Source organism: Patagioenas fasciata, chromosome 17 (assembly GCF_037038585.1).
Source record: "Patagioenas fasciata isolate bPatFas1 chromosome 17, bPatFas1.hap1, whole genome shotgun sequence".
In the NCBI taxonomy this organism is placed as follows: domain Eukaryota; kingdom Metazoa; phylum Chordata; class Aves; order Columbiformes; family Columbidae; genus Patagioenas; species Patagioenas fasciata.
Window position 1 is genome coordinate 10,803,181 of NC_092536.1, and position 136,066 is coordinate 10,939,246.

The 136,066-nt window shown below is 52.9% G+C and overlaps 7 protein-coding genes and 1 long non-coding RNA gene across 18 annotated transcripts; 5 read left to right on the plus strand and 3 right to left on the minus strand.

Moving 5' to 3' along the window:
• Positions 1-202: 202 nt before the first annotated feature.
• DDX54 (DEAD-box helicase 54) lies at positions 203-6,447 on the minus strand. The gene is made up of 20 exons (XM_065851911.2): positions 6,382-6,447; positions 5,539-5,680; positions 5,401-5,471; positions 5,138-5,323; positions 4,988-5,037; positions 4,836-4,877; positions 4,509-4,604; positions 4,246-4,367; positions 4,042-4,103; positions 3,758-3,889; positions 3,260-3,470; positions 2,674-2,808; positions 2,200-2,421; positions 1,757-1,830; positions 1,446-1,652; positions 1,199-1,344; positions 1,008-1,121; positions 827-931; positions 572-675; positions 203-490 (listed from the first exon to the last, which is right to left on the minus strand). The coding sequence occupies exons 1-20, from the start codon at positions 6,421-6,423 to the stop codon at positions 267-269; spliced, it is 2,487 nt and encodes an 828-aa protein (XP_065707983.1). The 5' UTR covers positions 6,424-6,447; the 3' UTR covers positions 203-266.
• RITA1 (RBPJ interacting and tubulin associated 1) lies at positions 6,422-9,234 on the plus strand. Its single transcript, XM_065851912.2, has 2 exons — positions 6,422-6,732; positions 7,445-9,234. Exons 1-2 carry the CDS (start codon positions 6,422-6,424, stop codon positions 7,986-7,988), a joined length of 855 nt encoding a protein of 284 aa, XP_065707984.1. The 3' UTR covers positions 7,989-9,234.
• A 1,821-nt stretch (positions 9,235-11,055) lies between these two features.
• TPCN1 (two pore segment channel 1) lies at positions 11,056-57,968 on the plus strand. 5 transcript variants are annotated; one of them, XM_065851913.2, is made up of 28 exons: positions 11,056-11,108; positions 11,338-12,275; positions 31,766-31,890; positions 34,415-34,591; positions 35,869-35,982; positions 36,224-36,354; positions 36,896-36,984; positions 37,523-37,557; positions 38,134-38,192; positions 38,935-39,034; positions 40,056-40,172; positions 41,086-41,210; positions 42,477-42,525; positions 42,723-42,786; positions 43,790-43,834; positions 44,874-44,930; positions 45,020-45,073; positions 45,711-45,783; positions 46,026-46,133; positions 47,348-47,419; positions 48,252-48,341; positions 49,130-49,245; positions 49,935-49,981; positions 50,502-50,570; positions 51,007-51,091; positions 52,545-52,681; positions 53,946-54,026; positions 55,265-57,968. In XM_065851913.2, exons 2-28 carry the CDS (start codon positions 12,164-12,166, stop codon positions 55,385-55,387), a joined length of 2,454 nt encoding a protein of 817 aa, XP_065707985.1. In that variant the 5' UTR covers positions 11,056-11,108; positions 11,338-12,163; the 3' UTR covers positions 55,388-57,968. The 5 variants fall into 5 exon arrangements, with proteins under 5 accessions (XP_065707985.1, XP_071672338.1, XP_071672336.1 ...); XM_071816237.1 differs by lacking the exons at positions 11,056-11,108; positions 11,338-12,275 and adding an exon at positions 27,390-27,477; XM_071816235.1 differs by lacking the exons at positions 11,056-11,108; positions 11,338-12,275 and adding an exon at positions 28,130-28,151.
• A 922-nt stretch (positions 57,969-58,890) lies between these two features.
• On the minus strand, positions 58,891-65,604 carry SLC8B1 (solute carrier family 8 member B1). Of its 2 annotated transcripts, none has more exons than XM_071816243.1 (15): positions 65,534-65,604; positions 63,368-63,520; positions 63,213-63,265; positions 63,048-63,106; positions 62,688-62,792; positions 62,412-62,579; positions 62,219-62,326; positions 62,082-62,138; positions 61,850-61,980; positions 61,525-61,666; positions 61,022-61,143; positions 60,677-60,830; positions 60,511-60,591; positions 59,973-60,037; positions 58,891-59,899 (listed from the first exon to the last, which is right to left on the minus strand). In XM_071816243.1, exons 1-15 carry the CDS (start codon positions 65,549-65,551, stop codon positions 59,702-59,704), a joined length of 1,614 nt encoding a protein of 537 aa, XP_071672344.1. In that variant the 5' UTR covers positions 65,552-65,604; the 3' UTR covers positions 58,891-59,701. The 2 variants fall into 2 exon arrangements, with proteins under 2 accessions (XP_071672344.1, XP_065707999.1); XM_065851927.2 differs by lacking the exon at positions 65,534-65,604 and adding an exon at positions 64,009-64,657.
• Positions 65,605-66,513: 909 nt separating this feature from the next.
• PLBD2 (phospholipase B domain containing 2) lies at positions 66,514-70,971 on the plus strand. The gene is made up of 12 exons (XM_065851890.2): positions 66,514-66,735; positions 66,977-67,070; positions 67,164-67,322; positions 67,749-67,849; positions 68,240-68,454; positions 68,533-68,627; positions 68,702-68,862; positions 68,986-69,081; positions 69,721-69,792; positions 69,913-70,065; positions 70,202-70,364; positions 70,468-70,971. The coding sequence occupies exons 1-12, from the start codon at positions 66,533-66,535 to the stop codon at positions 70,633-70,635; spliced, it is 1,680 nt and encodes a 559-aa protein (XP_065707962.1). The 5' UTR covers positions 66,514-66,532; the 3' UTR covers positions 70,636-70,971.
• Positions 70,972-72,630: 1,659 nt separating this feature from the next.
• Positions 72,631-77,154, plus strand: SDSL (serine dehydratase like). 6 transcript variants are annotated; one of them, XM_071815939.1, is made up of 9 exons: positions 72,643-72,769; positions 73,406-73,439; positions 73,727-73,895; positions 73,982-74,021; positions 74,107-74,246; positions 74,545-74,633; positions 74,739-74,966; positions 75,080-75,204; positions 75,331-77,154. In XM_071815939.1, exons 1-9 carry the CDS (start codon positions 72,748-72,750, stop codon positions 75,522-75,524), a joined length of 1,041 nt encoding a protein of 346 aa, XP_071672040.1. In that variant the 5' UTR covers positions 72,643-72,747; the 3' UTR covers positions 75,525-77,154. The 6 variants fall into 6 exon arrangements, with proteins under 6 accessions (XP_071672041.1, XP_071672040.1, XP_071672042.1 ...); XM_065851681.2 differs by having other exon boundaries at positions 72,667-72,769; positions 72,985-73,439; XM_071815940.1 differs by lacking the exon at positions 73,406-73,439 and having other exon boundaries at positions 72,631-72,769.
• Positions 77,155-78,579: 1,425 nt separating this feature from the next.
• LHX5 (LIM homeobox 5) lies at positions 78,580-86,801 on the minus strand. Its single transcript, XM_065851782.2, has 5 exons — positions 86,130-86,801; positions 84,018-84,241; positions 82,566-82,843; positions 81,064-81,229; positions 78,580-79,814 (listed from the first exon to the last, which is right to left on the minus strand). Exons 1-5 carry the CDS (start codon positions 86,300-86,302, stop codon positions 79,447-79,449), a joined length of 1,209 nt encoding a protein of 402 aa, XP_065707854.1. The 5' UTR covers positions 86,303-86,801; the 3' UTR covers positions 78,580-79,446.
• A 162-nt stretch (positions 86,802-86,963) lies between these two features.
• On the plus strand, positions 86,964-89,064 carry LOC139829266 (uncharacterized). Its single transcript, XR_011741683.1, has 3 exons — positions 86,964-87,024; positions 87,573-87,842; positions 87,937-89,064. It is a non-coding gene; the product is annotated as an uncharacterized lncRNA (long non-coding RNA).
• The last annotated feature ends 47,002 nt before the right edge of the window (positions 89,065-136,066 follow it).

A 136,066-nucleotide genomic window follows, 5' to 3' on the forward strand; every position in this document is an offset into this window, starting at 1 on the left:
CGGCACCAGTCGCCACAGCAGAAGGGGGAGCTGCTGCTCACATTCCAGCTGTTGGTATCCTCTAAAGTGCCTTCTGTCCAAAATATAACCCAGTGTGGCCCCACAGCACCCACTTGTTTTAGGACTGCGCCTGGGGGCAGCCCAAGGGGGTAAGAATTACCCCCAACACAATGCTTGTAGGAAGGACAAAAAGGAGTCAGGATGCAAAACCAGCCAAATATTTAATATCTCCTTTCCAGGCAGCCGTGGGGGCACAGCCCCCTCCCCTACACCCTCTTGCGTAGTTTGCCCTTCTTGGCGCCCCCCACCCTGCGCCCAAACGCCATCTGCCGCAGCTCCTGCACCCGCTGCCGGTTCCTGGCTTTCAGGCGCTTCAGCCCCCCGCTCTGCAGGAACCGCTGCTTGGCCGCCTTCTTGCGCTGCTTTAGGATCTGCTGCTTGTTCTTCAGCTCCGAGCGCACCCTGCCCTGTGCCGGGGGCTGCCCAGACCCTGCGGGGGGGACACGGCCAGGCTCAGGTCAGGGGACACGGTGAGGTGTTGGGGGAACGATGTGGGGCTCCCGGTACTCACCGTGCCCGCGCCGGTGCTTCCCTCGGAACTGCTCCCTGCCTCGCTGGTCCTCCTCATCCTCATCCCGCTCGTCAACCTTGTATTTCTGCTTCCACTTCTCATAGCTGGGCCAGGGGGGTTAAGGGAACATGCACTGACTCCCCGTCGCTCGACCCATCACAGATTCAGACCAGCCTCCCTGCCCTGGGAGCCAGGGACAACATCCAGCCCCGCTGCCCCTCGCCCCCCACCCTCGCCACGGCGCAGGCAGGATACAGGTTGTTCTTGTAGGAGCTGCTGATGTAGCGCCCGCTCTCCGTCCGCACTTTCTTCTTGCCTTCCTGGCCCGTCTGCCCCACAAACCGCTTCTTCTTGCGGTCCCTGTGGGAGACATGAGGGTGGTGGGACCCCCAGCTCTGATTTCCCACCCTTCAGCCCACGGACAGGCCCCACTCACCACTTCAGCAGCTGCTTGCTCTTGTTGAGGTTGTGGTTTTCATCACCCATGAGATCCAGGACGGCTCCGGCTGCCTGCTGCTCGAAGGGGCTGCCCTCGCCGCCCACGCTCAACCTGCGAAGGGGGGGCGATGAGAACTGCCCCACCGTGCAGGGCAGAGCAGGACGGCAGGAGGACACCTCCAAACTCACCCCCTCTCGCTCTCAAAGTCCTTGGGCCGGTATGGGACGTAGAAGTCCTCATCCCGCTGCGCCGGCTGCCGCGGCTTTTTCCTGGCACCATCATCACCTCCTCGGCCCCTTTTTCGCTTCTGGCCCACGACGGTGGAGAACACGTCCTGGGAGAGGACAGGGGATGCGATGGAGGAGCCATGTCCCCCTGGCAGTCACTGCACGGGCCCCCAAAACCTGGTACTGCCAAACTCCTCATCCTCATTACCTGCAGGTTTTCCTCCTCCTCTCCTTCTCCTTCTCCCTCCTGGGGTGCGGGGGGTGCTGGGCACAGCCCCTGCCCTTGCAGAGCCGCTGCCCGCTTCTCCTGCTGCCCGCGCTGGTACTTCTCGATGAGCACACTGTCATGGCGCCGCTTCGACCGCATCACGGTGCTGGCCGGTGTCCGGGACGTGGCGTTGATCTCGAAGATGGTCTGTTCCCGGAGCAGGAGCATTGAGCCCCAGTGAGCTGTGCAGCCGGACGCACGGACCTTCCCTCCCACTCCAACTCAGCGCCTGAGGACAGCTCCCAACTCACCGCCTTGGACTTGTAGGTTTTAATGCTGTCCACAAGCTTCAGCCGCTCCAGCTCGGTGTCTTCGAAGCGAGCGCCTGGGGAAGGCACGGAGAGGGGCACAGCTCAGCCCTTTGGCGAGAGCCAGGCTCTTCTCGGTGACAACCAACGATAGGACAAGGGGCAATGGGTACAAACTGGAACAAAGGAGGTTCCACTAATATATGAGAAGAAACTTCTTCTCAGTAAGGGTGTCAGAGCCTGGCCCAGGCTGCCCAGGGAGGTTATGGAGCCTCCTTCTCTGCAGACATTCAAACCCGCCTGGACACCTTCCTGTGGAACCTCAGCTGGGTGTTCCTGCTCCAGTGGGGGGATTGCAGTGGATGAGCTTTTGAGGTCCCTTCCAACCCCTGACATTCTGTGATTCTGTAACAGTGTCCCACCCCTCGGCATCCCCAGGCACTCACTAAAGAGCGGGTGCATGCCCAGCTGGGACACGTCCAGCTCCTTCGCCCTCTTGATGGACTCGGGCGAGGGGCCGGGCCGGGAGCGCAGGTATTGCTTGTGGGCGTTCTCGGCGACGCGGCGCAGGCTGCGCAGCTCCAGCGAGCCCTCCTGGTCTGTCAGCAGCAGGCACTCCTCATCGTCCACCAGGCTCTGGGGGACACGGCCCAGCACCCCGTCAGCATCTGCAGCCCAAGGGACACAGTGTCACCTCGCTGTCACCCACCTGGGATGGTTGCAGCAGGCATGGCAGCAAAGCAGGGTTAAACAAAGCAGAGCTTGATGGTGTTAATTCAGCATCCCCAACACCCCATTTCCCCCAACCGCAAGACCACAAACGTCAGCAGTGGCTAAGGATAAAACCCCGGTGGCCACGTGGCCAGTGTCCCAGCTTGGACATACGGCCACCCTGATGCCTGCAGCCAGGTCTGCCTCACCAGCCGGCATCTCCTGGGTGCCAGCGAGGACAAGTGGGCGCCCAAGGAAGAGGTGGAGGTCGAAGACGTAGGGCATCTCGTCGGGAGCCACCAGTGAGTAGGCAGTGCCGCTCCGGCCAGCACGGGCCACACGACCTGGTACGGGGAGGAGCAGAGTGGGACACCAGAGCCTGTGACAGCCCAGCCTGTCCCCACGCAGGCAAGGACCTGCTGCTGGCCCTGGGAGCCCGTGTAGGTGACATTTACCAGGTGGGCATGGCTGGCAAGGGGCTGTGGGGGCAAAGGGCAGCCTACCATGGTGTCAACCTAAAGGGAAGGCACCAGCCTTGTCCCCAGGAGCCACCACAGTCCAGCTGGGAGCTCAGGGACATTACTGCCCCTTCTCTGTCCCCAACCTGTCTCCTGATGCAACACCGTGACCTCCTGCCCCAAAGACATCACTGCTGAGTCAGGGGCACCCGTGCCAGCCCAGCAAGGCACAGGGATGGGAAAAACAAAGGACAAGGGACAACCCACTCATCCCCTCCCTGTCACCCCGATGGAACCCCAGCCTGCAAGGACCCCCACACGGGGCAGCGGCACTCACCGACGCGATGCAGAAACAGCTTGGCCTTGGCGGGGAAGCTGTAGTTGATGACGTTGTCCAGCATGGGGATGTCGAGCCCGCGCGCAGCCACGTCGGTGACCAGCAGCACCGGGCACTTGCCCTGGGAGAACTTGGCGATGTTGATCTTACGGGCGGTCTGGTCCAGCGAGCTATAGATGTGTGTGCAGCGGATGCCCTGAGCAGTCAGCAGCTGGGGAGGAGGCAAGAGAGATCAGATCCCACCTGGCTATGCACCCTTAGCCATAGGACAAGCCCCCAGGGCCCTGAGACCCCCAAATTCCCCTGCACTCCCCCCTTTTTCTGAGGCGTAGGTACATATAGCACCTCCACAATTACATGTGTGGGAATTTCTCCCTCAACGCAGGAAAACGGAGCTGGAGAATCCCGCAGATGCAGACCCCATGTGGGTCTGGAATGGGGCATCAGGCTGCCCCGGCAGCCTGGGGTACACACTGGGCACCCTGAAACGCTACTTGCCTCCTTGAGATACTCCGTGTGGTGCTTGGTGGCCACGAAGACGACGGTCTGGTCCTGGGGTTTCACCACACTGCGGAGCAGGTGGAGCAGCACAGCCGGTTTGTCGTCCCCGCGCAGGTGGAAGAAAGCCAGCTGCACAGAAACCAGAGCTCAGCCTTCGGTGTCCCCACACCAGCCATCGCTACCCCTCCTGTCCCCTCCCCGCCAGCCCAGAGCCCCCGCAGGGTGGCTTGCAGGGAGTGGGGGGCACAGAGCCCGTCTGGAGCCCCCCCAGCCCATCTCACCTTGAGCTGGTCACTGAGCTTGGACTCCACATCCAGTCGGATCAGCATCGGCTCCGTGAGACCTGTTTGGTGTGGTGACATGTGGGACCTGGGACCAGCCTCACCCCTTGGCTCAGGGGCACCCGTTTGGCCCAGCCTGCGCTCAGCTCAGTTTCACCAGTGCTGTGTCCCCAAGCCCCCCCAGGTGTTCCCCACGCTCCGTACCGGCCCGGGCGAACTCGACGAGCAGCTTGGGCAGCGTGGCGGAGAAGAGGACAGTCTGGTGACAGTCTGGGAGCCGAGCGATGATCTCCTGCAGCTGCTCGGCAAAGCCCATCTCAAAGAGCCTGCAGGGGAGGGGACACGGGACATGGCAGCGCCTGTTTGGCCCCTCCATGCCCAGCCCTGCCACCCCTCAGGGGAACCTTGCTCCCACCCCATGTGTGGCGACACTGCCAGCCCTGGGGACAGCCCTGTGCCCTGCTGACCTGTCGGCCTCGTCAAACACCACGTACTCCACGGTGTTCAGCTTCAGCTTCATCTCCACCGCCACGTGCACCAGGCGCCCAGGGGTAGCGATGATTCTGTGGGGACAGAGATGGTGACGAGACCAGGTAGGGAGGGGACGGTGTCCCCACACCCTCCTGGGTGCAGGTGCCAAGTGTGACCCACGGGGAGCAGGGGGAGATGCTCCGAGGTGACACCAGGACACATCCACCAGGCACACTGTCTGTAAGCACCAGTGATGTCCCCATATCGGGGGTGGCTCTCAGGGACGTTTCCCCACCAGGTCCCCTCCCTGTGTCCCCACTCACATGTCGGGGTTCTCATGCAGGGCAGCGAACTGATCCTCCATCCTGCGAGGAGGGGGAGAGGTTGGGGTGGTGCCGGGTGGCATGGGGCAGCTCAGCCCCTCGCCAGGTTTTAGGGAGGCTTGAGGGGACAAGGGGACATGGGGACACCTTACTTGTCTCCTCCCAGGATCAGGGCTGTCTTCAAGCCTGTGAACTTGCCCAGCTGCGGAGTGAGAATTGTCATGTCAGCGGAGCGGAGTAAAACCAAACCCCTCGCCCCCATTGTCCCCACTTGCCCCCATTGTCCCCGTTGTGTCCTGTACCTCCTTGGTGAACTTGAGGGTCTGCAGGGCCAGCTCACGGGTGGGCGAGAGGACGAGGGCGCGCGCCCCAGCCTGGCTGGGCGCCTTGAGCCGCTCGAACATGGGGATGAGGAAGCAGGCCGTCTTCCCGCTGCCTGTCCGCGCCATGGCCACCACGTCCCGGCCGCGCAGGATGGCGGGGATGCTCTGCGAGACACCGCCCCAACGTCACCGTCATCATCACGGTGCCCTGGGGTGGGGGTCCCGCCGCCCCCCGCGCTCACCTTCCTCTGGATGGGGGTGGGCACCTTGTAGCCCTTCTTCATGATGCCTTTGAAGACGGGGTAGCTGAGGCCTGTGGGGATGAGGACAGGTGAGGGGACGGTCCCCAGCCCAGGACAGCTGCCACCCCCCACACGTACCCATGGACTGGAAGCCCCCAGATTTCTTCTTCTTCTGGTTCTGCGCCCGCACCAGCGCCCTTGTGTCCGGCTCGGCCTCAGCGCCATCGGCATCCTCCTCCTCCTCGGCGGTGGGGAAGGCGGGGAGCGGTGGTGTGGGGACCTGGGGCAGCAGGGGACACGGCTGCGGTCACGGGCATCCCCACGGTTCCAGGGCACTGCAGCTCCGCGGGAGGGGACACCAGTGCGGGGACACAGGTACAGGGGATACTGGCACTGGGGACACTGGGACTGAGGACACCAGTATCGAGGACACGGATACCGGAGGCAGTGGCATTAGGGACACTGGACTGGATTAGGGACACTGGGTTGGGTACACTGCTTCTGGGACAGCGGTACTGGGGACACAGTTACAGGGGACACTGGTACTCGGGACACTGGCACTGGGGACTGTGGACACTGGTTTAGGGGACAGCAACACACAGGAACTGGGGACACCAGTACGGGGGACACTGGCACACAGGGGCTGGGGACACCGGTACCGGGCACAGCAGCACACGGGGAGCAGGGACACGGGGCACCGGGGACACTGGTACCGAGGATGCCGGCACCGGGCACAGGGGACACCTGTACATGGGGATTGGGGACACGGGTACCGGGCACACCGGCACGCTGGGACCGGGGACACTGGTATCGGGCACAAGGGAGACCAGCACCGGGCACAGAGGACACCGGCACATGGGGACCCGGCACACCGGCCCACGGGGACCGGACACACCGGCACTGGGGACCCCGGCACTGGGGACCCCGGTACCGAGGACCGCGGTGACTCCGCCCCCGCCCCCGGCCCCGCCCCGTTCCTACCGGCGCTCCCCGGGGCTGGCGGCGGGCGCGCGGCGGCGCCATGTCGGTAGCGGCGGCGGAAGCACGTGCGGGGGGCGGGCGCGGAAGGGGCGGGTCTGTCCCGGCCCCGCCCCGGGCGGCCATGCGGGCGGCGGGGCCGGCACCGGGAGGCGCCTCCGCTCCCGCCCCGCAGCTGCCGCGGGGGAGCCGGGGCCGAGGCCGAGCCGTCCGCCGGGCCCGGGCGTCCTTCGTGGACGAGTCGCTGTTCGGCAGCCCGGGGACGCGCCCGGCGCCGCCCGGCTTCGCTCCTCCCTGGGCGGTGTCGGTGCCGGAGGCCTCTGGGGGCGGCCCCCGACCGAGGAGTAGGTGCAGGTGAGCGGCGGCTTGGGGCAGCCGGTCCCCGGGGTGGGTGCGCTGGGCCGGCCCGGGCGGACTGGGGAGAAGCTCAACCTGCCCCACGGACCCGCAGGGGTTTGTCCCCGTGAAGCCCCCGGTACCCCCCTTTTGTTGTCCCCAAAGCGGGTTCGTTACCCGCTGTGCAGCAGCCGAATACACACACACAGTCGAGGTATTGTTGTGTTACGAGGTTGCGCAATGTCGGGTGCTGGGTGATAAAACTACCGAGCCACGGCACCTTCATAGCACTGACATCATTTGCCCTTTCTGTTCGGGTTGGTACCTCCCCAGGTTCTCCACACTCCTTTCCAGGACCGCTCAGTGATTTACATGTGGCCACACAATCATTTTCTTGTACTCTGCATGCTCATGGGTTGGGGTTTTCACTTGGACAGGGATCTTTGCTCCTGTGGGGGTGATTTTTAGTATTATAATGAGCAAAGTTCATCTAAAGGACACTCTGATTGCCTCAAGATATAAACTTAGATAATTGCACAGGTTCCCGGATGTTCAAACTGCAAGGACAGGAGCTCCTGATAAGGTGTTCTTTAAATCACCCTTATCTTTGTTAAAGGAGTGGACTGACCTGAAACTGGTCTGTTGATTTACACATCCTTGGGTTAGCGATTGCTGACAGGGTTCATTCTTTTAAGTGGTACTGACTGCGCTTTCTCCTCACCCTGCCAAGGTTGAGAAGTCACACTCCGTCCTTCTGCGACGAGTCCCTGTTTGGTGCCAAGCCCGAGGGTCCGGCCTGGGCAGCTCCATGGATGAGGAAGGAAGATGTGGCCAAGCTCCACGTGCTGCTCTGGAGCCCCCCGCCCGCCTCCCGACACCAGCCCAGCCCTTCCCCCCGTGCCCGGGAAACACCGGTGAGAGCCGTCCACCCATGCACCGCGGCGTCCCCCGCACCGGCAGCTTGTGACGCGGGCCGTAAGGACAACTCCTGCCTTTGGGAGCGTCCCAAGAGCGGTTCAGGCTCTGAAAACCGTGGTGCTCCCCGCAGAGGGCGTTCGCAGTCTCTCAGTCGGCTGAATTCCCCCTCAGACGGGCTCTGCCCAGCTTCAGACAATCCCAAGACGGGCAGGTATAAAAACCAGAGCCCGCTGACAGCCCCTGCCACCCCCCGGGCCCCTCTGATGAGGCGGCGGTCAAAAAGCGTGTGCGGACCCCCCTTGGCCAGGAGCTCCACAGCAGCGGGTGGCTGCAAACCCAGGCCACCCTGGAAGTGATGCCAAACGTCCCTCTGGACATAATTCCAGCCTTAATGTCCCCGAGGTGGGGCCTGACCTGTAGAGTGAGTCCTCATGGACCCTGGGACCTCCTGTGGCTGTGAATGGAGGATGAGGACACTGCTCTGTGCGGGAGGACGAGCTGGGAGCTGAGGGTGACCACAGCACCGGAGCGGGACAGCCTCGGTGGTGCCAGCAGCTTCCATTGACTGTCCGGTTGCCGTCAGACGAGGTGCAGTAACAAGTCGGGTTCCTTCTGCCTGGGAATTCAGAGCAGCGGGACACAGGGCTGCCCACCCTGGAGCTCCAGGGCCCACTGGGCACAGGGACACCCGCAGCAGAGCTGAGGGAACATGCAGGGCCTGAGCTTTGGTGTTGCTCCCGCAGCAGAAGGTGCCGCTGGAGTGGGGGTCCCGGTGAGACCGGCCAGGGTGGTGAAGGTCTGCGGATGTGAAAGCAATTAGTGCCTTCTTGTAGGAGGTGTTGGGGGCGCTGATGAGAATCTGAGCCTGCCCAGCTCTAATTTGGGTGTTGGTACAGTGACATGCAACCTGTTAAGCCTGCAAGTCTCTTGTGGTTTAGGAGCGAACCCGCAGTGTGATTTGGACGCTAGATGGAGACACGAGGGTTGTGGATTGACAGGAAAGCCAGAGCTCTGCTCCCTGGCAGATCAGGCAGATCCTGAGAGGTGAGTCACCAGCAAATGGGGGCAACCGCCCCGAAATCTGAGCAGCAGAGAACTGCAAAACTCAAAAGCAGGACACAGAATGCAATGCTGGAGTGCTTGAAAGATGAAGCCTCTTAAAATGATGAGAGGTTTTATCTGAAAATCAAGTTGACAGTGGCTTGTATGGCCATGAGTGGCCAGTTTATCCCCACTGCTATGTTCAGGCTTCAAGGAATTGATGGGGGAAATGAGAGCCCATCACATCAGCCTCACTCTCTCCTGTCCCATGCTGGCCCAGGTTGTCACTGAGGGCTCCCAGGCCATCAGAGGGACCAAACTGGCAGTTCCTTGCTATTTACACCACAAGGACAGTGTTGGTTAAAGGATAAATGGATAAAAATGGATTGCTTGGATTTTATACTACAGTTCTCACATTTGATGCTTTACTGCTGCCCTGTCCTCTTGTTCTACCAGAGCTGTGCAGTGTGAGGGCAAGAGATGCTCTGTTACTGCTGTGGGAGGCAGGTGCTTGTCTGGAGCAAATGCCAAGTGTGAATAAAATGAGATGGGGGAAATGTTCTGTTGTTTTGTAACTCCAGAGTCACCCTGTGCTCAGCTCAGGTGAGGGTTGTTGATGCAGAGGCCTGCATTGCAGCTGGGACTCCTGCCTGCTGCTGCACTTATTTCTCATTTTTCTATCTGCTATCTATTTTCTCATTTTTCTATCTGCTCACTGCGATAAATCACACTCTTTCTGCCGTTGACTCAGCCCATCTGGCAGCTGCTCAGCTTCCAAAATGAGCTGGACCCAGCCCGAGGTGCTACAAGCAGCTCTAAAAGATGGTTTGATGTGTGGGCAGTATCATGTTTGCTCTGCTTAGCCCATACCAGCTCTCTGGTTTCTCAACACACACCTCACCCGATCTGCGGCAGCCTCGCTCCTCTGTGTCCTGCCCAGCATTGCAGCCTCTCCAAACCGGCACAGTGCTTGGCAGGAGAGGTTTCGGGGCTGAGTCAGTGGCTGGTGACAAGAGGCAGTTCTGTGAGGAAGCTGCTTGTGTAGTGGTGCAATTGTGCAGCTGCAGGGCTGCTTTCCACTGAAATCGGTGGAGTGTTGTGATGAGCAGGTACCCTCCGAAAAACACCATATACACCCTGCCAGGAGCTGGCAGGAGCCAGGTGATTACCCGACGCAGCCTGACCCAGCGGCACCATGACGGGTTTAGTCTCCACCACTACCTGAGAGGCGACTGATTCTCAGTGCTCCGATACAAGTGTATTAGTTGTGTCCTCGGGTGCTGAGTGTCCTGCTGTAGCTCCACGCACTCACTTGGGGAAGTTGTTTCACCACTTCCCGCTTGCTCTGCAGATCCTACAGCCTTTTGGGCAGCTTTTGCAAGCTGTTTTTGAGATCTCTGCTTGCTTTGTCCTCCTTGTAAATCCAGCCCCAGAGGGTGACACAAAGAAAGAAATACCACTGGGAAAGGGAGCACACGGTGAGACATCAGGTGGGTAGAAGGAGGGTTTGTTTGCAAACGCGCTGTTAATTTAAGGCACGACACCTCTGCTTGGGTAGCAAGGGGAATGTTCCAGTTGGACAGGAACTGCCCCTCTGTGACACTGGCAGGAATCCTGCCAGCGGTGACATGGGAGCCCAGTGGCTTGATGGGGCTGCAGCAGGCACAGAGGGACTGTCCTGGGGGGCTGCCTGTGACAGAAATGCTCAGCCTGGACCAGTGAACAGATTTATTCATTACACGCTGGGCCGCTCGCTTCCAGCTTGACAACCCTTCACCTTGTCTGAGACAGATGAGGCCTCGGCGGGCCTCGGGAGCGCCGTGTTTCGCTATGGGGCCCTCAGCCCTCCACGGGGCTGCACCTGCCGCCTCCTGGGGCAGGGCCGGGCGGCTGTTCCTAAGGCCCCATCTCTTCCCTGCAGCCGCAGAGCCTGGTGGGGCCTGGGCAGAGGGTCGGGACGGGGCAGCGGCCCAGCCCGGCGGCCAGGGGGGGTCCCCTCGGGTGGGCTCCGCCGTTCCCGCGTCGCGCCGTTGCTAGGTAACCGCTCCGCTCGCCCCTTACACCAAGGGCGGGGCCTCAACACAGCGAATGGCAGCCCGCGTTCTCCTCCCCGAGAGCCCGCCCCTTCCCGTGGTTGAGGCGTGATGCTGTTAACCCGTGGCCGTCCCGGGCCAGTCAGCATTCCCACTTTCCCGGAGTGGCAGCGGTGCTACCCAATGACGAGAGCAAGCGCGGGCGGGAGGAAGAGGAGGAGGCGGGAATAATCTGGATCCTCTCGCAGGGGATGAGCGCCGGCGGTGGGCGGGGCGGAGCGAGCCCGGAGTGCGGATTGGCGGGCGGGAGGGAGGCCCGCGTGGCCGCGGCCAATGAGAGGCGGCGGGGCGGGGCCGCGCGCGCCGGGCGCTGAGGAGGTGTCGCAGCGGCCGCGGGCACCGGTTCGGCGGGGCCGGGACGCGTCCGGGGGGCAGCGGTGGGGGGACCCCGGGGGCCACAGGCATGGAGGGGGAGCTGGCGGGGAGCAGGGTCGTCCGGGGGCTTCGCAGAAGCCGGGGAGGGCGGTGGGGCCGGTTTGCGCGGGCTGGGGCCGGGGGGAACCGGAGTGGGGGCCGGGCCGGGGCCTGCACAGCGCGGTGACAGCCCCGTGTCGCTGTCCCTCTCTCCTAGGCCGCGGGACCAGCCTGGTGCCGGCCGCTCTTCTGCCCAGCACTGAGTGTCCGCCGCCGAGGCTCGTGTCTTGGCCCTCGGAGCAGCTGTGCAGGGCGGCTCAGCCCGGGGCTCAGCAGCGGCTGCGGGATATGCGGCCTCCGTCGTGACTTGTGTCCTGACCACGGCCTGCGGGGGAAGAGCCGAGGAGAGCAGCAGCTGCGTGGTGGCCCCAGTTGTGGAGCGTCCCTGTAACGCTGTCCAGGGCCTCTGCGATTCGTCTTTTCCTCCATCTCTTGAAGAAATCCACGACTTTGTGACGGTGCTGCGGCAAAAAGCCGACAGGAACTTCATGTGTGCAGACTCAAACTGGCCTCTTTGTCTCCCTCTTACCCCTCCCCACCCGAAGTCGAGGCATTTTGGCATAGCAGGAGAAAGAGCCATGTGTGACGGTGACACTTAGCATCATGCTGGCTCTGGATGCGTCTCGCCCGGCTGCTTCTTGTGTGGAGTGGTCAGGAGTTTGTCAAGAAGCACTTTCTTTTGCTTCCGTGCTGTCCTGTGAGCCCTGCACTGACTGGAATCAGGAGCCCAGACCTGACCTTTTGAATTTATATTTTGCATCTTGAGTCTGGCATCCTGCGCTGCTTTTCGAAAGCAAATAACTAGATCCTTTTGTGAACTGTGGTCTCTAGAGATGGGCACGCGTACCTTTATATTCTTATGTCTCGAAGACACCCCTGATGGAAGACTTTCTAGGGACACTTTTTGACATCAGCGTTTTACAAGTGGAACTGAAAAAGACATTATTTAAAGTTCTTGGGGCAGGAGGCTCTGAAAGGCCAGGATGGCTGTGAGCATGGATGATGACGTCCCCCTCATCCTCACCCTGGATGACAGCGGCAGCGGTGCCTCAGCCCCTTTAGATGACCTAGATCGGGAGGAGCTGCCTAATGAAAGTAAGATTGCTTTGTTTTTTTCCTGCCTGCTCTGATGGCCTCGCTTGTTTTTCTCTTTGCAGTTGCCCCTCTTTCATGCACGTCAGGACCTGAAACTCTGAGAGCTGTTACTCAGCATCCCAGCAGTGGCCTGAGACAGTCAGATCTAAAGTTACTTGTGTTGCTTGTTTACTCGCAGCACCCGTGTTACACCGAGAGGGCGGAGGACACCAGACAGACGGGTCCTACTGATGCCCTCTCTAACTCACATTTTTTGTGGTTTCCATGTGACCTCGTTGTCCTTAAGCTCGACTCTCCTTCCCTGGCCCAGAGCATCTCTTTTTCTTGGCAACGATCCACTGTGCTGTACCCCAGTGCAGCAGCTGCAGTTATGTTCTGTAGTATTGTCTGAGTGCCACAACGCATCTGTCCTTTGCAACTGTTGTTTTGCCTGTTTCTAGTTTACATTCTGATCTTTGCAAAAAGGAAAGTAATACATATTGATAAATCCCTTTAGCAGCTTTATTGTATTCTTATCAAATAACTTGGTATGATTTTAGACAATATATTCATACTCCTGTTAACCCCAGGGGTTTAGTGGGACAGAACCAGCCTGTGAGCATTGGGAGAGGGCAAAACAGAAGCCACCGTGACTTAAAAGCAGCGCGTTCCCCTAGATGTATCTTCCTTAAAGCCATCGCCCTACGGTCGGTGGGACTGGAAGAGTAGATGTGTTGGAGCATGTGTAGAGAGTTTTTATTTCGTGTTATTCCTCACTGAACGTATTTGAGCAGTTTTATTTCACACATCTCTGACTGTTTGCTGACATTGCAGGTGTGTGCCCAGATCTGTGAGCCTGATCAAGCCCTTTCTCCCACAAGCTTAACTTTGTAACACATAAATCGTTTCCTGGCCTTGCATCCCTTTTTCCTACATTATACCTCTATTCCATACTGACTCTGTGATTTGATTTCTCTCTTGCAATCATACGAGTTCCCTTAATTTTCTCCTTCTGTGACTTTGGGACTCAGTAGCAAGTTGCTGACAATCAAGATTCCTCCTTCCTCCTCCTCTCACACCCCTGCCACACACATCCCTGGCTAAACTGCCCACTTGACTTTCTCTAAGCTCTACTGCATTGTTTCTCCATCACATCTGCTCTATTGCATCTGTCTGTCAAAGTTTAGCTCCTGATTTTTAAGTTAAGTAGAAGAGAGAATGCTTCCTCTGTCCGGTGGTGTATTTATAGGCTTTCTTGTGACTAATTTTAATCATTCTTCTCTCATCTTTTTCTTCCACCTCCTTGCCATCCCTTTAAATAAGTTGTGTGAGGTTTATCACTTGGTTAAAGCCAACACGATTGTGTTAAAGCACAAGTATAAGAATGAACTTAATCATAAATAAAAATATTTCACAATCTGCTTCCATTGAAATACAGAGAAGTTATTTAGGGACCAATTTTGTGCTTCTTAAAAGACCACCGTTTGCTTTTTGAGAATTCATTTCCTGGAATTCTTTGAATGAAGAACCATTATTTTGGCTATGTGCTTTAATCACTGTTACAGCTGAGTTTGCTGAAAAAATACAAAGCTTATTCGACGCAAGTGATACAGAGTGATACAGAGCCTTCTGAAGTCAGTGGGTACTGCAGGAGTGGGATGAAAGATGAGCAGAGGAAGGCTGGCACGAACAACTTGAAAGGCGGATTTATCTCTGAGAAGCGGGAAGCTTAAATTAGCGAGCGAGCAGACTAACGCCACCGCTTGCAAAAGTAAGCTTGTTTAAAACCCAGAACGTGTAGTCCAGCTTTCCTCTTTGCCTGCAAAGAAAATCTGCTGTGAAATGCAGAAAAGTTGTGTCTCACGGAGGCTGTGAGGAATTCAAATGCTTCCTCTCCGCTCTGCCTCCCCTCCTCTGCTGAGGGCTGAAATGACATTAACAGAACTGTATAATGTCACATTTTTATTCAGAAGCTTGTCTTTTCAGGGAAGAAGTGTCTGTGCGAAGTGCTTTTCAGGAGAGGGAGAACCTGCCAGGGTGATGATGAGGACGTAGGGGACAGGGAAGGTCAGGAGGCCATTTCCTTCTGGTTTTGGCTTCTTCATGCTTAAACTCTCACAATATTCAGCCAGAATTTGGAGGAATAGCTCACTTGTTAGTATGCCTGACCATCAGCTCCTGGGCATTTGGTGACAGGTTAAACACAAAGCTGTTTTTTTTAGTGTGTCCCCAGGTACCAGCTGGGGCTGTTTGCAATAAAGGGCCCGTTGTCCTCTCCCCAGGTGACACTGAGGGAAAGACTACGCATGTGTAACCACCCTAAGGCTGAATCATGCATCAGAGGTTGATCCTAATAAAGTTACGAGTTCTGTGTTGCTATGCCATGAACCCCCTCTAAATTGTAATTTATTTTCCAGCCTCACACCATTCTCTTACTGTGTCTCTGTGTGGCTTCAGTACATCAACTCTTGTCATTTTTAAGGAACTTCTTGCACTTCAAAAAACAAAGCCAGCTTGATCCGTGGTGTGGCTTTCTTACAACCAGGTCCTTGGACAAATGAATTTGTGGTTTTGGCCTCTTGGTGTTGATTGTTGGGAAATGCAGACAAATTACTGAGTTGAAATAAATGGTAGCAGGCTTTTCTGAAAGCAAGCCTGTTGCAGATGTAGAAAGAAAGGAAGGACTAAAGTGCAAGAGTGTATTCTGAATCTTGCAGGAGAATCCTCTTCTGGATAAGTGGATGCCTTGGGCTTAGAAGAAAAGAAAGCTAAATGAGAAAACTGTGTGGAAAATTACATTCTTAAAGAAAATGTCCAGCTGCAAAAATTAATCTCCCAAATCACACAGCTCTTAAGCACTTAATGGGAGCAAATACTTGCATGGGGAGGAATATTAAAACTCTGCCTTCCCTGACTTGTGCTGGGATACACGTCTTCCAGGGAGCTCCGGTTTCCAGCCACAGCAAAAGGTCAGAATCCTGCAAACTTGACGGAAATTCAGACCACATCCAGAAAAATGTGGTGCCTGCGGTGCTGGTGGTTTTCTGACTCCAACACAAAGGACTGTGGGGCTGGGTAATTTTTCTTTCAAGCTCCAGCAGCTGAAGGAGACAGAGAAGCGTGTTTGTCGCTTGAGTCCACGCTAATTAATATGATGCTGCCCTTCTACGTACATCTTATCTGAGAATCTCTGAGTGTTGTACACACTAATTAAGCTTCCCAGCACCTGTCTGAGGTGAATGACTAATATTAACTGAATTTCTGCAGAAGGCAAAAATGGGGAGCAAACTTGCACAAGCTTTCTCAAAGTCATGTACCAAAAATGGTGAGAATGAGCTGAGGGTTTAGTGATTTCCAATCCCTTGCCCAGACTCCTGGGAAACGTTCGAATGGGGTTTTCAAAACATCTCAAAGTGCGAGGTATGTTTTCCGTAGACAAAGGCAGCGTGGATAGCCTTGAAACTCTAGGACAGTGTCTCTCCTTGAGCTGATGGGAACTATAAGCAATAAATGAGTGCGCATTGATTTATCCCGTATTAGATCAGATACAAGATTCTCCTTTGCCTCCTGCATGGAAATTGCTGGAGCCTCAAGTGGAGTTTCAATGTGTTCAGAGCAGAAAGTACAGCTCAAAGTGTTGTACCGGGGAACAATGCGATATTGTGTGTCTGTTTCTCCCACACAATGGATTATGGCAAGTGGAAGAAGCCATCTTTAAACTCTGAGGTTTTACAAGAAAGCGACTGCTTCTGCTATTCAGGTAAAAATGAATTATTGTGTGTGTCTGGGGAGGCTGGGGGAGCGACTGCAACAGCGAAGTGCGATGGTTTCTAGAAGGATTGGTGGAAAATGGGAAGTTAGAGCTTTGAATGTTGGGGTTACAACTGAGCCTTCGCAATCTTGGTTTCTGCTGCCCGAAGAGTAAATTGTCAGGGAAGCTCAAGCCAGCCCAGCCTTTTGGGTACAAGGAGAATTACTGATGTGCACTGCTGTGAAGGGACAAAGTGGCTCAAAGTGTGTCAAGAAAACAACATTTCACTGTTGGTGAAGGTGGAGGGGCTGCCCAAGTCATGCTCGGTGAGGAATGTGCCTTTGGCCATGGAAAGCGGAGCCTGTTGTGCCCCCAGACCAGCGTCTGTGTGTGCTGGGCCTCCTGGAGCTGCTTCGTCACCTCGCTGCTGCGTGTCGGCCCAGCGCCACAACAGAACACGTGCAGAGGCTTTCAGCAAAGCTGCTCTGTCTGTAATTAGCGGACGGACACTCATTATGTTTCTTAAAAAAAAAAAAATCATTTACTAATCCACAGGTAGACAAATGCTTTTGGGGTGTCCCAGGATTGGGGGCCGTTAATGTTCATATGAGCTGCCTGGATTTTGATGTGTTCAGTACCCAGTGCAACCCGAAGTGATATATTTCCCCACCTGCAGTGACATAATTCTCTTCTGTGTCAGATCTGGTTCCAGAACGTGTTTGTATCAGCAAGTCTGCCCTTGCAGTCTGCAGCTTCAGCTCGTCTGGTCGATGAGTCCCTGCTCTTCAAACATCCCCATTTCCTTCCTCGTGCCGCTTCCCGTAGTGCCGTCCATGGATGAAAGAGATTTCCAGGTGTAAAACAAGTGTGTGTTTTCCGGTGGGCAGAGGGAACGAACGGAGAATAAATGCCTGACCTTTGGGGAAATGCTGTAACCATACATTCTCTTAGTAGTTTTGTTTCTCAAAGAACCGCTTTAGTTGCTGTGAAAGCATTCAAGCTTTGAAGGAAAATAGGTATTTTAAATGTCAGCTGTGCAGCAGATTTAATGAATCATTCAGGATCTCTAGTTTTTTGATCCTTGTGTGAAAGTGAGGGTCTCAAAGATGGTTATTTGGACTTGGGCACTAGCTATGAAATACTGTAGGTAATTAGTGTGAAGAAATAGGGGACGAGGGAACAAGCAAACGCTTGTGATGGACCTGGCAGATCCCAAGATCTCTGACAGCCAGGCTCTTAAACAGCCTTTTGGATTATCTGTTGGCTTTCTTGGATGCTACACAGAATATTTTCTTGCATCGTGGCTCCTACTTCTACCGATTTGCCTTTCATTAGTTCCAGTAGCAGTGCTGCAGTGTTGGAGGTGAAGCACGGCCGGAGCAGAGGCCTGAGATCTCATTTTCGGAAGCAATCTAGTTCTGCTGGTGAAGCTGCTTGTCCTTGTACCTCTGGTGAGTCAGTTAACGCGGTTAACGAGTCTCATCTGCAAAGTGCACATTACGCCTTTCATGAAAATGAACGTGTAGGACTCATTACATTGCTATGAAGAGGTGCTGGTTTGCATTGCTGTGTAGGATTTGTTTTTCTTAACGTGTACCTGCTGAAAATTTATATAGAGAGGAATTTTTTCTGACGCACAAGTGGTAGCTCGGTGCTGGATTGTTGTTTATGCCTCTGAAAGTCTCATTTCTCCGAGCTAACAGCCTTGCATTTTGCAACTTCTGCCAGTGCTTCTCTAATCCTTTCCTGGCCTAGATGACTTATAATGAATGTTTTAAGCAAGCAAAGCGAAGCAAAACTGCCTCTGAGATGAGTGAGGGGTGAAAATCTTGGAAAGGGAAATGAACACCCCAAATATAAGGAGATTATTATTTTCTCCTTCAGTACAATTCGTTTCCCTGGGTGATGAGGTCTATAAACTCAGGGGAAGGAGGTAAATGCTGCTTTTTGGGAGCTGTTGGGCATCTTTTGGTGTGATGTTAGAAACAGAGGAAAAAAAGTGTTTCTGCTCTTACTTCCAAATGCATCAACTCCTGGAATCTCATTGATCCTGACACTTCAGGTTTTAAGCCAGGACTGGCCGTCTGAGCTGTGCTTAAACACTTGCCATCATGAGAGGGTAGAGCGGTACCTTTAATTCAAGAGAAACAGCCCTATGTTCTCCAGGGCTCACAAAAGCATCTGTATCGAGGCATTCTCGACGTGACTCTGTAGACGTGGTACCTATAGAAGAAAAGCCACGAGCAGAGTACAGTACCAGGAGGTATTGTGGGCTGCAGTTATCTTGTGTATTTTTTTTCCGAGCCTGCCTTGTTTTCTTAGCCCTGCGGGAGATGGGTTTGCACAATGCACACATTGTGTGTCTCACAGTAGGATGCTTTGTCGAACAGAATCTCTGCACTGTCGATTCTTTCACGCAGTAAAAAAAAAGTATCCTAGTGATTTCGTCTTGAATGCCCCATGCTGTTGGAATCTGAGCGAGTAAAAGCATACACAAGGTAAAGAAGACTTGGGTTAGTGTTCCATTATCCCGGAGTCAAATGATTCTTTCTCCTTTGTCATCTTCGGTGCGTGCTCGCCGTGAAGCAGGGATGATGCTGCCGAGGGGGTCGAGTAGTCTGGAACCTTCTTACTCCTTTTGTAAAGATGGGAGTAATGAACTTAATGCTTTGAGGAACCCGTTCCCTTTGTGCGCCTCGTCCCCAGCGCACAGCTCGCATTTTTTGGTGTGGGAGCAGAAGAACGGGCTGAGCTCAGGGTTTTCTCCCCAAACTCATTGCTGTAGTTGGGAGATGGAGCGTGAGGGCTCGTGTGGTGGCATCGGAGGGCTCCGCTTTTTGAACAGGTGGTCCTGGAGATATAAAAGATGTTAAGGAGTTTGAAAACATCCAAGCCGCAGTTCTAAATCGCCAGCTTTCCAGCTCTAACCGGTCACTCCTCAGCCACCACAGCTGACTTGGGAACATTTGGCTCAGGAAGCGGAACAACAGTTGGAAACAAACAGCGATTAGTTTTTTCACGGCTTCCCAGGGAACGCATCAGTTAGTTGGTTTTTTCCCCTCATTTTTGCGATTCCTGTGGATTTTTAAGGCACTGTAGATGCAGGATGTTTCGTTTAGCCAAGCTCGCTTACTGGCAGATTAAAATGAGCAAAGGCTGAGCACGCTGAGTTCACTCATCATAACCGATATGAGGCTTCTCAGAACATCCTTTGCCCTTGGTATCTTCACCGAGGAATCCTGCCTGCTGCCGTCAGCCCCCCTGCGTTGAAATCCCATTTTACCCATTTGAATGCTGTAAGAAGTGCTGTATAAACTAAACAGGAGCATCTGTGAAGTGGTTAGAGTTGTTGTTGATTGCCTTTTCCTTATTGCCTTCAGGGGATTTAAGCTTGAATTTGCTGGAAGTAGAATTTATGAGCCAGAACGCTCCATTTCTGATCCTTAAGCTGGGAAAAGTGCGGTGAATTTGATATTTCTCTCGCCTCCGATGTTTCTGGCTTTTGATCTGGACCTTGCAGGGCTCTCCCTGTGTCTTTAGCATAATTGCTTTTTGCGTGTTGAGAAGATGCCTGATTTTTTCCTTTTTTAGATGACGATTTTCTTTCTGGGGAGCTGTAGGAGCAGCTTTAGGATTTCAGTTCAGCGGGAACCTTGTAAGGTGTTTGTGTTGGGGGTGTTGATGAAAGATCCTGGGGGTGGCGAGAGGAGACCGCTGTGATTTGAATCAAAGTGTGGGGGTTTGAAGCTTGTATCCAGTGCTGCTTTTATAATCACCATCTAGTGGTGTCTGCTTGGAACAAAAGGCTTTTCTTTTCCTGCAGGGAATAACATTTAGGCGGTATCTGTGCACACCCATGTTAAACCCGCTGGTTCTATAGGGCTGGATGCCTTAGCAACTCGTACATTTCCTATATGACTGCCTAGCACACGTGCATGTGTCTGAACTGTTATCTGGGAGTGTCTGATTGTCTGTACTTTATTCTAACCTTTTGTTATTTTCCGGAGAACACTTTCACTGCCCTCAACAGATGTGAGAAAGTTTACTGCACAAAGTAATGTAGCCTGGTAAAGGATTTTACTGGAACGCACAAATACGTCCCTGCTCTTCGTTAACTAAATGAAGAAATGCCTGTAGAATTAAGACTGAGTGATCAATCCTGCAAGTGGGAGCACTAAAAACTCCCTGGGGTCGAATTGCGTTGGTGAGTTGGCTGCGTGGTTTCCAGGATAATCGGAGGCGGGAGGAGGAAGGCAACGATGCCGTCCTCCCCAGCTCCGGCTTTCCTGGCCGCTGGCTCCAAAGGAACAATACAAGGGCAGCAGTTTTCACTAGTACGATATTTCCGCTGTCTGTCCCTTTTTCCCGTGGCACTGTCACCCTGGCTGGTGGGGATCCATGTGTGGTGAGGGGCGCAAGGTGTAATCCCTCCTGTAAATGCAGGTTTCCCGTGACACAGAACAGCCACGTCCAGCTGGTTATGGAGTTAGATGGCGGTGAGTCACTGCAGAAATAGGAAAATGCCGCTGGTTGTTGCCCAGTCGCTTGTTTTTCACGGGAACATTGTTTCTCCAGGGTGCTGAGCAGACCAGAAATACTGGAAATGCAATCGCAGAGAGGAACGCTTGCCGGGACTGGTTGGCTCTGTGTCTCTGCCTTGCTACCTGCAAAGACTATTACATGTTCTGCTTTTCCTGAACTGCTGGCAGGTGCAAACAAGCGACTGCTTTGCTCCTGCTGTATTAAATAAATGCTCGCAAGCAACTCAATAAGGAGAATTTTGGCATTGGGGTCGGCGGGGGGGAAGTGACCAAGGTGAAGTCCATTCCTTTTGCATACAAGGCTGGTGGCGGTGCCTTATTGCTGGTGGTTGCAAAGGGGAAGACTGCAAAACATTGGCAATTATTCGTATACTTTGAGAGAGCACAAATGCATCGGAACCGAGAATGCTAATGGAAGCATTAGAGCTGTTGGAGAGGCAGCAAAAAGTCACAGTACGGCCGTGTGCTGGTGAGCGTGCAACAGCTGCATTGCTAGATAGCAAATGAAGAAATAGGAACCGGGAGCGGAGGAAAATCACCGAGAGAAATGTGGTCAGCAGAGTTCAAGGTGTTCGAAAGGACTTGAGAAGTAAAAAGACACGTTAAGTGATACCGACCTGTTAGGAATTCAAGGGTGAACGCTGGTCAATAACGCTATGGGGAAGCTCAAGAAATACCATATGTGTTCTGTATTTGTTGAAAAGCCAGGTGACCTGGTCATCCTATGATCTATTCTTCCATTCCCACAGTAAATAAAGTAGAGATGAACCAGCTGATTCTAAAGCTAGGCATTTAAAAATGAGCAGAGGAGTTTTATTCTTCCTTAAGGCTGCAGCTGAGGCAGCTGGGATGTCTGAATGTTGCTGTGATAGTGACTTTCTTCCAGCCCTAGATGATATTTTGCACCAGGCAGGAGGCTGCAGGCCAGCCAGCCAAACCAGGTTTCCAGGCAAAATAATGGGAAACCAGCAGCAGCTCTTCTCAAATCTGAACTTAAAGGACAGCATTTCATGTCAGTCATTGTGGGTTTATGAGAAAGGATCATATAAACCTGAAGTCCTGCATTGACTTACTTGGTGAGGTTACAAGACAGACTGACGGTAGTTTGGGAAGATATTTGTTTTGGCACTCGTGGCATTTTGATTGAGGAAACAAACAATACAAATCAACATCATGTAGCTCATGGCTCTGTCAACTGACTGATGGACGGGTCTCAAAATCCAACTGGTTATTTGGACTGGTTAGCAAATAGGTGCGTTATTAGCAGAGCCTGTCAGAGGGGTCTGATTTTGTCCCTGTGCCAGCTGCAGCCTTTCTCTCTAATCTGGAAAGGGGGGGAAACAGTAAATTCTGACTAAGTGAGGAGATGATGTAGGTTGAGGACATGGTGAGGAGGGGAGCGAAGTGATGGGGACTGCTCAGTGAGGTGGATGCAGCAACCATGTGTGTTATTGAGCTCAGCGGTAGAGTCGTGTGTCTGCAGCGGTGGAGAGGGTTGTCTGGGCTGAGTCTGGCTTCACAGAATCATTTTGGTTGGAAAAGACCTTTAAGATCATCAAGTCCAACCATTAACTGAACACCGCCAAGTCCGTCACTGCCCCACGTCCCTGAGAACCTCATCTCTGTCTGTCCAACCCCTCCAGGGATGGTGACTCCAGCACTGCCCTGGGCAGCCCGTTCCAATGCCCCGCAGCCCTTTCCATTAAGAAATTGTTCCCCAGATCCAACCTCAACCTCCCCTGGTGCAACTTGAGGCTATTTCTTCTCATCCTATCTTTGTGGGCACCTGAGCTGACACCGAGCATGTGGGACGCTTGCCCAGTGAGATGGTGAGTGTATTGCTTGATCCTTCCGATAAGAATAATCATTAGGGCAGTTAGGTGGTGTTGGCATCTGTGCTCGCTCTAAATTAATCAATGTGTTCATGCTCGGTGTGTTTCTGGCGCTCTTGCTCCAGCTCATCCAAGATCCGTGAGGCTTGAAGGTGGGTAACAGTGGAATTATGACTGTTGGTTGGAGCTGGAGAAGTCCAGACAAAGAATAAGGCGCGTGTTTGACAGCGACGTTAACATTTGGAACCACTTTGTAAGAGCTGGAGAGGATTCTGCAGTGCTGGAAGGTTTTTGAAGTAAAAATCATCCGTTTTCTAAACACACTGTTCTGTGTGAGGACAGTGGGAGCTGAGGTACGGACCAGCTGAGGGAAGGGCCTCTGGCAGCTGGGTTGCAGATGTCAAACTAGTGGTTTAACTCCTTCCTTCCTCCCCAGCCTTTACATGTAAACCTCTCCAGTTCCTTCCAGCAGTGGTTTCCACCAAATGTGCAGAAGTCTTTTTTTTCTTAATGAAGAACAGTTCCGCAGCACTAGAAGCTGGGGTTTTCCCCATTCATTTAAATGCGTTTTCATCTTAAGTTCACAGTTGCTCTTTCCTGGCTGAGACACAGTGATGAGGCAAAGATGTGGCAGTGTTGTATTGCAAAAGAACCGGCGGAGTCATCTTCTAACACCACAGAACACAATTACATAGCTCTCATTGCTGTACCATTATAAATAACTTTCCTTGGTCTCAGCCCGTTGCGGTAAGACATAGAGTTTTGCCATGCTATCATTATTTAATTTACCTCATTTTCTTGCTGTTCCTCATGCTTTAGGGCGGAAAGGTCAATATGGCACGTACCTTATTACTGCCTGCTCCATTCTAGTCTGGCTTTGGTGGCCATGCAGGAGGTTTGTTGCCCAAACTAATACTGGTTTCTCCAAACTAATACTGTGGTTTCTCACATGAGGAAAGCGCTTCCTCTTTGCTTCCCACCGCTAACTTTGCGACTTCCCCGGAGAGCTGCTGGCGGCTGGAACCGGCAGTCGGACCTGGAAGCGCGCTGCTTTTGTTAAAAAGGCCAGATTGCAGCTTAATCAAATATCTTTCCAAACTGCAGCAGGAAAATCCAAAGGCTCTGCTTTGGAGAATTGAAATGAGGAACGCGCTCTTAAAGCGCTGACACTGTGTTGTTGCTGACGCTAAGGCAGATCTTTAGCATGTTAAAACCATGAGGCATTGGTTTCCCTTTTTGGAACAAAAAGAGGAAATTCCTTCATGTAACAGGAAGTGTTAAAGAAATGCTCTATCTAAGGGATTCTGATATTGTCTTTTTCCCTTTCTGTTACTTTCTCAAAAATTAGGAATTATAAATGTGCGTGTGTATTTCATGTCTGGCTTCTCATGAGCCATAGCCTTAGGCAGAGCATGGGTTTTGTTGTTGTTGGGTACAGCAAAATCTTTATTATTTCCAGTTGTTCTTTCCATTCAAAATTAGTTGTTTCACAGAGCCCCTTAATGGCTCGAATATTTAACTCCAGTTACAGAAAAAAATCATCTCTGTGTCTGTAAAGCCTTTGTGGCTGTGATATGATCGGACTGACAAGATTATAGAGCATATTAGTCACTAAAAGGGTGAGCAATGTAAGGTTGTATATGATCCTTCTGTTGTGGCTTTGACTTCTCCCTTTTTGTGGTGTTGGAGGTTCATTTGTTAAGATCACAAATAAGGGATGTGAAACTGGCAGCAATTTGGCTTAACACAGAAGTGAGATTCTTAATTATATTTTCCTAGCAGGACCTTTCCTTTTATGTGAGTTTTACTGATTAAAAATGCTTTGGATTTGCCTTTGCGGCTAGGTTAAAAGAAGCAGGTGCTGAAGCCTCTCGCTAACCTGGTTGTGGATCCCAAACCTCCCCAGGCGGAGGGATCTGTCCTCCTGCCTCTTGCCGCTGCACGTTCAGGAGTGAAAATCGCCCAGCGATCGAATGTTTTCTGGTCAAAACTTCCCACATAACATTGCAGGAGGAAAAAGAATCAAGTCCCGGTGTGACTCAGGGTTGATACCAAAGGAAAGCAGGCGCCCTGAAGAGACGAGGCAGTGAACTGCACAGCTGAGGATCTCCAGCAAGGGGTGAAATTATCATGGAGTCTTAGATTCATAGAATCATTTGGTTGGACGAGAACCTCAGGATCATGAAGTCCAACGCTAACCCTTGTCCCTAAGAACCTTGTCTAAACGCCTTTCAAGCCTCTCCAGGGATGGTGACTCCACCACTGCCCTGGGCAGCCTGTTTTCCCCATCCTTGTTTTCTTAGAAGCCTTTTACTTTTTCTTTTTTACCTTCTTCCTTACAAATGTCTCTTTTTGTCCCCAGCAGGGTGGTGCAGGAAGTAAACGTCCATGTCATAGCTCATCTCCGCTTTTCAAACCATTAACGAGCCTCAGAGCAAGCGATTAACTACATACTGGCTCTGACCAGAGCTGGCCACAGACACGACTTCTGCTGAGAAGAAACAACTTCCCACCGTGCTTTAGCTCTTCTGTCCTTGTGTTTAGCTTGTGCACCGGAGTTTTTACATGTGTGCAGTGCAGATGTTAGCAAGGAGACAGCGGCCCTCTAATTAAACAACGCAGGGCTTAAGTTGTCTTCAATATAAGAAGATAGCGAGCGCAATCGGTAAGAGGCAATAATATATAAAAAAGTAGCTTACCATGCTGAGGGACATCTGCTCATAGTTCATGTGGATTCAGCTCCCTGCAGTGTGGTAGATGATGGCGTGAAGTGAGCTCCTGTTGGTGCTGCAGGAACTCGCTGGATTCTCAAATAACAGCAAGTACGGGAGGCTTTGGTCACCTTGTGCTGCTAATGGGAAGTGGCAACATCCATATTTTAAAAAACCCAAACAAATGTGTCTGTGTTAAATAGGAAGCTGAAGTGACTTTTTTTTTTGTTGAGCTTCACAGCAAGCAAGTGCTGTGAGAATATAGTAAGACAAAGAGCCCGGAGGCCTTTGCACATGTTTCTGCTGTGCTCTCGTCTCCAAGGAGGAGCATGACTCAGTTACACTGACTTGAAATATTCAGAAGGATGTTATTTCTCTTGCAACAGAAGGGCTTGGCGCTGTACTCTGTTGGAAATGCCCTGGTTTTCCTAGGCAACAAACTGATAGTAAATTGTTTAGAGTTCCTCGCAGCTGTTGAATTCCTTCCCATAACATCCCCTGGAAGCCGGACGGGCGCTGCGATGTTTTTGGGCCGCAAAGACGAGTCCTGCGATGCTCCCGCTGGCACGGCGCTGAACTGGCAGTCAGGCACTCAGGGCCCTGATTTCACACTCCGTCTCTCTCACCTCCGAGACGCGTGGCCAAGTGCCAAACCAGCTGTGCTTTCCAGGCGGCTTCCAGCTTTTTTTCTCCCGGGTAGGTGAGCCTGGCCTTGAAGAGACAAATGCACACATGTTCATGCCTCAGCACTCAGAAAGAAAAGAAGCAGTTCCTTATCAACTGCGTTGGAGCGGGGAGGGAAGATAAATCCTTGGGAGGTGAAACTACATGGCATATTAGCCCTCGGAATGGAAAATGCCATCGTTGGTGCTGGTACAGCTCCAACGTATTTGACACTTCAGGATCCTGCTGTTTCCTGGCCAGAACTGCTTCTGGGCTCTGCCTGGACCGTGTTGTAGAGCTGCTGTAATCTTGGCTTTGGGCTGAAGGTGCAGCCTGTGCTGGGGAAGGGTTTTTGCATGGAGCTACATTTTCTGTAGCAGGCACTCCATGTGGCTCAGGAGTGCTTCTTGGTTGTCTGTAACAAATAAATGCTGTCCTCGCTGCAGCCTCCTTCATCCTCAGGTTATGGAGTGGCCAAGGAAGGCGGCAGCTTTAGCCAGATCCTACACTGGGACAGGTCTTGTTTATATGGTCAGGAGGGCCAGGAAGCCCACGAGCGTCTTTGATCCTGCTGGGATCTCCCTTCTTCCATGGGCTCGTGTTCAGTGTTGCTGGATGCCTGGTTATGTTTCTTTTAAACTCAAAGCATGAGCTCTGCGATGGGCTGAGCTTGGGTAATTAGATACGAGTAGTCAAGGTGGGTGATATGAGAAATGGAGGTGGCATGGAGTAAAGAACACAGCGAAGCCTGAAAAGAACCGGCTCCAGGTGAATGGTGCAGCAGCCATTGCGATGAGGGACTTGAACCACAGGTGGCTTTGTCCTCTTGTCCCCCTTGCCAAGGGGTTGGGGCCAGCAGCAAGATCCTTGTGCTGGAAAGGTCAGGCAGCATCTCTGTGGGCTCTTGCAGCAAACCTGTAGAATGTTTCCTCAACTCCACAGGTCACACTTGCCTCGGACAGGCTAGAAAAAGGCACTGCTCCCATGAAAAAACATAGCTGGCAAGTGTGTTCCCTAACAGGGTTCTCACCTCTTTCCAAAGGAGAAATAATGACCCTAAAGGCACGGGTAAATGCGAGACAGCAGTCCTACATACAAGGTTGCAGGGAGGATGGGAAGAAAAGACAAATTTGGTACCTGATTAAATATAATTAAGAAGGAATCCGATGGTTGACTCACAATTTGCCCTTCTCTTCCCTGTCCTCATTCCCCTCTGTCGCCCGGTGGCTGGTGCACTGGGGGGTGTTTTATAAGCCGACACGTCTCCGGTTGTCCAGGACGGTTCCTGGAGCAGCCCGGAGCCGTGCCCCGCACAGCCCGACCTTTCCCGGCTGCGGGAGGTAGCGCTTCGCTTGCTTTTCTCTCTTGCCGCTCTCTTTGGCACATCCATTTGCAGGAACCTTCTAGAGCAATGTGAATGAAGATGTGTCCTGTCTCCAAGGTCATGTGTCCTTGACATTTCCTTTTTGCCCATCAAGAGAGATATTACTCACACGTGCAACCCATTAGCCAAATAAGTTACATATTGCTGTCTTACATTGACTACACATGTGATATGTAAACAGTGTGAATGACAGATTGAACTACAAGGATATTTTTGCCGTATTGTGTCACTTGCCCTGCCTTCCACGTCACAGGTACACTTGCTAAAATAGCATCATCTGGACGGGATGGCAACTAGCAGCTCCATGGAGACCATCCTCAACCTTTTAGGAGAAAGCCCTGGTAAGTCTGGTAAAGGCCTGTGGCTTTGGAGTGAGCCGAGGAGCTCATTCGAGGCACCTCGGGCTGTTTCGGCGTAACGCCGTGAAAAGCGTGTGCTATCTAGAAAGCAGAACATCTGGCAAACAGGCTAATGAGAGCCAGACTGGGGGAGCTCTGAGGCAAATGGAAGAGCTGCCCTGGAGAGTTGGTTTATAACCCCATGAATTTGTAGGAGGTTACTAGTTTGTTTGGTTTCTTTTAATTATTGTTATTATTTACTAAAACAAAACCAAACACCAAAGATCCAACAATGGAAGTCCAAATGTATTTCTGTTTGACATACAATAGCCTGGCTGGGAAGGGTGTTTTATCCCTGGTTCCTGTGGATATTTTCACTCCCTTATTCCCTTCTCACCTCTGCCCCTGAGATCCCCCATGGCCACGTGAGCTCCGAATGAGCAGAGTTTGTTTGCTCTCAGCCAACGGAGCGTTTTTCCTTCCCTTAAGCAGAGAATTTGTTTTACAAAGGGAGAGGTTTAGGTTCTGGAAAGTTTATGCTCCTTCTCTTCCTTTCCTTTTTGTTTTTTTGGATTTTATTGTAATGATGACATATGGAAACTATTTACACAGGAGCATGCTCTGCTGCACTGAATGGGAACGGTGGAGTCCCGGCAGTATCGTTCTGGATGCCTTGTGTAAGCAGCCAGCTGCTTTTGCTTTTCCTTTTTTTCCTCTTTTCTTTTTCCCCCTCCCTTTCTCCCTTTTCAGGGATCGTCTGGGATACGTTACACAAGTGTGGGAGGAAGCTTTGCCATCTGCCAACAGCTCAGTTCGTTTACTTTGTTACGCCCCTTGTATGTGAACTTCACAAATATCTATTTTTTTTTGGCTGGGTGGGGAGAAGACTTTGCTGCGAGTAATCAGCACTTCGACTCCTTTCCCATTAGTTGTTCATGAGCAAATTCTGCTATATGCCAAAATAAAAGAGCAGGGCACGCAGAGCCTTGCTTTACCACCACGCTTAAAATCTGCTCTTTATCCCACGTCTAAGCCTTCCAACAACTTGCACTTAACATCCTGCTGCTAAGGCAGCGATAGGGAAACGCTCTAACCGAAGTCTGAGCCACCTTCCTCAGAGGGGAGGAGAGAAAACATTTAGTTCTGCCGAGAGCGGAGGAAAATCTTTAGCGCGTGGCTTTCCCTTGAGGAAGCTGCGAAATCGAGGATCGGCTTTCGGAGGGGAGGGAGGGAGGAACTCGAGATGTGACTTGTGTCCCTCTCCCCAACTCCGAAGGCAAAGCGGCGGCTGCCATGCGGTGGAGAGAGCCGCCCGCCATCTACTTGGAGGATTACGGGAGTCCTGTGGAGAGATCCTCCTATCTCATTGAGCTCCATACTAATGGTAAACGCCGTCGGGGACGTTCTGCAGCACAAGCTGAGCGGAGCCGAGCTTGCATTAGTCTGTGTCATTGTTATCATGGGAGCAGCTGAGGAAATTAGCTAGCTGGAGGGCTGCCAAACAAACAGTCAGAGGGTTGCTTTTCAAATTTATTATTATTTTTATTATTATTTATTACCCAGATGATGCTGTTGCCTCAGGGATGTTAGATCAACCTTCTGGTACCTGATGGGAAAGGAGCTGAGCCACAAAATGCAGCTCCGCACCGGAGCGCTTCACCAGGACGTTTTCTGTTGTCTGTGCTTAGAAAGATGATGTCTGGTTTAGGTGGAAGGAAAATATCTTGGTTTCTAGAGTTTTTTGTTTCTGATTTGCATCTTTGAGTGCTGTTTTCTGTTCATAACCTTGATCTCACTGGGACATCTGTTTCAGCTGCAAGTTCTCTGTGTGAAACGCAGAGGGGTCCTGGCTTTTTATTGTGGTGCATCGTTTTCAAATAGAGGTTGGTCTTTGTGAAAGAACTGTGTCAGGGTTGAAGGCAGTTTTGGCATCTTTTGGTAGGGTACAGTGGTTTGGTGTTTTGTTTAATGCTACAAACCTTTGCTGATTTGACCACGGGACATTTTGTTGTTCTTGAATTTTGAATGCACTGGAATGCTCCAAGAACATGGGGATATTGGAAGCAGCCTCCTTAATTTAATTATGTCCCTCTTCCCCAAAAGAGCTGGTGCAGCCGAGGTGGTGATTCTGTGCGTTTTTAATATCCCCTGAACTGTGTGAGATGAATCACTCAGATTTAGTTCTCAAGGTGAGTTATGGAAAGGCTTGGAACTCCAGCTCCAGGGAATGTGCTGTAGAGCTGCCCAGGTGACACGGTGGATGTCACAGAGAGCTCTGGGCAGCACGTTACATGCCATAGGATGCTCCAATGTACCAGTCACTTGTGCGCCTCAGCAAAACTTCGTTCCCATCCATTAAGATGGAAATGAGGGATGGAAAATACTTGTCTTCTGGGCAGGAAAGCTCTTGAGCAGTGAGTGCAGGTTCTGGTGGAGATGTGCTCCTTCTGCAACGCTGTTAAGCTTTAAATGCAAAAAGGTTTGTGCTGTCAAGCTGCAGTTTGGGGGAGTCTGTCTCTTTGAAACATATACAGTAAAAGATTCATAAATAATAACAATTAAGCTACTGAATTTTGCATGTTGTTGTCATCTTTTAGTTAAAAGTCCAGCAAACCCTGAAGACTGCCATTCCAGTTCTGTGGATAAAGAAAATCTCTCTCGTTTATTTTTTTCTCAAGAACTGTACTGATTCAAAGTGTGAAAGGGATGCAGGGGAGGAATTGGCCTCATTCAAACATTCATCCAGATTTCGAGTGGTTATTTTAAGGGTATGGGGGAAGCAAGGAAGAGAAATAGACTTAAGTGCTGCAGGATTCTCAGCAATTTGAGTATGCAATCTGGAAGGTTTTCACAAATCCCAGATAAATGTTATCTTAATTTGATTTGAGGGTGGAAGAGGCAGCTGTGGCTTTGCATTGGCGCAGGGGTTTCTGCCGTTTCTCTCTATGGGTTCAGTTTTTGGCGTGTGCTCTCCCCGCTCCTGAGGGTGTTCTAGAAAGACCGAATCACGAATTCAATACAGATCATTTTGTCGTCGCAAAGAGATGCAGCAAATGCTCAGCGTGCTGTCATGAGGGAGGGAAAGAACCTCATTGTAATTTTTTTTCCCCACTCTTGTTTAACTTCTCATAAGACAGAGAGAACAAGCTACTGCATCACCAGCTTCTGTGCTCAGAAAAAGGGGGAAATCAGCACTTTTGCACTGGGAAGATCAATTTTACATGTACCCTCTTTGGGAAGGTGAGGGACTGGAGGAGGGAAGTCTCCACTGAGAGCAAGAAGAACCATGTGGTGTGGGTAATGATTGGAACTCAGTGTGTGTTCAACGCACAGCCCTGAGCAGGTCTCTGCTCACTATTCTTTGTCAAAGGTGCAAAATAAACATCCAGTCCCAGAAGAAGAAGCCGAATGACATTCTCTTTGTGAAGAATCATTGTCTTCATGTGTGTTTTTCATGTCTTAATAGCTTTGAGACTCAAGAATAGCAAGTATTCTGGAGTTTACATACATGCCCTGCATAGTTCTCCCGTGGGAAGGGCACTATGTGTGTGTAACTGTGCTTGGGAGTTGCGTTTTGCAATAGAATTGTACTTTTTAGTGAAATCTTTAGCTATGAAATCTAGTACAAGTGTTCATTGTTTTATAGTGCTCCGCTGATCAGACACACTCTTAGAAATTGCAGAATCAACCTGTGGGATATGAACAGAAGATTAATGTTGCTGTTTGCTGTCATCACAGGAGTGTTGGTACTTACCTGCACCAAAAAGTGTTGCAGAATTGTGTTATTTAGTGACTTTGTAGACCTCTGAGAAATGAGGCTTTCTACTAAAAATAGTGCACTATACAGCGTCTATACTCAGCCTGCTTTCCTTTGCCTATTGTAGTCCTGTATTCTATTCTTCCACGGTCTCTCCTAAATGCAAAAAGCGGTGTTCCTTTAGCAAGCCCACCTTTATTTTGGGGTTAGACACCCTTGGAGCTGTCTAGCTGTTAGCTATGAACATGACAGCACAGATATTCTGAGCCAGGAGACCTGCTTATTGTCTTAAATCAGATGCTGTCTCTTTTGCCGATCTTCTGGGAGCATTCCGGTGTTGAAGTGCTGAGTTTGAGCGTGTCCCTGAAAATCTACATGGGAAGAGCCCATTTGTCTGTGTACAAGCTGCCGGTTTTCTGGGTACTCTGCCACCTCTCCATGCTTGTCTCCGGTCCCAGCGCCTGGCTTTGAGTGCCTCCTCATCAATCTCAGCTCGCTTAACAGTAGATCGATTTTTCTCTCGTTCTGCTGCAGATGGAGGTAGCTATGACGTTATTAACGACGGATCCAGCCCCGCTGCGGGGGACGGCTGCGCGCAGCAAAGCTCTGCCCGGCACAACTGGGAGATGAACTACCAGGAGGCAGCGATCTACCTCCAGGTGAGCCCAGCTGGTTTGTGCTGAGTGGAAATGGGCTTCTGAAGCTACGGGGGTTCTCAACAAGAAACAAAGAGCTTTAGTTTGAGGTTAAAAAATCAGTGCTTTGCAAAGGAAACCGCTCAAAGAGTGGGGGGATGCTGGAAACACCTTCAGATGGGCTCTGGTAAGTCATTTGGGAGCAACTGAACAAGCTGCCCACCCTCTCCCAGCTCTCCCAGCACCAAGGACTCTGTTAGAGGGGTTCAGCACAGGTTCAGCTCTGCCACCTTGCCGTGGAGATTTCGGTGACTTGTCATAGGTCTTCATTTCATCCCTTCAGTTGCTCCAGGAGGAATGGTCAGCGTTCTCCTGAGACACCTCGTGTTCTGGAACTGCAGGTCCTAATCCTGCCTCGGCCACACATTTGGTGGGTGGCCCTGGGATGTTCGTTTAGCATCAGTCAAGCCTTGCAGATCGTGTAAGACACAAGAGAAGGTAGAGGTCTTGGTTTCTGCAGGTAGAAAGCACGCTGAGATTAGGATCGGCCCAGAAGTGAAGTTTATCCTATTTAAAAAGAAACAACAACAACAAACAAACCAACCAGCCCCACCCTTGCTCCAGTTACATGAAACACCATTGTTAAATCAACAAAGCTGTGATATTTTTAAGATGACTGATGTGATGAATTAGCTTCTCCCAAAGCTGGCCAGTCTGAAATTGCTACTGGTTCCCTTACTGTCCTTTCCTCCCTCTTTGTTCCCTTTCAACAGCTCTGCATTGCAGCCTGAGACAATTTGGACCCTGTTAGATTTTGTTGTTGTTGTTCAAGTCACTGCAAGGTGATTGAAGCCATTTGTTCCTCCCTGCTCTGACATTTGAAAACCGGCTAGGCTGGGACCTTGGTAGTGCTTCAGCTTAGTCCTGCACGAGAGCAGCACTGAGGATATAACGGCAGCTCCAGCCCCTCCCGGGCTTTTGTTTAAAGTCCTGATTATCGGAGATGCTCTGCAAAGGGTCATTGAGCGGCTGCGGTGGCTGATGGTGATGTACGCAGCAGGCTCAGCCCTTCGCGTGCGGATTATTCTTGCCGCTGCCTTGACCAATGGTCATGACGACAATGTCCTTGAAATGAGGTAGGCAGAACTTAAAGAGCATGCAGATTGTTTATTTGCAGCAGTAGCTGCAGGCAAGAGGGTCTTATCTGAATAAGAGGACTTTGCTGTCCAGCGACGTTTTGAATCGCTTGGCTACCAAGAGGTGGAATTTAGACTATTTTTCATTCGGCAAGTGTGTTTTGTCAGGCGTGAAGAAGAATGCCCTGCTGATTGAAGCCAGCGCTCTCTGAGTTGGGGGGGACGTGTTTTATGGAGCTGGCTGCTGTGTTTTGTCCTGCTCGCAATCTGGCTCGCTGACCCAGCAGCACTTGTTTGTTTGTTCTTAAACAGAATGTGAGCTTGCCTGTGAGAAGAGTAAATGAGAAACGTTTGAAACCCTCTTCTGAATTAGTCTGGAGAATGCTTCACTTCTTCAAGGAGATCCTGTTTCCTGACCTTGTTATTGATTTGCAATCACAGTTATGCTGCTTTGATAGTAATAGCTTACTGTCCTTACAGTAATTGCTTACCTGGAAAGATGTTAATTTAAAAAAAATAGCAACAACAACCAACTTCTTGTGCATCTGAGTGTCTCAGCTCGGGAAAAATGATCTCGTATGACAGTTGCCAAGAGGCTGCAAGTTTCTTGTGGGTGACTAAAGCTCCCTTGCTTAAACTATTAACTCGAGAAAGAGAAGAAGCTCTTAGGCGCCTCTACATGAAAAACCCCTAAATTCTCCCCAAACTAAGTTTTGTCCTAGAGGTAAAAATAGTTACGATGAAGCTGTTTAAAAATCAGTTGTAGGCAAAATCTTAAGATGGAGTATGTGATCTCTTAATGTTATTTAAGCTTCCTAGTTAAGAGGGAATGACAAATCAGCATAGAGACTTGTTAATTTTTCATGGAATCTGTGTCCTTGCATTCCTGAAGCAGAAAACACAGCGTGTGCTCCTGTGTTTTCTCCCAGACATTTTGCAAGGCCAAGATAAGGAGGAGCGACTGTCAGCGAGGTGCCCTGGAGCTTATCTGCGTGTTTTCATGTTCTGTGCTGGAGAACTTTAATCAAATGACTCTGTAAACATGTGGAAGTGGTTGCGAGTAAATGAAGCGCTGTGTTCCTGTTGGGGTGTTGGCTCAAGTTTCTTTCCTTACCTTTATAAACTCTTTCAGCACTCATTCCTCATTTTGAACAGCCTCAAGGGTTTCTGAAGCGGGGGTTTGTGGATATTAATGAGTTTCATTACTGAAATATGCTTATGAGTGGAGGGGGTGTCCCGTCTGTGTAGAGTTCGTTCCTCAATAAACAGACCAATGTCAGGCTGTAAAGTGGGAATAGGCTGTTGGGATTTATATCTAATCCTTACAAAAATCTGCGTTATACATGTGGAAAGCGCTGTTGTTGTACCGAGAGTCACTAATGCTCTTGTCCTCTTTATTCCTGCTGCCTTAGGAAGGAGAAAATAACGACAAGTTCTTCACTCACCCCAAAAATGCCAAAGCACTCGCTGCCTACCTCTTTGCACACAATCACCTGTTCTACCTGATGGAGCTGAGCACGGCACTGCTTCTCCTGTTGCTGTCTCTCTGCGAGGCGCCAGCTGTTCCCATGCTCCGTCTTGGCATCTTTGTAAGTACTTTGGGGCAAAATGAAGAAGTTGACCTGTTTTGCAGGACTGGGTAAGAGGAAAAAGAAGACTAAACACAGAGGAAGAAGGTAGCACTAGTAGGAAAATAGATCTACCTGGCTTGTTCTGTAAATTGATTGTCAGCAGATACACCAGCCAGCAAAACATCCTTTTTTCATCAGATGTGCATAGACCACAATGAAAGTGACACTTATTTCATATTACCCGTTTGTGCAGTTCTTAAATTTTGTAGCTGTTTGAGAAGTCTGTGGTTTGTGCTTTTTTGTGAGAACTCAGTCTGTGTGCTCTGCCAGGGTGGTTTTAAAGTCATTGAACACAGAGCTCGGTGTGGGGACAGGTTGCTAAACCTTCTCCTGTCCTCGCCTCCCAGTGCTCTGAGGACTCTTTTTACTCTGTGTGTAAGTTCAAGTCTTTTTGCCCAACCTTCACACAATGCAGGTTGAGAGAAGCGATAGCCAAGCTGGTGTGTACTGCTGTCAGTCCACAACCATTTCACGAGGTACCAGCGCGAGGAGCTGCTGGTGGGAGAATCTACATTTGTTTTTCGAGCTGCTAATGGCACCCTAGGACCATACCAGGGGTGTAAAACAGCCGTGACAACCTTGGGGTCGAAGCGTTGCTCAAAATGAGCCAAAGCTGCATAACTCAATTTGGTTTTGAGCTGAGCCTGTAAGAAAATAACATCATTGTCTATGTGGTGCATTTTGCATCTTCTGATAGAGAAGGGCTCCTTCGGCACTGCCAAGAGCTGCCTTCTGTTCCAGAGCTTCATCAGGACCCTGTTTGTAGTTGTCCAGAACATCTATTTCAAGAGAAAACCCTTCTCTATATAAATTTTCCATGCCTAGAAGCTTTTCCTTCTGTGTTCTACTAAAAAAACCACAACTGTCTCATACTTTTTTAAAAGGTTTTTGCTTGACTTGCTGCTGTCTTGCCCTTTTGTTTCAAATGTTTCAATACATTTTTTTGATACGTTATTCAAGTCCATAAGGGACATGGATTTCCAGGAAATTCCAGGCTGATATTGAACAGACGAAGATTCTGTAGGCTTTAATAAAAGCACAGAGCAATAAATACAGAAACTTTGAAAAACGGAGTGCTGTGCTCACTTTAAGAGCGACCTTGGGGGTTTCACAGATCTGTGCTCAGACTGTTGTCAAACCCGTATGCTTCTTAAAAAACGCCGGGCAGAAATGCGGCCTCTGTGCTGCTGTTTGTAACCAGAAGCACTGGTTTGAGCTTTGCTGTGTTGTGACAGGTCCATGCAACCCTGGAGCTGTTTGCGTTAATCGTGGTGGTCTTTGAACTCTCCATGAAGATGAGGTGGCTGGGCTTCCAAACCTTTATCAGGCACAAAAGGACTATGGTGAAGGTGAGTTTTTGATCCGATTGTCAATGTTTTTCCTTTGGTGTCTTTGGGAACCAAAGAACTGGATGAATATAGTAGCAGCAATACTTGTATCCCAGCTACCAAATGATTCATGTGAGATCTCTAAGCTCTCGGAGACACCTCCCACCCTTAAAGTGTCCAAATAAATGGGTGGTCAGCGAGAGCTTTGCCTTTCCCAAAAGGAGCCTGCAGCTGTGCCTCTCACTAAACCCCTTTTTCGCAGACGTGCGTGCTGTTTGTGCAGTTCATAGAGGCCATCGTGGTGTTGGTGCGCCAAACCTCGCACGTCCGGATCACCAGAGCTCTGCGCTGTATCTTCCTGGTCGACTGCCGGTACTGCGGTGCCGTCCGGAGGTCAGTGGGGTTTTCTGCTGTTGTGCCGGGACTGGGGTGGACAAAAAGCGCTCTGATCCTGCAGGTGGCTCGGGAAAATAAATGTCTTTTGTGGGCATTACAGATCTCTGAGATCTTTTGTGATTCCGACTGAAGTGTACCCAGTGTCTTGCCTGCGTAGGGAAAACTCTTAGCTTTGGATGCGCTCACAGTACACGGTGTTTATGTGTCCTGTCCTCAGAGACCACAGCATGTGGATGTGGCTGTATTGTTTCTGGCTCTGAGGTTTGCCTGTAAACTGCACAATGAATCACGGAGCCAATCTCAAGTCTGGAGAAGGAAAGCTGACAGGGTGACATTAGTATTGTTTGCAGTATCTGAGAGCTGAATGCAAAGGAAAGATTAGCTAACTTGGAAACAATTTACCTAACTTTCTACTTGTAATCCTTAGTGGGAGTGGGAAGAAGGTCCTCAAGCATGGTGTGTGGTGTTTAGTTTTTCCTGCCAACCCAAAGGAGAAAACATACAAGTCTTAGTTTATTAATATTTTCTCATTTTTCAGAAATCTGCGACAGATCTTCCAGTCCCTCCCACCATTTATTGACATTCTCCTCCTCCTGCTTTTCTTCATGGTGATTTTTGCCATCCTGGGTGAGTTGTGTTTATGGAAGGTGAAGTGATGCGCTTAACCAGTTGTTGTCCAAAAGCAATAGAAACAACCTGGATGAAAATAAAGCTGATCAGAGTCCTACCAGGATCTTCCCTTTATCCCATTTCATCCACAGTCATGTGGCAGAACTAAAGATCCGCGAAATGCAAGAGGTGGGGTTTTGATCTTGAAGCAAAGATCCTTTTGAGCTCTTCCAGAGGAGAATCTGTGGTGTGTGTGGTTCTAATCTAAACTCCCACAGATGCCTGTGTGTGTCGTGTGTCTTCTGTCCTCAGGCTGTGTTTGTTTTCTGAAAAGATGGGTGAAATGACACGTATTGGCAAATCTGTGTGGAGAAGGCCTTCCAGATACTCTCCTCTTCCTGCTGTCAGAGAGGGCTTACTCTGAGTGTGACCTTCTCTTGGGCTCAGAGAATCACCTCTCTGCTGATTGACATTAAATATTGTTTTAACTCTTCATTTTTGTTTGTTCTTTCCCCCTTTCTTCTCTCCTTCTCTGCCTTCCCTGCTGCTTCTCCAGGTTTTTACTTGTTTTCTCCTAACCACTCCGATCCAGTGAGTATTGCTGACTGTTTGAATTAAAACTCAAGTCCCGTTTTGACCAGTTGAGAATCAAACATTACTATGTTATGTAGTTCGTGTGGTGGCCTGGGAGGCCAGAGGTTGTGGAGCAGCGTTACCCTGATTTACCCTGATGGGAAGGAAGCCGCTGCAGAGAACTTCTTCAAAGACAGGATGTAGCTGTTCCTTGTTCTTGGTGTCTTAATTCAGTCAAACGAGACACCTGCCACTGTCCCCAGGGGAGGAAGGTGTCTGGGTGAGAGCTCGGTCACCTCAGGCTGTGACAGAGTCCAGCAGCCACTAGTTCCTTCTGCTGCTGTGCCTGTAGCTACAGGGAGTAACTACTACAAAAATGTATAGATGAGCTTTAAATGGTTTGAACTCATCATGTTTTAGCTCTCGGGGACCTTTAAAAAGGACTAGTTCTAAAGTACCCTTTCCCTAGGAGGCATTGGGGATTGGTAGAAGTGCCCATATTCAAGTGGGTGGGTGGATTGTTTGTTTCATTGGGATTTTGGTATCACTATGAAATTCTTCTTGCGTTTTTTCACGGGAGTTTTTTCCTTTCAGTACTTCAATACCCTAGAGAACAGCCTGGTGAATCTCTTTGTGCTTTTGACCACTTCAAAGTAAGTTCATGGATTTCTAGCTCAGCCTTTGTCACCAGAGAAATGTAGCAGAGCCAAGAGTTTATTTGCAGAAATACTCTCTCCAAATGCGACCCCTTTCCTCTGCACGAGCATGGGATTTCCTGGGTCAGCTTGCATGGGAAGAACTGGTGCTTGGTTTTCGTTTAGGACACTGTGACCTCAGATGCAGAGTTACCTCTGAGCGACTCAGACCACTTCATCTCTGTGCGGGCAGTGAGGGAGGAAATGGCTTTATTAGGCCTGGCTCTAAGAAAGGAAAATTTCTATTTGTGCTCCTTTGTCAGCCGACAGTTTGCTATTGTGAATTAACTTCCTATTCCTCTGCTTTACTTCACCTATCTGCTCAGAAGGGGGGATAACGACAGTGAGTAAATATTGATCTGCTGTCAGGGAGGATTAGGAAATTAGCAAAGGATGGGATAAATCTCAGGTGGCAGCACTTTTACACCAAGGCTGCATTGCTGTTGTCACCGAGTGTTAAAGCACAACCCTTAGCCACCTTACGAATCCCCTTTGGTTTTCAGGACGTGAGGAATATACTTTTCATATTTATTTTTTCATTATGCCCCTGTGTTTTTGCTGCTTGTCACTGGGTATGACGACTGACCGCGTGTTTTGCAGAAATGTGCAGATCTTTGGATGTGGGTGTACACACAGACCTGAGCCCTGTGCTCTTGCCTTTCTAGTGAGGTGCTTAAACTTGTGTCTTTTTCGGATGCAGTTTCCCCGATGTGATGATGCCATCTTATGCCCGGAACCCCTGGTCCTGTGTCTTCTTCATAGTGTATCTCTCCATCGAGCTGTACTTCATAATGAACTTGGTGAGTCCCCTGGGGAAGCACTTGACTTCTCCCTGCCTGATTTGGAGTTCATTGTCCAGCAGAACCTTCCCTATTCCCCAGACTGCTCTGCAATAACTCTCAGCGAATACTTCTAGAAATGGCAGCTCTGCTACAGATAGGAGGCTTTTAATGTTTAACCACAAGGAATGGAATTAAATCACAGAAAACAGGGTATGAGTATCTTTCAACTTCTCTCACATTAATATCATGCTTGGAGTGACATACTCGGTTTCGTGAGATTTATTGTCCCTTTCTGTCGTCATTATTTATCATAAAATGGCATTTTATTATCTGGGCTTGCCTGAAATCCTTTGTAAATCAGTTTGAAGGGGTTGGAATTACTGAGTGTGGCAGGACTTGGAGAGCACAGGTAACTGCAGTGTGAGCGCCAGGCTGCTGTGCTGCCTCCGCTCCTGGCAGCACCTGGGGCCAGAGCAGCTCAGGTGAGGAGGTGAGTGGTGGAAAAGGGGCTGCCAGAGGAGCTGAGGAATTCTGCAGCCTGAGGGGAGTGATTTGATGCTGGTAGTGGGTTTGGGTTTCACTGCTGCTGTCCTAGATGAAAGGTTGGTTTTGATGTGTGTTTGTCAAAGCTCCCTGGAAGTCCAGAGAGCAGCCCTCCGAACCTGCTTTCCAGGGAGAGATCTGGGCATTTTAACAAACATTTAAGTACTGTTTTCTGTTGCCACATGTGGGGTTTAGCCTTCACTCTTAAAACCACTAGCAAGTGGTAGGAGGCCAGAAATATCTGGACCGCGTCTGAGAGCGGATCAGTGTGTGTGCAATGTGCTCAGTGATCCCTTTGTGGGATCCCTGATGGCCAAGGGGCCCTTGCTGGCTCCATTCTGCCTCAGGGTAGCATGCAGTGAATTCCTCCTGCAGGCAATGCCTCTCCTCGCCTCTTTAGCCTGGATGTTCCTGCCCAATTTGAGACGCACCAGCTCAGGCAGCTGCAGAGCATATGGATCAAAACGTGACTGTCTCTCCTGTCCTATCTCTGCAGCTTCTCGCTGTGGTGTTCGACACTTTCAATGACATCGAGAAGAGGAAGTTTAAGTCCTTGCTGCTGCACAAGCGCACGGCCATCCAGCACGCGTACCGCTTGCTGATCACCAAACAGGTACAGGGCTCTTCGGGGCTGCCTGGGCTGCGGCAGCAATGTTTGGGGAACACCAGTGCTCTGGAGTGTTTAAAGAACATGCTCCAGAAAAGATGGTTTATGTCTGTTGGCTGTAGTCATAGTCACCAAGGGCTACTCTTTTTTTTGCATTTGTATAACTTGTTTAGAATTGTTTCTGGAGAAAAAAAAACAAACTAGTCTGAATTTCAGCCCCGTGTGAGATTATGGAAGTGTCTTGATAAAATGAGTGAAATTTGTTCTGGAGTGCATGCGACCGTTGATTTCTCTCTGATTCAGTGTGGGTCACTTGAGAACTCTCTTCTCAAGCACCGGTACTTAGAGGAGGGGTGGGTTATACACGTGAAGGTCCAGAACAGCTGCCAGATACTGTGTGACTAAATGGTGCAGAAACTGAAGTGATTCACCCACAGACAGACAGTGGGGACAGAGCAGTTGGGGGAGAGGGTTGAGTTCTTGCTTAACTTGTGGTGCAGCAGGAGAAATAAGGCCCAAAAATAATTAACCTACTTCTAGTAGATGAGTTCATTTTTAGGGCACATAGCTGATAGGCTTAAAAAGTGCCAGTAATGGGATCAGTTTGGCTGCCCACTGATTTCCCAAGAAGTGTGGTTGAACCCTGTTGCTTGGAGTATCTAGTGGGACAATTTTTCACATGATGGGGCAACAGGCAGCAGCTCTGCATTTGCTGGAGGAGCCGATTGCCAGGAGAGCATTCTGATCTCTGTGCCCTGGGACAAGCTCAGTATGTTAAAGTAATAGCTTAGTTATAATGGCATCTTACGATAATGTAGAAATCCTGCTTAAAACAAATCCAGAGTGGGAATTAAATGCACTAGCCTCTGTGTGCTTCTGCCCGATGTCGCTGCTTACGACAACGTTCCCTTGTTTGTAGAGGCCGTCTGGAATTTCTTTCAAGCACTTCGAAGGGCTGTTGCGGTTTTACAAGCCTCGGATGTGCGCCAGAGAGCGATATCTCACTTTCAAAGCACTGAATCAAAGCCATACTCCTTTGCTCAGGTAGGCTGGTCTTACTGCTGCGCCCAGAGCAGGGATGCTGCTTCGCTTGCTGAAGCTAGGCTGCGCTTTGGAGAGGATGGCTGGGCTTATGGAATAAAACTTGTTTGGGATGTGGGAATAGAGTAACGAGATTGAAAGGGTTTGTCTGGGAAGCAGGGAGCTTGGAGGGGGGTGTACCCTGAGCCGAGGGTTTTCTGCGGAGGTGATGGAGTTCCTGCATGCCCTCTTGTGGATACAGCGCTGTGCTGGCGCTCAGCAGCCTCCCTTTCCCACCTCCCCACCAGAACAGAGGAGCGAGAAATTGAGGAACAGTGTTAAAACCTGCAAGGAGCATTTCTTCACACAGTGCAGCCTCGCAGCTTAACAAGTTTGTTTGTTCTGTTTTGTTTTTTTCCAGCAGCTGGCTGTGTCCCCCAGGGTTTTGTTAATTAAAATCTGGTTCTGCTGGTGCTTTCAGGACTGTCATCCTCTGTGTTATGAGGCAGAGAATTACCGTTCTGCTGGGTGGGTGCAGCTAACTCCAACCAGCAAGGAAAAACAGGGAATTAGAGCACGAGACCTTCTCTTCCTTTGTTCTGGCCAGAAACAGGCTCAGAGTGAGTCTCCCATGAAGCTGGTGCCAATGCTTATCCTTAAAGTCAAGTGCCACAGAGAAGTATTGAAAATGACATTGGGAAAAAGTCAGAGTTCTTAAATTTAGGTACCTAATGACACCAGTGAGAGTCTGAGAAGTTCAGCATACTCGCTTTCAGACACCTAAAAGCTGTTACAGGCCTGACCCTGAGCACCTAGACAGGCGCTTGTGTTTTATGAGTTCCTTTGCTTTCATGTCACTTTTCAAATTTCATTGTTACCTTGAAAAGAAAATGTGTGAAGACCTTAGAAAAGGACTGTCCAAGTAATTTAGGCAGTCCAAGACCTCTTCATGAGGAGTAGTACAATCTCTGTCCCTTGAAGATTGCTATCTAAGCCTCAGGTTTTTCCTCCTGGTGGTAAAATTCTGAAGTTTAGTAGAGTGAGAGCTTCCTCTGAGGGCTGTAGTGTAGCAGAAAGAAATTAGGCTTTGTACCCCGCTCCAGCTATTGTCAGTCAATAACCTTTAGCCAGGCTGGGGAAAGGTTGATGTTGAGTTCTATCAGCTGTGGTTGCAGTTCTAATAAGGAGTTAATAACTTCCAGGGACTCTGTACTGATGATGCCTGACAAGGACAATTAAGGATCTAATCAACTCCAGGGCTCTGATCAGATGCTTCTTTCTGTTTTGCAGTCTGAAGGATTTTTACAATTTCTATGAAGTTGTTGGCTTAAAATGGAAGGTAAATATTTATTGGGTGGAGAGGAGGGGAAGGGTGTGTGGGAGGGAGAGCAAAGGAGGCCAGTGATTAAAGAGGAGGTGGGTAAGAAACAAAGGGGATCTAAAATAAAAAGATGATGGGGATAAGGTGAGTCTCCATCACTGCACATTATTTGTATGGATGTAATTGACTTGTGATCGTGGCTGTTCCACTTCCAGGCAAAACGGAATCGCGAGCACTGGTTTGATGACCTTCCACGGACAGCATTCCTTATTTTTAAAGGTAACAGGCTGGATTTTCATGACAGCGTGTGTTCAACTAGCAGGAAAAGCATCAGTTTACAAAGACAGGGCCCCCTGAAGGGACCTTCCCTTATGTCCGTGGTAAACAACTGAGGGAAGGCCTACTAACCAACTCTCTGTGTATTCAAAGCCTTGTAATCAGAATCTCCAAGGGAGATTTCTGCCATATAAATGTTCCCTGTGCTCCGACCCGAACCCCAGCTTCCTTAAAATAAGAGATTACTTGGCAGAAGCTCTGTGAGGAACCAGCTCCCGAGGTCAGGGAGGGCTGTATTCCTTTTTCAGCACAGAGGTCATATGGGGATTTGTGATTGCTGAATCTAACCAAGTTTCTAGGTTTGTGTCTCTGTATCCCAGGCAGCAACTCACAGCAGTGACTGTAGAGTGGGGTTTGTGTTTGTTCCTAGTTCCACGATGTGCTTGCAGTGCTTGTGCAGGTGCTAGGGAAAGAGGTCTGAAATACCCATCTGTGTAATCTGTCTTGCAAATGTGATTTATCTCCCTGTTACCAAGCTTCCTGATTGAATGTACCCATTCGGAAATAAGAACTTACCTGCAATTCTATTTCAGTGTTGCATGCTGGTAGGTAACAGTTCACAATATCTTGATCCAAACACACAGCTGCTGTCAGAGTTCTGCGTATCTTTGCTGATGTGCTCAACCTTTCCTGACAGCACTTGTGTTGTTCCAGACGTGGGCGGTGCTTCAGCAGCTGCATTGACCTCTGTCCACACCACAAAGCTAGTACATAGAAAAAAAAGGCACCTTGGGGGTTAAGGATAGTGAGTTCATTGCTGCTAAAATTCTAGATGAAACTCAAACTTGATCCCAAGAAGTAAAAGTTAATAATCTGCTAATGTGTTTAGCTTCTGTGCTGAGGAGATTGGTATGGATAACATCTCTAAGGAGAAGACAGAGGAAGCTTTGTGTGTGTTATGGGAAGTCATGTAAACATTTGTTTTGTTGTGCTTCCACTCTTGCAGGCATCAACATCCTGGTGAAGTCCCGCGTGTTCCAGTACACCATGTGTAAGTAGGAGTGACAAGCTCTCTCTGCTGGGCTCCCTCAGTCCCGTGGCTCTGGTACGCTGTGTCTGCCGGCCCGCACAAGGACCTGGTGTGGTGAGGCAGGGTCTTTGCTCCAAGCTCGTGTACACATTCGGAGTTTTGGCAGAAAGGGAGGGAGCTGCGTACTCATACCAACCGCTACGGTTGAGTGTCCTGGAGAAGCTCCTTGGTTCACATACTGCACTTCTGGGTCTGATTCTTTAGGAATCAGCTTGTTGCATTTGGGTAGGTTGGTGTGAACCTTCACAAGCCTTGAGGTTTTTATTTAGCCGCTGGAGGATGCTGGGTAAGGAACTGCCTCACCAGTCAACCCCCTTCTTGTGCGTGCACTTGAGAAGGTGCAAGCAGCATCATTGCTGGAGGAATTGCTTGGCAACTGTACTGCCTGTGAGAATGATTCCATGTTCCTCTTCTCTAGAGGAGAAAGCGTGCTTACTCGTGGTGCTACTTGGTATGTTCTAAATCTTCTGTCCCTACTCAGTATTATTTTTTTTGAAATGTTGGAGGAGATGCTTTTTGTACATTAGGATGCTGAACTGAAGAGTGTGGGATGGGGTGAGGAGATGTGAGCGAACAGAAGTCCTGCACCTTCGGTTCTCAGGATTTGAATGTTGGGGATCCAACAGGGCTTTGTCCTCTGCTGCTGGGGACCTAGTGGTTCTTGAGATCTCATTCTAGAACTAGGAGGAAACTAAAATATACAGATAATAACACGGCAGAGTGTAAGATAATAATGAGTAGAATGATTGAGCATGATTCAGACCAGTGTTTTTAGTTTTGTTTCCTTCTGAAGATAAAGACATGGCATCTGTTAAAGGCCTGGGAAAAGTCAGGGTAGAAGTTTTGCAGCTGTCCCAAGTTATGAGTTCAATTTGTTAGTTGAATTGGAAACACTGACCCTGCTGCTTGTCCTATGTTGTAGTCTTTTTGTTAGCCTAGAAAAGTGGATGTCATCTGGCCCAGGACTGTGTTTGCCATGGGTTTTTACTTTCTTTTCCAGATACTGTGGTTGCTGTGAATGGAATTTGGATTCTTGTTGAAACCTTCATGCTGCAGGGTAGGAAATATCGCAGCTTGTTTCTTGACTATGGTGCTGGGGGATTGAATAAAGAGAAGGCTAGAAAAAGTTCTTCTTGTGTCTTGCAGGAGGGAATTTCTTCTCCAGAAATGTCCCATGGAGCTACATAGTCTTCCTCACAAGTAAGCTCATGCCTCCCAAAAGAGCTGTGTCACTTCATAAGGAGCTGGGAGGGGAGCAGACAGCTCTGCCTCCTGAAGATTTTTCAGTTTGAAATGAAAACTTTGCCACAAGTGTACAGACTCGGCCTAGAACAGCCTGGCAGGGATCGTCAGCATCCACACAGGCCCACATGCACTCTGCTGCAGTCACACAGCTGCCCTGCAGCCTGGGGAGCTTCCAACCTCCGTGCAGCTCTCTGCAAAAGCTGCTGTGTTGCTCCTAAAGCTTCAGCCCCCAGAGCAGAATAGCCTTGTTTGTTAGGCACAGCGTGCAAAGTGATAAGCTCCTCCAGACTTGTGAGGGCTCAGTGTGGAGTTGCTCATGTTGCTCTGTGCTGCACTGACTGTTCCAGGAGGCATTACCAGTTCTGATCTGGCTGCAGCTGGCAGAAATCACCATGAATACAGGAAAATGTGTTGATTTGGAGGGAAAATGTCTCTTTGACATCTCACTGAGAATAGGGAGGATGGGTGGGAGTCTGTTAAGCGTACATTCAGCAGTCCTGCACTTGGAGCACCACTATCTTTGAGGACAAACCTTTGCACGAGCTCTCCATGTGATGCTGCTTCTTAATCTTTGTGTCATCCTGTTTTACAGTCTACGGCGTGGAGCTGCTCCTGAAGACCACTGGACTGGGCCCTGTTGAGTACCTGTCCTCGGGCTGGAATCTGTAAGCGCGCACGCTGATGTTTTGTGAAAAAGGTGGCGTGTGTTGTTGGGTTAGACTGACTTTGGAGACGAGTTTTTAGCCTTGTAGACAAGGCCGTCAGCAGGCTGTTGTAATTCTTCTGCCCTTGGCCTTGCACATCTTGTTAGGCTGGAGCAACACCAAGTACCTCTTCTCTGCTGAAACACTAGGGCTAAATCATCGCTCTTATTTTCTATTTTCTTTCTTTCTTTCTTTCTTTTCAGCTTTGACTTCTCAGTCACCCTGTTTGCGTTCTTGGGGCTCATGGCACTGGCGTTTAACATGGAGCCGTTCTACTTCATCGTGGTGTTGCGACCCCTCCAGCTGCTGAGGTGAGACAGGAAGGCTGGGGGAGGAGGGATGAGGTGGGGAAGAGAACAGCCAGGCTTGTTTTCCATCAGTCGCTTTGAGCATCGAGCTCCTTACCAGGAGAGGGCAAGGATTGCTCTGTGGGTACGTGACCGTGGCAAACAGGAATTGCGTGGGGTAATGAGATTAGCCGGAGTTATCAAAATGAACGATAACAAAAACTTGGGATGGGATACGAAACCCCGTGCTTTGGAGCTTAAGCTGATCTCTAATAGAGATCAAGGGATTTACCGGGGGCAGATTATCCTGTGTCTGCCTTTGCGGGGTTCTTACACCTCCTCTAAATTGTCTGATGCTGTTTGGAGAAAAGCTCTTCTGTCAGGGTGAGTCAGTCAGAGCCAGTTTAATAATTTCCATTGAATTACCAGAAATTACAGTTTCAAAGGACGCTGCTTTCTAGGGCGAAGTACAACCCTGCTCTAACTGCATCTCACACTTGGAGCAAGACTGCGGCCTGTAACCTCTCTGCAGCTCGGTGAGAGGGGGCTGATTAACCCTCTCATTTCGAGGTACACGCACCTTCGCAGAACGCTTTGAGAGCCATAGGGGGAAGGCATTTGAGGAAAAACATTTTTTTGTTAAAAACAAGCTAATGTAATTTAGCTCTTCAGTGAGGATTTCAGGAATACTTTATGACACTCAAGGCGGGGGGAACAAAAATATGTTTTCTCCGTTGCTCCCCTGCCAAAGCTTGTGTTTGGCAGCTGTGTTTCCCTGTAAAGGCTGATGGAGTGGCCAAATCTTAAATTAACAGGTGCAATGTAGTTTTCTTTCATCAATTTTTATTGGGTCATGAGGGAAACACAGAAAAGCCTGTATCTGAGAAGAGGAGTAATGAATCCTGACCCTATATACACAGCTCGTTTATGTTCTTAGAGTGTTTTTTAAAATAGCTGTTTATGCATCACACTGTGCAAGAAGGCGTAGACATTTCCTTGAGATTCCTCAGTCATGTAAGCACTTAGTTGAATGTGTCATAAGCATTTACATGGGACAACAGGACATTGTTAGGTGAACGGAAACTACTTAGGCAAGAGCAGATCCTGCGAGTTTGGTGTCAGGAAACCTCCCATTCCTTGAGCCGGCAGGTGCAGAGAGCCGTGATCCTCTGTGTAACTCTTCCTAACGCCACCAGGAATGTTGCAGTGTGTACATAACTGCTGGCTTCTCCTTTCAGGCTATTTAAATTGAAGAAACGCTACAGAAATGTCCTGGACACGATGTTTGAGTTGTTCCCCCGGATGGCCAGGTACTAACTTCTTCTCTTTGGGTGACAGTGGAGAGAGGGGAGCGAAGGTTTAGTGTCTAGGGCTGGGCTCAGGATGGGGACCTGTCACACCCACTTTATGCTCTCATCTGTCAGTCGATTGTCACTGATTCTTCAGTGTGCTGTGCTGGGGTGTTAAACCTCCGATTGCTTGGAGCAGGATGTGATTAGCAACACTCCAGCACCCTGGGCCACCTCCTGGCTTTTGTGTTAGGAGGATAACCAAGAGTCGATGCTTGTTTAATTTTTCTCCCCCATCCCAGCTTTCAGTGAGGGAGGAGGCCCGTTTTGGAGGAACATGGGCATGAATATACTCAGCCCCAGATGTTTCCCTGTCCTTAGTACAGCCACTGGAGAACATTATTGTGAAACGGTGGGGCAGAAGGAGCTTGAGGTTTGAGTGGAGTGTTCTCAGACCTTATTCCCCGAGGAAGGGCTGTGGAGAGCGTGTTAGCTGGGGAGCCCAGTTCTTGGCACAGCCTCTGCATGCGAGGACGTGGAGAGGGCAGAAACCAGTGTGTGTTGTTCTTTATTAAAGAAACTGTGGAGAGACATTTGTTTACCAGAGAAAGGCAGACTGGGAGGGAATCCAGGCCGCTCTTTAGTTCCTCTCTTCAGTGAGTGGCAAGCTCCTTGTCCAAGGACTTCTTGAATGAGAGCAGGCAAAGAACTGCGGAGCCCCAGCGGCAGGCAGGGTGGTCTGCGGCTTCCCATGCCTTGGAAATTCCTTCCAGAGAAACCAGCCTGTGACTTTGTGTTTCCCGGCCTTAGCAACTCTTCAGCAGCACAGTACTCTCTCTGTTTTTGCCTCCAGCCTGGGTTTAACCCTGCTGATCTTCTACTATTGCTTTGCCATTGTTGGCATGGAGTTCTTTGCTGGCGTGGTCTACCCGAACTGCTGCAAGTGAGTACTGCGAATCCATCCCCCTCTGCAGTGGGTTTGGTGCAAAGCCAGGAGCAGGGAGGCTCCAGCAGCTCTGTCTCCATGCAGAGAAGGGACCAGAGGATGGGTCTGAACGGGGTTTTGTAGCTGAGGCAACACACTGGGAAAATGTAGGTGCGACACTTCACTTCTCTAGGTCAGATTGGATGAAATGGCTCTTGTGTTGCATTCAGAAGGGGAGAGAGATTCTGTGGTGGGGTTGGCTGGTTTTAATGAGCTCTGAAACTCACCTCAGGTACCTGCACTGGGAGGACTTCTTCATGGCACCCTGCTTCCTAGCAGACTTCTACTGTAGCTGGAAGCTCTTGTAACAGCTCCTGTAGAGCGAAGTTGAGATTTTTATCTTGGCGACACCAGAGTTGCTCTGCTGAATGTGATACATATTTAGGCCTCACTTTCTACAAGATAAATTCACCTGATTTTGGAAGCCAAGCTGGCCAGTGTCCTTTTCATCTTAAATGATGGCAGACCACTTGGAAATGCCAAGCTTTACAGGTGTGAGCCGAGGAGTGCAGCTGAAACACTCGGTTTATCTGATATAATATTTGCTGAATGATTAGAAAGACTCCATGTGGTCCTTGGGCTTGTGCTGAGCTGTGAAGGACAGGAGCTTGCTTTCAGAGAAAAGGCAAGTGCTGGCCAAGAGGTAGAAAGTGCCACATTCTAAGTGTTTTAATGTTTATAACCTGTGATATTTTCCTTGCTTTTTCAGTTCTCTTCTCATTCTTTGTCCTGGTTTCTCCAACCAGCACAAGCACAGTCGCAGATTCCTACCGCTGGGTGAATCACACGGTTGGCAACAAGACAGTTGTGGAAGAAGGTTATTACTATCTCAACAACTTTGACAACATTTTGAACAGCTTTGGTAAGGGCAGTTTTGTCTGTAGCAAAGGCTATTCCTGAGTGCATCTGTGTTCCTGCAGAGCTGGATGGCAGGACTGTAGTGCTCGTATGAGCCTGGGACTCTCCCAGAGAGCCCTCCTAATGCACCTCAGACACTCAGCATCCTGCTTTTTCTGTCTGGAGAACTCCAGCTGACTAATAGTGCCATAAGTGTTCTGCAAGGTAAGCAGACATTGCTTAAAAGCCAGCGTGAAGCCAGCAGATCTGTTCTGACTGGTGATCAGACCAGATTTCCAGAGATGTTTAAGGAGGCCTTAAGTAACTACCTTCCTAAAGAACCAATAGTGATGCTAATACATTTCTTTAAACCCACTGATGAAGAATAATTTGAATGTGTTGATGACTCTCTGTGATTTTTCTTAATGTGTGAGCAGAGGTGTTTATCTCCTGGAGATTTCAGAGATCTCCACACTCTCTGGTTAGGAGAGTCAGGTCTGTTTCTGATTCTTTTAAGAAACATAGGTTAAACCATGCTCCTGATTCTGTGGGTCTAACCCCCTTTGTCTGAAATAATTGCATTGGTGAGATTTGCTGGCCGTATTGAAACTTCAGTGTCTTGCATCAGTCATCCCTGTCAAATACTTTGTCTAAGAATCACTGAAGTAGGTTCGGTTGGATAAATTGTCTGTATTTTTTCTCTCACTTGTACAGTCACACTGTTTGAGCTGACAGTCGTCAACGACTGGTACATCATCATGGTAAGTAAACCTCAGCTGCCGTGAGCTAGATCTTCCATGCCACCACCACTTTCTTCCCCTAGCGACTGGAGATGGGCCCAACGTCATCACTTCTTGTTGCCAGACATTTGCTCCCGATCACTGGGTGATATTTGACCTCTGGCATGCTGCTGGGCGTGTTTTCTTGGGAATCTTGACCAGCCTTCAGCCTGGGTTTCACAGTGCGGACAAGTGAAGTCATTCTGTATTCCAGCTTGTCACCCTACTGTCTGAGCTGTGTTCCCACAGCAGCAAGGGTACACTCGGCCACGGGCTTAAATTGTTCTGTGCATTTGCGTATAGGAACCTCTGTGTTAGCTTGAGAGGCAGGTGAGCTGCAAGGAGCAGTTGGGGCATTGGGCGCTGCGCAGGCAGCCCTGGGCGCTCACTGTGAAGCTGTGACTCAGATCGTGGTTATGCTGCTTTATGTCTGTTGGCAAGTGGTGAACAGCAGAGTCTTCCATATTTTGTGCACTACCGACTTCTTCCATCTCTTCTTTAGGAAGGCGTGACATCCCAAACCACTCACTGGAGCCGTCTTTACTTCATGATCTTCTATATTGTGACCATGGTAGGTTTCTGGACGTGCTTCCTGCGTCAAATAGTGGGGCTGAGGAGGGGAGGCAGCTTTTGCTGTGTTCCAGAGGGAGTTTCCATCCCTAAGTGAGGACAACTTTGCTCTTCTACATAAACGCCTTCCAGAAACAGGTGTGAGTCCTCATCACTTGCAGAAAGTTGAGTTTGTGTGCACTGATAAAGCTGATGCCGCATAAATCTGGGCCTGGGGAAAGGACTGCAGCAGCACAGTTTTGCTCTGTCTCCTTTCTGGTTTACTGTCAGAAGTTTGCTCTCAGGTTGATGTGTGACCTGTGCATCCCCTCTGCTGTGGAGATGCTGGGGAATGTGGAGCTGAAGCACAGACCGAATGCTCAGATTCCTGTTGAATTGGGCTGGAAGAGTTTCCCAGCAGCAGCCTCCTCATCTCTTCTGTTCTTGTCCTCTCCCAGGTGGTGATGACCATCATCGTGGCTTTTATTCTGGATGCTTTTGTCTTCCGCATGAACTACACTCGGAAGAACCAAGATTCAGAAGGTCAGAACTGGGGACTGGTTGACTTACAGCGTTGTCTTATGTGTGTAGGAGAGAATGGGCTTGGCCAGCAAAGACCAGATTATTTTTCTTTTTTACCCTGACTTCCTAAGTCATTATCATGCTTTTGTGTGATATTTCTATCTGGCCGTTCTGCTCTGTCCCAGCACTCCCCAAAGAGCGTGTGTATGCGTCTGCGTGGATTTATATAAATGTCTGTGTGTGTCCGCACATGCGTATACATATAAACTTCAACCACTTGAGCCATTTCAACAAAATTATTTGAAGATAGGAAGTTCACATGCATTTCACAAAAGAAATCTAGGAAATGTTACAGCGCTGCTGTAGCAAAACTCAACCAGAGACCTTACAGGAAGACAATGTGATTTTTCTTTTAAAACCAATTTCCCCTCCTCGCTAATATGCTCAGTGGCTCCAGAACTTGTCTCCAAATAGCTTGTCCGGCATTCAGGCACCAAAACGCTGGGTGCAGGTGGTTTGCCAGCACTCTTTGCCATGACATGGAGGGCAACAGACACTGCATATCCAGTATTTTGCACATGTCCTGGTTGTAGTTAGACTGGTGACTGTACTGGTGTTGGACATACCTTTCTGTACCCTTCAGGAACTGACAGTCTCTCCATCTCCACACCCCTCTGAGTCACCGGTCTTACTCACTGTCCTTCATCTCTCTAAAGCTGCATGTAACTTCATGACCTGCTAATTTAGGTGCCATAAACACATTAATCTCTACAGTCCTTCTATTCCTCCAGGTGATCTACACTCAGACTTTTCTGTTCATTTTCCAGGCAAAGTCATCTGAATAATTATTTACATGTTTCTGCAGGAAGGAGATATAGCTGCTGCACTCTCATACATTTAATGCTGGAGAGTCTTTCTTCCCTGTAAAAACACGGTGAAGGCCCCAGCCGGAAGCAGTGTTATCAGCCCCTCATCGTTTATAGGGGACAGGAGATGCAAATGTGTGGCACCTGCCCATAGGAGCCAGGTGCTGTTAGTTACAGGGTGCTCCCTCCTGAACCCAGCTTGATGGGTACAGTGAAGAATGTTCATTAGCACTGGGCTCCCGAGCTGATTTAGGCAGTTCATGGTCAAAAGGTGGCAATTCCTGTGTGATTATTTGCTTTGCTGGTTAATTTACAGGCAAGCAAAAAGCTACAAGATTTATTTTTTGGTTTAAGATACTGACAAGTCCGATGTTTTAAAAAGCTGAGGTGCTTGCTGGTCCTACACACAGGTTAACTTCTTCCCTGCCTTGTTGAGGGACAAGGACATTTTTGTTCTAATCACAAAAGAAGGTACAGACTGTCCCTGCACCTGGCTTGCTCCTGTGTGCTGTTAAGCTTCGCCTTCTAGGATTATTGCAGTAGATGATGAAGCAACATTCATCCTGGAGACTTTTTTTCCCCCCTCTTTCTTTTTCTTGCCTCTCCAGAAGACAACGGCATTGTGCTGGAGAAGGAGATCTTCAAGGAGGAAGTGGTTGGCATAATCGAGCTGTACAAACGGAGTTCAGCTGCCACTGAAACCGCTGAGCTGCAGAAGATCGTTTTGCAGATGGACAAATATGGGGTAAGACAAAACGTTTCCTGCAAGTTCTCAGTTTTGGGGGAGGGAGGTGTGCCAGGGTCACAAATGCGTTTGTGCTGGCTTAAGAGAGGAGCTGCGTGTGTCACCTTAGTGTTGAGAGCTGAGCTGCTGCAGGGACCTCACAGCATTGGCACAAAGTTTTGGTGCTCTAGAAAAGCAGCAACTGAATTTCCTCTGCTCTCTGAATAGACTTACCAGAGGCTCATTGCTACAACCCACAGACTTCTCTTAGAACCGTCCTGGCCCAGCATCAGCTGGAAAAAGCAGATTGATTTTTCTCTAAGGAAACTACTGTCTTGTAGTTCTCCTGCCTCTCTCATCATACACCTGGGCTTGGAGAGTCCCGAAGCATGATGCAGCAATCCGATGGTATCGATTCCAAACCCCAGCTTTCCTTTCTCCATGGCACTGTGTACGTTTCCATTCCAAAACAGGATGGGCAATTGGAAAAATGAGCTGAGCTGGGTAACTGCTCTTGTCTCAAAACTGTTGTCTCATGCATCTGGGAAGAGCTTAAGTGGTTATTTCAATAATACCATTATATTCTTGGATCCCACTACAAAGCACAGGTGCTCCAGTCTCTTAGGCAACCTTTATTTGCTTTGGTTGGCTTGGTAGTTGAATGCTGAGCTCTTGTTCACACAAACAAAATTCAAAATCGTGACAATGATACTGATCAGAAGCAGTTTTCGAGGCAAACCAAAGGAAGGTGATGTCCTTGGCCTTGCAATGGAGTCCAGAATGATGATGCCAGACCTGATTTTTCTCTTGCTTCTCAACCATGTTCATATAACTCATGTGGTCAGAGAGTAATTTAGACTTCAGCTCTTTGCTTACATAATTTAAGAAGTCCAGGCCCACAGAGTAAATGTGTGGTCTAGCAAAGTAGGACCTGAAATTGTTCTTAGACGAGATCTTATTTGGAAGCTTGGGTCTGAGCCTTGTTACAGGCACTGATGTTGTGTTCATCTCACTAAAGTAAGCACCAGACACATCTGTCCAAGCTCCAGCTCCCTCTGTCGCCTTTGGGGATCTGCTCAGTGTGACTCAGCCTGTATTTGTTTAGGTGATGTGCACCCTAAAACGCCTTTCCCCTGTGATAATAAGAGCCCAGGACAGTCCGAGCTCATCAGTGGCCGATGGGTGTCTGCATGCAGGATGCCTGAAGTTCCTGTGAACTGCTCAGTGACTGATGAAAGTATTTTTGTGGTTTTTTTTCCTCCTCCTCCCCCCTGCAACTCTTTAGCAAATGTCAACGCTGTTTCTGGGACGCAGATCAAGGACCAAGAGTGACTTGAGTATGAAGATGTATGAGGAGGAGATCCAGGTATGTGCGCCTGAGTTGGAAATCTCAGCAAGGCTGTGGTGAGCAGAACATCCTTTAGAATAACAAACCATCCTTTGAAACACCAGAGGCCGCCTTCCTCCAAACCCTGGGCAGGCAGCTGTGTGCTCTGTGAGGAGGGTGGGCAGTAGGTGAAATGTATTTCAGATTTATCCATTCTGGCACTCAGGGACTTTCTTAAACCACAGAGGAGCATGTTGGAGCCTTCTCAGCAGGTCCAGGTGCCCGGCTGCCAGGTTTGTGTCGGCAGAGCCGCGATAACGGGGCGCTTGGCGTGTGCGTGGGCATCCAGCCTGGCTGAGCTCCGGAGGGGTTCGCTGGGGCCAGGAGCACATGCGGCGTGTTCCTGGGGCTCGGCTGCTGAGCGCTAATTAGTTAAACCACTGGAATGTGATTGTGCTTGAGCTTGGGTGTGTCTGTCTGACACAGAACCCGAGTGTTTCCCAGGCAGAGCACTGCTAGGTCACGAGCAACGCTGCCTGATTTGCTGTCAGAATCAGGCTAACAAGAATGGGAAATTCTTAAATCAACAGATTCTCTGGATTGTTTGGGGCATTCCTGCTGGTGCCCTTTGTGGTCAGGAGCTTTATGCCACTGTAGTGCCTGCCAGACATTCACCTCCAGGTTGAAGGTCATGGGCTAACGTAATGATTAGTACTGAAAGAATTGATCTCATAATCTTTTGAATCTGTCCTTTGTCCCTTTGGCAGCTAGCTTGGGGATGAGTCTTCAGCCCCGCTAACAAAAATAAACATGTTATTTCCTGTGGAGCTGGGTGAAAACCTGCAGAGAAGCTCCTTGCCTGTTCTGCTTGGTCTCTGATTCAGGGATATAACATACTGTAACACCCTGGGCGCTGCCCGGGGCTGGGAGCCGCTCTGTAAACCTCAGACAGCCCTGTGACACCAATACTGGAGTCGCGAACATTCAGGAGGGACACCCTGAGACAGGGAAGTTTCCTTGCCTGGGTTTCCCAGTTCAGCCAACTGTAGCTGAGCCACAACTGGTGCTGCTTGCTTGGACTGCAGGTGCTGAGGTCTTGGTACATCTGTCACAGTCGTGCTGGAGTTAACCAGGTTGTTGTAGGTGGTTAGGCTGGATCCAGGGCTTTGTGCGTGAGCAAACGTGCCCTTGCATGGCACAGCAGTCGAGGGCTCTGCCGTTCGGGGTCCTGGCGTGGGGCAGAGCCTGACCTTGATGTGTCCGATCTCCTTTTGCAGGAATGGTATGAGGAGCATTCCAGAAAAGAAGAATCTCAGACACCGTTGCAAGAGCCTGCATCTTCTTCCACCAGCTCTCTGAAGCCCCCGAGCCTCCGGCAGCGCTCCCAGACTGTCATTTAGGCCTAGCTCGTGCAAGCCACCTTCTATGCAATAACCTAGAGTATTACTTCACAGCGTATCTATTGGGATGATGTATATAGATCTGTTCAGTGTACTGTTCAGCTTTAGGGTTTAAATCTTTTCCCCTAGCGAGTGGATTACTCAATAAAAAACAGAGGCCCAGGGGACTCTGTGTAAGGCTGCTACACTCAGATGGAGCGTGACGCTCAGCACAGAGCGAACATCTCGGACAGAACAGAGACCTTCTCCCTCCGAGCCGCTTCCCAGGCTCGAGCCTGCTGTTTCTTAGCAGTAACAGACCCAGCGGAAAGGGATGTGTAATCCATTAACAGCAGGAAACGCGCTGAAGCCACCTGCTTAATAGTAAAACTTTTTCCCTTTTGGCAGATCTCTTTTGCTTATGGGGCAAATTAGCCTAGGAATAAAGGATCAGGGAGTAAGTTTTTGGTTTTTCTCCACCCTCTTTGTGCAAAGAAATGGGAGGTGGTGTGAACTTTCAGCACTTTTGGAAGAGCAGTCTGCCTTTCCCCTCCTTTTTGGCACACCTGGATGCTCTCCCTGTAGCAGATCCAGCTCTGATTATTGAATTTAGCCATCTGATTATTGAATTTAGCAGTGTGAGGGCCAGCAGCTGATCGCGTTACCACCGTAAGTGGGGCAGGAGTTGGGGGAGATGAACGGTGTGTCTCTGCTGTCACTGTTCAGGTTCTGCCCGGGGTGCTGCCTGCGATTGGGGTCACCTCTGCAAACCCCAGAGCTCCTGTCTCTGGGCAGTGAGGGGGACATTCCACAGGGTGATGGTCACTGTTGACCTCTGTCACTCAGCCACCAGCTCTGTAAACGGCAAATCTCTAGCTGGTCTTCGCTCAGATAAATGACTAGGAGGAAGAAATGGAAGGTTTTGCAGCTCTAAATCTGGCTTATTTCTGCATGGCTTTGGGTTAAGGAGAGCTTGTGGGCATCAGTGCTGCTGGTTAGTCCTCAGCCAGGTCATTGCTGTGGTCACACAGCACAGCGGTGTTCCTCCCTTGCTCTCACCTATGCACAAATGTTCCTCAGGCCAGCAAACACTGACTGAGTAGGATTTTGGGAAGATCCACTAAAGAGTTTTCTGTTCCCCTGAATTTTGGATGCAGGAGGAATGTGGAAGATGATTTTTCTCTCCCGTCTGCTCTTCTGCAGCTGGCAAGGAGGCAGCCAGAGCTGGTAGGGGAGGGATGGGAGGGAAGGGGGGGAAAGAGATCCCTTGCTAGCTCTGCCACGTCTGTTCTGTGATCACAGCAGGGTGTGTCATCACTCGTGTTCCATTGCCCGTAAACCGATGAGAACCTGTCCCTGTAAGTCCCTTTTCTCCCCCGTCAGCACAGAAAGTGCTGAGAACTGGAAGTTCTCTGTCAGCTGGGAGGTTCCTGTCAACCTCTTGCTGTTGGATCTTTTCTCAGATTCAGATGAAGAGCAGAGCTTTCTGGGGAGGCTTTTTCCTTCCTCCAGACAGATCAGGCACTGGCAGATCCGTGTGCCCCTTCCCTTTCTCCCACGCACCTGTTTTTTCCTTGGTAGCCACATGGCACAAGGAGTGATCCTGCTTAGGAGCATTTCCTGGGTCAGTGAGACTTTCAAAAGTTAGCAAAACAGAGCTGCTTCTGCAAAATCTCTCCCTGCATAGTGTGGTGGGAGTATTTGGGATATGGGAGAGAGCGGGTGAGCAGCGTTGGGGCAGCACACACCGACCTCTGCTCTCAACCCTTGCCAAGTTCCCTGGGGGTGCCTCAGGGCAACTCTTTGTTTCCTTGCTGGGTACTGCAGGTATGAAACTACTTCGGAGCTGGACCGTGAAGGACCTTAAAGGGCTGTTTTCCAAACCATCAGTTCGACCACAAATTAATGAGCAGCCCAGTTGTTGCTCTTGCAGTTGCTCTGCATGGAGTCGCAGCCTGAGAGATTTACCCAGATTAGTACTGGGGCTGGCGTGGATGTTGCTTGTTCTCTTTTTAAGTTGTGGGCAGGATGAACGGGCATTATGATTGTGAGGGAATAAACAAAAAGCAGCTGTGGTTAAACTCCTCATCCCGCTACAGCCTATTGCAGGGCTGTCAGTGATTGTTGGGGGGTGTCTTCTGGGTGTGAAAGGAGCTACAGCTTTAAGCTATATTGGGGGGCACTAACCTGCTTAACATGCAATAACTGGGCTCTCGTGTCACAGGGATGCTCAGACGGGGGTTCGGGGCTCAGGTGCTGTTTCCCTGGTTTTGTGCTGAGGTGTTGATCTCCCCCGCGTACATAACGTATTAATTATTTTTGTAAACCAAGGAGGGTCGCAGAAGTTTTCTTCTTCCACGTGACTTTGGGAAGACACAAAGTTTGAGTACGGGGCATCCCCTTCTATTTATCCTCCTCTCCCCGACCTGACACACAGACTAACGACAGAGACAATCATTTTGTAGGGAGCAAGGGAGGAAGCACTGCAGGATTTTGTATGCTGGTGTTTTGTTTATAAAATGATTTTATGGACATGTCTGTAAAAAATGTTCTCTAGTTTTTTTTCACGCACACTAATAAAAAGCATCCTCGGCTTTGTAAAGGCAGCAGGTTCCTTTCCTCCTTCCCGTGTTATTCCAGACGTGAAGCTCGGCTGCAGCTCAAGCATTTGAAGAGTGTTTGAAGAGGAGCGGTGCCAGCGCCAACCGCTGCTGTGGGCACATTTTGCTGCTCCACATTCTTTTTCCTGGACACTGCAAAGCCCAACTTTCCTCTTGCCCTTTCCCCCTCCCAGTTTTGTCCCTGATCATTAAGATAACGCTTTCAAACTGTTTTTTTAAAGCTACCTCAATGCAACATGTAAGGTTAGAAGGTTTTTTTGTCCCTGTAGCTCTCCGTTGGTATACTGGCTGCAGTTTCAATTGCTTTATCCCCACTGCTCCCCACATAACTCCAGCAGCTGCTGGTAACTTGTGAGCAGGTTCAGGGCAGAGCCGATACCACAGGGAACGTTACTTTTTGTGAAAGTCTGTGTCTGGTTAGAAAAAGGGGAAATGGTGCAGAACCAGGAGGCTGCTGGCACCCCCGAAGGGAGCGGGAGCCGGCCCTGGCGGTTGTGCTTCTTGCAAAACAGCCCCTTGCTCCCCACGGGGCAGAAGTGTGGTTATTTGTCCCTAACAGCACGTTGGTTTCTCGCCCGCGCCCTGCAGACCATCCCGCCGGGAGAAGGAGCACCGGCCCAGCCCTGGGTGTCCCTGTCCCTGGCAATGTCCCTGGCAGCCCGTGCTGACCCCGGGGCCGTGACGCTGCAGTTCCCAACCCTGCGACGAAATGGCCGAGTCAGCCGCATGTGACCGCTCTTGGGAAATCACGGCTGCTGAACCCGGGGGAAACCGCAGCGCTGGGAAAACCGCCCTGGGCTGAGAGCACCGGCCCCCCCGGCCCTTCCATCGGAGCCAGAAAAGCCCCTGGTGCCCCCTCTTCCCCACAAACCAACCCCCTGCAGCAAACAACAAAAGTCTGGGTTGGGTTTGGCTTTTCATTGCAATATTTTTATGTTGGTTTTTTTTTTACAGTGCCTAAACCTAGTCCTGCCTCAGGCTAACACTGCACGTGGGAACCTCCACAACCTTTCCTACAGCTCTGTCCACACTCAGAGGAGGAGAAAAGTAGGATCTGGAACTCAGGTTCAAAAACAGAGCTTTAAAAAAAAGGGGAAACCAGCCTCCCTTTGTTTGCTTTGCTTTTTTTTTTTTTTCCTGCAGCTTTGCTTGCACTAAAACCAAGAGCTGCCCTGGAGCTTCATCTCACCCCAACCCCGTCTTGCTTTGCCTCGGCTGCTCTTCCAAACCCGCTGTGTGAACAAATCACGTCCTCTGCAGTGACAAACATGGCTCAGAGCTTCACAGAGTCACCCCTGTGGTGTGACCACCCCAGCCCTGTCCCCAAGCAGCTGGGATGGAGATGGGGAGGGGAAAATAAAGTGGCTGAAGAGGAAAAACCTCTCTGGTTGTGACCCCAGGCTGGAGCTGCCCTCTCTGCCACCGGGACCAGAGGACACCGAGGTCCTCACCTTGGTCCTGCTTAGGGCCACCTTGAGTTAAACAAGATTAGGCAGAGCGAAGACATGGCTAATGACTAATGGCTCCTTTTCCTTTCCCAAAGCACAACCAACCAACCCCACCTCTGGAAAGTGAAGGCTGAGCCGGCACATGGTGCCTCCAGCATGTGGTGGCAGCAGCTTGAGGTCAAGGTGCCTTGGTCACCCTGGCAGAGACAGCACAAGGGGACAGCGAGGGCCTGATCCGGCGGGGAGGGAGGATGGACATGCGTCTCTCAGGCAGTGGAGAGGTGGATGACCTTGAACTCGGTCAGCAGGGCCACGCAGAGGAAGGCCAGGTAGTAGAGGATGAGGCAGAGGCCGTAGGCTTTGCCCAGCTGGAAGCACTGCGCTGGCACCGCCACGAAGGAGAAGACCAAGCTCAGCCCCAGGGCCCCGGCCAGGATCCACACCAGCAGGCTGTCGGGCTCCAGCTGTGACAGATGGGGAGTGGTGAGTGACACTGGGGTCCTGCTGCCAGCCTGCCCCGTGTCACTGCGGCCTCACCTTCACCACCAGCTGGCTGCTGGTCATCTGCAGCAGGCAGCCCAGCCCCACGCCGACCAGGATGTCTGGGGAATGTTCAGGATGGGGACACAGCACTGGGGACCTCGGGGGAGTGATGGAGCCAGACATGGCCCTCCCGCCCTGGGGACAGCACCGTCCCTCCTCCTCCCTCCCTGCGTCCCGGGGCCCAAAGCAGTGCCCGTTTGTGGCAAATACACCCTGGAGTGCCCAGGGAGGAAAAGCTTCAGTCTGGTATGGGGACCACCCAAAGCCTCTTCCCCTCCTTCCTTTTGGCAGATCCGAATCCACCAGACTTTGGCCCAAACCCCCACCCCACTGGGGCTGGGACAGCAGTGGGGACAGCGGGATGCTGCTGGCTCCATCTGAGGGGTCACAAGTGCCATCCCAGGGACTCTGGGGTGGATCCTGCCCAGCTCCTTCCCAAGGGCCCCCCAGGAGCAGGGGTTCTCCAGGCAGGGAAACTGAGGCAGCTTCTGCCCTAAGTACCACCACCCTCGCCCCGATGCCCAAAGGATACTGAAGATGATGCCCCCGAAGCAGGCGGAGAAGGCCATGCGGGGATAGCCCTGCCGTGCCATGGTGAGGTCAGAGAAGGTGTCTGCAGAGGGAGAAGGGGAGACTTTGGGAGATGCCAGGAGGACGGATGCGCCCAGGATCACCGCCAGGCACAGCAGAGCCCTTACCCCCAATGCTGTTGCCCCAGGCCAGCAGTGTCAGGCCCAGCACGGTGTTGCTCAGCTGGAAGATGACACCCAAGGTGCGGAGGATGTTCACCAGCTCTGTGGCTGCGGCATTGATCCACATGGCACTGGCCAAAAACCCGAGGAAGGCAAAGACCTACCAGGCAGAGGGGTGAGCTGGTCCCTGGGTGCATCCTGCACCCATCCTCCAGCCAGCTGTCCCCCTCCTGGGGACACTGCAGACTGGGAAGGAGCTCTTGACTCCTGTTTTGCCCCCAGGACCCTCAGTCCAGGCCAGAGCAGACTGGGCTGGTCCCTGATGGGTGTTGAGGGCTGGGGACACCTTACGCAGTGGTACTTGGGTGGCCGCTCATTGCTTGTTGTGATGAAGATGATGGTAGCCAGGACGGAGCCAATCAATGTGATCAGTGCCCAGACTGGGAAGACGCCGTGGATCTGGTACAGCCCATCTGCACGTGGTGGAGAGAAGGGGCATCAGTGTGACCCCGCAGGCACCATGTGGGCTGGGGCAGCATCTGACCGGGCTTGCAGTATGAGGTAAAACCGTGTCCTTCAAAGCCACCTCCACCCCAAGCCCTCCTGGAGCTGCTCCCCTCTGTGCCTCAGTTGCCCGAGGCCTGCCCCATCAACATGGATTCTGGGGGCCCCAAACCCCCCATTGCTGGGGGGAGGACAGAGCCATCCAGCTGCAAACCAGGACCCACAGCTTGGCTCTTCACTCCCCAGATGGGCACCAGCTCCAAAGGGCTCCTGTGGTCCCCAGGGCTTTGGTGGCTATTTCAGTCCCCTCCCGTCCTAGATGGGTGTCTGGGGCTGCCCTGGGCTCTTACAGGTGCCAGATTGCAGGGTAAGGACACAGAGGAGGGGGCTGGTGACAATGTGCAGGCAGTTGAGGGGTCTCTTCCAGTTCAGGTCGTCCTTGTCAGGGTCCACGACAGGGACAGTGAGCAGCAGCACCAGCTCCACCGGCACCTGGGAGGAGCAGCCATGAGGAGGGATGGGGGACCCCCGAGACAGGACACCCCAGGAGATGCCCCATGACCTGTCCCCCTTGTCCCACCATCTCCCAGGGGTGACACAGCCCCAGGGGCTGGCAGGGAGGGGGATGCCCCATGCCGCAGGGTGCTCCTTCCAGCTCGTGTCCCCTCCATTCACCTTGAAGGCTTTGAAGAGCCGCCAGTACCAGGGCTTCCTCCTCCACTTGCGGTGGTCCAGGGGGCTGAGCGCAGTGGAGAGGATGCGCAGGGAGCTCTCCGGGGAGGGGAGCAGGGGCTGGTACTCCTCACCTGCGAGGAATGGGGGTTCCCATGGGCTTGGCCATGCTTGTGGCAGCCGGGGGGTCCCTGGGACCGCCAACCACCCCCTGAGCCCCTCAGGAATTACGTACCATAGTCCCCACTGTTGGCACCTGAGGACTCCCGCTCTTCAGCATCCGTTGGCATCTCTGGGGGGGACGGGAGAGGAGGGGGGCAGTGGAGGGACACCCGAGCATGCTGGGGGTCCCATTGGCCATGCAGCCCTTACCTGGTTCCCAGGGGCTGGGGGGGGCTGGTCCTTCCCCCCGCTGCCGCCGGTGGATCCAGGTGCAGAGCACCACGGTGAACACATAGAAGACATAGAGCCCCAGGTACCCTGAGATGGGAGGAGCACGGGTGAGGTTACAACACCCCAGGCTGCTACTGCCACCCCCCAAACCCATCCCCGCCGCGGTGCTCACCCAGCGCCTCTCCCAGCGTGATCCTGCCGAAGTAGAGGACCATGAAGGTGAGGAAGACAGCCACCATGTAGAAGACGGCATCCCTGAGGAAGGGCCGGGAGGCAGCTGTGAAGGGCTTGACCATGGCGATGCCCCCGGCCACCACCGTGGTCACGAACACACCAGCACCTGCCAACACAACAGGTCCCCCTCAGGAGGAAACACCCCCTGGCCCTGCAGTGTCCCCCCCACCTGCCGCCCCCCCAAGCTGGCAGCCCCTGGTGCGGTTCTCTTTACCGAAGACAGCCCCGATGGCCAGCCCTGCCGTCCGCGGGTCGGAAAAGGCCACCACGGCGCTGAAGACATCTGGTGCCCCATTGCCGAAGGCCAGAAAGGTGACACCATGGAGAGGGGTCGTCAAGGAAAAGACCTGGTGGCCACATCCCTATGGGGACATGTGGTACCTGCCCGCTCCAGTGCCACAGAGCTCCCTCCTGGTGCTGGCACGTAACTGCCCACCCCACCGCCATCTCCAGCTCATGCTCCAAATCAGTGTCCCCCGGCACAGTGCCGAGGGGATGCAGAAGTGTCCCCAACGTGCCACCTCCCTGCATTCCCCCCTCCCCACCCGAGGTGCCCTGTGACCTGCCAAGGATACTGCCACGTTGTGAGACAGCTTCAGGTTGGTGGAGATGGCTGATAAGTTGGGGCAGAAGCTGGAAGGGCAGAGAAGGAGGCACAGAGGGGTGACAGGGCTGCTCTGGGACCACCAGGCTCCCCGCTCACCCTGGGGTCCATCCCGTCCTCCACGGGGCTACTCACAACTTCTCCGCCGTCACGCCGAGGATGACAAACAGGTACAGGAGCCAGAGAGCCTGAGGGGTTGGGGATGGCAGAGAGATGGGTCGGTGGGGTCCCCAGCCTGCACCCCCAAACATGAGCACCCGCAGCAGCATCACCCCTGTTCCCATCCTTACGTAGAGGGTGACGGCCAGGGGGAGCAGCCGAGGGGGGAAGACGCAGAAGACCCCATCCAGGTAGTCAAGGAAGCCGCCCTCCAGCCGGCAGTCGGGGTTGCTCCGGACGAAGTGGCACCACTCGGAGCTGTTGCGTTTCCGCACCTCCCAGCACTGCGGGGCACAGTGTGGGGTGCTCAGCTGGACACCCCAAGTCCTGTCCCCACCCAAAGTCCTGTCCCCATGCTGAGCACCCACCACTGTCCAGCCAGGGCTGCCATCAGTGGCACTGTCCCTCTGCTGGGCTGCTTTTGGAGGGGCTCACTGTCATCCCTGCCTCAGTTTCCCCATCTGTGCTACACGTGCGTGGGTCAAGGGTTGCATCATGGCCATTGGGGGTGCGAGCCATTGTACCCATCGCTGTCCCCAACCCCAGCAGCACAGGGCCCTGTGCCACCCCCACCCAACCCCAGCCATGGGAAGGTGCCAGCCTGGCAAGCAACAAGGTTTTTGAAGGAGAAAAACATCAACAGAGGAAATCCTGGTGCGATCCCCCGCTGCAATAGCAGGGACACACACGGAAACAGTGACAGGATGGGACCCCACCACCCCCCACATCCCTCCCGCCAACCCCCAAGCCCCACCGCAGCCCCCACACTCACATCCAGGCCCCGGCCGTGGCTCAGAGCTTCCCCTCCGGGAGGGGCCGTGTGCCCCAGGTCCAGTGGCAGTGGGGTCCCGGCTGGCTGCACCCCGCTGTCCCCCGCCAGTGCCCCCGCCAGGCTGAGCACCCCGGCCAGGCTCAGCGTCCCGGCCGGCCCCACGGCACCCTGCCCCATGGTGGGGGGCAGCCCCAGGGGGCACCTACCGCTGGCAGCGACCCCCGGGGCGGGGAAACAGGGGTAGGTCCGGGTCCCCCATCCCGCAGCTCCCCGGGCAGGCCGGAGGAGGGGGAATTAAAAATCAATAATTAAAAAGAAAAAGAATAATAAAGATAATGCTAAAAGGCACAGCAACCCGCGGCAGGCTGAAAAACACGCTGCCGCGCCACGTCCGTGTCGGGGGTGCTCAACCCCCGGGCCGTCCCCAGCCCCGAGCGCCTGCGGAGCAAAGCGGGGCCGGCGCCGACTCCCCACGCAGGACCGGGGGACACGCAGGGAACCCCCAAGTCAGGAAGGGGAGACCCCAATGCGGATGGGGGTCGCGGGGCGGGGGATGCTCAGGGGGATGCTGGGGGACCCCGCCCGCCCCGCGGACCCACCGTGGCGGCTGCGGCCCCGCTGTTGTGCGCGGGCAGCTGATCCCCCCGCACTCCCCCCCGCGTCTTAAAGGGGCCGCCACCCTCTGCTGTTAAAGCGACAGCGCCGCTTTCTTACACGTGGCCGCCGCGGTGTGTGTGGGGTCCCTGCCCCGTGTACCCCGCAACATCCCCGCTCTCTGCCTGGTGCCTCCGCCTCCCGGGGCGCTGTGGGAGGGCAGAGGCTGAACACCCACCCTGGGTGCTGCACCCACCCAGCTCCTGTTCCGGGTGACCCTCTGAGACCTGACGAGCTCACCGCACCCACAGCAAGAGATGCTGTCCTGGAGAGAGCAACATTCCATGCCCTGTAGCAGGGCAGCTACACCAGCGTGTAGCACCAGACCCGCTCCCATGCCGATGGCCCCGCGACCCCACAGAGGGACCTTTGCTGCTGCCAGTGTCCCCTTCTGCATGGCCGGTGTACCCTGCTCCAGGACACCCTGCTCCAGGACACCTTGCTGTCCCCAGCCCTGGCCCTGCCCCTGCACCCCTGTGCTGGGCTTTTTGGGGGAAGAAGGTGACTCTAAGAGCGGCCCTAAGGGCCTTAGGGGATTAATGGGTCCGTTTCCCACCCTGGCTGGTTTCTCACCAAAGTCACACACTGCACTTCCTGCGACACGGCCAGGGAGAGGAGATAGGAAGAAAAATAAAGATCCGAAGGCAGCGCCCAGCTCGGAGGTGATCCAACGGGGGCTCAGGTCCAGCCTGGCACCCCCAGGCCAGCAGCACCCACGGGGTGCAAGCGCTGGCCCTGCAGAACCCAGCTTTGCCCTGGACATCACCCCCAGCCCCCCTGCAGGACAGTGCTGCTTTCTGCTCAGCAGGTTTTCCTGGTTTTAGGCTTGCCCCATGGGTTGGGTCCCTGCTTGTGCAGGCTGTGCTCCCACCTTGATTTCTGCGCCCATGTCTCGCTGCACGGCTGGGTCTAGGCGGCCGGCGCGGTGTCACCGTGAGCAGCACCGAAGTGAGGACATACTGGGAAATGAACCGGCAGCAACTGGGAGCTGGTGGGGCGTGCTGGGCCACGCTACGTGCCCGCCTGAGCGGTGTGTTTGGGGTGCTGCCCTGCCCAGAATAGCCCCAGGCGTGTGGCACCTTTCCCAGCTGGGTGGCTGATCCAATAAAGGGCATTACCAGTCCCTCCCTGCTGGGTGCGGGGATGGTGCTCCAGTAGCACCCCCGCCCTGGGGGCTCCCAACGGAGCCCCCAGCGCTCACTGGGCGTCACAGCTCAGTGCAAAGCTGTGTCCCTTCTCCCGGCTGCCTGGCGCTCTGCTGTGACATGGCATGAGTGTGCCAGGCCGCGAGGAGTGGTGCTTGGGGTAAAGCCAAGAACGGGGGCTATATAGAGCCAGGCCACGGGGACTTCATGCACCCCATGGGGTTTTTGCCATCGCGGGTGGGGGTCTCCGAGCCCTCAGCCCCCGCCCCACCAGGACACCCCATGCCTCGGGGGACTTTGCCCGCTGGAGAGCGCGAAGGGCAGTAAACAGGAGGCGACGGGATTGCACAAGGCAGGGGCTGCGGCGGTGCCGGGGCCCGCGGGCCGGGCACCAACACCTCACGTGTCACCCCCCACCCAAAACCCCAGCGGAGCCCAGCCCCCCCCACCACGCTGTCAGGCTTTCCCCGAGCCGCTCCCCATGGGCCGCACTGGCTGGGGTTGCACCCCCACGGGGGACATGCCTGGGGCCGGGTTCCCCACGGCGAGGCGGCCCACGTGTGTCTCCATGGGGGGATATTGGGGGGAACAGGGGGAGTTGGCTGCGAGCCCCCCCACACCCGTAGCGCAGGCGGGCACTGCCCGGGGCGTGACCATGCTCTCGCCCCGCCCCCAACCCAGCTCCTAGCCCCGCCCCCTGCCGCCCGCCCCGCCCCGTCCCCGCCATGGCGGCGCTGCGGGCGCTGCTGGGGGCTGCTCTGGTGGTCGCACTGCCCGGGACCCCCCCGGCCGGGGCAGCCCCCGGCCCGCCGCCCCGAAATGTCTCCGTGCTGCTGGAGCCCGGCGCGGGGCGACTCCGCGTCCTGCCCGGCCGCCACCCCGCCGCCGTCGCCTGGGCCAGCCTGGACGATCGCATCCCTACCGTCGGGTAGGGGACGGGACGTGGGGAACGGGACGGGATGGGCCGGGGGCTCGCACGGAGCCGAGCGGGAACGGGGCGCTGGGGACGCTCTCGGGGGAGCCACCGTGGGTGGGGCGGCCGGACCACGTCATATCCATGTTCTCCCCCCGCCGTGTCTGTGACCCATTGATGTCCATGTCCCCCTGTGTCCGTGACCCCGCCGTGTCTGTGATCCTTCCATGGCCATGACACCCCCGTGTCCCCTCAGCTGGGCCTTCCTGGAGGTGACCACCAACGCCTCGTACAATGACAGTCTGCAGGCTTATGCCGCCGGGCTGGCTGAAGCCGCCGTCTCCGAGCAGGTAACAGGGTGACCCCTGTGAAACCGGGGTCCCGAGGGGTGTGATGTGGTCCCTCCCATCTCCTCCAGCCGACCCCTGCCGTGTCCCCCCCAGCTGATGTACATGCACTGGATGAACACCATGGTGGGCTACTGCGGACCCTTCAAGTACGAGAGTGAGTACTGCGAGAAGCTGCGGGCGTACCTGGAGGCCAACCTGGGCTGGATGGAGGAGCAGATGGCAAAGGGGGAGGACCCCGAGTACTGGCACCAGGTGAGGATGGGGCATCCCCACCCAGGTAAACCCCTCTGCAGCCCCCAGCACTAATTGGGGCTCTAATCAAGAGCAGGAGATGGGGCAGCGAGGGGTGCTTGGGGTCCTGACGGGGCTCTAGGTGAGATGATGGGGTCAGGATCCTCCTTCCCGGGGTGAGCAGAGGCAGTTTGTGACGTTCTACCCCTCTGGAGCCTCATATGTCTCTGTTGGGGTGCACAGGGGATGGCTCAGTCCCCCCTGGCCACCAGTGCTGAGTCACAGCCCCGCTGACAGCAGCACTTGTCCCCGTGTCTCCTCCTGCATCTGCGGCAGCGCTGGCATCTGCTGCATCCTCTGGGAGAAGGGGGAAGTCCATCCCCCTGAAACCTCTCGCCCCTGTTCCCTGTGGGAGCCGGGTGCCAGCTCTGTCCCCTGTCCCCACAGGTGCGGCTGGCCCTGCTGCAGCTGAAGGGACTGGAGGACAACTACAACGGGCGCCTGGACTTCCCCTGGGGCAGGTTCACCCTGACGCCCTTCGGCTTCCTGTAAGCTCCTGCTCAGAGGTGGCAGGGGGTGGTCACCCTAAAGGTTGGGGTGCTGTTGGAGGTACTGTGAACACAATTCCTGGATGACCAGGGCCACCTAGTTCTGCTCAAAGTCCCCTTCACCCGCCTTCTCTAGCCACTTGTCTTCTGCTGCTGGGGCAAGATGCAGCCAAAGCAGGTTCCAGGTGCCCCCCAGGCCCACTGCAGCCCCCTGCCTCAGTTTCCCCACTTCTGTGCTCACCTTTCCCTCCCTGCTCAGGCTGCTGGGGTGCCAGGATGGGATGGAGAAACACCCCCTAGCCCAGACAGACGGACAGAGAGCTCTGAGTCAGTGCGGCTCCTGAGCTGGGGTGTCCTCCACCTGATACCGCATGTCTTGCATCCCCCCAGCCTACTGCAGTTGGGGGGTGACCTGGAGGACCTGGAGTCCGCCCTGAACCGCTCCTCCCCACGGCGCGTCCTGGGCTCGGGCTCCTGCTCTGCCCTCCTCAAGCTGCTGCCGGGCCAGCGGGACCTGCTGGTGGCCCATGACACCTGGACCTCCTACCAGTCCATGCTACGCATCATCAAGAAGTACACGCTGCCCTTCCGCACCTCGGCCAGTGGTGCGTGGGCTGGGCTGGGGGGGCTGCGGCTGACACCCCCTTTCTAATGCTCCCCTGATTTTGTATCCCCTCTTCCAGGCAATTCTCAGATCCCTGGCAACATCCAGGTGTTTTCCTCCTACCCTGGTACCATCTTCTCCGGGGATGACTTCTACATCCTCAGCAGCGGGTTGGTGAGTGGGGGCTGGTCCTGGGGGGCCCCCTCCCCAGCCCCACTGCCCCCTCCCCATCACTCCCCTCCCCACAGGTAGCGCTGGAAACCACCATTGGGAACAACAACCCAGCGCGGTGGAAGTACCTGGACCCACGGGGCAGTGTCCTGGAGTGGCTGAGGAACATCGTGGCCAACCGCCTGGCCCGCAGCGGTCCTGAGTGGGCCACTGTCTTCCGGCGGTTCAACAGCGGCACGTGAGTGGGGTGGGACGGGGTGTGGGAACCCCCCGGCTGTCACGGGAAGGGAGGATCAGATGGAGGGATGCTTGCCCAGCAGCGGGAGTGTCCCCAGGATGCTCTTCCCCTTCTCCGTGCCAGGTACAACAACCAGTGGATGGTGGTGGACTATAACGCCTTCACGCCAGGGAGAGCCAGCCCGCCACCGGGCGTGCTGACCGTGCTGGAGCAGATCCCGTGAGTGCCCCCTTCCTCCATGAGCTCCAGATCGCGTCTCCTCTCCCATCCCCGTGGGTTTGGGAAAACCCTGAGGGTCCCATCTGCCCCAGCCCAGTGGGTGGGAGTTGGGTGATGGGGACGAGTTGGCTGAGGGGAGACCTTCTTGCTCTCTACAACTGCCTGAAAGGAGGTTGGAGCCAGGGGAGGTTGGGCTCGACTCCCAAATAACAAGCAACAGGACAAGAGGAAATGACCTGAAGTTGCACCAGGAGAGGCTGAGGTTGGATCTGAGGAACAGTTTCTTCCCCAAAGGGCTGTGGGGCATTGGAACAGGCTGCCCAGGGCAGTGCTGGAGTCACCATCCCTGGAGGGGTTGGACAGACACGGAGATGAGGTTCTCAGGACATGGGGCAGTGCTAGAGTTGGGTTAATGGTTGGACTTGGTGATCTTGAGGGTCTTTTCCAGTCAAAATGCGTCTGTGATTCTATAAGGGCTCTCCGTTGGTGCTTACACGAAGGTGATGGGTGCCCAGCACCCCCTTCTGGGATGGTAACCTGGCAGCAGGGACCCCCAGCAGGACTGCCCCCCTTCCCAGCATATTTCCCCCTCATCCCCACTGGGTTTTTTCTCTGACCGATGCTCTTCTCCCGGCACAGGGGCCTGGTGATGGCGGCTGATCGCACGGAGCTGCTGTACCAACAGGGCTACTGGGCCAGCTACAACCTGCCGTGAGCTCCATCCAGCCTTGTCCCACCCCGCTGGTGCTTCAGAAAGGGGGGGCAGCAGACACTGGCCTCGCCCCCGCCGTTGGGTGCTGATTCACTGGGTTTCCCCTGCTGTCACCCCAGGTACTTCGAGGAGATCTTCAACGCCAGCGGGACACCAGAGCTAGTGAAGAAATACGGTGACTGGTTCACCTACGACAAGAACCCGCGTGCCCAGATCTTCCGCCGGAACCAGACGCTGGTCCGTGACCTGGACTCCATGGTCCGCCTGATGAGGTGGGTGCTGGGGACCCCCCAAACTTGGGTGTCCCCCACACACCCTTAAGAACCTCACAGGTGACTTCTTTGTCGTTATAAATTTTGTATATATTTTTTTTTCCCCACTTTCACCCCTCTCGTGGCCACTTTGCAGGTCCAACAACTACCTGCAGGACCCGCTGTCGCGGTGCAAGGGCTGCAACCCCCCCCAGAACGCTGAGAACGCCGTCTCTGCCCGCTCGGACCTCAACCCCTCCAACGGCACCTACCCCTTCCCCGCCCTGCGCCAGCGCTGCCATGGCGGCACTGACATGAAGGTGGGGGCTCAGGGGAGCTGGTGGTCCCCTCTTTGGGGGAGCTGCATCGCCCTTTCCCTATGTTTACTCTCCCCCTGTTTTTTCTCTCCCCCCTCAATCCCAGGTCACCTCCTGGGGCATGGCCCCCACCTTCGGGCTGGTGGCCGCCAGCGGCCCTGCCTGGGACGACGTCCCCGCCTTCCGCTGGAGCACGTCCCCATGTAGTGCCCTGCTGCACATGGGACACCCCGACCTCTGGACCTTCCCCCCGGTCAAGATCCACTGGGACTGAGCAGGCTGAACCCGTCTATCCATCCGTCCACTGGCGTCTGTCCTGCGTGGGGTTCCCTTCTGGAGGGGCAGCGCTACCTGGTCTCCCCAGGGCCCTGGCTTGGGGTGCAAGGGGATGTCCCCTGCCCCCCTGGCTTGCTCTGCTTCTGCCACATCCCCATGGTGCCGGCTGTGCTGTGCAAGGAGCTGTGTCCCCCCTGGGCCTAGGGCTGGAGCCTGGTTTGGGGGGGCTCTTCCCAGAAAAGTGAGGGGTCCTGGGAGGCCGGGGCTCACCCGCAGGCAGAGGAGGGGAGTGAGCTGGTTTGGTTGGGACAAATAAAGCGGTTTGTGTGCTGTGTTTTGCCTTCTGCTGAGATACTTGGAGGCCTTGTATAAGGGATCACTCACACAGCGACCTGCCCCCCCAAATTAAGGGGGTGCCCCAGCGGGAGGGTGTGCAGCCAGGCTGGGTTTTTGGGGTGCAGGCTGCTGAGGTTTCTCTGCTGCTGCATCAGGCTGGGTACCCAGTGTGGGGGAGAGCTGCAATGGGGGCACCTGGCTGGAGTGGGGGATCCCACTGTTCACCCCCCAGGATGGAGTGACCATCCTCATCCCTTTTGTCTTCCCCTCTTCTGCCACCTGTGTCCCCCCCAGTGCCAAAACCCCCTTTGCAAAATCCTCTTAGAGCAGCTCCCTTGATCCGCTCTGCCTCATTAGGAATAACGAGGTCATTACTGGGGGATTAATGAGCTGGTGCTTGGCAGTGCTTTGAAGGCATCAGGTTCCCACCGGGCCTGGGGTGCTGCTGGGGGTTCTGGGAGCTGCACGGGGCTGGGTTGCAGCATGGGCTGGGCTGTTGGGGTGCTGGCACTCCTAAAGCTGGGATGGGTGCTCTGCAGACGGCAGGGTGGCCCAAACTAGCTGGGATGGGTGCTGGGGGGATGAGGGGCTCATGGGTGGGGTGCAGAGTCTGTGTCCATGTCCCCTGGTGTCCCCATGGCGTGGGGGCTCCTGGAGCAGGGGGTGCTGCTCAGGTGGTCCCTGTGCCTCAGTTTCCCCAGGTAGGAGGAGGTCACTGCCACCAGGTGACTGGGCAGTCAGGCAGGGCAAGCACACTGATGCCGAGGACAGGCCACACTGGAAATGCAGCAGTGCCTGCGTTGCTTCTTCCTTTCTGTTTTTTAAATTTTCTTAAAAGTGAAACAACACACAGAAGTGGTCAAATATCACCCCAGCTGCTGTGGCTGAGGCTGTGTCACCCAGGGATGCTGGCCAGGGGATGTCACCCAGTGACAGCCTGGCACCACCTCTCCCAGGGCAGGAACAGAGCCGAAGGGGACACCCTTGAGCTTTCCAGGGCAGAGCTGAGATGCAGTGCCCCCACTGAGGGGTTCCCAAGCCTCCTCCCTGTGAGCGGTGCAGGGGTCCTTGCACCCCTTCCCCAGCACCTGCTACCAAGGGTCCCCAGGATCCATCCCCAGGGAAGCACTTGGAGCCCACCTGCCCCCAGCGCAATGTGGGGGTCTCTCCATGGGCCCTCAGAGGAGCTGTAGCTCATGTCCCTCCCCCGAGTTGATGCCCTCTGCTTCATCATTCCCCACATTTCCAGCCCAAGATGTCTCAAAAGCAACGTGGCCCAGTGCAACCGCTGTCTGCACGCAGCATTGACTCTGCCGATGCTGTGTGCTGTTCACTCTGAAGCCTAATGATGGCGCAAGCAGCAGGGGGTTAGTGATTTCCTCGCGTCTGAGGGCCAGCTCCATCAGGGACAGGGCTGCCCTGGAGCCCCCTCCCTGCTCGGTGCCTGTCACCAGAGTTGCTCTTGGGGGGCTTTGCAGCACCCATTGGGTCAGGGAACTGAAATCCCATATTCTGGGGTCTGTTTCACTGCTGTCCACCTGGCAGCGGGACAGAGCTGGGCAGAGCAGGGGGTTCCCAGGGCAGCCCGCTTGACTGTGTCCTGCATGTGCCAGCTCGTGTGCAGTGACCCCCCCTCTTGGGGCCCCCATGGCGTCACCATGGAGGGGGACGGGCCTAAACTTTGTCCCAAAGCCACCTCTGCTTTCAGAGCTGGACCCAGGGACAGAGAAACCCGCTGTGGTTGCAGGATGAGGAGCCAGTCTTGGACCCGACAATGCCAGCCCCTCTGTGCAGAGGTAGGGCACCTGTGGAGGGGACCCTTACCCTGGGGGGTGTCAGTAGTGCTGAGGTGACAAGAAGGGGGCCCAGGCTGTTCCTGGAGGAAAGTGGAGGGCTCTGCCTGCTTTGCTTGGGGACCCCTGGGTGCTGCTGGACCTTGGGGTTCGGCCAGGCTCTGGCTGGGTCCCAATGGGGATTTGGGACGCCCAGGCTGCCCTCACTACACCGACAGGTCCTTGAAGTCCTAAATCCGCTGGGACATGTTTCTGGCTGGAACTGAGAAGAGCTGGTGCTTTTACCTGGCTGGTGGGGACAAACCCTTGGGGACCCCCAAAGTCCCTTGGGAGCTGCCCCTCCTCATCCTGTCTCCTGGGTACCCACATCCGGTCTCCTGGGCACGCAAAGGCTGCCGGGTATTTGGCTGCAGGGGACACAAGTGGCTGTCCATGCCCAGAACACGGGGCACCGTGCCTGTGCTGCACTGGGCGCTTTCGGCACCAACCCAGCCTCATGGCTGGAAAACCTGCTCTGTGCTGGGTAAACAGTCAAGGCCAAAGTGAAGTTTAACCCCTGGGGACATGGGGACTCTGGCACAGCTCCTTCAACGTCACCTGTCCCTTTGCCCTTCTGCAAACTCGGCTGCGGGCGAGTAGTTGGGACACGCAGCAACGCTCCATGGGACACCAGGTAAATCCCACCACAGGTTGGCCTTGGGACAGAGTCTGCAGGAAACACTTGGGGACACTGGGAGCTTGGGGACCAGGAGGAGGGGGTGGCCCAGCTTGTCCTGGTGCTCTGGCAGGGTGGGCCCATCGCTGCACCCCAGGGTTCAGTGCTGCTACATCTCAGAGCCTGGAGGGGACACTGGGGACAACCCTGTTCCTCCAGAGAGGCTCCTGCACCTGATACGGAGCCTGGGGCAGCAGTAGGGCTGCAGGGGAGCAGCTGGTGGCTCCCCAACCTCTCCCTGGCAGAGCACCCATCACTAGAGCCATGGACAAGAAGCCCTTCCACATCGTGTCACCCCTCCTGGAGAGCCTGTCCCTGTCCAGGGCGGGAGGCACCAGAGTCTACATCAAGCTGGAGAACGTCCAACCTGCAGGCTCCTTCAAGATCCGGGGCATTGGCCACCTCTGCCAGGAGGTGAGTGTGGGTGCGGTGTGGGCAGTGGTGGGGACACGGCAGAGGGACACAGCCGTCCCCATCCCTCCTTCCCTTCTGCATTTCAGGCTGCCAGGAGGGGCTGCCGCGGCTTCGTTTGCTCCTCAGGTAATTGGGTCCCAAACTGGGTTGGGGGGATGCTCATGAGTAATGCGGGGGGGACAAGCCCTGCCTGATCCCCCGCTTTCCACAGGGGGCAATGCGGGTATGGCAGCAGCATACGCGGCCAAGAAGCTGGGGATGCCGATCACCGTCGTGGTCCCCAGCACGACCGGCCCTGGCACCGTGCGCAAGCTGGAGGAGCTGGGGGCAAAGGTGGAGGTGTCTGGCCAGGTACCCCCGCATCAGCCCTCTAAAAATGGGGTCTGGGGGGGCTGCAGAGGGGGCTGACCCTGAGCTCAACCTGCTGAGTGATGCCAGGGATGCACGTGACAAACCCCATCCTGAAATGTCCCCCTCCTGGGTCACCTGCACTCCAGCATCACAGTGGGGTCACCCTGGGGACCCCAAACCTCAACCCAGTGACCTGTGTGGGTTTCTGGTGTCAGTCAGCCCCATGGTGATGAGGGACCCATTTCTGGGCTGTGAGGGCTGGATGTGGCTCCCGCTGAGCCCCCGTTGTCCCCCCCAGGTGTGGGATGAAGCCAATAGGAGAGCCCTGGAGCTGGCGGAGACCGAGGGCTGGGTCAACATCCACCCCTTCGACCACCCACTGGTGTGGTGAGTGCTGCCAGGGCTCAGCTCCTGCCCCCAGTCCCCCCTGACTGGGGTCCAGGCTGGCTTGGAGTGTCCCCAGTTGCATCCTCCCACCCCCTTCACCCCCAGGCAGGGTCACGCCAGCCTGGTCCAGGAGCTGAAGGACTCGCTGGACACCAAGCCGGACGCCATCGTGCTGGCAGTGGGCGGGGGCGGGCTGCTGGCAGGAGTGGTGGCCGGTCTGCACCAGGTGGGCTGGCAGGACGTCCCCATCATTGCTGCTGAGACCTGGGGGGCTCACAGCTTCCACGCAGCGCTGGCGGCCGACCGGCTCGTCACCCTGCCCGACATCACCAGGTGAGCCGGGCTCTGTGGGAACAGCCACATGTGCAATGAGCTGGCGGGTCTCAGCCCAGCTCACCCAAGGGTCCCGGGACCACCCTGCCCACCCTCCTCCCCTCCCGTCCCAGCGTGGCCAAGTGCCTGGGAGCCAAGACGGTGGCAGCGAGGGCACTGGAGTGTGCCCAGGAGTGCCAGGTCATCTCGCAGGTGGTGGAGGACACAGAGGCTGTGCAAGCTGTGGAGCAGTTCCTGGGTGAGCAGGGGCCATGGGGGGTGACAGGGACACCGCTGGGGCTTGGGACAGGCCTGGGAGTCAGGGTGCTGGGGGACCCTGGCTTTGCAGGTGGCTCAGCCTGCTCCCCCCATCTTGTCCCCGCAGATGACGAGCGGATGCTGGTGCAGCCGGCGTGCGGGGCCGCGCTGGCCCTGCTCTACACGGGGCGGCTGCAGCGGCTGCAGCGCGAGGGGCGGCTGCGGCCCTCCCTGGGCTCCGTGGTGGTGGTGGTCTGCGGGGGAGCCGGCATCCAGGTGGCCCAGCTGCAGGCCCTGAAGAGCCAGCTGGGGCTGGAGTGATGCCCACCGTGAGAAAGGGGATGCGACGGAGCCCTGACAGCACCCTCAGCTCTTTTTCCTTCCAAAATAACCCAAACAAAGCCCTGCTGCCTGCTGGACATGGGGCTGCACTCCTCCCCTAGCCTTCACCTCAGCATCCACGTAGGGGTGGGGAAACTGAGGCATGCAGGGTGGACAATACCACTGTTCACTGCAGGCAGGGATGGAGCCGAGACCCTGCCTGTCGGATGGCAGGACCAGGCTACACACACCCAGCGTCCTCCTCCATGTCCCCCAGCCCTCGGTGTCCCCCCCGCCCTCCCCTGCTCCTCCCCAGGCTGTTTGAACTGCAGCTCCCCATCTCAATTAGCAAGCGCTCCCTCTCTGACTAATTACTTTGCTACTGTCTTTATGCATTATTATTCTAATGATTATTAATTATTACAATCGTCTCCCGTTCTTGTCGTGCTGGCTGCGGTCAGAAGAGAACAACGCACACGTGGACCCGTTCGTTATGGTGATTTATTGGTGAAACTCCCCAGCGTGTTTGACACCCACCAGCTCCAAGGTGCATGGACATGTGTGTGATTTTGTGTGCACCCCATCCTGGAGCCCCCAAGACCCCCTTTTTTTTTTGCCCACATCCTACTGTTTTTCCCATTCCCCCTTTTCCCCCAGGCTTTCCTGTTTTCCCCCATTTCCACTCCCTAGTGCTGCATTCATTTTTAGCCCTCTACTATTGCACCTCCCAGGGTTTTTTGTGTTCCCCCGACAACATTTCTCCACTTTCCTTCCTCCCACGCCCGAGCAACATGGGGTCTGGCTCCTGTTGGGGGTCCCTGGCCCGAGCATCACCTGGTGACGTTGAACAGGGTGACAAACCTTCTCCTGCCCCAAAACCCTTCTCAGCCTCCTCCCCTTTGGAGCAGAGGGTGCTCAGCCCCCGGATCACAGTTATTCCCCCAAAGCCCTGTCCCCTGGCCAGCCGGGGACCCACACAAACTTCCTCCCTGCCTTCAGCCCTTTTCCCCTCTCCCCCCAAAAAACCCCACTTGTCAGACCAGCCCCCCAGATGCTTCTTGGAGGCCAAAACCCCCATAAATCAAAACTCTGCTGCTCCATCGTGAGCAATATCTTATGTAAAAAAGTGTTTCCAGGGAGCACCGAAGACTGGAGAATCCTATTACGAGGCACACTATTAATTATCAGGAGTCAGCCCAACCTACTCCAGCCATTTTTTATCCCAGGTCCAAAACCTGATTACTTTCCACCTTCTGCAGACCTTCCTCTTCTGGAATAAAAGGAAAAAGGTCAGAAAAAAAAATAGCATTCATATTTGCCCAACAGCTTTTGCAAAGGAGTTTATTCCCAGGACTGGTGTTGCTCTGTAGCTGGAGACAGACTGAGTCCTGGGTGCTGGTGCTTTCCTGGGACTGTTGGGGTGCTGGGGACCCCAAGTCTGTGATGGGGACCCCAGTCTGGGTTGTGGTACTGGACTCTGACCCTGGTGGTGATGGGGACCCCAAGCCTGGTTGTAGTTACGGGCTGGGATCACCAATGGACTGAACCCTGTATATATAATAATAACAACAATAGCAATTATATATCAATTTTATTATTATATAGTAATAAAAATTATAATAATGAATAATAGCCAGTCTTCACCCACTGAATAACCTTGTGCTCCACTTTATAACACTCAAAATTATGCTGGGAGAGAGTTATTTAATGACACATTGCCCTGTCCTTATAAGAAGCCTCCATTACCTGATAACACCAACAACCTGGAACGGATGGAGCAGAAGGGAGCAGCTGGCTTCCTTCCTGCCTCAGTTTCCCCACCTGTTAAAAGGGGAGAAGGAGCTTTTCTTTGTGGATGGTGATAGTTCAGTGTCTTCGTGATGGTCCCAGCTTCTGGCTGAGGGGTCCCTTGGGGCCTGGCTCGTTTGCCACCCTGTTATTAATACCGGTAATGGTATAGGAAGGATAAATTCCACCACTTGGCTGAGCAGAGAAAATATGCAGAGAAGTGGCTGGCTTTTCATAAATCATCAGTGCTCCATGCTACAACCAAGCCAGGACTTAAAATTCAGGTCAGGAGACAGGGACTCTCGTAAGCCAGTGAGGGAAGGTAATTTTTTCTGTTTATATCTTTTTACTGCAAGACAAGGGGAGGGGGGGGGGAAACTCTGCCATGATTTTGCATTTTAAATATTAGTTCAGAGCTGCAGCCTGCCTTGGACTTTATTTATTTCTGTATCCCAGAAAAAAAGAGAGGGAAAGCAGGAGGGGGGTGCTTGGGGGTGCTAGGGGGGATACCCCCTCCTGCCTGCCCTCGGTGCCCCCTGGGGGCAAATGGGGCAAAAGCTGCTGGTGTTTTTCATGGATCCCCCCCCACCTTGGTACGTCCTGCCCCAGCAGCCCTGCTGACCCCCCACACTCTGGGGGCCCTCTGGGCTGCCCTGGGAGGGAGTCTTGGGGGGTTCACACAATTCCCTCCCCCCCCAGGCAGGAGAAAGAAATGATGCACTGCCCTGGCTGCTGTGGAGGAAGATGCTGAGCTGGGGAATGTGTCCCCCCCCAGCGCCAAAGAGCTGGGGTGATGGGGGTCTCTGAGGTACCAGATGGGTGATGCAGCAGCATCACCTTGCCCAGGGGCTGTGACACCCATTGCACCCATGGGGTGACAGAGGCTGCGCCCCCAGGCCCCACGCAGAGGTGGGGGGCATTGGGGGAGCAGGGCAGCCCTGCCAGCATCTCATGGTCTTGTCTTAACAAAAAATTAAAAAAATGAGATAAAATGAAAGGGACCAGGTGACCGAACAGTAGGCAACTAAAAGGTTTTTTATTCACATTGAACAACAAGAGCCATTCACACTAACAGCCTCTGCAAGAGGCAGCGGGGACGGGAAACCCACGACGCTTTCAGAAAACAACTATTTTTTTTCTTTGCTTTTCCATTCTCCTTCCCTTTATTTTTCCCTCCCTATGCTCTCGCCCCCCCTCCCCTGCACCACCCCCTTCTCACCTTCAAAATAGAAAAATTCAGAGCCTCCGATGACTAAAGTACAATAAATAATCAGTAAACACAAAAACATACTTTATTTGTTTCTCCTTTATACAAAATAAAGAAACTAGAAGCAAAAACTATAATACATCCTTAAATTGGTGGAGTTTCCGGGAAACATTGGGGTGGGACTCGGCGTCGAGGCTCAGGTTTCATTTCTGCTGCTGTGGTGGTTGGGTTTGTTCTGGTTTTTTATTATTATTATTATTTTTAATGTATTTTTTTCCTGTTTCTGCCTCTTTCTGGTGTCTTTTCTGCCACGTGGGAACCCACTCGCAGTCAGTCACTGGAGTAACCCTGGGCCTGGCCCCCTCAACCCCCCTGCTACCCATCACCAAAAACCAGGTCCAAAGCCACCTTCTCCTTGGGGATAAAATGGGAACAACAAAACCAAGGGCAGAGGAGGGGCTGGGGCGGGGGGGTTATTCCTGCTATTCCCCATGCCTCCCCCCGCCATGACGTGTAAGGAATAATTAAAAAGGATGCTAATTAGCAGAGGGGAGCCCTGCCCCAGCGCCCCCCTCCCCAGGCGCCACGGGGGCGGTGGGACCCGTGTCCAGGCGAGTTCAGCTTTGGTCCAAGGTGGTGGTCCCGACGCCGGCGGGGGGGTTCTTCGGGGCTGGGCACTGTTTATTGTCCCCCCCATAATGTTGGGGTGAAGGTGCCGGGAGAGGGAGGTAGCAGGGTGGCCCCAAGGTCCTGGCGGGGAGTTGTGCAGTGATGGGGAGGGATGCAGGGATGTGTTTTGGCATCAGAGGAGGGTCTTTATCCGGTGATGGTGATGTGCCCTGCTCCAGGGTGGTGGGGGGACACGCGTGGGCTGGGGGAATGTGGGGGTGTTTCCCCCCCACAGGCTCACGCGTGCCCATACCAGACCTACCAAACTGCCGCCTCGCTGAGCTCCGGGTTGGGGTGCGAGAGAGCCCCGCTGTAGCCGCTATTGCTGGACATGGAGAAGGGGGGGCTGGGCCCCCCGCTGAAAACCTCCCCCGGAATGGGGTGTAGCGAACCGGTCATCCCCGGCTCGGGGCTGGGGGTGTCGGGATGCGAGATCATATCCGTGTACCTTTGGTTTTCTGAGGAGTGGTGTCCGCTTAGGGGGGGCTCCAAGGGTCCCAGGGGTGTGGAGCCGGGTCCTGAGTTCTGAAGGTAGCTGGAGTCGGCCGGGGACTGGGCTTGGGAGGGCGGCCCATGGGGGAAAAAGTCATAGTTGCCTCCTGGTCCATAGTAGTCACCTTGGTAATCTGGAGGAGAAAAGGATGGAGCTGGTCCCTCGGAGACAAAAACCTTCCAAAAATCCCACAGTGCCCTGCACCCAGCCCTGTCCTTCCCCCTGGAGCAGAGTGGTTGCCCCCTCTGAAACACTCTGCTGGCTCCTGGGGTGCAGGGCCCAAAGTGTCGCCTGCAAATTTGAGGCCAGAGAGAGAAATAAGCCTGTCCTAGGGGCTGCAGTGCTCAACCCCCTCTTCCCTCCTGGCCTGGAGGGAGAGAAGGGATAGAGGGGGGCAAGGAGCCTGGGGCTGGGGGAACGAGGGACAGAATTTAATTCTTGGTTAGTGGGGGTGAGGGGAAAACAAACAAACAAACAAACATATATACACATATAAAGGGGATTGGGAAAGTGTATATAAAGGAAATGGAATATATATATATTTTTTTTTTTTAATGGAATGGGGGGAAATATACATATAAATGGAATGGGAAAAAATATATGAAATGGGGAAAACACCTATAATGGGGATATATATATATAAAAAGGGAAATTATATTTATATTTAGCAGCCCGGAAGGTATCCAGAAACTGACTGCAGGGCAGCAAGGTGTGCATAGAAAGCCCCTTTTCGGAGGCAAGGCTTTGAAAAGGCAGCTTATGGGGGGGCTCAGCACGGAGTGGCGGGAGAGGGGAGGCGGCGGGGCCGCCCCGCTGCGCCCATCCCGCCCGTCGGGGCGGCGCGGGGGGTGGCCCGGCGGCTCTGACCTTCCATATGCTGCGGGCCCGGGCGGTAATTGGAACAAACGCCGCTTGAAAGGGGCACAAAAGCCCCGCAGCTGGGGCTTTGTTGGTGGGAGATGGGCCGCCGCCACCCCCCCCAGTGCCCGACGGGGGAGTGTGTGTGTGTGTGTGTGTGTGTGTGGACGCGTCTGCGTGTGCAAATGGTGCCGCGTGTCTGCAGGGGGGAGTGGGCACACGCGTGTGCGTGGGGATGCGTATCTGTGCGTTTCGCAGCTGAGGGTGCATACGCGTGGGGGTGTTTGCGGGTAGTGTCGCTCCGGGGGCGCGCACACGCGTGGGGGTGTGGGCACAGATGCTTCGGTGTGAGTGGGGTGGGCCGGGATGCTGCGACAGCCGCGGGCACTGTCCCCTCACCGTCCCCTCGGGGCCCGAAGCGGGGAGGCGGAGGAAGGAAAAAAACCGGGAAGGGAACAAAGGGAAAGGCGAAGATAGGTTGCAGGGGGGTGGACGGGACAGGGCCCCCGCGGCCGGTCCCTCACCTCCGTAGTAGGTGTAGGGCGTGGAGCCGAGCATCTCGGAGTCATCGAGGCGGCCGCCAAGGGGCCGCATCCTGCGCGGGCTGCGGAAGAAGGCGTGCCGGCGGGCCCCCAGCGCGCTCAGCTGCTTCATCCGCCGCTCCTTGGACCGACGGTTCTGGAACCAAACCTGCGGGCAAGCTGGGGTCAGCACCCACCGGGGACACAGGGACCTCCCTCCCTCAAAGTGTGGCTAGGGATGGAAATATTGCACCTGCTTGCAGGGGAGGGGATTCTCTCACTCCCGCTGCCAATAGCCCCAAAAGGTGCATGAGAGGATGTGAAGGATGCAGACCAAATAATGTGGCTTATTAAAATCCTGGTCCCCTGGCTGCATCCCCCTGTGCTCATCCTCAGCCTATTTGTCCCTGTGAGGCAGACAGAAAATACAGGAGGGAGAATTTTCCCCTGAATGGGGGAAGAAGGGAGGAAAAGAGGACAGGAAAAAGAGGGGGCAACTCTGGATCATGGCAGAAATAGGCGGAAAGTGGGGAGCAGAGAGATGAGCACCTGCTGTGGTGCGCAAGGAGTCAGAAGAAAAGCCGCACGGTGGGGACGGAGATAAAAGGGAAGGGGAAGACACGGCCACTTCTCTATAGAGCATTGCCTCGTTCAAACCACACAGCCTCAGCCCACGCACGCCTTTCCTTCGGCTTGGTGGGGTGTCTGGATTATTGCCCCACTCCCCCCCGTGTCCCCCAGAGTTGGGGCAACGCGAGGGAATGAGAATATCACGCTCCTCCAGGGACTTCTGCTCCCCTCTGCCGGGAGCCGGGATGCTCACAGCTCCGCTAACAGCAAAGCTGGAGAGTCCTGCCTTATTAATGCTCCTATTAGAGCACGTTAATCCCTACATTTCCGCAGGGATTTTCTTCACGGGGGCAGTGCGGTAAGAAATTCCAGGCTGCCTGCAGAGTGCAATGATTTCTCCTTGTTTTCACAGGGCCGGAGCATCCATCTCCCAGCGCAGCAGGGCTCCTGCTGCAGCCCAGGTGAGGTAGCCGAGGAGTGTGGCCGGCTCACATTTTGGCTCTGGGTTTCATCTCTTCTCATGGGGGTAGTATATTAAAGCACAGGGTGGGAGGTCCCCATTAACCCTCAGGAGTGTGGGGTGGGTGCAGGGCTGGGTCTGGGGTGCCGCTGGCAGGGGACAGATGGCGTTTGCATGTCCCCATTTCCCCAGCTCGTGGGACCAGCCTTTATGTCCCAGCCCCTCCCCAACACCTGGGGGAGACTGTCAAAGCCTTGAACCATCTGTGCTGCCACTAGCACCCCTTCTCCTCCCCAACCCACGCGGGTCTTTTCCCTGTCTCTGCTTTCTGCCAGAGGAAATCGCCTCATGAAGCTCTGATGTCACAGGAACCGCGATCCGCAGCGGGAATGATGTCACTGGCTAACACCATGACATCACGCTGTCAGGTGGGGAGGGCTGCGGCGGGATGGGAGGTGAGCTGGGGTTGTCCTACCTGGATGACTCTCATGTTGAGGCCCGTCTCCTGGGCCAGCTGCTCTCGGATGTGGCGGGTGGGTTTGGGGGTGGCGGCAAAGGCAGCTTTGAGGGTCTCCAGCTGCTTGGCTTTAATGGTGGTGCGAGGCCCCCTCCGCTTGGTGCCCGAGTTCTGCTCCTCGTTCTCGTTGTTGGTGGTCTCCTTGTCCGAGGAGGTCGAGTTGTCTGTCTCCTTGGTGTCGTCCTGCATGGGGTCCTGGAGATCCGGGGACAAACTCCTGTCTGTACATGAGGACACTGTAAAGGAGACCCAGAGAGGAAAGGGGGAGTGGATGACTCAGGGGAGAGATCAGCCCCCCATTCCTCTGCCCTCCGCAGCCCACCCAGCCTGGCTGCTTTACAGGAGAGGGATTGGAGGGTGCTGAGGAGCAGCAAGGGATGCAGATCATCTCTGTCCCCCCCGCTACCCCTAAAACATCATTCCCCCAGCATCACGTAGAAGTCCAGGCAAGCATCACCCGATCCGCCCCCCCGCACATCGTGTCATGCTGGCTGGAGAGGAGCTGGGGAGGGGGCGATCGCCCATGCCCACCGCAGCTCTCGGTGCTCCCCCTTTCCCCCGCCGCGCCTTTCGCATCAGGAAGTGGGATGCGCCACTGGGAAAAATTCAACCGGTCCCTGTCGGGGTTTGGGGCGGGAGTCTCCATCACTGCCTTGAGCCTGGCTCACCCCCCCGCCCCAGCCACCCTCCCCTCGGGGACCCTAATGCCAGCACCCCCCCAAGGCCAAGCTCTACTCGCCTCGCTCACAGCAGCGGCCCCACTGACTGGCGTGGCAGGATCCGGCCCCGGGTGCTGGACGGAGAGAGAGCCCACGGAAGGGGGTGAGCACGGGCGCCCGGCATGGCGGGGGCAGCAGGAGTGGGCCTGATCCTGCTGTCCTGACGCAGAGACAGCTTCCAAGGAAGTCAAATGGGAGCTTTGCCTCTGGGTGAAAGGAGGCGAAGGATCAGGCCCGTGGCGCGGGGGGACCAAATGTACTCGCAGGGGTTGCTCCGGGGCGTGGGAGGCTCCGCGGGTGGGGGGTCCTGATTCCACACCACCCTGTATCCCCGCTGCCGTAGGGGTTGCGCTCGGGGCAGGAGCCGGGGGGGTGCAGAACGATGTTGCGGGGCTGCGCTTGGGCCGCCGCTCGTCCTATGCGTGTCCGCGTCCCGTGTGGGGGGTTGTGCGTGTGTCACAGAGGCTTCCACCCAATTCGTAGGCTTTCACCCCAAATCCCTCCCTCTCCCCGGCTCGGGGGGCCGAGCTGGCTGTGGGGTACAACCCCTCATCTCGCAAAGCAAAACCTCCTTCCCGGCCCGGCGGGAGGTACCGGCAGCATCACGGCAGCTGCCTGCTCCTGCCTGCTCCTGCCCGCACCAGCAGGGAGCCGGCCCCACGGGGGGTGCGGCGGGCTGAGCCGCTCGTACCTGAGTTGAGGCTGCCTTCCTTCAAACTGGGAGAGTTCAAATAATCCTCTTTGCAAACAAATTTGTTTTCGTCGATGATATAGAGTTCCTCGCCCGTGGAGAGCTGCTTGTTGCAGACCATGCAGGTGAAACAGTTCAGGTGAAAGACTTTATTCCGGGCTTTGCGGACGAGGTCGCTGGGGGAGATGCCTTGGGAGCAGCCGGCGCATTTGGTACCAAACCTCCTGGAGAGGGGGAGAAAGGCGAGAGCTGGGAGCTCCGGCGGCCATGGGTCCGTTTGTACCCATTCCCCCTCCCCAAAATCCCACCGTGGGAGCTCGATCCTGCAGCAGCTCTCGCTGGGAGATTTAGGGGAAGCAGGAGATTCGCAACCACTACCGCTTTGGGGCGAGGAGTAGGAGGAGGAGGAAGAGAGCCTTCCTTCATCCCCTCGCAGCCCTGCTCGCAGGCGTAGGGCGGGCGACAGAGAGAGCTCGGTTTTGGGGTGTCCCCACCCGGGACACACACACACACACACGAGCATCCTCGACTGGATTTGGCTCCACAAGGGCCGGAGGAGAGGGGAGGGCGGCGGGGGTTCCCCTCCGCGCTCCGCGGGGGAGCAGTTCGCTTCAGTCGGTGTCTCCCAGACGAGGAACGGGGACTCGGCTCCACCGACAATTCCGGGGTAAAACCCGGGGCTAATTGTGGCCGGAGCGACGGGAAAAGGGAGCGGCGGGTGCGGGGAGCATCGCGCACCCGGAACAACAACGAGCGGCGGAGGAGGGAGCTCCGCTCCCCTGAGCATCCCGGGGTCCCCAGCCCGGAGCCGCCACCGTCCAGCTCTCCCAGAGGGGGTTTTTCTGGTTGGAAGCGGCGCTTTGGAAATCTCCGATTTTACTTCCCTTCTCTGGAGATAGAACGTTGATTTTTTTTGTTTTGTTTTGTTTTTTGGTTGCTGGTTTTTTTGTTTGGTTGGGTTTTGTGTTTTGTTTTTTGGTTTTGTGTGTGTTTTTTTTTTTTTTAATTTTGGGGTTTTTTTCCCCACAGGAGACCTGCGCTTTTTTTGTTTTAAATTCCCTTTAAAAATAATAAAGAATCCAGGGAATCCGAATCGGCTGGAAACCATCTCCTCAAGGAAAACAAACAAACAAACAAACAAAAAACCCCAACAAATAAAACCCCACCCAAACCAAACCAAAAAAACCCAACCAAAACCAAAACAACAAAACCCACAAAAAAATAACAAAAAAACCCACACCACACACACACAAAAAAACCCAAAACCCCCAAACAAACAAAAAAACCCAACCCAAACAAAAAAAACCCACAAAACCCCAAACACCTTTAAACCCCCAAAACAAACAAAAAACCTCATCACACCAAAAGATGTCCCTAAAACTCGGAAGCCGGGGCTGCTGCTGCCGGGTGCCCGAGGGGTCCGGGGGCTACCAGGCCCTGGGGTGCCCACGCAGCGTCCCCCCTTTTTCTTCTCCGGTCTCGGCAAAACTTCTACCTCCCTCTCTGCTCCCGGTGACGTTGATGTAGTGAGGGCATTAGGAGTCATAAGTCATCGCCCCCCCTTCCCATCCCGGCCCCTAATTTCCTCATCGGCCCCTTATCTCAGTCATTAGAGGCGTTTAAGGAGCTGCGGAGCGCGGGGCCCCGCCGGTTTGGGGCCGGGGGGGAAGGTTTTGGCCACCGTCTTCACCGGGCCCTGTTGTCCCAGGAGGGGGTGAGGAGGCTGGCACCGCGGTGCCCACCGGGGCCTGCCGCGACGGGGCGGGCGGTGGCACCGCGGAACGGGGCCCGGTGCCTGTGGAGGCAAGGTCATGGGGAGACCTGGGGGGCGGACACGGCCTCGCCGCCCCCTTCTCGGGCTGCAGCAGCGGCCGCAGCGCAGTCGCCGGGCCCCCCCGGGGCTCCCCCGGCCCGGGGAACCGGTTCCCCGCCGGAGCGGTGGGGCAGGGTCGGTGCGGATCCCCGGCAGAGAGGAATGGGTGAGGAAGTGGGGAGCCCCCCAGGCTCCCCTCAAAAGCTCCGGGAGAGCCCCCGTGGGCCGGGCGCGGTGAGAACCTCCGCACCCCCTCGTCTCTGTTGTCTGGCAGTTGCGGGAGAGGGGGGGGCACTCACCTGAAAAAGTCATTTTTGCAGTAGAGTTTGCCTTCCCTGGAGAAGCATTTCTCGGTAAGGTTGCACTTGCACTCGCAGCACTGGACGCATTTGATGTGCCATGCCCTGTCCAAGACGTTCAGCAGGAACCGGTCCAAAATCGGCCTCTCGCAGCCCGCACAATGCACCATCATAACCTCCGCCGGGGGATGGAGACGCGCACAGGAGAAGTCAGCCCCGCGCCGGCACACGGCGGCGGCTCAGAAACGCAGGAAAAAAGATTGAAATAATAAAATAAAAATGTTTAAAAAATGTAAAAGGTAATAAGGAAAAATTCAGGGGAGTGAAATGGAGCGGCTGTCAAGTTCTTCCCCCTCTTCTCTCCGGAGCCTCGGCGGCGGGAGGGAAAAAACGATGCCCACAAAAAAAAAAAAAAAAAAAGAAAGAAAAGAAGAAAAAGAAATCCAAAACACCCTCGAGAAATAATAATAAAAATAACAATTAAAAAAAACCAATCCCCCCCCCGGGTCCCTCCGGAGCGCTCCGGGAGCCGGCGGAGCGGCGGCCGCGCTTCTGGCGGGCTCTGCGGCAGCGGGCGCGGCGGGAGGGGTGCATGAACCCCCCCCCTGCAGCCGGCAGCCCCGGTGCCTCGCTGTGCTCCGCCGCCGCCGCGCCGCCACTCTCATGCTGTCCCCATCGCCAGCTTTGTCCCCCGCCTTAGTAATTCGCGCATCCTTATTCAGATTTAGTGACGTGAAGGCCCGCGTCGCCCCGGCTGCGGCCAATGGGAGGCGGGTAACCATGGCAACCTCTTAATTTATAGCATATCTAAATTGGCTCCAGCCTTGTGCTTGGCACAGAGGGAAAAAAACAACGCGCCTCTATTGTTGAGGGTGGCTTGTACCTGTGCCGCCAAGTGAGTATGCACCTGGCTGGGGGGCCGGAGTGGGGGGACACGCTGCGAAAAAACTGTGTTCCCACCAATTCTCCTTTTATTTTTACTGATTTCTTTTCAAGGGATGCTCAGGGAGGGTTTGGGGACGTCCCGAGTTGGGCTGCGGGAGAACATCACCTGGTTTGCGGGTCGGTTTATTTAATTTATATATATATTTTATATATATATATATATATAGGGATAAGGAGGAGAAGTGCTTTTGTCTGGGAGAGCAACAAGCAGGAAAAGGCGGGGGGGGTGGATTTGGGGAGCGGGGAGGGGGAGGGGGGCGCGGGGAGAACCGGCTACTCCGCACAGCGCGGCGGGATGAAAAGTTCCCCCGGCAGCGCTGCCCCGAGGTATGCGGCCCCCCCGCCACCCCCGGCCTTTGTCCCACGGACCCGCCGCCTTCCCGCCCCTTCCCCACTCCGCGCAACTCGCTGGCAGCCCCTGGGGGGAACGGAGGCGGCCTGGGCCGGGGGGGCCCGAGCGCTACCCCCTCGGACACTGTTTTTTCTCTTTAATTCCAGGTGCGGCGGAGCTGGAAATCGCCGGCTGGCCGTGCGGGAGGCGACGGAGTGCAGGATTGGACCCGGCGCTTGGGGGTTATGGGGGGGACACGTTGTTCTGTCTGAGGACGGGGGTCGCTGCCCCAGCCCTGGGGGTCGCCGCTGCAGCGGTCGGGTCGGCGTGCGGGGAGGCCCCGCCGCTTCTCCCTTCTTTTCCCCGGGATTTGGGGAGGGGATGGGAAGGCCCTGGGGTCCGGCCCTGCGGGGAGGAGGAGGAAGGCTGCAGGGCAGGTAAAGGCCGGCCCTCCCTTGCCCTTCCCTGCTCGTTTCTCCAGCCAAAATCTCTACATTTATAATCAGTATTCTTTTTTCTTTCCCGGGGTAGAAGGGCTCGGCCAGAGCCCCCTCCGGCCCGGCAGCCGCGGAACGGTCGGATTCCACTGCTGGCTCCGCACCGGATCGCAGAAACGCTCCTCGTAGTAGCAAAACCAACAACAACAACAAAACCAAACCCGCTATAGTACAAGGGCATCGGCGAGGAAGCGGAGGCGGTTTTGTGCGTGCCTTTGGGTAGGGGTGTTTGTGGAAAGAGCGAGAATCGAAATAAGAAAATACAGAGAGAAGAGGGGATAAGGAAAGCGAAATAAGGAGAGAAGGAACACAGAAGGAAAGAGAAAGTGTGTGAAAAAAATAAACCGAAAAGGAGAAAGGAAAGGAGAGAGAAGGGGTGCGAGTGAGGAAAAATAAATTAAAGGAAACGAAAAAAAGGAATGAAAGAACGAGAGATAGAAGGAAAAACGGAAGAAAACCGAAGAAAAAATAAGAGAAGGAAAAAGAAAAGGAGAGAGAAAGGGTGCGAGTAAGAAAAAAGAAATTTAAGGAAACAAAAAAAAAAAAAGAAAGGAAAGAACTAGAGATAGAAGGAAAAACGGAAGAAATAGGAAGAAAAAAGAAAAGAAGGAAAAAGGAAGAAAGAGCCAATAAATGAACGAAAGAAAAATTAATAAACGGAAAGAAGGCAATAAAAAATAAATTTAAAAGAAGGAAAAAAAAGGAAGAGGAAAAATGAAAGAGGAAATAAATAAGAAAAAAGGACGACTAGAACGGAAAAGAAAGGAAACGAAAAAGAAAGCGCGAAAGAAAAGCGTTAGAGAGAGCCAGCAAGGAAGAGAAGGGAGAAGAAAGAAAACAAAGAGAGAAGGAAAAGAGAAAAGGAAGAGAGATGGGAGGAAAGAAATAGAAAGCAATAAATTAAAAAGGACAGAAACGGGCAAGAAAGGCGAAGGCGAAGGCGAACGAAGGGAGAGCGGACCACCGGCCGATCGCGGCCGCGCTCACCCGCGGCTCTGCCCAAGTTTGCTGCCGGCTCCTTCGGCTTTTCTGGGGAATTTTGGAGCCGCGGGGCGGAGAGGAGCGGAGCGGGGCCCTGCCCGTCTGCCAAGCGGCTCCCGCCCGCAGACCCTGGGGTACCGCTGCCTGGGGTGGGGGGAATTTCGGTGAAAGGTCCGAAGGAAGCGCCTCGGCAGCGGGGGCAGGTCCGGGGGGACCCGGGGGCGCCGGGGCTGACCGGGCTCCCGACTCCGCTCCCCGCGACCGCGGAAATGTCCCACCGCTCCCGACCGAGGGGAAAAGCGACGCGGCGCAATTTCATTCCTACCGCTCTATTTAGGGAGGTACGTGTATATACATCCACGGCTGTACAGAAATATGTACGCACATGCCTGTACACGGACATCTACACACGCACACGCGTGTCCGGGTGCCCGCGGCACTGCCCACCTGCCCCGTCGTTGCAGCCCTGTTCGCAGACACCGAAGGATTTTCCTTCCCACGAAGAAACGCGGGTGGGCGGTTCGGGCGGCCCCGCAAAACCTCAACATCGGCGTGTAGCTGTGTGGGGGGACACGGATGGCGAGTGCGTGTGCCACGGTCCCACGACGAACGGGGCCTTGCACACCTCCGTGTCCGACCGTACCGGCCGGTGCTTCCCCAGCCTGGTCCCCTCCGCCGGGCCGGTTCCCCCGCCGTTCTGCAGCCGGTACCCGCAACCGGGGACCCCCCGCTGTCCCCTGCGGGCCCGGCCGCGGCGGGGTAGGGGCGGGGAGGCGATGCCGGGGGGTCCCACTCCCCGTTGCCGGGCTCGGCTCTTTTTTTCGTTTGAAAGTAAGAGAAAAAATAAAGCTAAGGAGAAAAGGAGGAAAAAAATAAAACCAGAAAAACAAACCCTCTAGCAAACTTCCCCCCCCAGCCCACCCGTCAGACACCCTATGGTAACAGATGGTAATTCAGGCCACGTAATATCCACCTATATGTAACTAATAAACCTACTGTGTTTTAACAGGGTAATGCATGGAGAAGCAGCGCCGCTTACACAAGATGTTGAAGGAATTTACTATATATATATAAAAAAATCCGCCTTTCAAGAATAAAGTGTATCAACTTACAACACAACAGACGGCAGAGGGATAAGCGAAACAGACAAAAGACAAACAAGATAATAATCTGTTTCCAATCAGTTAAGCCCTGTAGAATTTGTAATACGCGGTTTGCATATTCCCCCTGTGTTTTGTAATTAATTATCTGTTAGCATGCTCCGCCGCCGATTTCGTTGATATTTTCCAACTATTTTTGTTTGGAGGCGGCGGTGGCGCTGGGAAGCGCGGAGAAGCACGGAGAAGCGCGGAGCGGGGCCGGGCTCCGCGGCTCTGCCCGGCCCGGGGAAACCGATCCCGGGCGCGGTGGGAGGCGGCGGTTCCGCGCCTCTCCGCGCTCCTCCGCGGGGCTGCTACCGGTGGGAGCGCGTTTGGGGGCGGACGAGGCTTCTCCCCGCGCTCCCCTCCTTTCCCTTGGTAAGAGGGGGGACGGTGCAGGTTTTAACATTAAACAAACCCAGCAAGCATCTCCTCGCCGGGCCATAGGCGTTTCTGAGTGACTGCGTTACAAATTGTAAATTTAAATAGCTCACAGGATTCATTACCTCCCGCGTCTGATTTCACCCAGCCGTGAAAAATTGTCCTGGTGTACCACTGAGAAAGGGTTTGCTGCAAAGAGCCAGAGTCTAATCACCAGCTTTCTCTCTCCAACAAAAGTGTAATTATTTTGTTTTGGGTGTAAATATAACCCACGGTACAAAAAAAAAAAAAGAAAAAAAAAAAGGAAAAAAAAGAAGATAAACCTCCAGCAGCGTTTGAATGCATTACAGGGCCGTTTAAAAAGATCCGTCCTAAATTAATACCAAGGTTAAAAGGGGAAGGCAGCTGGGACATGGAAATTTCCGTGTTATGGGCGGGGGGGGGGCGAGGTGCATGTGAGTGTGTGTATGCGAGTGTGTGTTCACACCGCCGGCAAACAATGCGACACGCCCCGCACAAAGCCCCATGCAACCCCTCTGGTGCCACCCGGGCCACCCCCCCCCCATCCGACCCACTGCTTCTTCTCTTTCCCCCACGCAAACGAGGCACCGAGGAAGGGCTGGGGTCTTGTTCCCCCAGTCTCAGGTGCTGAGGAGAGGGGCTGCCCCAGCCTGTCCCGGGGGGGCTCTTTGCTCCCCGTGGGTGTTTCTGTGAACAGAGGAGGGGGGATTGTTGAAAAGAAAACAAACAAACCCCCCCAATCCCACCGCAGCCCAAACACAAACGAAGAACCGAGGGGGTTTTTGTTGTTGTTGCTCACCCCTCTTTTCTTGTTTTTAACAATTTATTGTTCTCTCCGAGCTCCAGCCCGGGGTTTTGGAGGAAGAAACGGCACAAAACGAAAGGCGATGCCGGCGTCGGCGGGAGGGTGAAGCCCCGGGAGAGGAGGAACGGCTGCGGGATCCGGCTCGGTCGAGGCGGTTTAAAGGAAAAAATAACAAAAGAACACACGCAAAAAAAAAAAAAAAAAAAAAAGGGGGGGAGGGGGGAGAAACTCCCCCCCAACCAAATTAAGTTAAAACGAAAGCACAAAAAAGATCAGGCGAGGGGCAGCGGGGTAGGTGCCGGTCGGCGGCCGCAGAGCTCGGCGGCCCATCGGTACGAGCCCCGGAGCCCTGGAGCTTGGCCCTCCTGGTTATGGGGGCAGCCAGTGCTGACCTAGCTGCCCCTTCTCCCACCTTCCCGCTCCCCTCACTCTTTCCCCAGCCGTGATTTCCCGGTACCGCTTCCCTGCACTCGCCACGGCCGTTTTAATCAGTTTTTTTTGGTAGTGGTTTTTTGGTTTTTTTTTGTTTTTTTTTTTTCCTTCCCCGTGGGCGGCGATAATTGGCGAAGCTTTAATTGCGCTCCCCCCCTCCCGAGCCCCTCCTAGCTCCGGCAAGATCCCGGGACCCCGTCCTCATCGCCCCGACGGTTCCCCAGGGCTAAGTCGGCCCCCGCTCTCCCTCCCCGGGCTGGGCTCCGCGCTCTGCTCACGGTCGGTCCCGGAGCCCCTTGGCCGCTGCTCCCCGCGATACCAAGTCGCGGGTGGGCAAAGCCTGACTGTGAGCAGCATGTGTTGCCGATAAACGAACCGCAGACAGCCAAGCTCGGAGCTTCGGAAACTTATTGACTTGAGAGGGGTGCGGTGAAGAACTCTTTCCAAATTTCCTCGGGTAATCCCCGACCCGCTACTACCTCCCGTCGATGCCACCGCCCCCCCGGAGGGGCTGCTCGGGCCGTTCCCACCCGCTCCCCCCACCGCTTTCCCGCTAATGAGCGTGTGTGTTGACACGGCGAGGCGATGCCCCCGTTTGCCTTTGTTTGGGAGGTGTGAAAGAGGGAATCTGCATGAGAAAAGCCGGCGGCAACCGCGGAGCTCCGCATAGCAGCGGCGGGACGGAGCGAGCCGGTGCGTGGGGAGTCCGCCTTGGCGGGGCAGAAGCCCCCGGAGCCGAGGGCGGGGGGGAGCGGACGGGGACAGGGGAGGGCAGGGCTGAAGCTGGGGGTTGTGGTGCTGTTTACAAGCCAGAGAGGGGAAGGGAGCTCGCCCCACAGCTCCCATCCGAGGTCGGGGCTGAGCCGGGCGTTGGCAGTGATTTTACCTCCCGGACACTCCACACACACGGAAACCCTGAAGCCGGCTGGGTGTTCACACCAGGGTGTGCCCCCCCCGCTCCCCGGTCCTTCCACCTCCCTTGGGTTTTCTTGGGAAGGAGGGAGGGGGGAGCACAGAGCCCGCATTTGTGGGTGGGATGAGCGGGCTGGGTTCCAAGGCTCCCACCTTCCTGTTGATGGGGTGGCCTGGGACGGGACACAGGGGTGGGCTGAGAGCGCTCTAAAGCCACGCGTGTCGCGTGGAGGAAGCAGTGAGGGCTGCGGGGGGCAGCTCCGGCGGGGTGGGCGGTTTGCTGGGGCTGGCGGCAGCGGAAACCGGAGTCGGGTCCCTGCTTTCTCCTTCCCACGCTGCGGGTGGGCGAGGAGCCTCGCTCCGGGATGGTTCTGACACCGATGCCTTTCCCAAGGCTGAGCCTCGGGATGGAGAAACCCTGCCGGGATCCCGGCCTTGCGGGATCCCACCAGGACACCCGAGCCCTGCCTGGCCCTGGCACCCCCGTGTCTCCCCCGTGTCCCCGCTGTGTCCCCCCGTGTCCCGCCCGCCCCGCCAGAGGCGCGGCGCTCTCCAGGGTGCTGAACCGCGCGGGCCTGGCCCCGTCCCGTCACCCCCGGGGGTCCCGGGCACGGCTGCCCCTCCGCCCTCCTTCCTTCTCTGTTCCCTCCGTTCTCTCTCCATCGCTCTTCCCCTCTCTGTTTTTATAATTTTCTTTCTTTCTTTTTTTTTTTTTTCATTTCTCCCCATATTTCTACTTTTTTCTTTTCGTTTTCTCCTTTTCTTGTATTTTACTTTTTTTTCCCTCAGCTTTTTAATTTTTTTTCCTCGTTTTTCTCCTTTTATTTTTTCTCCCTCTTTCCCTCTTCCCCTCTTTCCCTTTCCTCTGTTTCTCTGCTTCTTTCTCTATGTCTCTACTACTTGTCATTCCCCCTTCTCATTTCACACACATTCAATACTGATCTCTCTGTCTCCTTCTGTTTTTCTCTCCTTTCCCGTGTCTCTCCCTAAATCCTCAGAAAGCCGCTTTTTCCAGAAATACAGGGAATTTTGCAAACACGACGATATCGTTAGCAGACACTCACCGGAGCCCCCCCCCCCACCTGCAAGACATTAACTACTTCATCCCGACGGGAGCCGGGCTGCGCTGCCTGGGGACATCGCCAGCCCCAGGCACCCTCCCTGCCTCGGGGGTAGGGACCGGCGGGATCTCAGTGTGATTTTCTTACTCTTACAGAGGCTGCGATTAAAACCGGACCCCAACCTGCCAGTACCTGCCTGCCCCGAGCCGTGTCAGCGCGGGGGGAGGCCCCGTGACTCGGCCCCACGCCCGCGGGGGGAGCCGGGTGACAGAGAAAAAGAAGTGGCGAACCCCGAGTGTCACGGAGAGGCGACACTCGGACACGTCCCACCCTTTCTCTCGCACTAACATTCCTGCCCTTGCGCACACATCAAAACCCACATTTCCCCCACCCCAGAACAGCGAACAGCCTGGGTGGAGTCCCGGGCAGGGGCTCGCCTGGCTCCCACCAGCCCTGACGCCCCGGTGAGAGGCCCGGGCTCTGTCCCTGTCCGCCTGCACGGCTCTTTGTCTGCCTCGTCCTCTCCTGCATACGCACACACAGCACCCAACCTGCACGGACAAACAGCCTCCCCGTCCCTTTCCGCATGTCCATGTGTGTGCACATCCCCTGCTTGCACACACAAACGCTCCCCTGCACACACCCAGACCTTCCCGTGCACCTCCGTGGCTCAGAAACACCCTCTTTCCACACATTCCATGCACACACTGGTCAGTCTTAACCCACACACAAGCACATACACCAAACCAGCCACACACACCCCCCTTCCCCTTACAACACCCATCTCAGTGTCCCTGCCTTCCCTAATGTATCTGGGGGAGCTGACACCGTCCCTCAGCCCCATCTTTTCATACCAGATGAGGTTTTTCTCTCGTTGTAGGCCAGAGGACAGAGCCCCTTCTGGGGTTGCCTTGGGCCAGGAGCTGAGTGTTCAGCCTCGACTACTCCAATGTCCATTGCACAGCTTGGGTGAGAAGCCGGGGCAGAAACATCTCATGCTGGGCGGGGGTGTGGAAACACCTCCATCACCTCAGGGAATGGGGAGACTGTGCATGGGAGCTCTCTGGCCTCATCAGCTGCCCAAGGTGCAGTTCTGGTGAGTGTGCTTGTACTGTCACCTGAGCACATGGCCACGGTGCTTTCTTTCTCCTGCCTTCCCATTTCCCCCAACTAGAAATACACACCTGCCTCTTCTAACCATGATGAGGACCACAAAAGCAGCATCACCTTCTCTGATCAGGTGTCTCATCAGTACCTGGGTATTTTGGGCTTCCCAAGGTGCCCAAGAGTGAAGATCTGGCAGTGGGGCTCTGTGTGGGGCTGTGAAGTGAGGTGGAAGGTTTACAGGGGAGTAGAGTTCCTGGGAAGTTGTTGGTTTCTTTCTGTTTTACTTTAAATGCTTCTGGTTTGTTTGGGGGTGTGTAACTGTGTGTTTGTTTTGTGTTTTGTTTGTTTGGGGTTTTTGTTTGTTTTTTGTTTTTTTTTGAGCAAGGTGAAAACCAGCATGGAGGAACACAGGTTTTGCTTTTCCAGTGGAGGTGACTTCCCACAGCCAGAGGTGGGGATGGGTGAGGGCTCCTCACCTCAGCCAGTGTGTGGGATGGAGCCCTGAAGATGCAGAGGTGCTCCCCAGGAGACCTCCAGCCACCCCGGCCTTGCTGCGGGTGAGTCCCCAAACAGGGGCAGGGATCCCATGTGCAGGGATGGCTTCAACCCTTGCAGTGCCTGGGTGGTGACAAAACTCCCTTGTCCCCAGCACTGGGGCTGATTCCTCAGCTTAGCAAAGGGAATAACAAGCGTTCAGACAAATGAAGATTTGCTGGTTGATGTGCTGCTTTATTGTGCTGCTGCAAACAAATGATGTTTTGGGCAGCTTCTCATGCGGGCTCAGGTAGCTTGACAAGTGGATTTGGGAATGTAGATGAGGCTGATGTGGTCTTGTTTATTTTGAAAAGATGAGATATCTCTGTGTGTGTATATATATGTGAAGGTATTGCACATGTATGCACACATATCCACACTCTTACAAAATATACAGGGCAAGCCTGGGGTGCAAACCTTCCCCTGGCACCCCACACCTTGCTCACGCAGCCCTGGCTGCTTCTTCCCGCTTGCACATTCACATGCACTCACATGCGTGACTGGTGGGTTCAGGGGAGTGGGGGTGAGAGCGTGTTCCTCCCGTGCCCCCACAATCCCAGCCCAAGGCAGCAATTCAAGAGGCCATTTTCTCTGCAGAATCTGAACCTGATTCTGCACTTGAAAGCCAGGGGGGATTAAAGCCGGCAGAGGCAGGCTCAGGTCTTTGGCTCGCAAATGCTTTGTGTGACTTCTCTGGACTTCAGCAGGGACTGCATGTGCAGAGATGAGAGCAGCCCCTGGCCTTGGCTCTGAATTTCTTTGCACTGGTGCATGAGAGGAGATTAATGGAGAGAGCAGCCGGCTGCACCTCTGAACTCTTTGGTCACTCCTCAGACAGCATCTTTCTTTGTTTCCCCTCGCATCCCCATCTCTGACCCTGCAGAAACCAGGCTTTGCTGGCTGCAAACTGTGGACACCAGTCCCGCGGTGGGCCTGGTGCTATTTATTTATTTATTTATTTTTCCCCTCCAGAAAGGTAAGGGATAAACACAATAATTTCAAAGAACCGAAAGCTTCCTGCTGGAGAAGCCAACAGGGACCTGCCGCAAAGTCCTGGTACGGTGTGTCACTGACACTGATTCAATCTGACACCTGGGTGTCTCCAAAGCCATCACATTGTGTGCTGCAAATGTATATTAACATTAGTATGCATTGGCACAATATGGATCCATTATTCCAAATGCTTATGAGAACTAGGTGCTGCATAGGAGCAGCTGCTGCTTTTTAAGCCTCAGAGCATCAATAGATTCATAGATTTTAGGGCCAGAAGGGACCCCGACAATCGCGTAGTCTGACCTCCCACAGAGCGTGAGCCGTAGAGACTCGACGCGTAATTTTTGCATCCTGTCCTGCTACTTGTGGGGAAGCAGCATCCTCCCCTGTGAACGGCAGTCGGCTTAGGGATCACTGGTGATGGAGAAGTCGCTGTCTCCCTCCATCAATTTGTTCCCTTGCTTTATCACTCTCCTCTTTAATCATAAAAGGGCAATTTTGAATTTCAAGGGTCAGCTTGTGTGTACATCCAGCTTCCCACCACTTGGTCCTCCTGGGTGTTCCCACTTCTCCCGTCCCAGAAAAATGTTTCTCCCCTTTTGTTAAAGTAGTTGCTACATAGAAGTGCAAAAAAAAAAAAAAAAAATCAGTGTCCTGGAATGTAATCTGAAAAAGGATTGGAGCTTCTTACGGGTGGAAACAGTATCTGGCAAATGTCCACATTTTGGGTTATTCCCTGACTATAACCATTCAACTAACCTTTAGTCTTTGTTTAAAATGAAAATCTGTATAAATGCATTTTGCAGCGAAGGGGTGATGCTGTAGAAGGTCTTTGGTTTGTATAACATCTCTTGCTCCCAGAAAATTAAAGAAAAAAGAGAGTGAAAATTAATCAGATCTATGAAATAAAAAGACCTGAAAGTCCTAAATTATGGTCACAAAAATTCTTCAAATAAACACCTCCTGGGTGACAGCTGAAGATGGGTCATTATCATTCAAAACACCCCTGATCCCCAAACCACTGACAAAACTCACTGGTAAATGCCCTGGAATCAGATGCAGAGTTTGCCGTTCTACAGGGATTTGTCCTTTCAGTCCCCCCTGCCACATTTCTCCTTCATTTTGGGGACAGCAGCTCTGTCCCTGATTGCCATCCTGTCCTGAGGCTTTGGACATGTAGGGGGTGGAGGGACACAGTGGTGGCCACAGAGCCTGCGGGGATGGGTGACTTTAATGTTGTTGTACAGGGCAGGGGGAGCAGCCTGGGGACAGGGAGCAGGAGTGGGGAGCTGGGGAGGGCACTGGTGCCTACAAGCCAAGGGACCTCTCCTGTGCCCTGGTTTGGGGTAACTCCCAGTCCCTCCCCATGCCGGGCAGCTCCAAGATGGAAAAATGCTCTGCATACCCAGCGAAATGGCTTGGCTGACCTCAGGAGGTTTGTGACTCCATTCTGAGGTGATGCGATGCCTTTGATAGCATTTCCTACATGTGGCTGCTAGTAGGAGACCAGCACGAGACTAAAAACCCTTTCATACCCTCAGGTGAAGGTGGTAGAAGCAAGACAAGACAAATTGTATTTCTTGTGATGAGTTATCTGTGGAACTCCCTGCTGCAGGGACTTAATGAATTAAGAGGAAACAGGACAAGCTCATAGGAGAGAAATTCCTTGCAGGATGTTAAGAACATTGAACTCACAGCTGGGTCTGGTGGTCCCCAAGAGCATCTCAGAGACCTTCTATATTCTTGCCCTGCTCTGCTGCTCTTCCCCAGATGATGGCTTCTTGTCCCTGCTGGGGAGAGCAGTTTGAGAGAGGTCTTTTCCTTGGTCAGGATGTGGCCACTCCTCTGTTCTCCAAGATGTTTGTTTTTCTCCAGCTCAGTATTTTCTCAAGATCTGAGAACTGGTGTTCCTGAAAAGGATGTCTCCAGCACATCTCCTCCTATCCCACCTTGAGTGAATAGATTCTTTCTTGGCTGCTAAGCTGAATCCTGGTTTGCCTTTTCTGTTCCATTGCTTGGCTAATGTCACAGCAGACATATCCCTTACCTCTCATAATCTCTGACAATGATGAGAGGAAATGAAGAAAGATTATTTAGTATCATTTTTTCCCTTCTATCAGACGTTTCATGTAGGAAACACTTTCAAAGAAGAGGGATGAATCACACAACCACAGAAATTAGAGATGGAAAAGACCTTTAAGGTCAGGCAGTCCATTTCCCTGTGATTGCAGAAGAGCTTCTGAGTACAGTTGGATTTTTCAAGGACTTTGTCCAGTCTAAACCAACTTTAGCAAGAAAGCTTCAACTGAAGGCCCTTCCAAGATGGCTGTAGCTGGAAGAGGGCTGTTTTTCAGCTGAGTGTGATTTCAGTGCTCCTGAACTCTCTTCCAAGGGAGCCATGGATCACTGCTGGGGTTTCCTGGAGCGATGTGTGTGGAGAAGCTGGGAGATCTTTGAGGAGATGGTATCTTCCCCATCCCAACAGCAAAGCCATGGGTAGTGGCATGGGGTAGTGTTGCAATGGGGTGATGGGCAGCAGATCTGCTGTGGCTTCCATGGGTTGGAAGCCCTGGGTACAAGCTGGATGGCACCTTGGCACTTCTCAGCAGCTCCGTTCCTCGGTTTCCCTTTGTCTCTTTGGCTGGATGGACTCTCAGCTCCTCAGGGCTCTGGGCATTAGACTGGCACAATTCATGCTGTGAACACCAAGTAAACCATTCCCACCCAGGGCTCTGAATTCAGCATCCTAGGCCACCTTCCCAGGAGTGGAAAACCTTCCTGAAGGTCAGGCTACAATTAACTAACAATACAGCTGGAATAAAAAAAAATAATAATAAAAAAAATATGCTCAGATGTTTTATCTTCAAGTGGAGTCACTTTACACAGAGCCCTGGGGCTGAGGTGCTCTCAGCCCAGCTCCGTGGGTTTCAAATGGCCCCTGCAATGTGTGAGCAGTGGGGGACACCCGTACCTAAATAAGTGCAAAGAGCTATTCAGGTCCTACAGAAAACCACTTCCCTCTTCCCAGGGAAGGAAGGGAGGGACAGAAAAAGTAGGAAAGGGAAAGGGAGATAAACTCATAATGACGTTAATGTTCAAAGAAAACTCTGGTCCAGAGATTTGCTGTTGAATACAGACTTTTAGCTGAGTGAACTTTCCCCCAGTGACACTGCAAATCCTTATACTTACTGTTTTTGGGGGCGTTTTCAAAAGACATAATGTCTCTGAGCATGGGATGCAGGCAAGAAGGGCCTTTCTAATTAACCCAGGAGAGAGAGCATCCCTCTCGCCTGCTCTGACCTTGCGCCGATAGGGATGGAGCAGGATTGCCAGAGCTCACCTAGAAACGGTGCCTTAATCCTGCTCCCCAAAATCCCCGACCCCTGATCCGTGCAGAGACAACCGTTTTAAAGACACAGTGTCACCATGTGCCATCTCCTTCTCATAAGTGGTCACCTGCCAGCTTCAACTGGAGGCGTAATTACCATCCTCGAGGCCTGATCCATCTTATTCCCCTTGAAGTCGATGAGGAAACCTCCCAGACTCTGCTGGAAGCAGGTATTAAGATCCCCCCCTCACCTCATCTCTTTTCCCAGGATTTATCTCCTTGCGAGGATCCAGCCAGCGCTGGGGCTGCCCTGGCTGGTGGTGGGGGGGTCTGGAGGGAGGCATCGCCTTGGGGAGCCGGTGAGAGGGAGAGAGAGAAAGAAGAGCAAACACAGGTCCATTAATCTGCAGTTAGTCTGCCTTTTTTGTTAGGAAGATGAACTTGATGAGTTAATTAAGCCACAGCCTGTAAAACCAGTTTATTTGCATAGCAAACTCCTGGGCCAGTGTGCTGTGCGCGGGCATAGACGTGCAGACAATTCCGGGGAAATTACAGCCTCATTAATATGCTAATCTGGTTGCAGGCCTGGAACGAGTTTTGGGTTTGCGGTGCTTGGGGGGGGGTCGGGGGGGTTGTTGCTTAGCAACCCTTTCCTCCAGGTAACCCTTCTCTTGCTTGCCCTTGATATCCCCCAAGGATTGCCAAGGAAGGAGGGGGCTCCGCTGTCACGCAAGAGTGAGCAAAGTGAAAGGCAAACACAGGGTGGGGGCGGGCAGGGGCACATCGCTCCCCTCACACAGCATCCAGGCATGTACCCCCAAAACAGCAGCGGGCAGCTGCCCCTCTCCCCAAATCAGGGTATGGAGGCGATGGTTGCAGATGCGCAGTCATGGTCGAGTGCACTGCGTGCAAGATGCGTGAGAGCACATAGGTGGGCACAGTGCGGGGGTGAGGAGTGCTTGCAGCCTCCCAGCACCCAATCTGCTGGCCACCAGTGCTCCCAGTTGTGCATTGGCATGGGCTGTCCCTGCTGAGGGTCCCACGGACCTGCAGTGGTCACCCTTTGGTCCATGATACCCAGCCCTGGGCATGCAGCTCCCCATTGAGCACCCCTCCCCATTGTAGAAACATTTTTGTTGGAAAAGACCCTCAAGATCATTGAGTCCAACCATTAACCCACCCCTGGCACTAAACCATGTCCCTGAGAACCTCATCTCCATCTGTTCAACCCCTCCAGGGATGGTGACTCCAGCACTGCCCTGGGTAGCCTGTTCCAATGCCTGACAGCCCTTTACAGGATAAATTCTTCCTAATATCAACCAGTACTTCTCCAGCCTGTCCTTCCTGTGTCCCAACAGGCCCATAGTTGTCCCCTAACTGTGCCATCTCCCTGACTGTCCTCCCGGAGTGGCACAAGCCCAGTGCTCTCTGACTGTCCCAGTTTCCTGCAGCACTGGTCAGGATGGGAGCATTGGGCATCTGTGGGGGGAATGCAGTATCTCTGCCCCCATCAGCCCCTGCAGCTCCCGGGCCACCCACTCAGGGGCAGGATGGGGACATGCCCTGGGTGTCCCAGTGTCCCACAGTGATGGTGTTCACCAGCCTTGGACCACAGAGGAGAGCGGCAGTCCAGCTTCCGCTGTGATATTTCAGGCTAGACATGAGGAAGAAGTTTCTTATGCTGCAGGTGATGAGAGCCTGGCCCAGGTTGGTCAGAGAGGTGGTGGATGAACCATCCCTGGAGACATCCCAGGGCAGGCTCGACGGGGCTCTGAGCAACCTGAGCTGGTGAAGATGTCCCTGCTCATGGCAGGGGTGACACTGGGGCAAGTGGGAAGGGTCCTTCCAACCCAAACTCTTCTATGATGCTATGATTCTATATTGCGGATTTCTTTTCACTGCTTATCAGAATGGGAATGGATGGGAAATCATGTGCTGTGGTGACTGCTCTCCCAGCACAGGCTTCAAATCCTTTCCTGGGTCACCAGACCTACTCTTTCTCTCCCGGCATGGTTTAGGGTCTGGATTCCTGCCTTGCTGTGGAGGGATAGGATGGATTAGAAGTTTTTCACAACTCTTCTAGACTAGAACCTGACTCTTGTTAAATGGAGACCGAGAGCTCAGGCTAGGATGGAGGAAGCTCTGATCTCCCCATAGCTTTGCCCCGTGATGCTCAGAAACACCAACTTCTACTTGTCCACCAGCCCAAATACTCTTATTTGAAGTGTGAACAAGTGTGCCAGGCAATAAGTTATTGCATCAGATGCTTCCCTGCCAAGAAGCAACTCTGACTTCTCTGGAAGAGCCTGAGCCCCTGGATCGCTGCTGGAGACACCGATCTGCAGAAGCGAGCTGCTGCCTTCCTACCCGGGAAGTGCCAGTCTCCAGGGCTATCCATCCGTTAACCTTCAGGAGCTCAAATATTTATTATTCATATTACCCTGAAATGTGCTAAAAAGATGAAAAAAGGAATTAATGTGCTAGATCTTGCATCCACCTTTTAGCTCATTACAGTGCTAAAGCAGTATTAACATTTACAGTATATGAGCTCTGCTTTGCTTGTGCCTCAGGCCAAGGGGTTTAAGCCAGCGCCGGAGTTAATAGCAAGCGCTGGTTAGAAAAAGCCCATTATGTCATAAAGTTGGAATTTCACTTGGGCAGTGGCCACTGGCTCTTTGCAATCAGGATGCGATGCCATCCTCTCAAGCCATTTCTGCTCCAGCTCGCTCTCCCTCTCACATTCAAACAAAAACAGAATGGGGGAAAATTGTGTTTTTCTTCTGAGTGTTGGTGAATCAAAGAGCACCACATTTGCCAGAAGATAATTGGTTCAGACTCCGGCCAAGAAGTCTCGTCCCCTCCCGGAGCGATGTGTTGAGATGCCATGCAGTCAGAGATGTTTCTGGGCTCCATTCCATCTGTTGTGCTGGAGCTGCTGGGTTCCTGGACATCTCCTTTACAGCTTGAACATATTGATTCATCCAACATACATGTGTTCTGCTTAAGGTTGGCTTTATGAGCATCTTCTGTGTGAGCAGTCCTGCGGTGTGGTGGCTGAGGTGTGCCAGCCTCTGTGCTGGGGACAGCAGAAGGAAGCTCTGCAAGACATGTACGTGTCCATGACTGCTCCTCACAGCTCTGCCTGGAGGAGACACTGTGCAGGAGAATCCTGACAGTCCCATCTCTAGGTAGGGTCTGTTGGGGTGGCTATTGGGGAGCGTTGTGTTCCATGGTGGTGGTGATTGGGCAGATGTGTCCCCACCTGATTGATACCACTCTACCCTCTCCTCATATGCGTTGTAAACCTGCAGGGACCTAGGTCTTGCAACTGATCCATGCCCTCCACACAGAGAGGGCACCTTGGCCTGTCCTGTGGCTATCAAGAGTCACTTGTCTCTGCCCCTGCCAGAAGCTGCCATGGACAACTTGCCCAGATTTCAATCTAACCAAAAGGGTCAAAGCCCACTGGAAATCCAGTGTCTTTGGTCACACCAAATAACCTCTTAATTGCATGAGGATGCTGGGGAAACACCCAGCCCAAGGAGTAAGAATGTTTCTGGACTTGACCTTGACTTATGGTTTCCAGCTTGACTTCAGACCTGCCTCTGGACCTCAAACTGTGGGCTTGCTGCTGAGAGGGACTCCTGGCTGACCCCAGCTGCCACCCCTGGGCTCACCTTGCCCAGAGAGGATGGGATGGAGCTTTCTTCATCCTGGTAATGGGGCACCCTCAGCTCAGACACCAGGGAGGATGCTACATAGAGCCTTTGCCAGGAGGAACCTTTTGCCAACATGAACGTGAGTTTTGTACAGTTGAGTTTAACTTTACTGTATTTGAAGCTTAGATGGTTTTTTCCAAGCACGAGGAGTGTTAAGGTTATTGCTGCTTTTACAGTTCAGTGCTCCCCCTGTGTTCCTGTGCATGGGGCAGCTGTTTAAGTGAACCTGTTGAGGAAGGGTTTGTATAGAGGAGAATGTTTCACCCTTTAGGAAATCAAGTAGTACTTCTAACTCCTCATCCTTGATGCATCAACTCACCAGTCACAAGCTGGGGGGACTTAGTGTTCAGAAGGATAAGTGACAAATTCTAACATCATGTACTAAACCCCTAGATTTTGGAGGGATTTGCTAGCAGAGGATGCGGGTGATTGCTGGAGACCTGAGGGTCCCTTCCCAAATGAAGGAATTTGGCCTCAGCTTTTCTGGCTCGTTCCTCTCTGTCTGTTTTCTAGCAGAGCCACTCAGACTATCAAAAGAGAGCTGAGTCCTATTTGAAATTCAGAGGGCAACATCAGCCCATGTCATTGGCAGGGAATAAATAAATATCTCCTTTGAAGGAGTCAGGAGTGATGTGTTGCTGGGCTCATTCAAGGTTACACCCATAAACATGGGATGGAGGAAGGAAGCAAATACTAACTGGATCAAATCTCAGCCCTCGCTGTCCTGCAGGACAAAAATCCCCCTCTGCTGTAGGAATAACTGGCAAACATGGTCAGAGCCCAGGGAAACATCAGTGCTGGGTGCTCTCTGCTCATGTCCCTGGTGGGGGGTGAATGTCTCCAGGGTTGGTTCATCCACCGCCTCTCTGGGCAACCTGGGCCAGGGTCTCTCAACCCTCAGGGGCAACAATTTCTTCCGCGTGCCTGGTCTGATTCTCCCTCCTTTAGTTTAAAACCATCACTCCTTGTCCTATTGCAACAGACCCTGCTCAAAAGTATGTCCCCATCTTTCTTATTGGCCTCTTTTTAAGTACAGAAAGGCTGCAATAAGGTCTCCCTGGAGCCTTCTCCAGGCTGAACAACCCCAACTTTCTCAGCCTGTTCTCCCAGAGGAGCTGTGCCAGCCCTCTGAGCATTTCTGTGGCCTCCTCTGGACCCTCTCCAACAGGAGAAGCAACCAAAGAGGGAGAATCCAACAAAAAAACCATTCTGACTCCGGCAAGAGCCCTGTCCTCCCACGCTGAGGCTCAGACCCCAAGTCCAAGGCTGTTCAACTCTGTCTCTGCAGCGCTCCTCACTCTTTGACGAATCCTGGCATTTGCAAAGTTATTATACCTCATTATGAATTGGATTTTAATCTACTGTAAATAGTCCTACCATTATAGTGTCATAAGAAGCAATTAGCCCCCCTGCTTGCTTCTATGCATGAGGGGAAAGCTTTAATATCACGGAACTGTGAGGGCTTGATGGGGCTTTAGCCTACATACGTACATGCAGGCAGAGGCTTTGCTGTCGTGGCGTTAACCTGTTCAGTGCATGCCAAAGATGTCCCCTCTGTGTCCCGAGGAGGTTTCCGAAGTGAACATCTCCTGAGCTCCTGGTTTAATCTCAGCCTGGAATCTCTGCCTCTCCTTGGGTGTGCCCTGCGGCACAGCTGGGAATCTTCTTCCCAAGGATGGATGCTGTTCAAGCAGATGATAAATCGCGGTTTCCTCGCCTTGCCCTTAACCCAGCCACAAAGAGGATTATCACCCACAGGGGTGAGAGGCGTCCAGAGCCTGGTCCCTGCCTTGCTTCGGGGTGATTATTTCCAATCTCAGTGAAGCTTTTCCTCCTTTGTCTCACAGAGGAAATCCGTTATCTGGAGCTGGCGTGTTTGCACGGTTATAAAGGAATCTCACCCTCTTGGTGCCTGTGTCACCTGGAGCTGGGCCGGGGGAGCTGTTGGGAGCCGGGGCACTCGAGTGTTAGGGTTGTCCCCACTGGGCAATGTTGCATGATTAATAACAACCCCAGGTTAATGGGGTTTTAATGTTCCTCCAGCAGTGGAAAGAGGGGGTGGTATCCTCAGCTCCGAGCTGGCATGGTGCAGAGCAGGGGCTCTCATCTTTGTTTTGGGGAGGAATTGAGGTGTATTGGTGCTGTATGTGTCTGTGGACAACCGTGGTGTGTGTGGGTTGAACAACACAGAGGCAGGTGTGCTCCGAGCTTGGGAATCATACTTGAGTGATCGTAGCATGGTGCATGATGGACACAAGCATTAAATACGGGTGTTTCAAAAAGATGGACCCAATGTGAAATCACTATCTCTTTGAAATTGGGCCCATCTTCTGGAAACACTCTGTACTGTCCCCAGTGATATTACAGGGGGTTGTGCAGAGCTGGGGGTGCGAGCATGGCCCAGGTTCTGCATCAGGCTGCTCAGTGCAAGGAGTAGCACGATCCATCCTTGTGCCATTTCCAGCAACCTGCAGTGTGGGTTTAGCTAGAAAAAGGCTTTTCTTTCCTCTCCCCAAGGATGGGAAGGGGCCCAGGCTGCACATGGAGAGGTCAGTGTTCTGTCCCTCCTTGCCCTTGGGTCCTGGTCACAGGCTGCATTGTGGTCCCCACTCCTGTGAGCAGTCCTGCAGAAATCTGCTTGCAGGGGACAGGCCTAAAAAAATACTCCCCCTCCACTCCGCAATCCTTTCTTTGCCACATGAAAGAAAAGCCGTCTGCCTGTTAATTACATGAACCTTCTCATGGGCAATTGAGCTGGCTGTGTGTGTGTTCCTGCTGCCTGCAAGTTCTTGTCTGATTCATGCTCACAGGTGACTGAAATGAAGCCAAATCTTGCAACAAAACAGGATGCTGCTGGCTGTGTCCAGCTGCATCCAGGCATTATCCACCTGATGAGGCACCATCGCCTTCTTCGGGAGCAGGAACAGTGACCACCTCCATCCCAAACTCAGTTTTTGAGTCTTTGATGGCTTGTCCCCATGGCCAAGATGTGACAAAGCCCCACAGGGGTGGGCATCCCTTTACATGTTACCTTCCCAAGGAAGGTCCTTCAGGCTTGGGCAGAGCAACTGGCTCCTTTCCTGGAGCATGGTCCAGGTGAGGATGTACCCTCTTCCCCTTGCTGGAGGGGGAGGAGACCGGTGTTTTGGGGAGGGGGTGGGTTATAAGGTCAAGGGGGGCTGGGTGTGGGGATGTGCATTGCTCCTTCATGTGTACTGGGTGTACAGGTGGAGCCTGACAATGAGCCACCGTGCTGGCTGGGGACTGTCCTCTGGCCACAATGCCAGCCCATGGCCAGCCTGGGACACTAGTACCCATCGCTATCCTCTGTCTTGTGTGCACAGAGGAGGTGCTGGTAGCCTAGGGAGATGCTGGTCCCCGCCTCTGTGTTGTTTGCAGCTGACATGCTCCCCAAAGACCCTTCTCTCCCTCCGGAGTTGGCAGGAGGTGTTGGCCAACAGGGCTCACCAAGTCTTCTTATATTTTCCATATAGATAAGAGCACAGGTTACCTCTGTGCATGTATCCTGGCACAGTTTTGGTCCATGCCAATCAGTACCCTCCCAGTCAGTGTCTGGGACCAGATGAGAGTCTGGGTACAGGACACATGAGGGGACATGCCATAGACATCCATGGCTCTGCAGCTCCTCTCCTTCCAGCCAGATTCACTCCAATCTTTTCAACACTGAGTTTCCAGGCTGTAATTTCCAGTGCTCATTGCTATTCATCAGTGTATCTGAATATTGTAATCCTTGGGGAGGGGGGGCTGGAGAACAGCATGCCCCCCTTCCCCTTTCCCGGCCACCTTCTCTTGCTTATCTGCTGAAACCAGGGCCAAACTGTTCCCGGGCTCAGCGGGTGAGACAAATCGTAGAAGCAGCTTAAAGCAAGACCAGCATCTCCCACCTTGTGCTTGGAGGGGGCTGGGGAAGAAGAAGAGGGGGGAGTGAGAGAAGCAGCTTGTAATTACAGAGTAAGAGGCAGCGATAAAATGATAATGGAAGAGTTCTGACCCGGCTGAGCCAGTTCTGCAAAGCTGTGAAATAAATTTAGCAGAAGACTGAGGGCACGGGGCTCCTGTGCTGGGTTACAGCTGAAATGCTGGTTTCACAAACAAGACATAAATTGGATTGCAAACATCTAATTAACCTCTTTACTTTTTTTGTTTTGTTTTGGTTTGGTTTTTTTGTTGTTGGGAAAGGTGACAGATTCGAGCCAAAGCCAGTACAGCAGCTTGGGTTCCCCTTGCAGGAGAGGGTCCAGAGGAAAGACAAGGAAAGTGATTTGGTACTTTCATCTGCTGGCTCATTCTTTGCTGTCCAGATACCAGGGAGTGGAGAATTTCAAGCTCTTCCAGCCCCTCTGCGTTGCAGTGGAAACTGTCCATGATGTCTGTGATGACCTCACCGTGGGAGGAGAAGGTGCTGATGGGGCTTCTCCCCATGTTTCTTTGTTCTTTTTTGTTGGGGAGTTTCCCACTTTCCAGGAGGATGGGGATCTCCTGTGGCCTTCCCAGCCAGGCTGGCTCTGCCAGCACTTCTGGACTTGACCCAACCTCTTTGGAGAGCAGAGTAAGAGCAGGAAAAACACTCTCTGCTCTCTTCCCAAAGCTCCAAGGGTTGCTGTTTATCTTGCTGAAGGGTAAATGTTCCACATGGGTTTCAGAAGCCACAGAGCTCTGTGACCCCTCCCTCCCCACAACTCCCTCCCCATCCCCTCACTGCCTCCTGCCTCCCCCTTGCCCCAACCTCTTCTCTTTTTCACCCCACCTTCCCCCAGGGGCATCCAGCCAGTGCAAATGGTCCCTTGGCAGCAATGATGAAGATGGATGTCTGATTGATTCTCTCTCCTCTGTGCAACCCCCTCTCCAGCCCCCCCCCCTTTTTCCCTCTCCCCCCCCTCCTTTCCATGCCCTTCTGGCAGAAAATTAAAAGGCTATTTGTTAAAGGGTGAAAGCCCTCAGGTGCAGCCCCCGGCTGGACAATTTGTCTCCATGAAAAGGATGCTATTATGAGAGCGGCTGGATCCAGGAGGAGGGGGGGAGAATTTGCCAGGAAGAGAAGGGGAGAGGTGGGGAGGGGGAAGGAGGCATCTCCCGGGGACAATGAGGTTGGGCTGGGAGGGGGGACGGGAGATTGTTGGGGCTTGCCGGCTGGGCTGGGGAGCACGGAGGGGAGGGAGAGCCATGTGCTGGAGGGAGGGAAGCCAATCCTCTCGTTATGAGGCCTGCCGCGGAGCAGAAGTGCCGTGTCCTGCCAAATCCTCTCCGGCGTCTCTGCGAGTCACTGGCTTCAAAGGGAACAAATGCTCGGGCCGGCCGGGTGCCCCGCTGAGCAGTGGTACCCTGGCAGCCCCCTGATGCTTGGGCAGGGGGGCAGAGCCATGCTGCTGCCTGGCCCTGGTGTCCCCAGGGCTGGCCATTCTCTTCCTCTGCTCCAGAGAGGAGGAAGAAGAAGAAGAAATGTACTGATATGCCTGTTCTTGTCTATTGAATCCATCAGCCAAGTGTCTGCCTGCACAGCCCATGGTACCCACCCCCCCCACCCATCCATCCCTCTCTGTATCTGTTTGATATTCCCCCCACACAGCACTTTATCCTTCTATTTATCTTCTCTCTACCATCTAACACCCATTTGTCCATCCACTCTTCTATTTGTCTCTCTGATTTTAGGGCTTAAAGCGAACACCCAGTTGTGTGTGGTCCCTGAGGATCTGCAGTACTAAACTAGAGGAAGGTCCCCAAAGGAGCTCGTGGAGCCTCCAGCCCTTTCCCTCTCCAAAACACAGCAAAAACTCTTCAAGAGTTAGGCTCAGTCAGTGAAAAGCCACTGCTGTGAGGAAACTTCTGCAGGAGTGAGGTGTCCTTATCCAGGTTTGAGGTTGGCTTTGGAGTGGAAGAGGCTGAAAATCACTGAGTTCCTGAGAGGGACCAGAGCAGGACTGAGACAGTTTTTCACCATCGACCCCTCGTAGCAGCAAACAGCTCTGTGCAGCTCCTCAAAGCAACAGCACTGGAAAAGTGACTGGGCAGAGTGTCCTGCGGAAGCTGGGGGATGTGTTGGTTGTGCTGCTGTGCCCAGCAGGATCTGGCCATCCCAAGGGTGAGGCTGGTCACACACGCTTTGTGTCCAGGGAGGTTCTACCCGTTGCTCTTCTACTCTGCTGGTTACATGGAAGAGAAAAAAGAAGGGAAGCAAACAGTCACTTCACTTGGGAGTAAGCAGAAAAACACTCATGAAGGGCAAGAAACAGCCCAGTCTGGGATAAAAGTGGCTCTGCTGGAGCAACGTTTCCACATGGGATGCAGCTTTCCAATGGCTGGATGGGAAGCTAGTGAGATAATGACCATCCAGCGGATCGTGAGGCTGGTCTGGAAAGAAGCATGGGATGGGGAAGATGAGTGCTGTAGGAAGGCACCGTGCCTGGTCCAGGCATCCCACCTGTTGGCAAAGCAGGATTACACTAAGTGGTGGCTCATGCTCAGACCTGCTTGACCTCAAGATGTAGCCAGGGCTCACAAAGCAGCTCTGAATTACTTGCATTATTCCCATCAGAGCTGGGCCTGGCTTAGAAATCCCCATTAGAGAGGAAAAAAAAAAGAGTTCTTTTTTTAGTCTTAACTCAGGACAAAGTCAAAATATGTAGTTCTGCACAGGGGAAAGGATCCTTCCCTTTGGATAGGGACTGAAACGGGATGGAGCCACTTTGGCCGCAATCAGGAAAATCAGGTCTTGCTCTGCTCTGGCTTCAGTGATTTATTTTGCCTTTGCTTTTAAAGCCCATTGACTGCATCCAGGATCCTGGATACACATGGATGGACACACTAAGGTACTCGGACTCCTGTGGGACACACCAGCTTTGCAAGGCTGGAGCTGGTTTCGGCCTTTCACAAGCTTTGGTGGGCAGAGCCCCCCTGGCCAGCCCCAGCTGCTGGGGTGATGATTTTAAGGTCTTTTTCTATCTCGGAAAGGAATAAGGCAGTGGTTCAGAAGAGCTGATGGAGGGTGGGCAGCCCTTCTGCTGCTCTGGGGTCTCAGACCACCTCTATGAGTTGGGCAGTCCTGGAGCACGAGCAGAAATATGTTCCCAAAATGAGACTAAGCCACCAACCCAGATGTGGGGTCAGATGTGGGATGCCCTGAGGTGTACAGCCCTGCAGCAACCTCTGTTTTGTTGTCTGAATGTGAATCTAGCAAAAGCCTGCAAAAAATGGGTGAAGGGAGGAGAGAAGTGGATATTTGGATTCTCCAGAGATCCTGCCCACCTCTTGTGGGCATCCCTGTTTCGATACCGAAGGTAGCGTGTGTATGTCTGCTCTCACAGCAACTTGCTCCTAAACTCAGCTAAAATAGATTATGGCATCATACTTAATGATTCAGCACTTCTGTTCACCCTGATTTACTGACTGATGCTCAACTTTTCTTTTTATCAGCTGAAGAACTCTTGGCCATCAGGAGCTGTGGGCAGCTGCGAAGGGAGTGAAATAATCATCTTTTGGAGGTAAAAATGGATGAATCGAATGCAGCAGCACCAGCATCCCGACACCAAAGGAAAGGTCAGGATAGGACCTCAGTATGAAAGAGGCTCCTTGTACTTCTGTCACCCAATGATCATAACACAGACTTAAACCACATATATGCCAAGGTCTTTTGTGAATTTATTTTATATTTCTTTGATGGAATCACTAATTATTTTATTTGGGGATGCAAAGTGATGCTTTGATTCTGTCTGAGGTTTGTGTGATGGGTAACCAAGGCCCTGCCTGGCACCCGAGAGCCCCAGACATGGTGAACCAAGAAGGACAGAGCCCCCAGATGAGTTTTCTAAGCCCTGGGGTGCTCCCTATCAGCTTTGCCAGTGGGGGCTCTGTTAGACACCCCACAATTTGCCGGCGAACCCACCCAGGGACAATTCACAGCACAGGCTGCCTCGGGTAGGGGCATCCCTGGCACCCCATACCCTTGGGTGGGATGGAGGGACCCAGTTGTGCACCCAAAGTCCCACCAGCACTGACATCAGCATCTCATTTTTTCCCCATCTAGCTCCAGGTTTTGCCACCCAAACTCAGACAGGGTTGCCCAGAACATGAGAGGAGGACCTCTAATCCAGTCCTAAACCCATTCCACCTGCATTATCCCACCAGCTATGTGCGGTGTGTGGGGTTTTTTCTGTTCATTTCTTTGTTTGTTTTCTTGTTTTTCCCCTAAAAACCAAAGAAACAGCCACCCCTTTGAGCCCAGAGGGAAAAGTTTTTCCTCTCAAGCTTGTGCTGCTGAAGCAGCATTAGAAATATCCGAATTTTATCCCTTCTCCTCACCATGGCTCCTCTAAGCTCTCTTGGCTCTGGGTCTCTTCTCCTGTCTCATTCTCACCAGTGTTGTCCCCTCAGCCCGGCTGCCCTGGATTTAAACAGAGATGTCTGCACAGCCCAGAGCATCCATTTTCTTCCGGCCAGAAGGATGGATGGATGACTTCAGCGAGCTGTGAGGGACCAGCCCCATCACCCTGATGGTCCATGTGGCCGTGACACCAGCCCTGTGCCTGGGCCAGGAGCTGCTCCACGTGCTCTGCAGCAAAAATCCCTGTCCACAGGTGAGTACTGTCTGAACGAGCCCGGGAGGGTGAAAAAAAAACAAAAGAAAAATTAAAAAAAGGAAAAAAAAATGGCCTGAGTCCAAAGACAAGAGCTCTCTGGAGACGGCGCAGAGCTGCGCTGTGATGGTGCCTGAAAACCACGAGGAACGTGAAGCGGAAACCAATGAACCACAGTGAGCACGCTGGAAATGAGGCCTAATTGATGGACAAAAACAGGAGCAGATGGGCAATCCTGCCCACCGCCCCTTTCCAGGGGTCTAATTTGCCACCGAAGCCAGGAGAACGGCCATCCCTGAATAACCTGGTGTCACTGCTGCGGATGAGGGGTGGCCTTGTCCTGGCATGCTGCTGGAGGAGACCCCGGGGGTGTCTGTGGAGGGGGAGCTGGCAGCACCTCACATCCACCGTCCCCGTGGGGTGGTCAGGTGTGTCCCCCATCCCTCCACCTGGCATAGCCACCACTGACACCCAGCAAAGCCCCTTGGGGTGGGGATGCTCTAGTGCTTTGTTCTCGGGGCCAAACTGGGAGGTGAGGCTCAGCGACAGGCAGGTGGTGGGGTTACTGGTAAGTTACTGCATCTCTGTAAGTGAAACTTGTTCTTTGCTGAGATCCTGGAGGTTTGGACTTGTTCTTTGCTGCCATAGAACATGTGAGTCAGGAAGGTCGGTTAAACAAGGCTGTCTGTCCTGCTTCACAGAGCTGGCTAAGACCCTATATGTTTTATTATGAGACCCTATATTTTCCCTTAGGACAGGTAGCAAGCAGATGAAACACAGAAATCCCATCCCATGGTCCAGGCGATGCAGCCCCAGCACCTCTTTGGGGATGCTGAGAGTCTGTGTGAGGTGCGTTTCCTTTGATCCCTGAAAGATGCTGCTGCTCCACCTGCCAGAGAAACCTTAGAAAGTGCAGAATTCCCTACGGCAGCACTTGTGGAGCCGGCGACCAAGCAATGCCCATGGCTCTGACCGCAGCTGTATCCCCCACCGCCCTCGAGCACGGGGCTGCTCTGGAAGCACCAAGCCCCCCCTCCTCCTGCTGTGGCCATGGGGAAGCTTAATGAGTTAATGCTGATTAAGTGCTTTCAGATAATCAGATAAAGATGTCATAAAAGTGCTTTACAGTGATGATGATGATGTGTTTTATGGTGAAGAGAAACTGATGATTCCAAATAAAAATCCAAATTAAACCGGGGGGAAGTACAAAGGTATGTTCAGATCTGGGATGAACTTCACGTTAAGGGTAAAAAACCATTCAAGCATTTGCAACGTTCCCATCTCTCCTCAAACAGTGCCCCGTTTTGACCTCCCCCCTCCTCTCCAAGAGCTTTTCTGTTCAAGACCAAGATTAATTACCTCTCTCGAAGCCCTTTGGGTTTCCCCCATCTGATAACGTGTGAATAAGGCTGACAGGACCTGCTAAGGGTCTCACAGCTTTCTCCACTCTCTCGCCTCTCAGAACAACCTGGCTCCAGTGGCACGTCCGCAGGGTCATCATCGCGTCCCTGCACCTCCTCACTGGTCCCCAGTCTCCTGCCTTGGTCAACGCTTGACTTGTCACTCAATTTCTGGTATTCTCAGAGGAGGAGGCCATGGAGATGCTCTCCATGCTCCAAAGCCTGAATCTGCTCACACCAACGGCACCGACACCGGGTCCAGAGCACGTCAGTGAGATGCTGAATAAACCAGGTAACGTTTTCCGTACTTCAAAAACCGGCTTTGTCCAGGTTGTCAGAGACACTGAAGCTGAGGGACACGTGTCAAGATCTTCAGCAATTAAAAGGGGCACCAGCCTTAATGTGCTCAGCTGAAAGCTCAGGTCCCCAGGTTGTGTGCGGGAAATTGGCTGGTAATTTAGCGGCTGGTGCCAACCGGCTGCATCTGTCCAGCCTTGGATCCCCATTTCTTTCTTGCTCTTTTCCAACCGCTTCTCCTGGCACACGTACAGCCTGGGGAGGAGGCAGAGATTGCTCGGACAACCTGCTCACTCGACATGCTGGCTTGGGTTTATGGTCATGGCTGGGCTGTCCCCCCCACCGAGGGTGACACAGACAGGGCTGTCACCCCCATACCTCTCCCCGTGCTCCCTTGGGAGTGATGGGACCTGGCATGAGGGATTCCCAGATCCCAGCTCATTTTGGGTGGTTTACTGGGAGATGACTTTCATTTTGCTTTTATTCAAACAACTAAACCAATTTTCCTTTTCCTCTTGAGCCAACAGAAATGTTTGGTTAAAAATAAAATACTTCATGCTATTTTTTTAGGGTCTTTTTTTCCTCCTTCATCAAAGCAAACGAAAGATCCAAATTTGTTTCGCTTCAGTTAAAACCATCAAGATAAAATGTTCCAACTTTTCCAGTGTGATATCTTTGTTAGAAACACATTTATTTAGGCAAACTGATTTGCCAAATTTGACCGGAATTTGTAACTTTGAGCTGAATTTCCCAGTTACCCCGAGATGACGTTAGGCAGAATGATGGATTTGTCTAACAATTTTTTCCAGGCTGGAGTCCTCTGGATCTTCAACCCGAAGGATGGGACAATGTCCCAGAGGGATTATGTTCCATCCTACAGACACAGCACTACAGAGTAAGCCAAGGGAGAGGCTGAAGACTTCAGTGAGGTTTACCTCGGAGAAGCTGAAGATAGGTGATCCATGGATGTCTCTCCCATGCTCACCTCCCTATGAGCTGGTGATAAAATCGTTTCCCGATGACATCCGTTGACTCCACATGGCCAAGCCCAGTGCAGTCCTCTGTGACAGTCCAGCAGGTCCAGGTTCCCAGGGGTCACCAAACTTGCTGTGCCAGGGCATTTAGCAGGTGCTCCTGGGACACCTCAGCTTGGTGGAGGTGTCAGGGAGGGACTTCAGGTCTGAGATGGTGAGAAGGGATGCAGATGATGGAAGAGCTCTTCATTGTCATCATCTCCGGGTTCTGCCTCATGCTTGCAAAGCTCTGCTGTGTAAAGTCCCATCACTGCTTTGGGGCTAATGCAAATCCACCTGGAATGGGGAAGGATTTGGGATGTCGGCGCTAGCAGCACCTTGTCATGTCTCCAGGGCTCCGTTGGGAACATTGATGCAGGAGGCAGCAGATTTGGGCTGAGTTTTTGCTGGTCTCATTGGCAGAAAATGTGAAAATTGGCATTGAGAAAAACATCGCTGGGAAGTCACCTGCTTTAAAAATGGCATTGAGGTGCTCCAGGGTGCTGGCAGGAGCATGGACGAAAGAGACTATTTTTCTCCCTGCCCCCCCCCCAAACCTAACTGCTGTGCCCGTCAAACGTCCTTGACCCCTTGGCAGAGGAGGTCAGTCCCTCATCTGTACCACTCACGACAAGCACTGAGTGACGGCTCCCCATGCATCACCCTGGCAGTCACGCTGGAGCTCGCGTGTCATTTCAATTCGTCTTCCTCCGAGCGCTCCCTGTCACCGGCAGCACTGCGGGAGACGTGGGGGGAGATGGGAGGCAGAGTCGGGAGCAGGCAGAGAAAGACAGGCTGCTGACGGGAAGGAGGAGAGAGACGGGGTGAGGGAGGTAGCGCCATCCAGGCTCTGCTGAGAATTTCTTCTTCCTTGCCTGGAAAATCCCGCCAGTCATGTCCCAGAGGCAACTGCTGGCCAGGGTGGGATGGAGGTGTCCATCCCTCGTCCCGAAGCGGGGAGCAGCAGGGCAGCAAGCAGGCAGAGCATCTCAGGAATATCTTTTGCTGTCCCTCCAAACACCATAAAGCTCAGGATTGATTTTCCTTTGAGGCAGTGCAGCCCATCAGCACGGGTTCTGCTCGGTAGGTCAGAGAGCTGTGGCACAGAGGGGGAACCCAACTTTGCACCTTTTATTCTTGATTTGAATTGAGAGTCACAGCTTGATTTCTGCCTCCTGGCATCCAACCACAGCAAATGGGGTGAGAGCGGGGCAGATCCTGGTGAGCCCGTGGTGGCATCAGACCTACCGTGATCCCTGGGAAATGCCCAGGGAGGAACAGCCGGCTCCTGCTTCTCAGATGCTCTTTGTGACCAAGAAGCTAAAGGTACCTGGGGTGCATGAGGAAGAGTGTGGCCAGCAGGTTGAGGGAGGCGATTCTCCTGCTCTGCTCTGGTGAGGCCCCATCTGAAGTTCTGTGTCTAGTTCAGGGCTCCCCAGTTTAAGAAGGACAAGGAATTACTGGAGGGAGTTCAGTGGAGGGACACAAAGATGTTGAGGGGTCTGGAGCATATTTCTGATGAGGAGAGACAGAGAGCTGGGGCTGTTCAGCCTGGAGAAAAGAAGCTGAGAGGCGGTCTTATTAATGCTGATAAATATCTCCAGGGTGAGTGTCAGAGGATGGACCAGATTCTGTTCAGTGGTGCCCAACAACAGGATGAGGGGCAACAGACACAGACTGAAACACAGGAGGGTCCATCTGAACATGAGCAGAAACTTCTTTGCTGGGAGGTGCCAGAGCCTGGCCCAGGCTGCCCAGAGCGGGTGTGGAGTCTCCTTCTCTGAGACATTCAAACCTGCCTGGACCCACTTGTGTGATCTGCTCTGTGACCCTGCGTGAGCAGCTGGGTTGGACTGGATGATCTCCAGAGATCCCTTCAACCCATCCAGTCTGTAATTCTGTGAACAGACAGGACGGGAGGATGTGGTGCTGAGCCACAAGATCCCTGTCCCTCAGGTAAGGACCACTTGTGTGACAAATGGACTCAGTCACCGCCAGCTTTGGTCTTCTCCAAGGGAACTTGGCCGATGTGCCTCCGGGGCCGGGCTGCCTTTGTGCCGCGCTGAGCTTGGCCCCGCGTTTCATCTCCCGCCTGGCTGGGCTGCCTATGTGGGCTGGGGGAACGCTCCTCCTCGGGGTCATGTTTGTTATGTTTCCAGGAAGCCCCTCCAGAAAAAACATCCTTGAAAACACAGAGGTTTCCCTTCTGCCAGCATACAAATGAACCCCAAACAGAGCCCACTTCAAAGCGGCCAGCTAATGAGCCGGGCTCCCCCGCTCCCCGCCCCGGTTTCAGGAGGGCCCTAACGATGCTGCGGTATTACAAAGGCATCAGCTTTGCTTTTTTGAGCCTGTTCAGCGGAAAAAAAACCTAGAAGGCAGAGGGGGCAGGGAGCAGTGGGAAGCAGGGACGCACATGCCAGCACAGCCGGCTCCCTGGTACCTGGACCCATGGGGGGCAGCAGTGCAGGTTGGCACGGGGAGGCTGAGCACAAAATGGGGCTGACACCGCCCTTTGGTGCTTCCTCACAGCTTCAGGGGTGCACACCCCCACCCCTGCATGGGGAGCAAGGTGGTTTGGGGTGATGGGGGTAGGGAAGCAGATGAGGTGAGGGACTGATGCTTGGACCATGCCCTTGCATTGCAGTGGGATTTTATTCCCCTGACCCAGACTTTTCAGCTTTGCTTGGAGGTGCCGCGGTGGAGCCATGGCTTTGGAACAAACCCCATCTCCTTAACCCCCACCTGGGATTCCCCATCCTCCTCTGTCCTCCTGGGATTCAAATCTCAGTTCAACCTAAACCCCCCATAACGTTCCCAGGACCAGCATCGCCCCCCACTTCCCTCCTGGCCCTTGCAGTGGGTACCCCAGGGGAGATGGGGCTGCAAATACCGCCTTGAATCCTCAGCATGAATCATCCAGCAAAAGGCAGTAGCGGCTGTGGGGATCAGTCACGAGAACACAAGAACCACGGTAAGCGTTAGCTGCAAAGTCAAAATGAAGCCAGAAATGCTCTCTTGCTTTGTTCAGAAGTTTTCTTTTGAGCAATGAAAAGCAGTGCTTTTCTGATTCTGATCACCAAAAAGAAAAAAAAAGTTTTCTTTCATTTTATCCACAAATTATTTTTGTCTGGCTGAGAAAGCATTTTCTGCCACAGAAGTGTAAAACAAAACTAAAAATAACTGCTTTCTGCTCATGAGCCATAAATATTCACCGTGCTCTGTGGTTCCCTGTTACAGGACGAAGTTTTTCCCATCCAGCAAGCAGAAAGGACCCTCTCCTCGGGACCAGCTTCCTGCATGCACCCGGGATCCTCACCACCATTGCAGAAAGGTTTGTGGTTCAATCTCTTCATCACAGAGGGTGCCTGCACCCAAGTTAAGTCTTTTTATCAGGGGAACACCCAGCTCCCCGGTGCAAAGCTGACCTGTTATTTTAGGGCTGCCCTACCCCTAGCAAGTCTCATTATCCAGAAGAAAAATAAAATCCTATTTATAAGAACCTTCATGATTTCACCTCCTCCACACAGGAGCGTTTTGGATACTTCCATAGGAGAGAATTGCATGGATAGTTTTTAATCAAGAGATTTCTCTGGACCCCCTCTCCAAGAGTCTTGCATCTCAAGGGCTTTCCTTGCAAACCTGCCCATGCACGCAGCTGGACAAACCGTGGCACAAACCACTGGTGTTGAGAGCTTCACCTCCAAATTTTCCAGTAAGTCTCAACATTTCCCTCTACTCTTTAGCCAGAGGATGCTCCAAAGCCCAGGGCCTCATCTTGCTGTAAATCAGTGCCTGGTGCTCAGCCCTCGGACAGGTGGGTGTCGAGCGGCGGTGCATGCAGAGGAGGAACCTCCTTCCCCTGCACAGCCAGCACCCCCAGCTCCCCAATATAAATAAATAATCTGCAATCTCAACATATTTCCACCCCCGAGGGCTGGAGAGATGATGAATATACCCAGCCAGGCTATTGTTCCACTGCTAGATAATAACAAATCTTCGATTTCTGGCTGGCCATTAATGCCTTCGCTGACGCTCGGATGTGTTGAGCTGGGCTGGGGGGGTCCCTCCGGCAGCCCCCTGTGGTGGGGACAGCCCCTGCGGGCACGGGGACGATGAATGGGAGCCGTCAGCCCCTTAGCAAAGTTGTCAATACTGCTGATCAGTTCTGGCATTGATTTCCAGCCCTTCCCTCCTTCTCCCTGCCCTCGCGCCCGCCACTGCTCGCTCCCCTCTGTATTTTTCTCTCTTGATCAGGGAATAAATAAATCCAAGCAGGCTCTATGTGCCCAGAGGTGCCCTGGTTCCTGCTGTGTGTTGGCTTGGGCAATTGCTGCGGCTCTCGCAGCATGACGTCAGTTCCAATGTTGGCTACAGTTCAGCCCAAACCATCAGCTCTCCTATTGACCATGGCCAACAAAAGAGCACCGCCCAGCCCTGTGCCCCACATCTCCCCCGGGCAGGCACCACCATAGCTCCTGGCATGGGACCAGCAGTGAACTGGGCTGGACTGGGACAGTGAAGGATTTCTCTGGCTGATGCATCCCTGGGCTCAGTCCCTGGTCACTGGGATGAGGTTTAACTTGAAGCAGAGCCCCAAAGCGTGCCCAGGCTTGAAGGGCTTCTGGAAAGTGAGTTTGGTGGCCCTGTAGCTGTTGTTTCCATTGGGTGACAAAATTCAGGAGCTGGGGTTGGATACAAGCCTGTCTCCCATCGCATCCCATCACCCGGGTGAAAGCAGAGGGAAGCGGGGAGCCATTCCCCCTCACCCACACCAGATCCGGGACGGATATTCAGCAGCTACGAAGAGGAAAAATACAACCAAACACCCAGATTCCCCCTCCTTGTCACCAATTGCCACCGGAGGAACAAAATGCTGCAGCAAAGGGCCCTCAAGTGAGTAATCTCTCCTTCAGATGTGTCCCAGCATCCCTCTGCCATGCGCCGGCCCGGTAGCCACCACTTGAATTAGCACCAAAGGATTATGGGAGCCGGAGTCATTAATCTAGGTGACAAACAGGACTCCGAAGGAATATTTGCACCCCGAAATTGAAAAGATTAGGCCATATTTGTCAAGGATTGGTAGGCTTTATCGCCTCCAGAGCAGATGCTGTTAAATATTCATGAGCTGCATAAGTGGGAGAAGACCTCGCTAGGCCTGATGACTTTCAGAGAGAGGAGGGAAGAGGGCGGGGGGGGACACGGTGGCATTGACACGTGGTGGGGAAGGGGGGTGCAGGGATGCTCTGTGGAGCAGGGATGTGGCTGGCACCCATGGGGAGGTGGTTGGAAAGGGTGGTGGGACTCCATCGGTCCTCCGGACACAGGGCATTGGGTGCAGCCGGGAACCCTCAGCTCCCTTTCCTTCTGTAACAGGGAGTGGAGCTGCATGGGTGGATTAAAGGCAGCTGCAAACTTGGGTGGGGGGGTCACTGTTGCCCCCCCGCCAGCACAGAGATAGGGAATGAAGGGTCCCCCAATGGGCTGGGCTATGAAGCGAGCTGGGCTTGGTGCCACCAGCCTGGGACACTGGATATCCCCATATATGTCCCCTCCCCCAAGACAGAACCAGGTTGTGAGACACCCTTTGCGATGGAGAGATGTGCAGAGGGTGGGGAGGGAGGACTTCAGTGGGGAGATGGAACTGGATGGGGAAACAGGTGGAAGAACAGGGAGGGGGTAGAGGAAAACATTGCGGGGAAGGGATGTGAGATAAAGCAAGATGATGAAGAGATGGAGGGATGGTCAGAATAAAAAATAGAGGAGGAAAGAGAATAAGCAGGAAAAAATAGAACAAGTAGAAAAAATATGCACAGACATGATCTTCTCCTTCACCTCCTAATCCTTAATTTCCCTCAAGCTTAAAAATGACCTTCCCGAGAGGTGGTGGGTCCTGTTGTAGACCCCAGCCTGGCTTACCCTGGGTGGGGTACATGGGTCTGGGGTCCCTTGGGCAGGAGCCCATGGGTCAGCAGTTCCCACAGCACAACCCCAAGCCTTCCTATGTGAGCTGGTGTCTTCCAAAATGCATAACAGCCTCCTGGGGAAAAAAAAGTGGAGTTTCAGGGTTTCCTGAAGAGGCTGGAGACATCTGGGTCTTTCCCCCCACTTTTGGTTGGAGAGAGTCAGGAACACCAGAGCCATGTTGGGGGCCTGGGGGCCGAGATCACCTCGTCCTCCCGAAGTATTTTACACACACACATGGTTGGGTTGGATCCAATTTGAACCCAAAACTCCGAATCTCCAAAAACCAGGGAGAATTTCAGCAAACCAGAAAGCTTGATTTCCAGCCAGCTGTTTCCCCTCGTGTCAGTCAACTGATAAAGGGAAAAGCCAGGGTTGGCATTAGGAAAACATCGAGTAAGCTGCAAAACCAGCAGAAAAAGACTCCATTGCCAGGCTGGTGGGGCAACAGACGTTTAATTTACTGCAGTCCAGGGATTTTTTTTTTTAAATGTCAGCGGAAAATCCTGATTCATCAAATCCCCAATTCTTTGAAAGAACAGGGCAGTCCAAGCAACGTCTTCTCTCGATTTGAAGGAAACCCAAAGTAATACAAGTAAATCAAATGAAATTCTTTATCCCATTTATTCCAAAAGGGAAAATTGTTTGCTGACGGGTGAATATGGATTTAAATTGTTTGCCGTTCAGGAGGTGATGGCTGCCCATGAATTGGGTGGTTGAGCACCCACCATGAGCCCCATTTCCCAGGATGCTGAGAACAGGCAGGGGAAAAAAGAGAGGAGATGCTGCATAATCCACTCCCCCAAACTCTCGTTCCATCTCAACCTTCAAGAGATCTTCCTCAAGTTCTGGCTTTAATCTGTGCGCAGGAGCCTGGCTGCCCGGCTCTCCTCCTTCCCTCCCGCGCTCCCCAGGCCCCCGCCAGCCTTCGCACAATTTAATGTCTTCCAGCTCTGTCCCTATTTGACAAACAGGTGATTTTGCTAATGAGGAATAAATGAGATTCACAGGATGAGAGAAAGGGAACAGCAGCTGTCGTGAGCGCAGGATGTGCCGGCTTTATTAAAATAATATACGGCCACATGCTTAGTATTAGGACTCGCAGTTTGAGAACTCCCAGCTCATCTCTCCCGGCTCCCCCCCGCCTTGGCTCCCCCCTCCCACCTCTCAGTCCTCAGCCCCTTCCCTGGAACATTTTCCAATCAGTGAATTACTGGCTGGAGAGCCTGGACCATCCCAGGCCATGCATAGCAAATACATCTTCTGCAGCACAGCACTGGTGGGGCTGGAGGGGACTGCGGGGGGGGTGCGCGTGTGTGCAGGTGTTTGTAGAGGAGGGGAGAGAAAGGGGAAGAGAAGGGAAGGGGAAGGAGAAGAAGAAGAAGAAAGAGATGGGGAAAGGGAATCAGAAGGGAAGAAGGAGAAAGAGGGGAGATGAAGACGAAGGGGAAAGGGAAGAGGAAAAAAAGGGGAATGGGAGGGGAAGGAGAAGGGAAAAGGAAGGATTTTGGTGCTCTGAAGGGGGCTGTGCTGAACGCTGGCAGCTCTTCCTAGAAGGGCGGCTGGTGTCCAGATCGTGATGGACAGAGGGTGTAAAGGCTCGTTCAGACATGGGGATGTGGCTGGTGGCCACACTCAGGAGCAGCAATCCCTGTGAAGGGAGGGTAGGGGGGCGTGGGAGGGAGGTTAAAGGAGGAAAACATCAAAACAGAGGGTGAAGGCAAAGAAATATCACAGCAAGATAGGAAAAATGGGTGAGCTGGATGGATGGAGGGAGGGAAGTGGGGGAGAGGGATGTCTCCCCAGATGGGGCACAGTGGGAGATGGAGCCCACTACACACCAGTGATACTGCCCTGGTACCCTGGTACCCAAGCTGCACATTTGTGATAGTCCAGTTGTTACCCCAAACCTGGCAGAGTAGGGATTATTTTCCCGCAGGCTTTTCTGAGGCTGGGGTTGGGTTAACGGCTCTTCACTTAAACTTTTAACAGCTGGGAGGAAGGCGTGCCCTTGGCTAAGCAGGAATACCTGGCAAGTTTTAACTAGAAACCAAAACGCAGTCTACAAGAGACACTTCTGCTGCTGGGGTATCAGGGTAAAATGTAATCTTTGAACAATAATTCAATGTTCCCAGAAGCCCAAAAAAAAAAAAGCAGCAGAGATGTACTGGCAAAAAAACCCCACAATCAAGCAAAAAATCCTATGGCCCACCACCCCTTCTATTTTTAAGTAGTTAAAATGAAAACAGAAACTTTTAAAAACTAAAACGGTTTTACAATTGTTCATTTACAAACCCAACTACCATCTGATTTAACCAGTGCTGGAGCTGTTTGCCCAGCATGGAGGGGTATAGCACAGGTTTGGGCCCCAGCCCGCAGACAGCACCCCTTCCCTCCAGGGTGGGTGAACAGGGACACGTCTCAGAAGCAGAGGGGTATGGTGAAGAGGAGAAAAAAGGAGAGAAGTGGATGGTGATATTTAGTTGGATGATCTACCCAGGATCTACAGCCCAGTGGAGTTTTGTCCCAGATACGGACATGTTTTCCAGCAGCTCTTCCCCATCCCCAGCCCTAAGGAAGCACAGACCCCCAGCTGGATTTGGGGGGCTTGGGCAGATCTGCACCCCCTTGCCTGTTTGCTCAGGTGCCCTCCTGCTCCTGCCTGCGGGGCAGCGGCCAGGGGAACAGGCAGGGAGCACCAGCACCGGGTAAACAAGTGCTCAGTGAATAATTGACTCCGTGAGTGACAGAAGAATTGTCATTTAACAATTTGCTGGGCAAATATTATTTGACCATTTCTCGAGCTGCTTGAAGAGTACAAATATAACCTCCCTCTACACGGGGAATAATTCATTCAACAAAAGCAGGCTGCAACTCATCAGATAAGTTATTGGCAGGGGATAATGCAGCCCTGTTTAGGGGTGTCACAGCAGTCACCCAAGTGCTCTTGCTATGGAGGCACAGGGCTACGCTCTGGTCCTGCTTGGCCACAGGGTCTCCAGAAGGGTCTGTGTGGGATGGTGGCCACATCTCTGCCTTGGCAGCCCAATTGCTCAGAGGGGAGATGGGCCCCATCTCTCCAGGTCAAGCCAGTAATCCCCGTGCCCCCAAATCTCTGGAGGATTAAGCTCCCATATGAATTGCTGCTGGGGAGAGGAAGCATCTCAGCTTCTGCATGGGGCAGTGACAGGGGTGGAGGAGGGGACAGGCTCCAGCAGGGAGGTGGGCAGGATTCCTACCCCCCTGGCTCAGGTTTTGGAACAAAAAGCCCGAGTTCCATGAAGAGCATCCCCTGCTGAGGCCCTGGGGCCAGCGCTCCTGTCTCTATTGAGGCGGGCTCTGGCATGCATGGCTCCAGGTGTTCCCACAGCGCAGATACGGCCCCCAAATCCTGTCCCCTCCATCCTCGCCTGGGGCACCTGAAACTCACCGAGGTACCTGGGAGGTCTCTGTGATGTAGAGGAGACTGGGGAGGGGGATCCTGCTCTCCTGCGAGCCCATGGAGTTGTCCTTCTCGCTTGGTGTAGTTTTCAAGAGAAGGAGCCAAGGGTGCTGGGATGTAAAACACTGCTCGGGACAGCTCAGGAGCCCCTGCAAGCCCAGTGTGCGGTTCTTGGGGGGCTTCCCGCTCCCTTCCGTGCAACACCCTGGGCCCCGCTGAGAGATGTCACCTCTGCTCGGAAAACCCAAGATTCACAGAATCATTTTGGTTGGGAGAGATCCTTAAGATCATTGAGTCCAGCCATAACCCAGCTGGTGGCCCCCGAGCTGGGGGCAGAGGCCACTGAGAAGCTCTGCTTTCACCCAGCCTGTGCCTCAGTTTCCCCAGGGGGTTCCAAGTGCAGTGCTACTTGTTGGTTAACTGCTTTGAAACATTTCCCATCCTCTCTTTAGCCAAGGACAGCAGCTGGGATGCACAAAGACCCAGGAGAAACTTCTCTTCTGTGGAGACCAAGAAAACAAATTTGTCAGGTACCATTAAATGAATTAATGACAGAAAATAGAACAACAATTATAAGGGGGATTTTTTAAAGCTAAGGGGTTTTTTATTTTTAATTTAAAAAATCAGAACTTGAGGAAACTTGGTGGCACTGGCTAAGTTTGAATGCTCACAGAAGTGAAATTAAATCAATCCTTGCTTTCAATCAGCAGCACCAGAGGGGTCACTGCACCTCTGCCTGCCAGCTCTGTGTAGACCCTACTTCGTTCCATTACCATTCCACTGAGCGATTAAACATAGTATTATCTTATTTATTTTGGCTTGCCTCCTTGCCAGTCCCCTGCTGTAAATTAAATGATTGCTGAGTTAGATTAGCAGAAAGCATATGTGGAAATTACCTTTTAATTTCTTAATTACATTGCACTCACCTGCAGCTCAACCTGCCAGTGTAAGGAAAGTGTGAAGTTAATTTCCATTGATATATTATCTGCATTCTTATAAATTAGGATCCTATTAAAGAGGAAGTGGTATCAAGAATTCATTGTTCCTAATCAGTCTGTGGGACATGGATGGGAATCTGCTTTCAGGCTCCAGAGATGTCTTACAGAAACTGGGCTGGTTGCACGTCTATGGGAAATGAATACCTAAACCTGGGCTGCTCCAAGAGATGCCACCGCAGCGTGAGTGAGCTTCTCTGCTTTTTGTAATGTCAGCAAGGATGCAGGTGCAAGGGCCCAAAGTCCAATACTTTCTCAGCCTCAGCTTGTTGTTTCTTAGGGATGTTTTAGCAAGAAGATCTCAAGTTGCTTTAGTCACAGGACTTTGGTCAAGCCTAGAAAAGGCTCTGGGGTGTTTAGGTGGCACCTTCCAAACCCTGGACCAAACAGATCAGAAATTCTGATTTTTCCCTATGTTTCCCTTCCTATTAGGCTGCTTTTCAAGGCTCGGTTTGTATTGAGCCTGAGGAGCTCTGGGATTCACTTTGTGGTGATCCATGACTCTGCAATTCCAGTATCTGCTTTCTGTTCCATGACATGACACACTTGCTTTGTTCTCTCTTCTGCAGACTTGACTTTTCTTTCTTCTTTACTCACGTTCTGTATTCTGTAATGTTTTTCATATTATCTGTGCAGTCTGTATTGAGGAAGGGGAGATTAAAAAAAACATTTCCTAAGATAAGCCCATTGTTACTGTGAAATAGTTTGGTAAGAGGACCTGTTCGTACACCACTTGCAGAAAGGGAGATGTTGAAACTACTTTGGGTTGACTTCGTGTCCCAGCCTAAGCAAAGCCAGGGTGGCAGAGCGACCTGGGGAGGTAACTGAGCCAGCTGACCTGCTGCTGGAGGATAACATGGCAAATCCCGCAGATTTATTCACAAGATAAGTTTCTCTGAATAGGATCAAATGCAGGAGCAAGATGGGGAATTCATTCAAAGGAATGATTGCTGGGGTCAATTCTTTCATTTCATCTTTATTGTATGCTACAAACAGAGTTATTCTGGGATCTGTCCCAAGACCTCTCGTTTCATATGTTCATCCTGTGTGATATGTGATCTGGAGGATGAGGTGGGATTCTCCTCATTGAGTTTCTGGATGACAGTAAACTGTGGGGTTCATCCTGCTATGGGGCAGGGAAGCCTTTCAGAGGGATCTGGCAGAAAATGTGGAATTTAACAAGGGGAAATGCAAACCTCTGTCCCTGGGGTCGACTAAAATGCTGATAAATAAATAAGTGAAAGAAAGATGTAGCTAAATGGGTGTGAATTCAGCAGAGGGATGCCAAGATATTCAGAGGGCTGGAAGGAAGAGAGGCTGAAGAAATGGGGTTTTCATGCTCTTTGTTGGGGTGCAAGACAGGAGAGGAGACGAGTATGTATTCAAGCAGGGGTGGATCTGATGTGATATAAGGAAATAAAATGAACTGTGAGAATAAATGAGTAGTGAAACAGGGGCCAAAGGAGATCATGTGATCTCCATCTTTAGAGGTCCAAGAATTAGCTGGTCAAATCCTTGAATACCTAGTCTAAATTCAGTGTCGGTCTTGCTTTCAACAGGAGGTTGGATTAGAGTCCTCCTCATGTCCTGTCCCACCTGAAATGTCCTACAATTCAGCGTTGTTGCTGTGCTGCAAGGGGCTGAAATTGCCTCTTGTGCCGTGCCCGGCATGTCAAACACAGACCAAATGCTTCTCAGAATGGGACTGAATATGAACGTTATTTCAGAGCACAGTTTCTGTGTTTCTGCTTTAAACTCTGCCAACCACACCTGAAAATCATCAGGAGGTGGCACAGTTCAGTTGCAAAACTAAGACATTTATTTTAGATCTAAAATGTCCAGTAATATCTGAAGCTAAGACAGAAGATGCCTGACTTTTTTTTCTCAGCACGGTGCCTTACCTCATTTGACCACACTACATTCATTTAAAACTCCTCATTCCCCACCCAGAGGTCACATCACCTATTAATCACGCGGAAGAGCCCCTCAATTATCTGAAACCACGATTACCCCAACCCATTCCACGTCCCCCATGACATTTGGATAACTGAGGTTGTTCTGTATTATTATTATTTTTGAATTGTGGTAATTATTGTACATTAAACCATTAGCATTCATTACTCCTACAGTGTGTAATTAGAACAATGGTGGATGGATTGCTACCGACTCTAATGAAGTTTTTATAATTGTAATTTATGGTCGTCAAATTACCTTTCTTAAAAAATGAAGCCTAATATCAGCCTCTTAAGTTATGGGGAGGGGGCGGTAATTACTTCTAATTGATGGTTCTTGTTTGCTCTCAATGCCGATCCAGCCCCGTGCCGGGTCTCCACCTAAGCGAGAACGGGAGCATCCTTGTGACCAACCGGTCACAGCGCGATGACAGTGACGCGGGACCAAGTGTCACTGCTTGGGAAGCTCCTGGGTGGGTTGTAGAGCAGAAGGCAGCAGGACACCCGGGCTGGCTTTGCGGGCGGGAGCGCCGGCAGCTGCCCGGGGGCTCGGAGCGCGGTATAGGCGGGGAGCCGCTGGCCATGGTGCTGAACGCCCGCTCCGCGCCCCCCCCAGCCGGGGTGACGGTGGGTGTTGAAAGGCGGTTCGACCGGTTCGCTGGGTCTCCTGTTCCGAGCGGGTGTAATCCTGCCCTTCAATTATTATTTTTGTTGTGGTTACGAGTTTAAAAAAAAAAATAAGCTCCGCCTTTGCTTCCCAGCGGGGGATCTGCGTTTTGCTTTAATTGCCTCTGTTTGAATCAATTTAGGCTCAATTATGCTCCTCCTTAGGTGTAATTGAGCTGTTTGTGCCTATCTGTCTGAGGGAGATGCGATCATCCCCCGAAGCCCCACAGAATGCAGAGGCAGCGGCTTGATTGCCTTCCTAGACTTGATCACCTTCCTAATGGTTGGCCCTAGGTGAGCTCCAGAGCTCAGTCAGCTCCTCTGCTCCTGGCTGGGGCACACAAGGGCTAGACCTGAGCAGGGAGGCCCCTAGGCAAGTTAGGAAGCTACAGGTGTTGGCACCTTTTGGAGGACAAAGCTTGGCAATTGGGTCATGCTAACCTCTTCTGAGATGTGCCAGCCCCTAGAGAAGACCAATAGCAAAGCCCTCTGCTCCAGAAGGGCTGAAAATTAAAGCTCTGCACCAGACAAATATTATCAGGAACTGAGCGTTCAGCAGGTGAGTATGGACAATGCTGCCCAAATGGATGGGATGGGCAAGGGTGTCAAACCTCCAAGTTAGATGTCCTCGAGGTGTAGGTAGAGGTCTCCTGCTCAGCTGCAGCAGGCAAGTTTTGTTCTAACACATGAGGAACAGGTGATTTTATTTTTCTTGAGAAAACCCATTGACAGTTTAAAGATGATTTTTTTTTTTCCTTAGAACTAGCAAGAGAAGAAAAAAAGAGTTGAAGGGTTTTTTTTTTATATGAGGGTTGCTTGTTTGTTTGCCTGCAAAAGGACATTTCATTGTCATTTTCCTGCACTGCTGGGATCTAAGACCAGGCTCATGAGAAAGCAAAAGGCTGACTATGACACCTCTACTTCGGTTACTTGGTTTCATGGTCACAATTAGAGAACTGGCCAATGTGTGAGTTTTTCAGAGGTTTACGAAAATGAAGTATTTATCAATTTTTAACTGACCTCCAGGAGGTTCATGTTTTCTTCCTTGAATGTAGCACAGATCCAACACTTACATATTTTTTTTTTTTTTAACAATGCAATAGCTGTTTCTTATTCACAGCTGTAGCAAAAATGGAAAAATATGGAGAGAAGAAGCATTGCTGAAAAACATCACATATGAGTAATGGTTCTTCTGTAAGGGATGGTTGAGGCTTTTCTAACAACCCTATTTTTCTACTATTTTCTGAGCCTAAGGACCACTTGGACCATTATGCACAGTGCCAAGTGCAGGTGGGCCTGGTTTTGTCTGGGGGCTCCACCCCATCACCCCAGACACCTCTTGCAAACATCTTTGTAGCATCATGCTGCTGCTGCCCTCTGGCTTCAGTGGGCAAGTCCTACTGGGCCACCAGCAATTAGGAGGACCTGGTCCAGGACTGCACTTGGCCAGAATTTCATAGAATCATAGAACAGTGTGGGTTAGAAGGGCCCTTCCCAGCTCCCCCAGTCCCTGCCATGAGCAGGGACATCTTCACCAGCTCAGGTTGCTCAGAGCCCCGTCCAGCCTGGCCTGGGATGTCTCCAGGGATGGTTCATCCACCACCTCTCTGGCCAACCTGGGCCAGGCTCTCACCGCCCTCAGGGGCCACAATTTCTCCCCATGTCCAGCCTGAATCTCCCTCCTTTAGTTTAAAACGATCACTCCTTGTCCTGTTGCAACAAGCCCTGCTGAAAAATCTGTCCCCATCTTACAGGCCTCTCTTCTATACTGGAAGGCTGCAATAAGGTCTCTGTGGAGACTTCTCCAGGCTGAGCAACCCCAAATCTCTCACCCTTTACTCATACCAGAGGTGCTCCAGCCCTCTGATCATTTTAGTGGCCTCCTCTGGACCCTTTCCAACAGGTCCACATCTTATATTTTAGGGGCTGTGGTGGCCCCAATTCACACCAGCAGCAACCACTGATCTACTCACCATGCCAGCTGAAGAACCTTCCTTGCCAATTTAAGCTAGTTGGCCTGAAATAATCCAAGTTCCTTGTCCATGGAGCACCCCCCCACACCCCAAATATTTGAAAGCCCCCCTCACCCCATGCTCCCCAGCTTCTGCACAAAGGCTGTTGCCTTTGAGCTGCTGGCACAGGCCTGGGTGCAGCGCTGATTAGATCGCTGTCACCAGGGAACAGGAAGGTTAATTGCCATTCTCTTTGTGTGCCGCTTGGAGAGGAGACCAATTTCAGCTCAGTAGCAACAAAGTGTTGCCTGCTTGCTTTGGTTGTGAGGGGGTGAAGCAAACCAAAGTGGAGGGCAGGGAGGGTGGCGAGCGGGGGGGGGGGGTTGGACAAGCGGGCAGGATTGTGCGTGGACTTTGAGCAGAGCTGTGTCTTGTCTGGTCTAGCAAAAGAGAAGTGCTTAACAAGTATTAAGAGACACAAATAATTCTCCTTTTCTCCTCTCGGGCCCATTCTTTTCTCTCTTTCTCTTTGCTTGTAAATCCTGCTTATCGCATCTGAATAGCAGAATGGTTTCACACCGGACCTTTAATCTGGCCCAGAGCAGCCCCCAGAGGGGCAAAGTGGCTGAGGATTACCTTTTATTTGATTTGATTTTTTTTTTTTAGCTTTCTTCCACTCTTCCCCTCCCTCATGTGTTTTTCCTCTTGCTCTGCATTTGTTCTTGGAAGGAGTGAGGAGCAAAGGCTTAAGGAGCAGGGGGGAAGGGGAAAAAAGAAGTGTGTAGGGGGTGTTACAAACTTAAGGAGATCTGGATCTATTCAGGGCGACTTGTCCATAGTCTTGCTGCTTTTGTTCGCCTGCCATTCTTTAGCTGATTTCTTCACTCTAGTAAAAGCGCTTTAATTCCCTTGTAGATACCGAGAATCCCTCCTTCTCCTGCTCTCCCCTCCTTCTCCTCCCGCAGCCCTGCGCACCCTCTTTCACTTTCTCAGATTCTTTATCCCGTGTCCTCGCAAACCACCAACAAAGCCCAGAAATTGTCCAGTTTTCTTTCAGAAGAATGAAAGAAAGAGAAGAAGCAGGAGGAGCCAGAGGAGATGGGGAGCAGTGTGTGTGTGCACACAGGCATCTTTACGTGTGTCGCACCTGCCCCACACTGGAGGTTTTTTAGGCTCCCCTGACTTTTCTGATGTGTTTTTTTGATTCCCAGGAAGTTTTATTCATGGTCTATTCAGCTCCAGATGTAAGACGTATGGCAGAGCCATTCAGGAGAGAAGGCCTGAGGAGTCAGCCGGAGTTGGAGGATGCAGAAGGACCTCACACCCTCTCCTTGGCCGAGGGCTGGTGGAGCTGGTGGTACCGGGTGTCACCAGGGGACAAACCAGGAGATCAGCGTGGGCTGGAGACCCCACCAGAGACCTGGGGTGGGTGTAAGTGGAACAGTGAAAGGTCAGCAGAGCAGCATCCCCACCAGCTGCTGGACACTGAGGGAGGAGTTTGTCTTCTCTCACATTTAGCAAGGAGAGATTTGCCCACAGGGCACCAGGCTCTGTGTCACCATTTGCACACCCTCAGGGGAGGTGGGAATACATGCCCACGGTCTCCATTGCCATCTCTCTGGGATAAAAATGGCTCCTTTGCCCATGATTTTGACTCTGAAGGTCAGAGGGCTGTTCAGCTGCATAGTCCTATGCAGGACCATGGGGTACCTTACCAGGAGATGCTTGACTCCAAGCGATGCTTGATATGCCATGAGGACAGTCTCTCCCACTGTACTTCAGGAAGGAAAATGTCATGACTGAACATCCACAACTTCCAGAGGCACTGGGGGTTTGGAGACTGCCCTTGTTCTAGCCGAAACTTCAACCACAGGGAATCAAGAACAGCAAACAGATGGAATTTGCTGATGTTCAGTTCTTCACCACATAGGCATGAAATGAGTTTATCTATGTGAATTCTTTAGGTGTGATCTCCAAGAACTCACAACTGGTCGAGGTCACTGGTTATCAGCCTTCGTTAACTGATGAGAGAAGTTAGTTACTGTGCTGAGCTCTGCACAGAAAGAGCAATCTCCCATCCTGGCCAAGGCAAGCTGGCATACAGCTCTGGTAAGGGCTTGTGGATGCTCCTGCTGCCAGCCATAGCCCAGACCCAGCTGGCACTTGTGACGGTAGGAAGCCCAGTAAATGGGAAGGGATTGGCACTGTCTGCCAGTGGGGATGAGTTGCTCCCTCTCTCACCACAGGGAGAAAGAAGTTCTACACCAGTTTCCAGGGACAGTGAATATACGGTATGTGCAACCCACCACCAGGTTCTCAGTTGGCTTCTCTCTGAGTGGTACTTGCGTCTGATGAAAACCAACGCTGCAAACTGGCACTAGATCTGCAAACAGCAAGCCAGCCAACAAGAAAATCGTTTGGACCAAACTTGGTGTTTGTGCAGCAGCCTGTGCTGGGATGTCCCTGGGTCACCTTTCAGTCATCTCTCCCTGTTTGCAGCTCTGCCTGGGGAGCTGGGACCACAGGATGGAGCCTACACTAGGAAAGCCCAGAGAAGGCACAAGGAGAGGAAGGACAGCAGATTGACCTGTAAAGATGTTAGATAGGCTGCCACAACATGTGTCTGTTCGGCCCTAGTCCTAGGGATTATGATTCTGGCAGCAGAAAGGGAGATGTGCCTTTATGTCCAATTGCAAGCTGCAGCTGTTGAAGTGCAGGGAGATATTTCCCAGTGCTGGTTCTGTTGCAGAAGGTGGTAAATTCCTTCCTCTTCTACACCTTTTGACTTCGGTGTAAATCAGAGCCTTGGTCTTGCCTGTAATGCTAAATACGCTGCACTGGATCAAAGCCATCTTCATGGGGAGAAGATCCTTGGTGCTGTTTTAGCACTTACCACCGTCTCGGTATTTTGAGTTAAACGGACTGTACCTGGTATGTGTGAGCTAGAAGCACACACGTGCCTGTTGTTACAGCTCAGCTGACGTTCTCCTGGACTGGAGCTCAATTTGAGGGCAGCCCTGTGCCTTTGCCCGCTCCCTGAGCCACGCTGTAGGAGTGCCCGGCTCTGCCTCCTGGATGGACCTTGGACCTATGCTGTACGTAGCTGGTCTTCTGCCTGGGCACCTTGGGTAGCCCCTGGACCTGGCTCATCCCATTATCTTGTCTGGGGCTGTTGTAGGACAATGTTATAAGCAGGGATGAGATGCAGGGAGGATTTCCCCCTCCCTGCATGCTTTTTGTGTGCTCACCGTGAGTATGGGTGGTGCTACTGATACTGAGCAGGACAGTCAGTGTGTCACTGAACATTTTGCAGGCTGGGTCTGCTGGTTTTCGGTGGGAGGGCCCAGGTGTGTTTTCCAAGTCTTCATGGAGCTGGGAAGGTCTGATCTGTCAGGGCACGTGCTTCTTTACAGAGCAAATTATGGGATCAGGACCTGCTTTTACATCAGGGTTTGTTCCCACGTTGGCCAGGATTAACTCCCCACCTTCCCCTCCTAAGCAGAGACGCTGAGGCATCTCCTGCAATGACTAATTAGATCCCACTCGTAACAACAACGTGCACCAAAGGAAAGCAAAGCATTGCTCAGGACAAGGTAATGAGGCTCTTCTCCTCCCCAACAATCTCTCCCACTAATCCCAGACAAAGCTCCCAATGCTGGACCAAGCTGCCAGGGGTGTAAATCAGCACAGCTCCCCTTCCTTCAGAGAAGCTTTGCTGATTTATAGCAGCTGAAGGTTTCTCACCACCAATAATTTACATCTTGAGAAAGTCTCATTTTGTGTTTGTTCATTTCTAGCCCTTCTCCCCTTGGGTGCTGTGGTGGATACCAGGGCACGGCTCTTTCTTGGAGGCACATTAAAGCTGCCATCACCATGAAAGGCTGTGCCACCGTTGGCAGAGGGAGGCAGGAAGGGTGTTGCTGCTTTTACAGACGGCTGGATTCCTCCTGCAGCCGCTCTGGTGGTATCGGATTAAGCCGCAGGCCAAGCGCACGAGCAGTTTAATAATGAATGATGCACGCGTTGCCAGCGATGAGTAATTCAGGCAGCAGCGTGTGTAGCACAGCTGCTGTCGAAGCACCTGGCCTTCAAAGGGTGAATGAACATTAAGATTGTTCCATAAAAGCCAGTCCAGCCATTGCGGGGGGGTGTTTTATGAATGGAGGTGGCAACCTGGACCTAGGATTTTTGCAGTGGTTGGCCAGTGGTGGTAGATGATTTGTGGTGCAGTTCACTGAGGTGCTGGCCAAAGGCTGGAGCAGATGGGAGTGTGGTGGGGAAGCCTGAGGAATGCGGGAGGAGTTTTAGGAACACCCAGGAGCAGAGGGATGTGGAGCAGCAACATGTCATTGGGAGGGATTTCAGAGTGGGAAGACGGCCCAGTATTTCAGCCAGAGTTTCCAGAGGAGATGTATTTGGGTTTGCTTAGAAGTCATGGAGGAACTGGCACCACATCTCCCATCATCTGTCCTCTCCTTTGAGCCAAAGCCATCAGATGTCCCAGGTAGCAGGTGAAATGGCTGGCAGAGGTGTGCTGTAGGTCACCCTGGAGCACCCAGTGCTGCTGCTCACAGACCGTCAGGGTGGAGGTTTGGCTCCGTGCACATAAGCAAAGACATGGTGACTATTAAACAGGGGTGGCCAAAGATCATACTTGATGTGCAGGCACTCAAGACCAGATGAAATGATGGACCTCTTGAGCAAAGGTAGTTTAACAGCTCCCTATAATTTAATGCTGATCAATCCCTGGCCAAGAAGTGAAATCCAACCTGCTGGATTGACCTCTCTGATGCCTTTACCTCTTTTTCTTCACCCTTATCTGCCATTCCCAGTGGCAGAGAAATTACATTTATCCCATCTTGTAACTGGACATGCACCCAGCAAACAGGGGACCTGGCACTTCAGCCTTGTCACGATGCTTCCAGCCAAGGGACAAGGTCTGCATGTTCCAGTGTGCCCCCACAGCATCTCCAGAACAGGCTTGGTAATTTCTCACAGATCAGTTCCCCACCATTGGACTGCAGCTGGGAGAGAGGTCTGAGATCAGCACTGGAACCCAAAAAGACAAGTGAGGCCAAAAAGAAACCCCAAACCCTATCTTGACTTGCAAGATGCAATCCTGTTCTGCAGCAGCTGAGCCCTGAGTCTTTAAGAGCACGAGCTTCTCTGTAGTGATTCTCAAGTCCCTGCAATGTGTCTGTGTTTTGTGATCCCCTCAGTGTCTTCATCCAGAGTGCAGCCCCTGTGTGAGATGGAAAATACAGCCCAAAGAAGTAATGCTGAAGATTGGTGTTGTGGGGTTGGTTGGTTGGCTGGTTGTGGGTTTTTGTTGTTTTTATTGTTTTGTGGTGGGTTTTTTGGTTGTTGTTTTGATTTTGCTTTTTTTTTTTTCATTTATTTTATTTTTATTTAATTATTAAAAATCAGACAAACAAACAAACCCCCAAAAAACAAATCCACCACCCCCGAGCCACCACTTTTCTCTTGACTGCTCTGGTGCAAGCATATTGGTAAAAGAAAATGCTTCTCCCATAGGAATTTCACCCCCCGCTCTTGGGAGGCATCATCCAGCCGTTCTGGAGCACAAGCTGGGGAAGGTGCAGGGAGGAACTGGGGAGCGAGAGGAGGAGCTGGAGATGTTTGCGAGCAAATAAAGGACTGTGTGCTTAAACACTCTGCCTCTGCCTCTCCCCACCCGGCAGCGTTTGCTCAGCAAACACCACTAATTCACCAGCTTTTCCAACGTTTGATTCGGTCTGCAAAAAGCAAACCTTGTATCCCACATCCCCCGTGGCCTCCTCTCCCTCCCCTTCCCCCCCAGGATGTGCTGCTCAGCACCAGCTCTCTGCTCTTCCCCACATCGCCTGTTCTTCCCTTTCCACTCCCCAAAATCTGGGAGCTGGTTAAAATCAGGTGCACATGGTGGGCAAGCGATGCAGCAACCTCCTGTGCAGCAAAGCACTCCTGCTGTGCTGCCAGCCCTCCTAAACATGTGGGAAAGCGCCAGCCTGGACACTACCAGACACAAGAAAACAACCTGAAGCCATCATGTTCATCCAGATGTTGTCTTATATAGGAGAGTGATCAGCTACTATGGTATAGTATAGTAGGGAGATGCTATAGGATGCAATAGCATGGTTGTGGGGAGATCAACACAGCTAACAGGGAACACTCAGATGCTAAAATGCTTCAGCAACTCAAAAACGTTGAATTTGAGTCAGAGTAAAACATCCTTTTCACTGTGGGATAGCAGTGAGAATATTCTGCTGAAATTGTCATTGCTTTCTGCTTCCAGCTTGGCCAGGAATTTGGAAAGACTACTGGAAATCTGTTTTATCCGCCATTCTAACCAGCAATGCTGAGGTAAGGAGCTCTCGAGACTGCCTGGCTCCAGGTGAGACTCAAAGGGGAGAACCGTGGTGGTCTCACCGGATGGATCCCACCCGGGTGCTGTGTTTCTCCTGACCACACTTGAAGCC

Excerpts from the sequence above, each read along its gene's own strand:
- RITA1 (XM_065851912.2), top strand. The coding sequence starts at position 6,422 with ATGTCGGTAGCGGCGGCGGAAGCACGTGCGGGGGGCGGGCGCGGAAGG. Across the intron at positions 6,733-7,444 it reads CGACCGAGGAGTAGGTGCAG|GTTGAGAAGTCACACTCCGT; the intron begins GTGAGCGGCGGC and ends CACCCTGCCAAG.
- DDX54 (XM_065851911.2), bottom strand. The coding sequence starts at position 6,423 with ATGGCGCCGCCGCGCGCCCGCCGCCAGCCCCGGGGAGCGCCG. Across the intron at positions 3,471-3,757 it reads ACACGGAGTATCTCAAGGAG|CTGCTGACTGCTCAGGGCAT; the intron begins GCAAGTAGCGTT and ends CCTCCTCCCCAG. Across the intron at positions 1,831-2,199 it reads GGGCATGCACCCGCTCTTTA|GCGCTCGCTTCGAAGACACC; the intron begins GTGAGTGCCTGG and ends TGCCTTCCCCAG.
- TPCN1 (XM_065851913.2), top strand. The coding sequence starts at position 12,164 with ATGGCTGTGAGCATGGATGATGACGTCCCCCTCATCCTCACCCTGGAT. Across the intron at positions 35,983-36,223 it reads ACAAAAGGACTATGGTGAAG|ACGTGCGTGCTGTTTGTGCA; the intron begins GTGAGTTTTTGA and ends CCTTTTTCGCAG. Across the intron at positions 42,787-43,789 it reads AGCATTCCTTATTTTTAAAG|GCATCAACATCCTGGTGAAG; the intron begins GTAACAGGCTGG and ends CCACTCTTGCAG.
- SLC8B1 (XM_065851927.2), bottom strand. The coding sequence starts at position 64,185 with ATGGGGCAGGGTGCCGTGGGGCCGGCCGGGACGCTGAGCCTGGCCGGG. Across the intron at positions 62,327-62,411 it reads CACGCTGGGAGAGGCGCTGG|GGTACCTGGGGCTCTATGTC; the intron begins GTGAGCACCGCG and ends CTCCCATCTCAG. Across the intron at positions 59,900-59,972 it reads GCAGCCAGCTGGTGGTGAAG|CTGGAGCCCGACAGCCTGCT; the intron begins GTGAGGCCGCAG and ends CATCTGTCACAG.
- PLBD2 (XM_065851890.2), top strand. The coding sequence starts at position 66,533 with ATGGCGGCGCTGCGGGCGCTGCTGGGGGCTGCTCTGGTGGTCGCACTG. Across the intron at positions 67,323-67,748 it reads ACCCCGAGTACTGGCACCAG|GTGCGGCTGGCCCTGCTGCA; the intron begins GTGAGGATGGGG and ends CTGTCCCCACAG. Across the intron at positions 69,793-69,912 it reads TGGGCCAGCTACAACCTGCC|GTACTTCGAGGAGATCTTCA; the intron begins GTGAGCTCCATC and ends CTGTCACCCCAG.
- SDSL (XM_071815939.1), top strand. The coding sequence starts at position 72,748 with ATGCCAGCCCCTCTGTGCAGAG. Across the intron at positions 74,247-74,544 it reads AGGTGGAGGTGTCTGGCCAG|GTGTGGGATGAAGCCAATAG; the intron begins GTACCCCCGCAT and ends TGTCCCCCCCAG. Across the intron at positions 74,634-74,738 it reads TTCGACCACCCACTGGTGTG|GCAGGGTCACGCCAGCCTGG; the intron begins GTGAGTGCTGCC and ends CTTCACCCCCAG.
- LHX5 (XM_065851782.2), bottom strand. The coding sequence starts at position 86,302 with ATGATGGTGCATTGTGCGGGCTGCGAGAGGCCGATTTTGGACCGGTTC. Across the intron at positions 84,242-86,129 it reads TGCAAAAATGACTTTTTCAG|GAGGTTTGGTACCAAATGCG; the intron begins GTGAGTGCCCCC and ends CCCCCTCTCCAG. Across the intron at positions 79,815-81,063 it reads GCCCTACACCTACTACGGAG|ATTACCAAGGTGACTACTAT; the intron begins GTGAGGGACCGG and ends TTTCTCCTCCAG.